Source organism: Ursus arctos, unplaced genomic scaffold (genome assembly GCF_023065955.2).
Source record: "Ursus arctos isolate Adak ecotype North America unplaced genomic scaffold, UrsArc2.0 scaffold_11, whole genome shotgun sequence".
In the NCBI taxonomy this organism is placed as follows: domain Eukaryota; kingdom Metazoa; phylum Chordata; class Mammalia; order Carnivora; family Ursidae; genus Ursus; species Ursus arctos.
Window position 1 is genome coordinate 54023690 of NW_026622775.1, and position 144179 is coordinate 54167868.

Consider the following 144179-nt stretch of genomic DNA (forward strand, 5'->3'; position numbering starts at 1 on the left):
TACATTAAAAGGATTATCCATCACGATCAAGTGGGATTCATACCTGGGATGCAAGCGTGGTTCAATATTCGCAAATCAATCAGCCGGATACATCGTATCAACAAGAAAAGACTCAGGAACCACATGATCCTCTCAATCGATGCCGAAAAAGCATTTGACAAAATACAGCATCCTTTCCTGATTAAAACCCTTCAGAGTGTAGGAATAGAAGGTACATTTCTCAATCTCATAAAAGCCATCTATGAAAAGCCTACTGCAAATATTATTCTCAATGGGGAAAAGCTGGAAGCCTTTCCCTTAAGATCAGGAACTCGACAAGGATGCCCACTCTCACCGCTATTATTCAACATAGTACTAGAAGTCCTTGCAACAGCAATCAGACGACAAAAAGGGATCAAAGGTATTCAAATCGGCAAAGAAGAAGTCAAAATGTCTCTCTTCGCAGATGACATGATACTCTATATGGAAAACCCAAAAGAAGCCACTCCCAAACTATTAGAAGTTATAGAGCAATTCAGTAACGTGGCGGGATACAAAATCAATGCTCAGAAATCAGTTGCATTTCTATACACGAATAACGAGACCGAGGAAAGAGAAATTAGGGAATCCATCCCATTTACAATAGCACCAAAAACCATACGTTATCTTGGAATTAACTTAACCAGAGATGAAAAGGACCTATATTCTAGAAACTATAAATCACTCTTGAAAGACATTGAGGAAGACATAAAAAGATGGAAAGATATTCCATGCTCATGGATCGGAAGAATTAACATAGTTAAAATGTCCATGCTACCCAGAGCAATCTACACTTTCAATGCTATCCCGATCAAAACACTGAGGACATTTTTCAAAGAACTGGAACAAATAGTCCTTAAATTTGTATGGGAACAGAAAAGTCCCCGAATCTCCAAGGAACTGTTGAAAAGGAAAACAAAGCTGGGGGCATCAGAATGCCAGATTTCGAGCTGTACTACAAAGCTGTGATCACAAAGACAGCATGGTACTGGCACAAAAACAGACACATAGACCAATGGAACAGAATAGAGAGCCAAGAAATGGACCCTCAGCTCTTTGGGCAACTAATCTTTGATAAAGCAGGAAAAAACATCCGGTGGGAAAATGACAGTCTCTTCAATAAATGGTGCTGGGAAAATTGGACAGCTACATGCAAAAGAATGAAACTTGACCACTATCTCACACCATACACAAAAATAAACTCCAAATGGATGAAAGACCTTGATGTGAGACAGGAATCCATCAAAATTCTAGAGGAGAACATAGGCAGGAACCTCTACGACATCGGCCAAAGCAAACTTTTTCATGACACATCCCCAAAGGCAAGAGAAACAAAAGATAAAATGAATTTATGGGACTTCATCAAGATTAAAAGTTTCTGCACAGCCAAGGAAACAGTCACAAAAACTAAGAGGCAGCCCACGGAATGGGAGAATATATTTGCAAATGACACTACAGATAAAGGACTGGTATCCAAGATCTACAAAGAACTTCTCAAACTCAATACATGAGAAACAAATAAACAAATCAAAAAATGGGCAGAAGATATGAACAGACACTTTTCCAATGAAGACATACAAATAGCTAACAGACACATGAAAAAATGTTCAAAATCATTAGCCATCAAGGAAATTCAAATCAAAACCACACTGAGATAACCACCTTACGCCAGTTAGAATGGCAAAAATAGACAAGGCAAGAGACAACAATTGTTGGAGAGGATGTGGAGAAAGGGGATCCCTCCTACATTGTTGGTGGGAATGCAAGTTGGTACAGCCACTCTGGAAAACAGTGTGGAGGTCCCTTAAAAAGTTAAAAATTGAGCTACCCTATGATCCAGCCGTTGCACTACTGGGTGTTTACCCCAAAGATACAGACGTAGTGAAGAGAAGGGCCATATGCACCCCAATGTTCATAGCAGCAATGTCCACAGTAGCTAAATCGTGGAAGGAGCCGAGATGCCCTTCAACTAATGATTGGATTAAGAAGTTGTGGTCCATATATACAATGGAATATTACTCAGCTATCAGAAAGAACGATTTCTCAACATTTGCTGCAACATGGACGGCACTGGAGGAGATAATGCTAAGCGAAATAAGTCAAGCAGAGAAAGACAACTATCATATGATTTCTCTCATCTATGGAACATAAGAACTAGGATGATCAGTAGGGGAAGAAAGGGATAAAGAAATGGGGGGGTAATCAGAAGGGGGAATGAAACATGAGAGACTATGGACTATGAGAAACAAACTGAGGGCCTCAGAGGGGAGGGGGGTGGCGGAATGGGATAGGCTGGTGATGGGTAGTAAGGAGGGCACGTATTGCATGGTGCACTGGGTGTTATACACAACTAATGAATCATCCAGCCTTACATCGGAAACCGGCGATGTACTGTATGGTGTCTAACATAATATAATAAAAAATCATTAAAAAGAAAAGTTTACTGCTCAGTTCCAGTCAATTCTCCATTTCTCCTCTTTTCTCTCCTTTTGCCCACAATTGTTTATTGAGCATTTACTATGTGCTAAGCAGTGTTTTGGGTATTAGAGATATACCAGTGTAAAAATAGACAAAGTCCATGATCTGTAATTTTTTTTCTCATTATACATTTCTGGTCACAAAAACCATTTATTGAATGCCTGCTATGTGCATAATATTCAACAGTGAATCTCATCTGAACATCTTTTTTTTAATTTTTAATTTTCTTTTTCTTTTTGATGTAAAGTCGATGATTCATTAATTGCATATAACACCCAGTGCACCATGCAATCATCTGAACGTCTTAATGATAAAACCTTCTTTCTCTGATAGGGATATAAAAACTTCACAGTGAATACAGATTATAAATATAGCTTTGTTTAGAAAACTGATGACAAATTATAAACTTCAATACAAATTCACACAGCTCAGGGGATAAGTACTTTAAGAAAATTAAAGTAACTCAACCTTATGAGCTCTAATTTTCCTAATTTAAAAGTAGTGACTCAGAGAACCTGTAAAAGATCTATGTCTTTATGCTATTCCCTTTTCAAATCTTGGCACTAGAGCAAGGAGACACATGAAGGAAATTATAATCTCTAACCACCACCATCCCCATCCTGACAATGTTATCCTCCTCATGTTTGAGAGAAAAAGGTAAACAACTAAGGCTGCCATAGCCATCTAAGGGACTGAATCTTTTAGGAACATATTTTCATTAGTCTGCCTCTCTATTACAAGCCAAAAAATCAACTGTGAAAAAGAAAAGCTTTCCAATGATTATTGACACTGAAATAATTACTATATATCTGTGAGAGGTTCTTTCCTTTCTCCTTGGAAATAAGGATCTTTGCTCTCTAAGCAATCTGTAAGGTCAAGCACAGAAAATAAGTATAATATAAACAAGAATGACTTTGACTCATTAAAATGACTCTGTACCTAAATCTGTTTTTATATTGCTTTTATATTTTTCTACGATTGTATCTTTTTATTTATTCATGTCTACTAATGTGAAACTATTCTAATAAGTAAATAAAATGGTATCACAAATCCTCTAAAATGCCGTAAATACCACAGAAATACTAAAGGTAATTGCAACAGCAATGAGGACAGTAAAACGACTTCAAGAATTACTAAAGATTCTTACGGTACACAACTAATTAGACTAGATTGAACCATTACCATTCATAGCCCATAAACAATTTTGGTTTTCTAGAACTGGATTGGAAAGCTTCTTGCCCTGTCTTAGATTAGATATGCAAAATCTCTACCACAATGAAAATCATGTAGTCTTCCCTCTATTATGTTAATATTTGTGTTTTTTCAGAACTGTGTGTCCATGTGTGTGTAATTTCCTAAATAAAGCCTTAATATTGCTATGGCCCGTGTAAAGACATAAGCAAATAGGCATTTGCTGGGGCAATGTTGTACTGTTTTAGATCAGGGTTTTGCTGGGTTTTGTTGTGTTTTGTTGTTATTGCTGTTGTTGTTGTTGTTGTTGTTCTTATTCCTGAATCTGTACATCACATCCATGAGGTTATTCGTACATCATTACTGCCATTACTCCTCATCCTAAATCATTCATATCATACCCTTCCAACTTTCTTTTTCTTCAAAACCATTTCAGAGTGCTAAGGTTTGTGATTCTTTTCTTCTTTGACAATTTTTCCTGAGTAGGAAATGCCATCTTAATTTTTTAAATAAATTACTGAAATAATTTATAATAATAATCCGTGGGATCTACTTCCACTGAGCCTCCTCAGCTCCATGTTCTTTCGTTCAGCTTTCTCTTTTCATTAACCTAACACTAGAATCTAGTTCAACCTTATAGGAATTTATCTTTTTTTTTCTTTTAAATTTTTAATTATGTAGGAATTTATCTTCTCTCTATCTCTCTTTGAGGGGAGGGGTCTTTCCTTCTGAAAGTAAATGTTTGTTGGACATTGGTGAGATCTGCCACTGAAAGTTTTCTTCTTCCTCCTAGTATTTTCCTGTAACATTATTCTAATTTTATATTCAGTCTTTCTTCTTGGACCTACATTTGGCAACATTTATATATAATTTGAACTCTGGATTTTCTGAGTTTCCAAATTTAACCTGTGGAGTCGTTAATGTCTTATGTTATTATCAATTCTTCACATGCACTGACAGTAAACATATTTGTAAGTTCTTCTTTTATGCTAATAATTCTAAATAATCACATTAATTCAAATTTTATACACATACTTAATCAAATTTGTTATGTAGAGAGGGAGTACACAAAAATATTTGTCAGAGGACCCCACACCTTAAAGATGGCCTTTAGGAAGAATGTTATCTTTTTATTCCTACTCTCATTGCCTGCCATATCTCTGTCTTCATATTAGTTACACTTAGACTCCTAGAAAACAAGACTCTAGGCCACAGATGTTCTGCCACTGATATATGAACTTAAGCTGCATATGTGTTCCAACCATAGTGCCACTTCTGGGCTTTAGAACCCAAGGAGGTGGAGGTGATGGCAGGTTTTCTCTATGCCCTTCCCATTCTGGCACTCAAGGTCACTCACCCCATCTACAGACTCTAAGAAAATAGAAATATTCCACTCACTGGATTCTCTGACAGTGACACTTTGTATGGTAAAAAGATTGTTCTTTGTCATTTTTCACTCACTGTGTAAATATTTAACTTATTATTTTTGTGGAAAGGATACAATAAAACAGCCATCATGACCTTGTCCTCATGGAGATTAAATTCTAATGAAGAAGAAAAACAAAATGAAGTAAACAGATGTGTCAGTAAAATAATGAGAACTCCTGTAAATGATTCCCAAGGTGTGATCTCTGAATTAGTGGCTTCTGAATTACCTGGAAACTTGTTAAAGATGTAATTTGGGGGCTTTGTCCTATACCTGCTGAATCAGAAACTCAGGGGATTTACTGAATAAACATATTTGAATCTTTTTGTGTGATCTTTCCTCCACAAATATGAACACACAAGAAATATTCAACCTTCTTTTGCTTAAGTTTACTGACAGGAGTTAAAAATGCAGGCAAATTTAAATGACAACATACAACGCAGAAGCAGTAAAAGGCAAGAAATACTCAAGAGAATTGAAAATAAAGTATCTAAAGCCAAGTTCGATTTCAAAATTCATAGCAGCTGCCAAGAACATGTCACAGGATAGTAGAAATTTTTATACTTACTATATATGTGTTTGTTGTTATTGGGTTTTGCTGTTTTTAGAGAGGGGGGAGGGGCAGAGGGAGAGGGAGAGGGACAGAGAAAATCTTAATCAGGCTCCATGTCCAGACAGAGCCCAAAGTGGGGCTCAGTCTCACATTGCTGAGATCATGACCTGAGCCAAAATCAAGAGTCAGAAGCTTAACCGACTGAGCCACTCAGGTGCCCCTGTAGTTATTGTTTTACATCCAGTAAGAAGATATAGTACCACATGAGTTAATAACCAAATCTAAAATCCATTGCTGTACACAAATATTAATTTAACACACACACAACTTTGAAGACAATTCACCTAAGAAATTATAGAAATGTACTGTTAAAAAGGAAAAAATTACCCATATTACTCTGAATGGGTTGTCCCACAAGTTTAATTCACAAAAATTGTGACCTCCGGTACTTCAAATTATCTAGCAACTTTATCACTCTAGATGGGACTGGTATTAGTTTAGAGATCTGCTCTTTCCACTAGTGAAAATTAAGAGATGGGAAGTACATTTCCACCTTTAATATTATCATTTCTTATAGATTTGGGGGTCAAATAATAAATATTTACTTTGTAGCTACAATCAGAAAGGCTTTATATTAATCATTAGTAAGTACTTATGGGATCCTACAAGATAAGGGTTATGGCCTCAAGAAGAGGAAATTCTGCATTCGTGTACTGTTAGCAACAATTTAAGTGTTTTAAGATTTTATTTATTTACTTGTTAGAGAGAGAGCATGAGTGGTGGAGGGAGGGGCAGAGGGAGAAGAAGAAGCAGACTCCCCACTAAGCAAGGAGCCTGACTTAGGGCTCGATCTCAGGACCCTGGGATCATGACCTAAGCCGAAGGCAGATGCTTAGTCAACTGAGCCACCCAGGTGCCCCAATTTAAGTGTTTTAAACGACAATTGTATATATGAAAATATGAGAATTTTATAAGAAACCAAAAGTATTTTGTGACAAAAATTTCTGTCATAAACCATGTACTTATTTATTAATCTATTCTGTCCCATGTACAGATTTACACAGATTGCTAAAACAAAATTCCTAAATATTTTAGGTATATAATCCCATACAGGTAGAGAACAACTAACTGCATAAAGTCTATAAAATACAGCACAATATATAATATGCAGAGCCTTGAGAGGTGGGAAAGAAAATGTCAGTCAAGTCTATATGAAGATGAAGTATAGAACGGTAAGCAAATATTTCATATAGGTTCAAATATTTCAGTAGCATGTGGAAATAATACAAAAAAATTATCTGTGCATCAGACAAAAAAAAAAGTCAATGTGGTGTTTCTTTCTCTAAGTTTGACATCTTAACAGAAAGATCAATATACTAATGAGTGCCTAAAGCCAGGCCTCTTGGGAATTAACCAGTCTAGACTGGGGCAAATGGTATGATGAAAGAAGTAAGAAGTAAACCTTCAGCCTTTAGATAGTCAGGATTGATCCATATAACTGGGTTGTTAGACACTCACTTGCAGATCTGAACCCTACAGACTTAATTTGCTAATGCTTTTTTCAGATCCTCACACAGATATCAACAACCTTCTCCTATTATTACTACAATCCCTGCACTCTGATTATTTGGTCTTTATCTGGAGAGAGTGACCTTTGCTTGTTTACACACACACACACACACACACACACACACACACACATTTCTAGTTTAATGGTCTGAAAATAGGGAGGACATTTGGACATTTTTAATGAAAGATCTGGAAATATATTCTATTCCGAAGCTTCAGAGACAACCAATTATACCACAAGTATACTTAAGTCCCACAGTGGACTCAGAAATGCACTTGGCAGTCTTTCTGGACCATGGGAATTCTTATTCAATAGCTTCTTTGAGTGATGTTGTTTAAAATTTTTATTTATTTGTCAGAGAGAGAAAGAGAGCACAAGCGGGGGAACAGCAAGCAGGGGGAGAAGCAGGCTCCCTGCTGAGCAAGGAGCTTGATGTGGGACTCAATCCCAGGACCCTGGGGTCATGACCTGAGCTGAATGAAGGCAGATGCTTAACTGACTGAGCCACCCAGGAGCCCCTGAGTGATATTGTTTAATCAATATTGTATTGAACTCACAATTTGGAAACTGAATCAGAAAACACATCAATTTTATGTTGAATATGAGAAATTTCATTTTTGGAATATTTAGTCATTGCACACACTCACCCTGATTACCCACCACAATCCACTTCAAAAAAAAAAAAGTGTCTCAGTTTCTTATTTACAATAAGTTAAACAGATCATTACCATTGTCACAGAAAGTTTCATGCTCAAAATCCTTTTCCAATTTCAAGTATGTTAACCTAAAATAAAAAGAAGGGCAAACTCCATTCTAATAAATAGGTCAGCTGAATTTCAAGCAATATAGCAACTACAGGAAGTAGTCTGGGGGGTCCACTGAATCACATGAGGTTCTATTTCAGCTGGAACATCAGATCTAGTGGTGGGATCTAGTCCCGTTGCTCATTGTTACCCAAGTGCTTATTCTAGGGTCTGAGACATGTAAAGTCACCAATAAATATTTGTTAATATTTATTCTAAATCACAAGTTAATTAAAAATTAAAATATTACCGAGTTAATAATTGGTAAAGAGTGGGGTGTATGCATGGGAATTAACTTCATGCATGTAACACTAGTTTAACAATACACATTAAAATACATTAATAAAATCCAAACTTTAAAAAGTCAATATCTATCATAATATTTTAGGAACTAAATAAATTTTATACACACACACATATATATTAATGTGAATTTAAAAATAAGCCAAATATTTTTATATGAATTTTTAAATGTGGTAGATGTTTATTTTCATGTAACTAGTGTCTACTGATTCTAAATTTGCTTACTTTTTCCATCTCATGTCGCATTTTCTCATTTTTAACTATTTATCATTCTCCTAACATGCCCCACAATGTTCCACATTACTTTATTTATATACTTTCTCAAAATTGTTATGCCTCCTACATTAATTTCCATTTCTATACATCTAAACCTACCCATCTTTAAGACACATCAAAAATTCCTCCTTCTTCATAAAGTCTTTCCTGATTTCTTTATTAACCTTTGTTGTCTCACTTTACTAAATTACCACCAAACTTTATACTTCTTATCATTGTCTACTTCTTTGTAGTCACATAAAGTGGTACCAGCATGGGTTTTATTCCATAGGTTTCTAATAGCTTGTAAAGCCTTGACAGGAGCAACTGTATTAGTAACCTTTTCCTCCTTGCATCACCAGCACAGTGACTTGTACAGAACAGGCAGTTGACACGATTTCATGATGTGTATTTATTTATTCCCAGCTTTGTTGCATACTGTATTTGGAAAATATTTCACCAAATTGTTTAGCTTAATTGAATTGAATTGAGAACAAAATTACCAGACATAATAATCTGTTCTCTGAGAACAATTACAAATACCCTGAAAACTGAAAATGTTTGTGAATTAAATTTCGTTTTAATAGGCTACTTCAGGTCCAAAATTTGATAGCTGTTGCTAATTTTAAAAGTGCAGAAATGTATACCTTTTTGTTTACATTGAATAGTTCACTTGCTTATCATAGATACAAATATCATGACACATGGACCAAATTTTTTTTAAAAATAAAACCCAACTCTAAAGCCCATGTCAGTGAAATACTAAAACTAAAATTCCAAAGAGAGCCAATAGAAGTGAAATAGTTGATTCCATTTTAGTATTATAGAAGAACACAGTTACTATAAATAAAGCACATAAACTAATCATCAAATAGACTGATCTTCAGAGTCCTGTACCAAATTTAATCCTCAAAATTGGCAAATTCTAATCATCAGCAGAGTATATTTTGGTCCATGATAGGATTTTAATGCCAACAGACATATCAATTTCTCACAGAAATGTATAGACTGTATTGTTTTTAATATGTATTTGAAAAGACATTTGTTTTTCCACAAAGTCTTATTTTTCCAGCAGTTAATTACAGGAAGTAGTCTGGGGGTCCACTGAATCACATGAGGTTCTTCACACATTACATATTGTGCCAAAATTAAAATTATTTAATGTGTTTCCTAGTTCTGTGATAGTTGTCTGGTTCTGGACATGATAATATGGCAAACTAAGACATAATTTATGTACATCTATTATAAATTGGTGAACGTAAGAAACCAGAATGAGAATATGTTTCAAAAAGTTGTTATCCAAACATTTTGACCATGAGAAGACATATTATCTATATGTGACCATAACAGATCACACAGTGGCCCTTTCTTGCAGTCCAGGACTCTTATATGATTAAGTGCATTGATCATATCTTTGGAAAAAGAGAAGCCACTATGGTGCCACAAGGAGAAGATAATCAAATAGATCTATGAAATATTTCCAAATACTATCATTTGCATACCTTCATAGACATTTTTCATGAAAGCCACATAGTTGAGTATTTTTCATCTTTTTCAGTTTTCTAAATGTTGTGATGCTTTCTAGAAAAGGCCCCTCTACTCCTGCAAGTCATAGTGTACAATGATTAATAGCGTCTGCCTATACCATTATCTATGGATAGATAATAAGCACCTGGCAATTTTCCACCAATTTCAGAGTTCCACAAGATCATTACATTGACCATGGACATCTTCACGTAAAGTAAGAGGACTTCAAATCTTTTTTCATGATTTTTTTTTCTTAGCAGAAGTTGATTTATTTTTTTATTTTTTATAATATTTTTTATTATATTATGTTAGTCACCATACAGTACATCCCTAGTTTTTGATGTAAAGTTCCATGATTCATTACTTGCGTACAACACCCAGTGCACCATGCGATACATGCCCTCCTTACTACCCATCACCAGCCTATCCCAGTCCCCCACCCCCCTCCCCTATGAAGCTCTCAGTTTGTTTCCCAGAGTCCATAGTCTCTCATGCTTCATTCCGCCTTCTGATTACCCCCCCTTTCTTTATCCCTTTCTTCTCCTACCGATCTTCCTACTTCTTATGCTCCATAAATGAGTGAAACCATACGATAATTGTCTTTCTCTGCTTGACTTATTTCGCTTTACATGATTCTTAAAGTTTCCTTTTTTTTGTTTTCTTAGCATATAGTTCAACTTGATTTTCATTAAGCTATATATTCTTAACTAAAATCAGCTGCTCAAATAATTCATCCTGCACCTTCATGCTCAACAACCATACCATCAAGTGTACAACATCCATTCCCTGTTAGCATCCTTCATTCAATTAGCACATCGATCCCCATCCAATGCAGACTCCTTTCCAGACACTACTACCACCAGCCTTCAGTGGGAGAACTTGCTACTCTTTTGAAATAGGTTTTATACTACTCAATTACAGGATATAAAGAGTTGTCATACAGAATTATTTTAAATTAATCTCTCATTTGGGAAATAAGTCTACATAAGAATGTTGTAACATAAAATAACTGATATTCAAGGGAAGCACTATCAAAATTATTTGAATTTTTAGATTATTTCAGAAACTATAAAGTGTCTACTCTAAGAGACTTAGACACAGTCAAATGTCATTCCCTGTATTTAGCCAATTTAAATTAACTAATATCAAAATATTCTAACATGCAGAGTCTCTATATTGTCAAAGTCAAACACCTAAAGCAAGCACGTGTAATCCAAAATCTTTTTAAGAAGAAGACAAGTCAAATTACGTCATATTTTTATGTAGAGAAATGCAGAACATAGTAATGATTTATTTAACTAATGAAGACCACTCTGCAATAGGAAGAATTCCCACTATTTCCAAATCAATATAGGTGGTAGTCATTAAGAGTGCCACTCTGCTTCAAATTAGAACTCAGGCTCTACCTATGCATTATCTGTGAAGGAAAAAAGCTGTAAAGGCAATTTACATGTGATGTGCACCTACCAATGCCCTTATGCCCAGCTGAGCTCATTTTTATTGGGATAGGCATAATATTGAGTGCAGAGAATTTTATACTCTTTTCCTGTTTCAGTTTTGTGTCAACCTGTTTCCTTCTACTTCACATTCACCTTTCCATGCTTATATTTTTTCTTATAATATCCTTTTAATCTATTTTTCCCCTTAAAAATACAATTCAGAAACAGGAAGAAAAATATCAAAACAATTATGTCTAAAATTTTGAGAAATACCATATAGCCTACTTCTCCAGCAAACATACCAAGTGGTATGAAGTATCAAATTTTTGTCCTAGTACTCTCAGGACGGCACTGGAGGAGATAATGCTAAGTGAAATAAGTCAAGCAGAGAAAGACAATTATCATATGGTTTCTCTCATCTATGGAACATAAGAACTAGGAAGATCGGTAGGAGAAGAAAGGGATAAAGAAAGGGGGGGTAATCAGAAGGGGGAATGAAGCATGAGATACTATGGACTCTGAGAAACAAACTGAGGGCTCCAGAGGGGAGGGGGGTAGGGGAATGGGATGAGCTGGTGATGGGTGGTGAGGAGAGCACGTATTGCATGGTGCACTGGGTGTTATACGCAACTAATGAATCATCGAGCTTTACATCAAAAACTAGGGATGTACTGTATGGTGACTAACATAATATAATAAAAAAATCAGAAATATAATTTTTTAAAAAAGGAAATATGCATCTCAATATTCTAACCCAAAATAATGTCTTAAAACATCATCTTTAGAACGCAAATTTTCCAAAACTATGTGATTATAATTTTACAATACTAAAATTCTAATGAAAAATTATCTTAAAATATAACAAGCTATAAAAGAAAATTCAAAATTTAAAATGAAGAATAATTTAATAACTTATGATGTCTCTTTTGAACATCACAATATATCTAAGAGCATCTTTACCCTAGACAAATGCCCATAAAATTATTCAATTAGTCTCTTGTAAATTTAGATTCTGATGAATACTGACTTAAGATGTATGTGCTAAACCTACATAAATTCCTGGTCTTTCTTGAATACTTTTCATTCAACATTTTTCCTTGGTTTGGTTAATGCAGATCACTGATATTTCATCCATCCGTCAGTACATTTCTATAGCAACTATCTCCTATGACTTAGTGGTTTGGAGAAAGTGTTAGAATGGTAAAAAAGAAGTAGGTTTTTCTTTCTTTCCATCCCTTTGCTTTAAGTCCAGGTTTTCAAGTCAAATAGGAGCTCTGTAGAGTCTTTTATAGTCTTGTTTTGTCTTCACTTATTGGGGACTGAGGAAAAATATGGAAGTTAGCCTTCCACAGATTTGTGATAGTGTGTGCTATTGAGGGATCCCTTAGGCAATCCACACTTTTGTTTTTCTGAAACTGAATTACATCATCATCATCATCAAAGTTAAAAGGACCTTGTATATTGCCATCATGGTAGTTAACTAGTCACTGACAACTTTGCTAATAGGTTATAATGGAGGCAGAACTAACTAAGCACATTTGCGAGGCAAACCACAAAATTAGAATTGAAAATTGTGTGAAAAGAAAACCAAAGGCCCAAAATGGAGTCATTTACGCTAATGGAGTCACCTATGCTGGGCCAAGCCAGCAAACAGAGTTTAATACCTAATCTAATTATAGTTTCAACCTGCCCCAGAGATGTAGTCTTAACTCATCAGGAGTTTTCTAGTCAGCACCAATGAGATAATCTGTCACACTGGCCTTCTCTATTCCCCAAAAGGAAGATGGGGTAATCCACCTAATAGAAACCCCTGATTTTCACTAAAAGGAAGTGACTTTGGCTGGAACAATACTTTCTTTTCTTTTGCAAATTGTCCCACCCCATTTCTGCCTATAAAATCCACTCATTTTGTACAGCTCCTCAGCTTCCCTCCACTTGCTAGAGGGGATGGCACTCAACTTATGAATCAATACGAACTTTAAAATTTACTTGGTTGGCTCAGCAGGGAGTCTGAGTCTCCCTCTGCCCCTTCCCCCTGCTTGTGCTCTCTCTCTCTCGCTCTCTCTCGCTCTCTCTCTCTCCCCCCCAAATAAATAAAATCTTAAAAAAAAAAAAAAAGAACCAGTTTGTGTTCAGGATCAGACTGGGTCTGATTTAAGCTGGGCTGGTTCTAACATGAGGCCTTGAGTGAATAAAATTTTGTTTTAAATAAAGGCAAGTTGTTAATGGGAATCTCATAAGTTAAAGCAAAAAGTCATAAATATTGCTAAGCATGGGTCAAGCATTTAAAGGTTGAACATTTAAAATCACTTGCCATTTCAAGAATACTCCTGTGATAAATTGGTCAAAGAATGGGTTAAATTGACACTTTGTCACCAGCTTCAAGAACATTTTCATGTAGTGAGGTGTACTGTAAAACTCTCTGCCATTGCCAACCCCATGGCACACCTCTCTTAGGTATTAGTTTGGCTCTGAAAATACAAAAGCCTACTGAAAGGGGGGGAAAAAGGAAGAAGAAAGAAGAAAGGAAGAAGAAATAAGAAGACAGAAGAAGAAAAAGGAGGAGGAGAAGGAAGAAGAAGGAAGGAGAAGGAGAAGATCTTTTATATCCAGAGCTGAGCATGCCACATTTCAGCATACCTGCTTATTTTATGTGTAAGAACTATAGTCCTGAATGTTGCATATATCTAGCAAGATGGAAAAGTCTTACTAAAAGCAACCTAGAATTGCAATGGCCATTGTAGGGAACATCCCAGTTCACTACATCCCAGATAAGATCATTTAAGAAGTTCACTTGAAAAGCAAGAGTTTCCAAATTAACCAAAAAGAATGGAATACTTATTTTAATTGTAATGAAAAAGCCTCTAAAAGTCTTCAAAATTCTAAAATAGCTTCATTTAAAGATTCATCACAAAAGGCTAATAAAAAAAGAGATAAAAGGTACCTGAATGAAAAGACTGTAAGACTGACATAACTTTTACTGCTCCCCTCTATCCTCCCTTATTTTGGGTACTCATTCTAGTCACCTTTTGACTGAATTGCCTTTCCATTCCGAAAAGCCTATTAACAGTTACCTTTTAAAATAAGACCATCCAAAGCTATAGGCAAACCTCTTCAGGCACCATTCACTTCTTAGTCAAAGGCCAAACTAAGGGCCATAGTTTAAAGAATTTCCTAAACTCAGGGAGGAGCCTCAAATTTTTTGGTATATTGATTACCTCCTGAACTCCACCAAGAGAGAGATATAAAATTTCATGTTCTCCCTTCCATTCCAAATCCAGACCAATTGGTTAATGATCCTTTATCTCCCATGGACAGCTATTGACTTCTTGCTTGTCTCTTTTTATGTCCTAAGAACTTGGCTTGGCTTTCTGCCTGTCGTCTTTTTGCTATCTTTGAAAGTAACTCTAGATCTTGTGAACATAGTATCTCTTACACCCTCTTTGAGGACACCTCTTGGGTCCAAAAGGTTGTTTAATATTGCCAGAAATACTGTTTGTCCCTGCTGAAACCTGACATGATATTTGAAAGGATTTAATAACTTTATGATCAGAAACTTGGCTAAACTGGAAGCTGATATTTGAAGCCTGATGGGATATTTTGGGCCTTTCTCCCCTAAGCTGAAAGTACCTAGGGGAAAAGAAAAAGCATTCCAAAGTAGGTGGATGTGTGGGTCAATCCTTTATATCATTTAGGAGGCAACATAATTCTTGAGGAATTAAAAGTAGCCATCCTTGTTTTGTAAATCTAGTTTTTATAGGACCAGAGAGGCATGGCTTTAGAAACAATTCAAAGTCCTCCAAACCTTTTTACTAGTCCCCAAATCTCCCTTATTTTTCTCAAAAGACTTGTAAGCTTTTTCTGGCCTTGAGAGAATAAAAGTCATGCTAGGAAGAGCTTGCACTCTTTTTCTGTGCATTAGAAATATAAATATTCGACCTTTGGTCTTCTCCAGATCTTTTATCTAGATGATCTTTTGGATATACAAACTTCAGGAAAGTAATCTTTTCAAAAGACAAAACAGGAAAAAGTCATTTGGAATTTGACTTGTCAAGCACGAATACAAATCTATAAATGTTCTTTTCTACAACTATTAGAAACAGCTTTAGTCATGGGAACACATAACCTTATTTCATCCACAAAACAAAACTTAGAACCAACTTATACAAACTAGTGAGTTTTGTATTATCACACCCATTTCAATTCAGTAATTTAAAAAATAGAATCTGTAAGGTCTCTTGTTGTGTCTGTTTATGTCTCTCTCTCTCTCTCTCTCTCTCTCTCTCTCTCTCTCCACACACACACACACACACACACACACACACACACACACACGAGTTGTAGATGTGTGGTATTTTTTACTTCCAGATGATATTGCCAAAGCTTATTTATTTATGAAGTGCTCTTTTTAGTTGGCTTAAAAACAAATGTTTATATAAAGATTGAATATTCTAAAACTCTCAGAAATATAATAGAAACTAATCCAAATGAATTTGAAATTCACATAATTTGGAAAAATATTCAGTATTAAAACTAGGTGAAGTTTGTTGGCTTAATTAAAATAGGCATGTCTTTAGAATTATTAGCATTAAATATAATACTTTTATTCTACCTAGGCTTTTACTAAAGGTCAAATGGAGTTCATGTCATCATTTACAAAGTATGTCAGCAAAAAGATAACTTAAGATGATGGTTAGCTCTGTAATGTATCATGAAATTTTTCTGACTAATATAAACAATTAAGAAAATGTAAATTAAAAAGCTGTAAGAAAAAAATATATAAACTTTTCAACAGTATTTATGTCTACTTAAATAGTTTCCCCAAGTCTTGTTAGTGCCTTCAAACCTTTGAGTTTTGCTAAGTTAGTTATTAAATATCTAGATCATTTCCAAATAAGATAAAATTCTGAAACATTAATTACTAGAACACTGGTTTATCTATTTTCTTATTGTTTTTTTTTTCCTATTTCAGAGAAACTAAAAGGTATTTGATGAATTCGTTAGCACTACATTGGAAAACTGAAAAAAGGCATATGTGTCTAGAAATTTTGAAATGTATTTATGGATTTGCCAATCTAGGGAATGATGATGGTATAACAAGCAGTGTAAATAATTGTGTACTTCATTTTTACTAGAAATTGAGGTTTCTAATTAGTACATGTAATTAAAACTAGAAATAATAAAGGAAACATCTCCACATGAAAGAAAAGCAAAATCATGTTGTAGGTTTGTGGAAAACAAATCTTTGGAAAGGAATTTGTGTGTGTGTGTGTGTGTGTGTGTGTGTGTGTGTGTGTGTGTGTGAGAGAGAGAGAGAGAGAGAGAGAGAGAGACAGAAAGAGAGATATCAGGGCTGGCTAAGACTGGAATACATTCAATTAAGTGAGTGAGCTTTAACATCAAAAGTACGCTGGTGCAAAATTAAAATTTGGTTTCCGTCTGTTAAAAAGGTGAAGTTTTCTCAGACTATTGATCTGCTTTTGATAATAAGAGGTTGTGAATGGCTTTTCTCTGCCCTTAAAATAATCTGCCTAAACAAATACTGTGTTTTACTAAAATGTCGTCTTGTCCTTTATGTTGTCTTAATCAGGTCTTTGATCACTTAAGAAAACTGAATCTTCTCAATATTAAAAGAGCCAAGTATTTCTAACAAATAATCTTCCGCATTTGCCTTTCAAATATCTTATTACTTTGGTTAAATAAGTACTGTTTCATAATGATCTGTAATCTATTTAATCATATGTTCAAACATTTTGATATTTTTTACTAACTTCCCAAAATTTAAATTCTAAATATTTTTTTTTTTTTACTTAGACTAACTTAAATATAAAATTTTACAGAGGGCTCCTGGACCATCTCAAAAAATTTGTTTTTTCTTCTTATAAAAGAGAAATAATTAATAGCCTCATTTGGTATGTTAAATTACGTGGGAAGCACTGTCAAATAAGTGATGATAAACCTTAGGTTATATTGTTTGGATAAATACTAATATGTATTTTAGAAATTGTATAAAATTCCTAAAATTTTGTTCCGTCCTTGTATAAGGAGGATTTTTATGGTTTCAGGTCTCACACTGAGCTCTTGAAAATGTTTTGTGTTCATCTGTATGGTGTAAGAAAGCGGTCTAATTTCATTCTTTGTGCGTAGCTGTCTAGTTTTTCCAACACCATTTGTTGTAGAGTTATTAGGCATTTGTTGTAGAATTATTAGGCATAATTCTAGTTATTATCTTAAAATGTTACATGCTATAGAAATAACCAAATTTCCTTGTCAGTTCCATTATAATAAATTGTCATTAGATCTTTAGCAATGAGAATCTTTAAGCCTTTTCACAGTTATTGTTTTACTTTGATGCTTTTATAAAAGTGCTTCTGAAAAGGAAAATGCAGCCATCCCTGCAAATGAATCCATTAATAGTGCCACTTTGTGGAAGTAGTTTTTGTTCTGACAGGATTTAGCTTTGTCTGTGGTGGTCGTCATTCTCCTTGGGCTTATGAATGCCTAGATAGCTGGCACATAAGGAGACTATGACTCTTAGGTTGCCAAACTGTGCCCCTAACTGTTCAGACAGAAATACCTCCCTAATCAACTCTGAATTTACAGCACTGAGTTATAAAGGACCAACCAGGAGGTTTTTGTGACTCAGGATTCTCAGAACCATATTCCTTTAGTTAGGAGTAAATGTCAATGAAAATATGATCAGGAACCTCATAACTCTTGAAGATACTGAATATTTTAACAATAGCTGCCCAACAAAGATTCTTAGGCTTTCTGTTCAAAGTAGTTCTTGATAATAGGATAGCTCTTGATTATCTTTTAGCTGGGCAAGGAAGTGTCTGTGTTATGGCTAAAACCACCTGCTGCACCTGGATTCATACTTCTGGGGAAGCTGAAACGCAGGTAGGATCACTGGGCAAGCCATTTGGGTTAAAAGAGTGACTCTTTCAATGAGACTTTTGATTGGTTGGGTATTGGGAACCATGACTTTGAAATACACTCCAAACATCTGGGAATTACCCTGCTTATAATAATCATAATGATACCCTGGTATGTTGTATTCTCTCAAAAGCTCGAAATGCATGTTCACAGCCACTAACCACCAAGCAAATGGTCTTCCTAAGACTGGAATGTCAAAAAAGATGCAAGAGAATAATGACTCAAATTGTCTCACTTCATAACCTGAAGCCATAACCTGGTAATATCACAGGGGTTAAGTAAAACTGTCATGACAAACGGACACTACACAAAAGGAACAACAAAAAACTAAAAACTTCAGAGCAGTAGCTGAAAGTACCACTAATTACTTAAATTTTGATCACATCTTTCAGTTAATCTGAGAGTCTGATCATATGGGGGAAGTTATTAAAAAGAAAAACAAAGGCCCAAAATGGAGTCATGTATGCTAGGCCAAGTCACTGAACCAGGGTTTATATCTAATCTAATTGCAGTTTCAACCTCCCCCAGAGATGTGGCTTTAGCCAGTCGGGAATTTTTTGGTCAGCAGCAATGAGTTATCTGTTACGTGAGACCTCTCCATCCCACAACGGAAAATTAGGTAATCCACCTAGCAAGATCTCTTTTGCTCTTTCCTCTAAGAGAAGGTGACCTTTCCTCAAACAATCCTTTTTTTTTTTTTCTTTCTCTGAGAGAGCATGCACATGCAAGCCAGGGGAAGAGTGGAGAATCTCAAGGAGGCTCCACACTTAGCCTGGAGCCTGATGTGGGGCTGGATCCCACAGCCCTGAGATCATGGCCTGAGCTGAAATCAAGAGTCAGACACTTAACGAACTGAGCCACCCAGGTGCTTCAATCCTTTATTTTCGTTTGCTAATTGTCCTCCTCATTTCTCCCTATAAACTTCATAAATTTTGTACAACTCCTCAGAGTTCCCCTCTACTTGCCAGATGGGATGCTGCACAGTTCATAAATTAATAAAGCCAATTAGATCTTTAAAGTTTACTCAGTTGAATTTTTATTAACAATTGGAATAGCATTTACTGCATGAAATAATATTGAGACTTCATTTAGCATTTAAATGAGTTAATACATGGCACCTAGGAATTGTTCAAGGGGTGTTAATTGTTTTCATAATTTTCTTTGAGCCCCATGCTCTTTCCTGTGTGTATTAGTCTTAATATTATGCTGTTGCGATCATGGCTCCCTACTGTAATATCAAATGAGAATCTAACTTCTCTAACACCAAACTCTTTTTGCCTTCCTCAGTCTAATATTCTTTGAAATGGAGACAATTAGTGGCTGCCTAGCTTTTGTAGGCTATTCTAAAACATTAATGTGTAGCACTAATACACACAAGCATTAACTTTTTAAAGAAGACTTAATGTCCACACCCAAGGAGTTACTAATATTAAAATGACCTCTTGTACTAAAATGACCATTAAAAGATATTACTGGGGAAGAATAGCTATTTGGTACCCTAAAAATTATATTTTGCAACTAACTTATTAAAATATTTCAGGGTAGGTTTGTGATCTTAGTTATTATAAACTCTTTTCAATGATTGGGCTCTGACTACATTTAATTAATTTCCACTCATTTCAAAAACAGTTATCAACTTCTTGCTTAAGTGCCTCCTGTCAAGTAGGTACTGTGCTGAAAAATGGAGATATAAAAATGACAGTCACTAACCTCAAAGAGTTCATAGTCAAGTAAGGAGAAAAGGTGTGTAAGCAAATCTTCTCCTATGATAACAGCTGTAAGAAAGCTCTCAAATGAGCACAATGGTTAAATTACTGGAAGCAATTAATTTGGTGTGAGCACAGCAAAGGCAGCTTCTTAGAAGAGGGAAATTTCTGGGTAAGTCTTGACAGATGCCTTTAGTTTGCCAGAATGATAAGGGGCCGAGGGCATTCTAGGCACTGGGAGGATTCTAAAAAGGTACAGATTTATATATATATATAACAGCATGTTGATATATATATATATATATATATATATATGTCACATATATATGTCATATATATATCAACATGCTGTTTTTGAGAATCTAATTTGAAATTACTTAATTGAACAGTGGAGAGAAAACCAGCAGAAGATGAGTTGTTATGCTCTGTAAGGCCATTGAGAGAGTTTAAGCAAAACAGATGAATTGAAAAATGAGGAAGAAAATTAATGGTATAAGGGGTTAGATGTCTAGACTTAGAAAAATTTGAGGGTGTCCAAAAATAAAGCAGCGTAAAGACAAAAATGAATAGTCTGCTTAAGATTAACTATGTAGGTAGCATTAAGTTTTAATGTTATAAGGAACTTAATGCATAGAGTGATATTAAGGATGACTTCCTTGGTTGTGGCTTACCCGATGAGCTAGCTTACTATAACAATGAAGCCTACATCATCCTAATGGTGATGGCCAAATTGTCAAAATAATAAAGTGCTAACTGAAGATGACATTCAATAAATCTAGAGACTTAACGCTTTGCTGTTGCAAATGTCTCTATAAAGAACCACTTCAAATTGTCTCACTTTATGTACCACTTTACCCTCAGACTAATCTTCTGCCCCACATCTTCATGTTGTCGGGTGTCCTCTCTGAGCACAGACATCTGTTTTCCTAACCCACCTTTTTTTTTAAAAGCCAAATGGGGAGGGGGAGCCATATAAGGTAGCAATATATATCCCAAATAAAATCTGTCATATAGCTTTACCACTGTGACATGAAACTCATAACCTAAATTCTAGTGGGTTAACTAACTTGAATTTAAATTTCCAGTTTCATTTCCTGCCACTTCCTTCATACTGAACCAAAAATAAATTCTTTAAAGTTCTCTAAACCAAAATGCATTCATCATTATTCCATGGTTATATGAATAACATTTCTAGCCTGGTAATATCTAAAGTTCTTTTCATTTTGTTTAATGTTAGATAGTCACAGAAAGAGTATTTACAAAACCACAAAGGAGAAACATTTATGGACAGAATACTTTCTCTATTAAAATCCTATTATCAGAATGATCATTTGAAATAAATTTTAAGCAACTACTTTAAAAAAAACTGATAGAAAATTCATGGTGCTGAATAAGATTTTTTTTAATTGGATGAAAGTAATATTTTTAAATTACTTTTAAAATAATACAATGTTGGATATGTTCCTTCAATGGCATGTTTTATTTGCCACAGTAACACATCAATCTTGGAAAACATCTCTGTAAAATACATCTGTGTTTGATTCGAAAATGCATGCTGCTTTCTTTTAGTCAAAGATTCTCATCAAGCTATACATCATGATCTTAACACCAACAGGACAGAATTTGACAACTAAGTCAAGTTTGTGTAATACTTTGTCCCAAGCTGTGTCAGCCCAAAGTAATATAGTTTATTTGGTATCTGAATAGAATTTTGACATTCATTGCTCAAAAATGAAATAGAAACAATCTACTTCAGCTGTGCTGAGAATTGAAATCAAAGTATAAAATGGGAATCACTAGTCAATTAAAACAATTAGAATATAAAACTAATTAGCGGTTCCAAGATGGCGGAGGAGCAGAAGACCTAAAGTTTGTCCGATCCCAGGAATTCAGCTAGAGAGCTACCAAACCATTCTGAATACCTATGAATGCAACTGGACAATGAAGGAAAAAGTAGCAGAAAATCTATGAACAGAAAAGCGACCACTTTCGGCAAGGAGGAGAACAGATGGCAGAGGAGTAGGGGACCGCTTTCTCAGCTGGTCCCCTGAATCGAGCTGGATATCTATCAGACCATCCTGAAAACCCACGGAATCAGCCTGAGACACAGGAAGATACATTTGGATCTCTACAAACAAACATCTCCAGCGCTGAGTATTGAGGTATGAAACGAGGAGCTGTGAATCCGTGCACAGATATCGGAAGTAAACGGAAGGGGGAGGGAGCCAACGCTCTCGGGCACCGGGAAACAGTAGCCACCTGCACTGGGGAGCGGGCGGACTCACGGACCGGGCACCTGCAAGAGAGAAGACTGAGACCGTGAGCCTGGGAACGTGTGTGCCACCAGACTGACAACCAGAGCTCCAGAGTGCTCACTGGAACCGGATTGAAATGGGAGCTCGGGAGCACACGCATGCCCAAACTGAAAACCAGACCTCCGGAGCACGCACTTGAACTAGACTAAAACCGAGAGCTTGGGAAGCGCACGAATAGACTGAAAACCAGAGCCCTGGAGCACGCGGGAACCGCACTGAAACAGGAAGTTCAGGAGTGCGCGTGGGAACCAGCAGGGCTGGCGGTGTTAGAAGCACAAAGGACAGAGATGAGCCAGCCCTGGAAGTGAAGGCTGGGAGACCAGCTGTGGGGCGCACATCCCAGGACGCTGCAGGGTTTTTAGAAGCACCGACAGAAACAGAGTTAAAGTGGCCAAGAGAGCTCAGTGGAGAGTGGACTGTGATCTCTCCATTCTGAGACACAGGCTAGGATATGGCTACTACTGCTCTGACTCTCAGAAGAGTCACAGAAAACCGCCAGGGAAAGCCGCCAGAGAACAAAAGTCCAGAAATACCAGCTCACATTGTACCCATCCCCATCCCCCCCTACAGGGCACAGGGCGACTCTACCAAAACAGGGTTGCCTGAGTATCAGTGTGGCAGGCCCCTCCCCCAGAAGACAGGCTGAAAAATCAAGAAGCCCACATCCCTAAGGTCCCTATAAAACAAGTGCACACTCCTGGGTCCTGGTCAATAATTTGGGCTCTGGGCATCCCCACAACCTCTCCCCATCAGAATGACAAGAAGGAGAAATCCCCCCCAGCAAAGAAAAGATAATGAGTCTGTGGCCTCTGCCACAGAACTGATGGATATGGATATAACCAAATTTTCAGAAATGGAGTTCAGAGTAACAATGGTCAAGATGATGTGTAGGCTTGAAAAAAATATTAACGAAAATATTAATAAGAATATAGAATCTCTAAGGGCGGAAATGAGAAAGAATCTGGAAGAAATTAAAAATGCTATGAATCAAATGCAGTCTAAACCAGATGCTCTGACAGCAAGGGTAAATGAGGCAGAAGAACAAATTAGTGAATTGAAGGATGAGATGGTAGAAGAGAAGGTTAAAACAGAAACTTGCCTCAAAAAAATCCAATCTCAAGAATGTAGATTACAGGAGATTACTGACCCAATGAAACTTTCCAATGTCAGAATCATTGGCATCCCTGAGGGGGTGGAGAAAGAGAGAGGTCTAGAAGAGATATTTGAACAAATTGTAGCTGAGAACTTCCCTAATCTGGCAAAGGAAACAAGCATTCGTGTCCAACAGGCAGAGAGGACCCCTCCCAAGGTCATTGAGAACAGACCTACACCACGACACCTCATAGTGCAATTCGTAAATATTAGATCAAGATCCAGTATTGAAAGTGGCCGGGGGAAGAAAACTCTTTTGTACAATGGGAAAAATATCAGAATAATGTCAGACCTGTCTACAGAGACCTGGCAGGCCAGGAAGGGTTGGCAGGGTATTTTCAAAGCTCTAGTTGAGAAGAACATGCAGCCAAGGATCCTTTATCCAGCAAGTCTCTCATTCAGAATTGATGGAGAGATAAGGACCTTCCAGGATTGGCAGAAACTGAAGAAATTCGTAACCACGAAACCAGCCCTGCATGAGATATTAAGGGGGGGGTTCTGTAGAAGTAAAAAGGCCCCAGGAGTGATACAGAACAGAAATATACAATCTATAGAAACAAAGACTTCATAGGCAACATTATTAAAATCATATCTCTCAATAATCACTCTCAATGTGAATGGCCTAAATGCTCCCATAAATGCCACAAGGTTGCAGATTGGATAAAAAGACATGACCCATCCATTTGCTGTCTACAAGAGACTCATTTTGAACCTAAAGATACATCCAGACTGAAAGTGAAGGGATGGAAAACCATTTTTCATGCCAATGGACCTCAAAAGAAAGCTGGGGTAGCAATTCTCATATCAGACAGATTAGATTTTAAACTAAAGACTGTAGTTAGAGATACAGAAGGACAATATATTATTCTTAAAGGATATATCCAACAAGTGGATATGACAATTATAAATATCTCTGCCCCCAACAGGGGAGCAGCTAGATACACAAGCCAACTCTTAACCAGAATAAAGGGACATAGAGATAATAATACGTTAATAGTAGGGGACCTCAACACTCCACTCTCAGGAATAGATCACCTTTGCAGAAAATCAACAAAGAAACAAGAGCTTTGAATGACATACTAGACCAGATGGACCTCATAGATATATATAGAACACTACACCCCAGAACAACAGAATACTCATTCTTTTCAAATGCACATGGAACTTTCTCCAGAATAGACCATATACTGAGTCACAGGTCTCAACTGATACCAAAACACTGAAATTATTCCCTGCATATTCTCAGACGACAATGCTTTGAAACTGGAACTCAATCACAAGGAAAAATTTAGAAGAAAATCAAACACTTGGAAACTAAGAACCATCCTGCTCAAGAATAATTGGGTAAACCAGAAAATTAAAAATCAGTTTAAACAATTTTTGGAGACCAATGAGAATGAAATCACATTGGTCCAAAACCCATGGGACACTGCATAGGCAGTCCTAAGGGGAAAATACATAGCCATCCAAGCCTCACTCAAAAGAATAGAAAAATCTAAAATGCAATTTTTATATTCTCACCTCAAGAAGCTGGAGCTGGAACAGAAGAACAGGCCTAACCCATGCACAAGAAGGCAGGTGATCAAGATTAGAGCAGAGATCAATGAATTATAAACCAGGAGCACAGTAGAGCAGATCAACAGAACTAGAAGCTGGTTCTTTGAAAGAATAAATAAGATCGATAAGCCACTGGCCAGACTTATTCAAAAGAATAGAGAAAGGACCCAAATTAATAAAATTATGAATGAAAGGGGAAAGATCACAACCAACACCAATGAAATAGGAAGGATCATTAGAAACTTTTATCAACAGCTTTATGCCAATAAATTAAGCAACCTGGAAGAAATGGATGCCTTCCTGGAAACCTATAAACTAACAAGACTGAAACAGGAAGAAATTGATTATTTAAACAGACTGATTAATTATGAAGAGATTGAGGCAGTGATCAAAAACCTCCCCAAAAACAAGAGTCCAGGGCCTGAATGATTCCCCGGGGAATTCTACCAAACATTCAAAGAAGAAATAACACCTATTCTCCTGAAGCTGTTTCAAAAAATAGAAACAGAAGGAAAACTACCAAACTCATTCTATGAGGCAAGTATTACCTTGATCCCCAAACCAGGCAAAGACCCCATCAAAAAGGAGAATTACAGACTGATATCTCTGATGAATTTTGACGCCAAAATTCTCAACAAGATCCTAGCTAATAGGATCCAAAAGTACATTAAAAGGATTATCCATCATGACCACGTGGGATTCATCCCTGGGATGCAAGGGTGGTTCAACATTCGCAAATCGATCAGTGTGATAGATCATATCAACAAGAAAAGTGTCAAGAACCATATGATCCTCTCAATTGATGCAGAAAAAGCATTTGACAAAATACAGCATCCTTTCCTGATTAAAACCCTTCAGAGTGTAGGGATAGAGGGTACATTCCTCAATTTCATAAAAACCATCTATGAAAAGCCTACAGTGAATATCATTCTCAATGGGGAAAAGCTGGAAGCCTTTCCCTTAAGATCAGGAACACGACAAGGATGCCCACTCTCACCATTATTATTCAACATAATACTAGAAGTCCTTGAAACAGCAATCAGACAACAAAAAGGGATAAAAGGTATTCAAATTGTCAAAGAAGTCACAGTCTCTCTTCGCAGATGACATGATACTCTATATAGAAAATCCAAGAGACTTCACCCCCAAACTACTAGAACTTATATAGCAATTCAGTAACGTGGAAGGATACAAAATCAATGGTCAGAAATCAGTTGCATTTCTATATATGAACAATGAATCTGAAGAAAGAGAAATTAGGGAATCCATCCCATTTACAATAGCACCAAAAATCATGTTATCTCGGAATTAGCTTAACTGGAGACATAAGGATCTATATTCTAGAAACTATAAATCACTCTTGAAAGACATTGAAGAAGACACAAAAAGATGGAAAAATACTCCATGCTCAATGATCGGACAAATAAACATAGTTAAAATGTCTATGCTACCCAGAGCAATCTACACTTTCAATGCCATCCCAATCAAAATACCAATGACATTTTTCAAAGAGCTGGAACAAACAGTCCTTAAAAATGTATGGAACCAGAAAAGCCCTGAATCGAAAAGGAATTGTTGAAAAGGAAAAACAAAGCTGGGGGCATCATGTTGCCTGATTTCAAGATATACTACAAAGCTGTGATCACAAAGACAGCATGGTACTGGCACAAAAACAGACACATAGACCAATGGAACAGAAGAGAGAACTCAGAAATGGACCCTCGGCTCTTTGGGCAACTAATCTTTGACAAAGCTGGAAAAAACATCCAGTGGAAAAAAGACAGTCTCTTCAATAAATGGTGCTGGGAAAATTGGGCAGCTACATGCAAAAGAATGAAACTTGACCACTCTCTCACACCATACATAAACTCCAAATGGATGAAAGACCTTGATGTGAGACAGGAATCCATCAAAACCATAGAGGAGAACATAGGCTGCAATCTCTTTGACATCGGCCACAGCAACTTTTTTCATGACACATCTCCAAAGGCAAGAGAAACAAAAGAAAACATGAACTTTTGGGACTTCATCAAGATAAAAAGCTTCTGCACAGCCAAGGAAACAGTCAAAAAACCTAAGAGGCAGCCCACAGAATTGGAGAAGATATTTGCAAATGACACCACAGGTAAAAGACTAGTATCCAAGATCTACAAAGAACTTCTCAAACTCAATACATGGGAAAAAAATAACCAAATTAAAAAATGGGCAGAAGATATGAACAGACACTTTGCCAATGAAGACATACAAATGACTAACAGACACATGAAAAAATGTTCAAAAACATTAGCCATCAGGGAAATTCAAATTGAAACCACCTTGAGATATCACCTTACACCAGTTAGAATGGCAAAAATTGACAAGGCAGGAAACAACAAATGTTGGAGAGGATGTGGAGAAAGGGGATCCCTCTTACACTGTTGGTGGGAATGCATTTGATACAGCTACTTTGGAAAACAGTGTGGAGGTCCCTTAAAAAGTTAAAAATTGAGCTACCCTATGATCCAGCCATTGCACTATTGGGTATTTACTCCAAAGACACAAACGTAGTGAAGAGAAGGGCCATATGCACCCCAATGTTCATAGCAGCATTGCCCACAATAGCTAAATTGTGGAAGGAGCCGAGATGCCCTTCAACAGATGACTGGATTAAGAAGATGTGGTCCATATATCCACGGAATATTACTCAGCCATCAGAAAGAACGATTACCCAACATTTGCAGCAACTTGGACGGGACTGGAGGAGATTATGCTAAGTGAAATAAGTCAAGCAGAGAAAGACAATTATCATTTGGGTTCACTCATTTATGGAACATAAGAAATAGGAAGATAGGAGAAGGAAGGAAAGAATGAAGGGGGAGGTAAACAGAAGGGGGAATGAACCATGAGAGACTGTGGACTCTGGGAAACAAACTGAGGGCTTCAGAGGGGAGGGGGTGGGGCATTGGGATAGGCCGGTGTTGGGTATTAAGGAGGGCACATATTGCATGGTGCACTGGGTGTTATATGCAAATAATGAATCATGGAACATCGCATCAAAAACTGGGTTGTACTTTATGGTGACTAATATAACAAAATTTTAAAAAAGTGAAAAAAAATAAAACTAATTAAGTCCTTATCATAAATAAGGTCCCTGTGTAGACAATGTAGCTATATTCTATTCACATAGATGTATTCTATTCTATACCCAATACAATGGCTTCTACTGGTTATAATCTATACAAGGAGAGTATGAGTCATGGACACTTGGGCTTTTTTTCCCCTATTATTAATCTGACTACTTTTCATTGTCTATACTTGAAAATGTTAAAAAAAAATTAGACAAGATATCTTGCTAACTTTAATTCTATATTTCTTATTCCTTAATAGTGATAATTCTAGAATTTTGGGAATAATGGCAACATTTTTAAAATAAAATACATAAATAGAAGCAATTTAGCATTTTCCTCAGGAATCCCTGTGTAAAAGACAGAGGATGCACAAGGTTTGATTTAATTGGTGATATAAGTGATACCTAGATGCAGAAATATTGAAATTAACAACTAGTGACTCTTTCTCTTTATTGGAACTAACTCCATGTCAGAAATTTCATATAAGTCTCCCAAAATCATCATTACAATTCTAAATAGTGGGTATTATCATTACATATTTTCATAGATGACAAATAATTTTGCCTAGAATTGCACAGCAAATGAGTGGCAGAGAAAGGGATCAAATATAGTTTTATTTGATAATAAAGCTCACGCTCTTTCATTCCCTCACTTTACTTCTCTGCTAAACTTGGTATCAAGGAAAAAGAGATTCTTCCACTGCTACCACTGTTCATGTATAACCCATCCCTGACCAACAAATCTCCCCCTACTATAAGTTCCCTTGTGCATAAAGAGTCAAATTCTGTTTGGTGGTTTCTTTCCATAGCCTGGAATAGTATCTATTATAGCCCATTTTTTTTTAATAGTTTCTTTTCTTTTTTTTTTCTTTTTTTGAAGATTTTATTTATTTATTTGAGAGAGACAGTGACAGAGATAACGATAGACAGCAAGAGCGGGGAGGAAAGGGAGAAGCAGGCTCCCCACTAAGCAGGGAGCCCGCTGATGGAAGACTCAAAATCTCAGGACCCTGGGGTCATGACCTGAGCTGAAGGCAGAGGCTTAATCAACTGAGCCTCTCAGTGCCCCATATTATAGTGTATTTAGTGTAAGTTTGAATAAGTGAATAGGTTCCATTCATTCTGTTAAGCTCCATGGAAACTAGTTAATTCTCTGCAAGGTTCTAATTTCAATCAGAAATGTAGGAGAATGCATGAAATTTCATATACCTATTTCTTAATAACTTTAGAAAAAATAACATTTTTAAGGTAAATTTATCCTTGACCAGGATGGAAGAAAGGATAAAGGGATGAATGACTATTGTGTTTCATCACTAAAATAATTGATTTTTATACTATGTTTAATCCTTTACTCCTCCTTTTTTTTTTTTTTTTCCTTTAGATCCTGTCTAGGTAGCTCACACAGTTAACATATTCACATACAAGTTAATATGATCTAATATTTAAGTGATCAGCATTTGGGTTTATATTTCTCCTAGCATGCATGACTGATCTTTAGTGAAATTCAAGAAAATAGTTTGTCTTTCCTCTCTCAGCATCCCTCTGTCCCTTTCTGTAAGATTTTGTGTAACCTGCCTTTCATGGTGATATTCTGTCAGAAAGACATTTTATCTCCTTTTGAGAACTGATCAAAAGCCTAGACTAAAAAATGCTGAAATTGCTTCATTTATCTGTCAGGACATTCAAACCTCTCCAAGGCCAGAAGCCAAAAGAGGATCGGAAAGGAAAAATGGTATCAGAAATAGATCAACTTGACAGGATTCGCAACATTAAATTTTTTGGTTGCTGCAGGAAGGTCTAGGGTCTGTGAACCCCAATTAGTCCTGTAGAAGCAAGAGCTAGAAAACACAGTTGGTGAGGGCAATCCATGAGAAATCCAATCTACTTTGTCATTGAAAATAAATCATGTCCTTTTCACTTTCATTTCCTGTAAACACTTATTCATAAATCATATATGATTAATTGAACCATGGTGACCATGCAAGGAAGGGTTTTTGCAAAGATCTGACCATTGTTTGCCAGATCATCATCCTTGTTTCAATTTTCAACCAATCACCCTGAGACCCATCTTATCACTACACCTAGGCAACTGTGAATGAGGTCACCAACTAAGGGAGGAGGATTGCCAAGGAAGGGCACCCTCATAAAATCAATCCACATCTAACCTTAGGGCTTCAAAGAACTCTTCTATCAATCAAATGTAGGTTATACACAACACTCTCCTCAAATGTCTTGTATCCCTTCTCTCAAAAGTCGATTTTCTCATAAGTGGATATTCAAGAAAGCTAATTTGTTACATGTATAACCATAATGGTTTCAACTATATATCACTTCAATAATTTCTCTCTAAGATTTGGAAAGGTCACAGCTAAAGTCATTTATATCTGAGATTTTCCTTGTGGAAATATATGCTATAAATGGTTAAATACTTTAATAGCAATTAAATTATTCAGATTTTACTTTTTGTCAAATTTATTTCAAGTTGCAATTATTGAGAAATGTGCTTATTCTAATTATACTGAATCACAATATTTTAGATCTGTAGTGTTTTTTTTCTGTTACTGATAATAGTAATGTATGTTTTCTACTTTTATTTTCTATGATTAGATTAATTTATTGTTTTAGATTGTTATTAATATTTTCATCACATAGCTTTTATCTTTGTTGATTTCTTTTGCTACGTGTTTACTTTTTTTCATCAACTATGGCTCTTTTGTTAATGTTTTCTATTTTTGTTTCTTGGGGAGACTGATATTCCATTTTTTCCTATGTGCTTAAAAATATGAACATAGATCATTGGCAAATATGTAAATTAAATGCTCTACATTTCCCTTTGAGTATATGTTGTTGAATACCAGATATTTTGTTTCCATTATTTAATTTTTTAATTTTCTTTTGTATTTCTTTGCTTTAACTCATATTAGTTACAAGTGGTTTAATTTCTAGGCACTTATGGAATATCTAGTTGTCATTCTTTAATTAATTTCTAACTAAATGCCTCTGAAGCCAGTATACATACCCTAAGTAATTCCAATCCTTTAAAAAGCATTGTGGCCTTTTTTGATGGTCACTTTCAATAAATATTTTATGTGCATTTGAAAGAATGTGAATTCTGTCATTTTCAGGTGCTATTATATCTATACCTATAAGGTTGAGCTTAATTATGGTGCTTAGAATTTCTAAACCTTACTGAAAATTGTTTCTGCCTACTTTATCAGTTATTTAAACAGACATAGTGCTTATTAAGAGGTTACTTGTTATATAGAAATTTAGAAATGTGATATTTTCCTAGTGTTTTGACGCCTTTATCCTTTAGGACATATCCCTCTTTATCTCTAGTAAAGCTTCTTGTCTAAAAAGCAGTGTCTGATGTTTGTAAGGCTTATCCCAGTTTCACTTTGGCAAGTATTTTCAGAGAATGCCAATTCTTAAAAAAATATCCTATTTTTAACCATGCTATGCTCTTTATTTCATATATTTCTGTGTTTCCTTCTGGGATCATTCTTCTACCTGAAAAACTCTTTAATATTTTCTAACACAGTTATATCTGTGATATATTTTACTAGTAACTGCTTGAATAATTCATTTCATCTTAATTTGTGGGGGATATTCTCACTGGGTTTAGAATTTTAAGATAGCATTTTTTGTTTTGTGTTGGGTATGCCGGTAGGTATGATTTCATTTTTTTCTAGTTTCCATTGGTCATTCTCATTGTTTCTCCTTTCAAGGTAATGTCATCCACCTCTTGAATATTTTTTTTAAAATATTTTCTGTTTGTAGTTTCTACATTCAAGGATGATATACCTAACTTGGTTTCTTTATGCTTATTCTGTTTGGACTTCATTGAGATATTTGAATCAACAGGATCATGTCTTTCATAATTTTTGTAAAATTATCAGTCATATCTCTTCAAATAGTCCTTTTGGCCCATTCTCTACTCTCTTTATGAAACTCTAATTATACATATAACTTGACTATGATACATGCCTCTGATGCACTTTCCTTTGTCTTTACACCTTTTAAATCAACTCTGAAAATGATGTGAAACCTGGCAAAACATCATCCACAGCTAGTCCTAAAGAGAAGACCACATTCCAAAGGGTAGGAGAGATGAAGACATGGTTTGGAATCAAACCTCTGCTGTAATTAACCACAAATATGAAGGACATCACAAGCACAGAGCAGCAAGAGGATCAGACTCCACATTGGCCAACCCGGCACTAGGAAGACAAGTCCCTATAAACTCTGGCTTTGAAAACTAACAGGGCTTAACTCCAGGAGAGCTGGAAGGTTATAGGAAACCAAGTCCCCAACCATAAAGAGCCAGCATAATAAATAACTCAACAGAAGACACAAAACAGAAGCAGCCGTTTGAAAGGCATCTAAGATTTATTGACTAATCTTAGAATATGTGCTAGAGGGGCAGGGGTCTACAGGAGATTTCTCTAAGAAAAAAAAATTCCTGGCAGGCACCATTTAGCTTCCCCTCTCCCAGCCTAGATTGCTGAATGGTTTTGGTAGCCAATTCTAAAACTTTACCTGTACCTTGCTAGCACCATGTGCACTATCCTGAGATTTTCCTGCAGGACCCATCCCACCCAAACTGCCTGTCTCAGCAAGCATGCATCTCAAGGTGCTCCTGCCACACTTTACCACCTGGCAGGTAGTCCTAGCTGGAACCAATGCCACTCCAAAGTCACACCTGCCCCAAGAAGAGGAGCAGATAATACCATATACCAGTGTGCTTTCACTGGACCTCTTAGCTGGCTGCTCAGGAAGCAAGTCCTCTTTTCAGTGCTACTGTGGCTGTGGCAGAGACAGAGTGCAGACAGCTAGGCCAACTGCTGGTCCTACCCACTAGAGAGCCCATGGACTACAGCCAGGCCTCTCAATACCATGAGGAGCAAACTATGCCCAGTGTGTCTACAGCAACAAAGTAGTCATTGCAGCTGTCTGGGCTGAAAAGTAAGCCCCATCAACCAACATGTCCACAGCAAAGCAGCTCAGGCAAAAAAGGAGGGAATACATAGCTGACCCAGGGGACACCCCTAAACACCTGGTTCTGGTGACCAGGGGATTCTGCTATAGGGTGTCACAGTGACTCTTCTACACCAGGCCACTGTTTTTAAGTCTAGGACACTTAGCTAAGTTACCTACATAGAAACACACACAAAGTTAAACAAAATGAGAATATAACCCAAATGAAAGAACAAGACAAAGTTGCAGAAAAAGCTAAATGAAATGAAAATAAACAATATATCTAATGAAGATATCAAAGTAACAGTCATTAAGATACTCAACTGCACTTGAGAGGAGTGGATAAACTCAGTGAGAACTTCAACAAGAGATAGAAAAGTAAAAAAAAAAAAAAGAGAGAGAGAGAGAGCTGAAGAATGTAATAACTGAAATAAAAAATATACTAGAATCAATAGCAGAACACATGATACAGAAGAATGGATCAGTGATCTGGAAGACAGGGTAATGGAAAGGAACCAAGTTGAATAACAAAAAGAAAAAATATATTAGAATAGGCTAAGGAAACTCTGTGACACCATCAAACATAATAATATTCACCAGAAAGAGACAAGGGGGCAGTAAACTTATCTGAAGAAATAATACCTGAAAACTTCCCTAATCTGGGAAAGAAAACATCCAGGTCCAGGAAGCATTAAGAGCACCTAACAAGAAAAACACAGCAAAATCCAGACCAAGACACATAATGTGTTGGCAAAATGTAATGGTTTAGAGAGAATTTTAAAGGCAGCAAGAAAAATGAAAACAGGTATATATAAGGGAAATGCCTTAAGGCTATCAGGTGATTTTTTAGCAGGAACTTTGAAGGCCAGAAGAAAGCGGCATGATATATTCAAAGTAATGGGAGGAAAAAACAAAAAAACAAAAAATAAAAAACAAAAAACACCTACAACCAAGAATATTCCATTCTAAAATGTTATTCAGAATTGAAGAGAGTTTCCCAGAAAAGCTGAAGGATAAAGAAATCCATCACCACTAAACCAGTCTTACCAGAAATGTTAAAGAAATTCTTTAAGCAGGGGAAAAAATCCATAATTAGAAGAAAATTATGAAAGAGGAAAAATTTCACTGGTAAAAGCAAACATATAGTAAAAGTAGTAATCACTTATAAAGCCAGTATAGAGGTTAAAACACAAAAGTAGTAAAATCAATTATATCTACAAAAATTAGTTAAGTAATACACAAGATAAAAAATACATAAAATATGACATAATATACATAAAATGTGGAGGTGAGGGTAAAAATTTAGTGCCTTTAGAATGTGGTCAAACTTAAGCAACCATCAACTTAATATGGACTGCTATATGCATAGAATGTGATATATTAAACCCCATGGTAACCACAAATCTAAAAACTATTACAGATATACATAAAATAAGAGAAAGGAATCAAAGCATAATGGTAAAGAAAGGCATTAAGCCACAAAAGAACAATAAGAAACAGAAAAACTACAAAAAAAAAAAAAACAAAATGGCAATAAATACATACATAACAGTAATTACTTTAAAGGTAAATTAACTAAATGCTCCAATGAAAATAAACAGGTGACTGAATGGATTAAAACAAAAACCCATCTGTCTGCTGCCTACAAGACTCACTTCAGACCTAAAGAAACACACATGCTGAAATTGAGGAATGGAAATAAAAGGTGTTCCATGCAAATGGAAAAAAAAAAAAATGCTGAGATAGCAACACTTACATCGAACACAATAGACTTTAAAACAGACCAGGAAGAGACAAAGAAGTGTGTTATATAATGATAAAGGGATCAATCCAGCAAGAGGATATAACAATTACAAATATCCATGCACTCAATATTGGAGCACCTAAATACATAAAGCAAATATTAACAGAAGAAATTGACAGTAATCTATAATAAAGGATTTTGACACCTTACATACACCAATGGATAGATCATCCAGACAGAAAATCAACAAGGAAACAGTGTGACACACTAGACCAGATGGAATTAACAGATTTATACAGAATATGTCACCTCAAACCAGCAGAATACTATTGTTTTCAAATGTATATAAAACATTTTCCAGGATAGATCATATATTAAGCCACACAACAAATCTTAATAAATTTAAGAAAATAAAATCAAATCAAGTATTTTTCCTGACCATAACAATATGAAACTAGAAATCAATTATAAGAAAAAAAATGGGAAAAAAACACAAACATGTAGAGGCTATAAAACATGCTGTTAAACAATGGGCCAATGAAGAAATCAAAAAGAAAATTTTTTAAAAATGAAGGTAAATGAAAATGAAAACACAATGGTCTGAGACCTTTGGGATGCAGCAAAAGCAGCTGTAAGAGGGAAGTTTATAGTGATGCAAGTCCACCTCAAGAAAAAAGAAAAATCTCAAACAACGTAATGTTACACTAAAGGAACTAGAAAAAGAAAAAGTTCAAAATGAGTTAAAAAAAGGAAATAGAAATTACAGTGGAAATAAAAGACAAAAGCAACAACAACAAAAAACAATGGAAAAAACCAGTGAAACCAAGAGCTGGTTGCATGGAAAGATAAGCAAAATTGATAAACATTAAGCCAGACTCATCAAGGAAAAAGGAGGACTCAAATATTCAGAAATGAAAGAGAAACAACCACCGCAGAAATACAAGAATTATAAGAAATTATGAAAAATTATATGCAGACAAATTGGACAACTTAGAAGAAATGAATAAATTCCTAGAAACATAGACTCTTCCAAACTGAATTAGGAAAAAGTAGAAAATTTGAACAGACCTATTACTAATAAGAAAATTGAATTGCTAATAAAAAAAAGCTCCCGAAGTTTTTTAATTAAAAAGTCCTTTTCAGATGGTTTCACAGGTGAATTCTACCAAACATTAAAAAAAAAAAAGAGTTTATACTTATTGTCAAACTATTGTTCAAACTACTCCAAAAATTAAAAGAGGAAAGAAAATTCCCAATTTCATTCTACAAGGCTGGCATTACCCTGATACCAAAACCAAAGAAACAACTGAAGGAAAAAAATACTACAGACCAATATCCTTGATGAACACAGATGCAAAAATCCCCAACAAAATATTAACGAACAGAATTCATGAATGCTTTAAAGGGTCATTCACCACAATCAAGTAGGATTTATTCCAGGGATGCAATGATGATTCAATATTCACAAGTCAACCAATCTGATACATCACATTAATAAGAGGAACGATGATGGGGCATCTGAGTAGCCCAGTCAGTTAAGCGTCTGCTTTCCGCCCAGGTCACGAATGGGATCGAGCCTCACATCGAGCTCCCTGCTTAGAGGGGAGTCTGCTTCTGCCTCTGCCCCTCCCCGCCCCTCCATTCATGCTCTCTCTCTGGTGCTCTCTCTCTCTCTCTCTCTCTCAAATAAATAAATATTTTAAAAAATAAGAGGAATGATGAAAAACATATAATCATCTCAGCACATGCAGAGAAAGCATTTGACAATACATAACATCTATGCATGACAAAAACTCTCAATCAACAAAGAGGGTTTAGAGAACCACGCCTCAATGAAACAAAGGCCACATAAGAAAAACACAGAGCTAACATCATACTCAATAGTGAAAACTAAAATCTTTTTCTCTAAAATCAGGAATAAGACAAAGACATCCACTCTCACCACTTGTATTCAACTACCGGTGAAAGTCCTAGCACCAGCAATGAGAAAAGAAAGAAAAATCATATGTGGAATATAAGAAAGAGTGCAGAGGATCATAGGGGAAGGGAGGAAAAACTGAATGGGAAGAAATCAGACAGGGAGATAAACCATGACAGACTCGACTCTGAGAAACAAACTGAGGGTTGTGGAAAGGGAGGTAGGGTGAGGGGATGGGGTAGCCAGGTGATGAGCATTAAGGAGGACACGAGACGTGATGAACACTGGATGTTATACACAACTAGTGAATCATTGAACACTACTTCAAAAACTAATGATGTACTATATGTTAGTTAATTGAATTTAAATAAAAAAATTAAAAATGTAGCAAAATGATAAAAGAAAGAAAGAAAGAAAGAAAGAAAGAAAGAAAGAAAGAAAGAAAAGAAAATGCATCCAAATGGGTAAAGAGAAAGTAAAACTATCACTATTTGCAGATAACATGATACTATATATGGAAAAACGCCACCAAAAAGCCTATTAGAATAAATGAATTCCTAAAGTTGCAGGATTCAAAACTAACATACACAAATCTGTTGCATTTCTTTACACTAATAATGAGGTAAGAGAAAGAGACACTAAGGAAACAATCCTATTTGCAAGAGCACCAAAAAGAAAAAAAATATACCTAGGAATAAATTTAACCAAGGAGGTGAAATACTCTGAAAACTAAGACACTGATGAAAACAATTGTAAATGATACAAACAAATCAAAAGATATACAATGCTCATATATCGGAAGAATATTGTTAAAATGTCAAAACTATCTCCAGACTCAATGCAAGTCCTATCAAAATACCAATAATATTTTTCATAGAACTAGAACAAAAAAATCCCAAAATTTGTATGGAATCACAGATCTCAAATGTCCAAAGCAATGTTGAGTAAGAACAAAGCTAGAGATAGAAAATTTCAAAATTTGAAATATACTATAATACTATAATAATCAAAACAGTATAGTGCTGGCATAGTAACACACACACAGATCAGTGCAACAGGATAGAGAGCCCAGAAATAAACCCATGTCTACATGGTTAATTAATCTATGACAAAGAAGACAAGAACATACAATGGGAAGAAAAATCTTTTCAATAAACAATGTTGGGAAAACTGCACAGCTGCATGTGAAAGAATGACACTGGACCACTTTCTTACACCATACACAAAAATAAACGCAAAATGAATTAAAGTCCTAAATGTGGGACTTGAAACTATAAAACTCCTAAAAGAAAATGCAGGCAGTAATCTTTTAGCGATCAACCTTGGTTACATATTTATGGATATGTCTCCTCGGGTAAGGAAAACAAAAGCAAAAATAAACTATTGAGACTACACCAAAATTAAATTTTTGCACAGAAAAAAATTAAAATGAGAAGGAAACCTACTAAATGGGAGAAAACATTTTCAAATAATATATCCAATAAGTTACATGGTATTAAGGTTTTAATTTTTCAAAATCTATAATTATAAAATAAATATCCAAAATTTAAATCCATGTTATATATGTATCATAGAAAAATAAATACATGAATATATAAAAGAATATAATAGATAAGTATAAGGACCTATTTTTTTGAAAGCCAACTCATAAGCGAGATTTTTTAAAATAGTTTGAATCAAGAGAAAATCTATTAAAATTTTTTCAAGCATGACTATTAAAATGACAAAAGAAACAATAGAACATGTATTATTTGTGTTTTAAAGGCCTCTAGTAAAAATTCTTGGTTACTACTGTTAACTGTATAAATGAAACTATATCATCTCTTAGTGCAGGGCAGTTAATATTATTTCTTGTTAAATGAAGTCCATATCCAAAATAAAAAATCTCTATTAAAACTAATGAAATTGATTTTGATAGCTTGACATTTTTTTTTAACCTACAAGATGGGTCAAAAAGTAAATACCATTGTCATTAAATATAAATATTCATATTTTATAAGGTTACATTATCTCATTCAGAAGATAAATGGAAAGTTATAGCTTTCTAGGAATTTCAATGAAACTACATCTACATGAATCCTCCATCCCACAAATGTGCTACTTTATCGCACACACATTTTAAACAGCAATATATTGTATAGTTACAATAGAAATAGTGTTTTATCCTCATAACATTTTCACTTTTTATTCTGCAGATAATTTGTCTTTGCTCAAATGTTTCTGTAAAGGCATATGTAACTTGAAAAGCTCATCTCTATTTTTCATTCCAAATTTATCATGTTGAAACACATGACACAAAGATCTATTGTGAATCTAAATGAATCTCATTTATTTAATCCATCTTAGGTTTCCTTACATGCAAAATAGAGATATTAGTATGTTATATTTATAACTACATATACACACATATATAGTACATATACTCACAACCATATACATATATATGTCAGACATTTCTTTTTAGTATATTCAGTCATGATTTACCATATTCTATGTATTTTTCTGAATAAGTTTATGTGGATGTCTTTGGACTTCAATCTATATTGTGTTCTATGCTTGATGCATAACCATCATCTTGGAATGGAACTTCCTCTTCCTTTTTTTCTCATTCCTATTTTCAGGACCCCATATTTCCCTTTTTTTTTTTTTTACATTACTCCATTTATTATGAAGCGAATGAGAACTTTTTGAGGACTTACATGTCTGAAAATGATTTTCTTCTATCTTATATATGAATGATATAATTCCTATTCATAAAAACTGGGTTTAACAGTTTAACCTTATCAGATTTTAATATATCACTTCTGAAATTCAGGTCCTTCATTTCTTGGACTTTAAAAAATTATTTTATTGACTACTATTTCTTCTCTAGTTTCTCTGTCCAATCTATCCGAAATCATTTAGGTAGCTAATTGCCTGGACTGGCACCCTAATTTAATTTTTCTACTTTCCCTCTTTTATGTTCTACTAAGAAATTTTCTTAATCTTTTATTCCAAAATTTTAGAAAATTGTAGTTTTGTTGTTATAGTTTTAACTCCAAGATGTTTTTGTTCCCTGCATATTCCTTTGCATAGTGTTTTGTTGTTTCATTTTTACAATATATTCTTCTTCGTGGTGATATTAATGATTTAATACCCTTCTCCTTTGTTGATTTATTTCATTCAGTTTTCTATTTCCCCAGTTTAGCTCATATCTTTCATGTTAAAGCCTTTTTTTCCAGATATTTGTTATTACTTGTTTTTCTGTTCATAATCAACAGAGATAAATTACAAAAAATATCGCAAATCTAAATTGTGGAATATGATATGTTACAACAAAGAAAGCAGAGAGAAGAAAATGAATGAAGGGAAAAGAAAAGGAGGAATTAGGGGAAAAAAATGAAAACTCACATGTGATGCAATATGACTCCTCATCAATGTCCCAAATCATCAAAAATATGTATAAATAATAAATTTTGGCTCTCTGAAAACAGAGGAAAAATAATGTTTCATCCTGGTTACTGGAACGAAGAAATGTAAATATGATGAGACAGATGCAAGGAGTCAAAGGAAAATGGAAGAAATAGACTGATCTAAACCTCTAATAAATAGAATCCCTTTAAAAACAAGTCTGGGGGCACCTGGGTGGCTCAGTGGGTTAAACATATGCCTTCAGATCAGGTCATGATCCCAGAGTCCCGGAATGGAGCCCCACATCTGGCTTCCTGCTCAGTGGGGAGTCAGCTTATCTCTCTGTCCCTTACCCCACTCATGTTTTCTCTCTCAAATACATAAAATCTTAAAAAACCAAAACAACAACAACAACAAAAATAAGTCTGGTTTTGGAGTATCATAGCTAATAGAATTAGAGTTGAACCAAGTATAACCAAATTTCCAGATCACAAGGGGCCCCAAGCTAGTATCTGGATTACATGCAAATGGAGTAATCATTCTTCATCACAATAGCAACAAAAATGATTTAATTATTTTTTGCCAGCTTATTCAGTAGTCATTATGAAAGAAATATTAGTGGTTTCTTTTTACATTTCACTTCAATACTGAAACGACAAACTTATTCTAATACATGTGCAATTGTTAATGGAAACTTTTAATATTTATTTCACAGCACTGCAAGCTTTTATTGTTTTAAATGGGTAAAGTTGTATTTTTTTTAAAGTACTCCATTCTGCATGGCCATAAGAATATTAAAATATTTCTTCCTCCTAGGAAATTATGATCTTTGGAAGAAACCAGGGACTCGAGAAATTAGTGTAGAGAGTCTCTTACATAATAAGCATCTGCTTCTTTATAATTGAAAAACTTTCAAAGATGTGTGTTTGTGTATATGCACATAAAGTTCTGCAAAACCTTTAATAATTTTACTAATATGTAATTTACTAAGATCATAAAAACTTCAAGCATTTAGCCATATTTCTGAAAGCACTCCTTGGGAATCTTGAACACACTGAAGAGCTTATTTCGATAACCTTTGCATTCATTTTCTATATTAAACAACTAGGGTACAAAGGTATTTTTGAAAATGATTTTTGACATGAAGATTCACTTATTATTACACTAATGGTTTCTTGTATTTGTATGAGTACAAACTTAATTCCTAATTCAAAATTAATCACATTTGAACAAAATCCCAAATCAGAAAAAAAAAGCCTGCATTTGTCTTCCACAGTTTAAAAAAGACTGACAAATTGAAAAAAAGTTGAGCAAACCCCCCAAGACTGATTAACTTTTACCTTTAGACCTAGTTAATTTAGACCAGATAAATATGTTAACAGATCAACTTAAAAAATGAGTTTTTAACAGGGGACCAGTTGATATTTATTTTCTCTAAGGACTAAATTGAGGGGGGGGGGAAGGAGTGCAACATGAGGATCAAATTAGAAATAATTTCCTGAAACTTCAGAGTTATAAATATCACAAAAAGATGTTCTTGAGGTCTTTGAATTGCCTTTCCAGATGCTAAGACTAATCTTCATGTATAATCTATGTAGGATAATGTATGTGGCTTTACCTGACGAAAATTGTACAGTGAAGGTAGCTGTATCTTGACATTGTGATATAATAACAAGCTATATCTAAGGATTCTTCATGTATCTTTTTGTTGTTAATAAAGTAGATTAGAAATTTTGATTGTGGGGGCGCCTGGGTGGCACAGCGGTTAAGTGTCTGCCTTCGGCTCAGGGCGTGATCCTGGCGTTATGGGATCGAGCCCCACATCAGGCTCATTTGCTATGAGCCTGCTTCTTCCTCTCCCACTCCCCCTGCTTGTGTTCCCTCTCTCGCTGGCTATCTCTATCTCTGTCAAATAAATAAATAAAATCTTAAAAAAAAAAAAAAAAGAAATTTTGATTGTGAAGAAATTAAAGAGAGTTATTGAGTCCCCTAGTCCAGTCTCTTGCCACAAGATGCTTGTTCTCTTTGTTATAAAATGAGCTAAAAATATATTTTAATCTTGAAAAATAGTTCTACAGTTTCTGCTATAGAATTCAAACTTTAGCATAAAAAAAGCACAATTTCTCCCCTTCTAAAATAATTTAAATGGCATTTGCCCTTTTCATTAAAATAAAACTTTTCAAATTAATATTCATGAAATTTTTATACATTAAATTAGTTCATATTTAATCTTGATTATTTCTTTCCCAAAACAATCAGTTCATTTATTATTTCAGAATATTAGAAATAAATCACATTATCATTAATACCATTTGTTTTACAGAGAATCTTTATAGGAATGCAAATTATTTTAAGGATTATTAAAAACTGTAAGACAGTGAATAGGGAGGTGGCAAATATTTAAATAAAACATTGTGAACAGAGGAACGAAAATTTATGTTTATATTGGATTTCCTTATCTTCTCATTTATTTGCTCCTGGAAATTGCCTACCACATAATTCCTAATACTTCTCAGAAGATTAAAGATGTCATCTATGTGTTTTTATTTTTCTTTCACTTCAGTTCTAAGTATTATTTTGTGGTTGCTGAGATTTACCTATTTACATTTTTAAAATATTTTTTATAGATTTTATTTATTTATATGCCAGAGAGAGATAGAGAGACCACAAGCAGGGGGAACAGCAGGCAGAGGGAGAAGTAGGCTCCCCATCGAGCAAGGAGCCAGATGTAGGACTCGCTACTGTCATATTAGTTAATATTTTGGCAATATATCTAAATGACAATAGCCAAATAAAATTTATTCTTCATTTGTTAACTTTTAATACTCTTTCCTATATTCAGAATTATATCAGATCTTTCATATATTTAGTACCTTAATTATTTCTATAGACTTTTATACAATAATATCCATAAAAAATATATTTAGGGCATCAACTAAATTTCATTCTATTCTTAAGCAGTCTGCAAGTTCTTTTTTTTTTTAATTTAAAGATTTTATTTATTTATTTGAAAGAGTGAGAGAGAGCATGAGGGGGAGAGGGTCAGAGGGAGAAGCAGACTCCCCAATGGGTGGGGACCCCCCCCTGGGTGGGGATCCCCCCCCCCCGCCGATGCAGGACTCGATTCCGGGACTCTGGGATCATGACCTGAGCCAAAGGCAGTCGCTTAACCAACTGAGCCACCAGGCACCCCTGCAGTCTGCAAGTTCTTAATGAAGGGTTGGGTTTATGTTTGAAGGAAAAATGGAATCTCTTTACATTTTCAAAATTAGAATTTTTGGCATCGTAAGTTATAGGAAATGAATATATTTGCACAATTACAAATTTCTTTATTAAAATACTATTTCCTACAATACATATAAATAAAAACTTTTCCAAAGTACGTAGTGCTTCTAGTAGGCCTTGTTTGAATATTCCTTTGTCTTAGATTGTATTCTTCAGGAAAAAAGAGTAGGAAGCTAAGGCTTATCTGTTACTGTTTTATAAGGAAATATAACTTCCATTATGATGGGGGGAAAGGCATGATGAAGGCAAGGAGAGACAGCTAATACAAAGTTATTTTACCAGAAGGGGTGATGTTTAATTTTAGATGATTGCCTGCAAGAGGTCATATGATCTACTGCACTTCAGATATTATCTACCTGAGTGGAAGCGTAGTGGCAGTGAGGAAGAAAAAGGAATGCTTATTAGTCAGAGATCTACTCTGTATTTCTGGCTCATACATACTTTGGTGCCTGGAGGGTCTACAGTGTTTCATGTCTTAGTAATAGCAGAAAAACCTCAAATTTGGATAAAAGAAGGGCTCTTTACAAGAATGGTTGTAGGCACTATGTAATTGTGCTGACCTTATCTATCAGGGAGGGCCCTTTCAGTGATGGCTGCTTCAGCAGTGACTGGATACTGTAAAACACAATGCAAGGATAGGATCAGGGTTAGGCAAGATGGGAACTTAACAATATGGGTTAGGTTGGGAAATGCAACACATTCAGAAAAAAAAATGACAAAACCCAACATCTTTTTATGACAACTCAAGCTAGAAATGGGAAGGAACTTCCTATACTTTATAAAGGCTATTTATAAAACAAAATAAAACCAATAACAAAAATTCAGCTAAAGTTATACTTAATAACTGAAAGACTTAAAAAATGAGAACTTACCCCAGGATCATAAATAAGACAAACTGTCTGTTCTTGACAATTCTTTGTCCATTGTATAACAAAGACATAAAAGACATCTAGAATGAAAAAGAAGTAAAATTATCTCTCTTTGCAAATAACATAATCTTTTATATAGAAAATCCTAAGGAATCCATATATAAAAATCCTATTAAAACTAATGAAAAGATAAGCAAGGTTCAGGATACAAGATTAATACACAAAAACCAATTTTATTTCTTAAAATGAAATTAAAGTATTTATAATAGGGTCTAAAAGAATAAAATAGGAATAAAGTCAATGAAATGCAGAAATTTTATACTGGAAACTACAAAATGTTATTGAAATTAATAACAGGTAACTTAAATAAGTGGAAAGATTTCCTTTTTTTTAGATTGATAGATTAAATATTGTTAAGATATCAATAGTCCCTCAAATTGAGCTACAGATTCTATCCAATCCTTATCAAATTTCTAACTTCTTTGAATATAAATTGAAAACAAATCCTAAAATTTATATGGAAATCCAAGGGACCCAGAACAATCAAAATAATCTTGGAAAGGAAGAGCAAAGTTAGAGAACTCACACTTCCAATTTCAAGATTTACATCAAAGCTGCAGTAATCAAGGCTATGTGCTACTATATATTTTGTATAATATAAAGAGAGATTGATGGAATTGAGACACTTAAATTTACATTCATGGTCAATTTTATAGTAAAAAATTTTTGGCAAGAGTGTCAAAACAGTCAATGGTAAAAGCCTGGAACCCTAGCTCACACCAGACACAAAAAGTAATTCAAAATGGATTAAAAATGAAATGTAAGAATCAAAACTGTAAAATTTAAGGAAAAAAATAGGAGTAAACCATCATGACTTCATATTTGGCAGTTATTTTTTTACATATAATACCAAAAACACAGGTGGAAGAAGAAAAAACACATAGGTTAATCAAACTTTATTAAATTTAAAAACATCTGTGCTTCAAAGGAAATGATCAAGAAAATAAAAATACCACCCACAGAATAGGAGAAAATGTTTCCAAATTATGTATCTGATAAGCAATTGGTATCCATAATATATAAAGAACTTTTACAACTAACAATAAAAGAGAAATAACTCTTTAAAAAATACAGTTGAAGGGAATAAACATTTGTTTAGTGAGGATATAGAAATTACCAACAGGCACATGAAAAGATGCTCAAGTAGTCATTAGGAAAATGCCATCCAAAAAGACAATAAGATACCACTTTACACCCACTTGGATAATAAAAAAGACCGACAGTAATAAGTTTTGGCAAGGATGTGGGGAAATTGTCAGACATTGCTGGTGAGAATGTAAAAGATGTAGCCACTTTTGAAAATTGTTCTAAAAAGTTGAATACACTGCTACCGTATAACCAGAAATTCCATTCCTAGGTATGTATCAAAGAGAAATAAAAACATTTTCCCATAAAATCTTATAAATTAATATTTATAACATTATTCATAATATCCTCAAAGTGGAAACAACTCAAAGTATCTATCAATTGCTCAATGGATAAACAATGTTTCATAGCCATTTGATGGAATATTCAGTCATAAAAAAAAAGATAATATGAATTACAACATGGATGAACCTTGAAACATTATACTAAGTGAAAGAAGTCAGACACAGAAGATTACATACTGTATAATTTCATTTATATAAAATGTCCAGAACAGAAAAATCCATAGAGACAGAATGCATACTAGTTGTTGTTAAGAATTTGGAAAGGAAGGGGAGAATGAAAACCAACTGCTAATGTATAGGGTTCCTTCCTTCTTTCCCTGCTTACTTCCCTTATTCCCCATACTTCCCCATTTCTTTCCTCCACAAACATTTATTTAGGACAAGAATGTACAAGTCACTCACCATACAAAGTATTGAGAACACAATTACGAACAATACATTTCTCTATTTTTGAGAAGCTTAGAGTCTAATAAAGCAGAAATTTCTTTTAACCCTGTTATTGGATATTTATTACAACCTCCACAGTCCCTTAGATTTGAGTCAGCAGAATACTAAGTTGCTTAATAATCTTCTACTTATAGTATTTAACAGTAACAGGATATCTGCCTTCCCCACAGAGAGTTCGCTAATAGTTTAGCTTCTTGATTCTACCTTGGGTTTTATACCAATCCACTCAAAATTATTGAGCACCTTATATGATTTAAGCACTGGGCTGGGCATTGGGTGAAGGGTGGTGGCCCTGTAGGGGACATGCAAAGTACAGGAGGTAAAAGGGTAAAGAGAAATACAGTTGATCCTTGTAAAATACAGGTTTGAACTGTGCATGTCCACTTATACACAGATTTTTTTACAGTTTAGTTCTGTAAATGCATTTTTTTCTTATGATTTTAACATTTTCTTTTCTCTAGCGCATTTTAAGAATACAGTAAATATAATGCACACAACAGAAAAATGTATGTTGATCAACTGTATATGTTATTGGTAAGGTTCCCAGTCAAGAGTAGGCTATTAGATAGGTAGTAGGTAGTTAAGTTTTGGGAGAGTCAAAAGTTATATGCAGATTTTCAAATGTATGGGGGGTTGGCACCCCTAACCCTTGCTTTGTTCAAGGGTCAAATGTACACTATAGAGAATGTATGGTTTGTATACAAATATCTCACCACAAAAGAGAACATGCAATACTGCAAGGAATGTACTGATGAATGTATAGCTCAAGAGCCAAATTCCCCATTAGCAGCTAAATGCTATTCTTCTATTATCTGATGTCTAGATTACCATTGGGAAAGATTATAATTAGCAAAAATATTCACTTACAAATATAACAAAACCATATTTATGCAAATCAAAGTAAATAGTAATATAATTCCAAATATAAAAGGGCAGTATCTGAATTGTGATGATTGCTTTCTTTTAATAAAATAAGAGTAAAGTGGGTATGAAAATGGCATTTTGAGCAATAAAAGAGCAATTATTATTTTCTGGTATTTTCAGTATTTAAGATAACTTATCACATGTGTTCATTCAAGAACTAATTATAAACTGCAACAGTCATCACATTATCTAGGAATGTAAACTAGTAAAAGAACAAAGTTATTCATTCCCAATTACTTTCCAATTTATAAATATGTAACAAGTGTCTGTGCTTTTCCATATGAAGAAATTGCTTATAGTCCTACACAATATCTTTCCTGAAAGAGATTTTATTTAAGACGAAACCAATTTTTTAAGACAATTAGAATCATACTGTTATTTTTATAAATAGTTAAGAATATCACATTTCCTGCATAGTTTGGATAATAAGAAAATAAGTTCTAAATATCTCTATAATGAAACAATTGATTCCATTAAACAGAATTTTAAAATTATAGAGAACCAAAATAACTCAGGTAATAAATGTAGGAAACTTATAATCAACATCTAACTGTGGATATTATACATAACAATTTCAATTTAATAGTACTAAATTTGTTGACCTGAGCCAAAGGCAGACGCTTAACTGACTGAGCCACCCAGGCGCCCCAGTATTTCTCTTTCTTACTTTCTCTCCTACCCAATTTCTACTTGAAGATTCTCTCTTGTTCAGCTAAACTTTATCTAGCAAGACACTAGTAATATCTGAAATTGAACTTACAGGAAGAATCCAGATATAGTTATTTTCATTTCTCAGGTCAATGTAAATAATTAATCAAAAGAAATACAGTTTCGAGGCAGCTGGGTGGCTCAGTCGATTAAGTGTCTGACTCTTGATTTCAGGTCAGGTCATGATCTCAGGGTCGTTGAGATTGAGTCCTGATTGAGGCTTAACAAGGGGCATGGAGTCTGCTTAAGATCCTCTCTTTCCTTTCTCCCCCTGCTCATGCTCTCTCTCCCTGCTCATGCTCTCTCTCTCCCGCTCTCTCTCTAAAAAAAAAAAAAAAAAAAAAAAAAAAAAAAAAAAAAGGAAGAAAGAAATATAGTTTCAATAGAGACTAGATTATCTACTTACAATGCACTGATTTTTTTATAATCAGAAAATATAAATATTCAAGGAGGCCGCCCCCTCGCCCATCAGGCAATGCACATTCATGGGGAACCTGGTGCTAAACCATTCATAGACGATCTGCTTCTGGGTTGGGGTTTCGTACATAGCAGAGTAGCTCCCTTGCTGCGATCTATTGAAAGTCCGCCCTTGACACAAGGGTTTGTAAAATAATAAATAAATAAAAATAAATAAATAAATAAATAAATAAATAAATAAGGCCGGGGGAGACAGGGGAAAGGCCAAAACATAAGAACAAGTAACTCACAAAAATTAAATGCAAGCTGGTAACAGAAACAGATGAAAATAAGATACGTTTAGTTGATCAAATTGTTCAATATTAAAAGTGATAATAGTCTAGATTGGGAAAAATAAGACAAATAAGACTTCAATTTGTATCACTGGTGAAACTGTAAATTGATACATTTTAGAGGGAATTCAACATTTTATGCACAATTCATCTGAGCAATATAACTTGGGAAATTATCTGGAAGGAAAAAAGTGATAGAGATGGCTGAAGAATTTGCCAAAAGGTCTCATTCTAATTGGCTCAAATTCCAGTTTGATCTCAAATGAAAAATAAGGGTTATAGATTTAATTTCAATGGCAATCAAGCTATAACAATGGCAGAAGCTATTGAGATAAATGAGATACTCAGAGCTTATTTTTTTAAATAAAATAGGACTACTGCTTGAGAAATGTCTACATTTAATGATCAAATGGGAGGTGGTAAGCATGTGATATAAACTAAAAGGAATGGTCAAAGATCTGAAGAATGGGTCACAGAAATAAGAGTGCTTCAGGAATATGAACAAACTTGTCAAAAATTTTGCTGAGATGTCAAGTTAAGGCAAAGACTGAAAGATGTCCTGCCTATTGGATTTATGATGTTAAGGTCATCAGGGAACTTAGTAAGAATTGGTTTGTTCAGCTACACCCAATAAAAATATTTTTCATAAAGAATGCTTTATTCTTTATGAAATAAAGATAAATAAATAATAACTTATTTCCCTTTTACACTAAACGTAACCCCTCCTCCACCAAACAACTTATTCCCAACTTAAGCCTTCTTACATTAATTTAGAGACTGTTTGAGAATCAACTACCATGATTTGGGAAGGGCAAGAGAATTTTCCTTATCACCCAAACTTAGAGGTAAGGGGAGGGTTGCCCAGCTAAAGTGGGTGTCAATACCAAACTCCTGATCTTACCTACCCATTCCAACCTCTTATAACCATAGTCTTCTTTACCCTAATTTAATCTACTTTCAATTCCTCGGTCCTAAATGGATAAAAATCATCTTTTACTTATTTCTTTCACATTCCACTTCCATATTAGCAAACCCTGTGGACTCTACTTCCAAAAGTAACTAGAATGCCATTGTTTACCACTCCTTACTGCTACTATGTATTCCAAATTATTGTCTTCTTACACCTGAATTATTGCAATAACCTACAAATTTTTCACTCTACTTTCACCTTGCTTCTCCAGATTGTTCTTAAAACAAGAGCCAAATTGATCTCTATGTATTTGAAATCAGTATATTCTAATCCTTTGGCTTTGATATCTCTAATGATGTCTGTTTTAACACAAAACAGTATGTAAAGTCCTTATAATGACCTACAGTATTTCACTAACCTCAATTCCGCCTTTCATGCAGCCACACTAACTGCCTTGTTGTTCATAGAACATTCTATGCATGCTTTCTTAAAGCCTTTGCTAGTCATTTTCCTTTATGAACACTTTCTTTTCATCTTTTCTTAAATTTACCTTTCTCATTGAGACATTTCCTGACTACTGTTACTTAATATTGTTCATCCCAAGTCCAGCTTTCCCTATTCCCCTTCCCTGCCTTTTTTCCCCAATTATTTCCATCATTATGTAATGTCCTATATTTTACTCATTGCTACACACTTAGCACCTAGAATAATATTACTGCATCAGGGGCACCTGGATGGCTCACTCGTTAAGCATCTGCCTTCAGCCCAGGGTGTGATCCCAGGGTCTTGGGATTGAGCCCTGCATTGGGGCTCCCTGCTCTGCTGGGAGCCTGCTTCTTCCTCTCCCACTCCCCCTGCTTGAGTTCCCTCTCTCACTAGCTGTCTCTCTCTCTCAGTCAAATAAATAAATAAAATCTTTAAAAAAAAAAGAATATTACTGCATCGTAGCTGCTCAATTAATATTTGATGACTTAATGAAATATTCACTGAAATAGTCACCATTATTTTTGATCCCTAATGAGAGGTTTCTTTTTCTTTTCTGCCTGTCTTTCAAGTCCAGAATTACTTTCCCTCTTATGTGTTTCTGGGAGGCAGAAATTATTCTGTTGATTCCTACTTATCAAAATTTCTGTATGACACCCAGAGGCCTATTACTCAGATTCACTGTAAGCCATACCTTTGATGGGGTCTTGCAATCACTCTGATTTTTCTTTCTGGCCTTGAAAACTTACGTAACATATTTTACTTCCACAGACATTCAACAGAAAAAATAGAGTACAGAACATTTTTCTCCAGACTGCTCAATACTCTTTCCCCTTTGCCGACCTGGCCTCATCTTTTTTGTTTTGATTTTTTCAGTTTTTACTTAACTTCCAGTTAGTTAACATACAGTGTAGTATTAGTTTCAGGTGTAGAATTTAGTGAATCACATTTACATATAATACCTGGTCAACTGCCCTCATCTTGAGAGAAATATTTTCCCTTTCCAATTTCTTCCGTACTTCATAAGCAAACAAGCATTTATACTTGATCCTATATTTCCCATTTCCCTTATTTTTCTATGCCTGTACAGAACAAAAATTATCAAAGGTAAAAAATAAACAAAACCCAATTGCTACCTGCACTTTTAGCTAAAAATTACACTGTAAAATTTTGGTAAACTAAATTGGACCGTATGACCTAGCTAATAGACTTAAAATAAAATCCTAGTTGTTAGCACTTGGTAAGGAAAGGCCATCACAATGATCATCCAATCAATAACAAAGGAAATGGAGTAACAGCCCATTTGACCCTCATGCCTACAGTGAGTTCAGCAGGTGGAATCTTAAGTCTTACCTGATCCCTGGAAAAGAACAGCTGGGAGGAAGAGGCAGGAAGTTGAGTGGGGAGAGGCTGGTGAGAAGGTGCATACCACATGGTCCCTCAAGCCACACTGGAGGTAAAAGAGAAAAGAGACCCAGGGAACTGACTTAATGTTCAAGCCAGAAGGAAAAGGAGAAGGAGAAAAGAGAAGAAGGAGAAGAGAAGGAAAAGAAGAAGGAGGAGGAGGAGGAGAGGAGGAGAAGAGGAGGAGGAAGAGGAAGAAGGAGAGAAAGGAGAGGAAGGAAAAGAGGAAGAAGAGGAAGAGAAACAGGAGGAGGAGGAGAAGGAAATGGTGGGAGGATGAAGAGAATGATCCATTTATGTTTATAGAACTGTCAAAGTGACTCCCCAACTTTGCCTAAACTTTCAAATGGGATACATTTTACCTTAAAATATCTTCCCTTCAATTACATTTCCTTTTTTGGTTTAAGATTTTATTTATTTGACAGAGAGAGAGAGAGAGCATGAGCGTGAGCACACAAGCAGGAGGAGCAGAAGGAGAAGGAGAAGCTCCCCACTGAGCAAGGGGCTCCATCCCAGCACCGCAAGATCATGACCTGACCTTAAGGCAGATGCTTAACCAACTGAGCCACTCAGGCGCTCCCTCCCCTTCAATTACATTTCTTAGGAAATACTGATTATGTGTCTTTGACTTAGAAGTCAGGGGCATAAAATTATCCTTCTTTGCAATTTTATATTACCCTCTTTGCAATTAAAAATACTTCAGTTACAAGGGCGCCTGGGTGGCCCAGTAGGTTAAACATTCTACTCTTGATTTCAGCTCAGGTCGTGATCTCATGGCTGTGGGATCAAGCCCCATGTTGGGCTTCACGCTTAGCATGGGCTTCACACTCAGCATGGAGTTTGCTTGAGATTCTCTCTCTCCGTCTGCCTCTGCCCCTCCCCCCACATGCTCTCTCTCAAAATAAATAAAATCTTTTTTAAAAAGGAAAAAAATTCAATTATAAAAATATATGTAACTTTTAGTATTTTTCCTTTTCTCTAAGTAACTGTCTTTTGGTTGCCTATCTTAGTTTGTCTTCCCTCAGAAGCAGTTATCAAGATAAGGATATGAGTGTGATTAGTTAGTTGGGAAAAGATTTCAGTAAACACTGTTAATAGAGTGGGAAAGTGAGACAGAAAAGAAAGGAAACCATTAAAGAGCATGTTATTAAGTTACCAACTGTGGACAAAGGAGTACCCTGATTCCACTGGGAATTCTAAGAGATCATAGAGAAACTTCCACTGAATTAATCCCATAAAAGGCAAGGGACTGGGTATTTAAATGCCAAATCCTCATTCATCGCTGCTGGAGGACTACTTCTAGGGGCATGGACTCCAAGGCAATTTCAGATTGCCTCTTGTGCTAAGACTGCTCCTGCCATCAAGAAAAAGCCTTGACACAGAGGTTTGCAGGTGACTCCAGAAAGCTTCCCTGTGAAGGTGAGTTTTGAGGACAGATCACAAACAACCAAAGCTATATTTTCCTTATGCAGAATAGTAATTTTGTTTGGCTTTATTTCAAACTTCTGTAAATTTGCTTATGGCTTTATTCTTTTGCTAATTTGTGATTTTGTCAGTTTTTGAAAACTTCTCTACACTTCCTGACATCATTTAGAATTTCTGTGGATTTTTTTTTCTTTTACCATTATCAGAAAATCTGTTGGGAGGAGCTAGCTATACATGAGAATTCCAACTAGAAGGAAAATACAAAGTACCCATATGGGTTTTATAGATTTGTCTTCTACCACTAAGTTACTACTGTCAACTCTCCGTTTATACCACACTCCATCTTAGAGCAGACTGACTACAAAGAACAAACCACGCATGCCACTCTATTCCCTAAGGAAAGCATCTGTATAGGCTGCAATTCACTTGTGTAAGTATTGCCATATGTTCTCACATATTCTATTTTCTAGGCCCCTGCTGTTTATACTGCAGACCTCAATAAAATTGATAGTTTCTTCTGGGTATTCAGCATGTGAAATGGTTTGTAAAAAGACACTAATGATATTTCCTTTCACCCAAGTTATGGGTTTGATAGCTCAGATATGGACTGACAATTTAATATAATTATTTAAGGTACATAGATGGCTGGAAAATAGGGTATATAATATTATTTCTGAATTTGAAATAATGTGAAGAACTAAAAAACTCTCCCAATCAGATTTAAGAGGAAAAGGAAGAAATTGATTTTCAAGAAAAAAGTTTTAGTCCAACTATATTTTTCAAAGAAAATTTTCATTGTGTAAGTGAATATTAACATATGCATTATTTCTCAAAGATGAAAGAAATTTAATAAATGTAAAAGATTAAGAAAATTTCTATGCTGGCATTTTAAATCAAATTTGTAGAGGTAAAATTTAAATTGTACCTAATTTGAGTATACAAGTCTATGAGTTATGACACATTTATTTAGCCATATCTCTATCCTTCAGACAAGATAGAGAACATTATCACCCCAGAAAAATCCCCTGTGACCATTCGTAGTCAATTCATCATTTCTCATCAGCCTCACTGGATCTGCCAGTCAGAATTACAGGATCATATGGTGAACCTTATGGGAAACTGCCAAACTCTTTTCAACATGGTTTATTATTTTGCAATCCTACCAGGTAAGGGTAAAAATTTTATTTAATCCACTTCTTCACCACTATTTGGTATTATTAGTTATGTTAATTTTAGTCACTGTAGTGGATATAAAATGTGAACTCATTTTGTTTTTATTTGCTTTTCCATGGTTAATATGCTGAACATCTTTTTTGTATGTTCATTGGCCACTTGTGTAAGAAAAAGATCTTTAAGTTAAAAAATTCTGCCTTTTATTTTCTATTGACCTTTTATACTGCAACATTGTAAAGTTTATTCATTTTAGTTGTTTTTTATTTTTAGATTCAATACATTTTATATAAACATTGTCATCTGTGGACGGAATTACTTCTTTCTAATCTTTAGGCCTTTTTTTTCCCCTCCCCCTATTACCCTGACCAATACATTCAGTAAAGTATGGAATAAATGTGATGAGAGCAAGTTTTTCTTGTTTCTAGACTTAGGAGGAAAACATTAAGTCTTTCATTATCGTTTTGATATAAGCTTTACATTTGTCATAAATAGCTTTGTCAAAGTGAGGATGTTTTCTTCTATTGACAGTGTACTGAGAATATTTATGAGAATGAGTATTGAATTTTTCCAATTATTTTTCTTCATCTCTTAATAATTATAGCATTTTTTTTTTGTATATTGGCTCATTTTTCTCCAGTACTTTAAAGATGGACCTGCACTGTCTTCTGAAGAAACATCTGCTGCTGTAATTCTTATCCCACTCTTTTTTTTTCCCCCTCCCCTTCTGTACTGTGTCCTTTTTCTCTGGCTGCCTACAAGATTGTCTGTTTTTGGTATTCTAATGACTGATGAGGACTTCTAAGTGTATTTATTGATTTATCCAGTTAGGGATCCTTTGACATTTTTGTATCTGTAATTTGATGTCTTTTATAAAATTTGTCAGCCATTGTTACTTCAAATGTTTTTTGTCCCTTGTTATTTTTCATTTTCTTTTTTTCTTAACTTTCTCTAGGATTTCAGTTGTATGCATTTCGAACTGTTTGATATTGCCAATATGACTCCACAAATTTTAGATTCTCAATTATCTTATTTATATGTTTATTTTATTTTATAAAATATATTTATTTTTATAAAATTTTTTATAAAATATTTATATATTTTTAAATATTTATTTTATAAAATATATGTATATTTATTTCTTTTACATTTTGTGTTTTAGTTTGAGTAATATTTATTGAACCATGTTCAAGTTCATTAATTCTTTCTTCAGCTGTGTAAAGTTGAGTCATAAGTATCAAATAAAGATATCTTTGACATATTTTATATTTCAGTATTTCCACTTGGCTCTTGTTACTGAAATTCCCCATTTGCTTATGCATGTTGTCCATCTTTTCCGTTAAATCTTTATCATGTTAATTAATATCATTATAAAATCCTTATCTGATCATTTACAGCCGAAATTTTTTGAATGATTTCTCGGTAATGGGTATTTTTTCTGGGCATTCCTGTTTTTGTTGTTTGGAGACGTGTGCCTTGAAATTTTTAATCAGATACCAGACATTGTGCCACAGCAGAGACTAAGGTAAACTGTATCACCCTGAAAATAAGGATCCTTTTATTTTTAGGAGATTAGTATTGGGAGTTAAGTAAACCTAGAGTTGAACTGACTTTTAATTTCGGTAATGTTGTGGATACTAACAGTGCACCACAAGAGTATTAATATAAAATTGTGTGCAATAAAAAAAATCCATGAAGAAAGATAAATATTTCAAAGATAAATATCAATTTTTGTACTTTTTAAATTTTTATTATTTTTTTTTAGAAAGGGGGGAAGGGGCGGAAGGGGTGGGAGAGAAAGAATCTTAAGCAGGCTCCACAGAGCCCGATGCAGGGCTTGTTCCCACAACCCTGAGATCATGACCTGAGTCAAAATCAAGAGTCAGACCCTTAACCAACTAAGCCACCCAGGTACCCTTCAATTTTTGTACTATTTAAAAAATAAGTTCCTTGCACTGATCTTTCTAGTGTTAAATGGGTTAAAAAAAAAGGAGAAAAGGAAAAAAGACAATAGAAATAACTGATGCTCAAAATAAGAAGCAATTAAACTTAAGATAGAATATGGAAAAGAAATATCAAATATATCAGAGTAACCACATATTCTCTGTAATAATAGTAATATAAAATTTAGGTATTATTGAAAAACCTCTTTAATGAACCCAAAATTACTAAAGCTTTCTGAGAAAAAGTGAGTAATTACACTAGGTAAAGGATCAACATAAAATAGAATATTATAGAGAAAGAATGTACTACTTCCTCTCATCTATAATGCTCAAAAAATAGGTCTAAACATTGAGAATGGAGGGAAAAAAATAGGGCAAATAATTATTCAAATGGAGTCACTTGTAATAAGAACAAAAGATAATTGAAAAAATCTTGTTATTCAGGATTATTTTTTAAATTTAAAAACAAAATTCATAAAGTGCATGAAGCCTATTCTTTTTCATTGTGACTATATATCCTTGTTCTACAAATGGACAGACTATGATTGTTATTAGTTTTATATTCAGCACTTTCCCAATTATAAAAGTAAAAAGCATAACATTACTTTCTACTACATACCCTTTAGACTGATCTTTAGCTTCTTCCAGTTCTGCCACATGTTACTGCATACTTAATAAGTCTCTTGGCTTGTTACTTTACAGGTAATTGAAAAGATCGAATGCAATAAAAAAATGGCTTTTAATTAAAACTATTATTTAATAAATGTTCATTTAAAAAACTGATCAAATCTTGCTGTCAATGATGCAATAAGATTACATAATGCTTTTTCCTTGGCATATTGATCAATACTATTCTTTATTTTCACCATTCCTTAAAATAACAACAGAGAAAATACCATTCCCTTGCACTGTATGATTTCTATTTTTTTTCCACTAGTAAATAACTTTGTTTGATCCTCCTCTAAAGCCAAACAATTTTTAGAGGGTTCTCCTGAATTTCCAGTCCACCTCTTCCTTTCTTCTGTATCTCAGAGTTATGAATCATATTTTGCTTGTATCAAATTAGAACACTTTCAAAAATCATTTTGTTCATAGAGTATTACTTTTTTTATCACTCTAATAGAAAAATAAAATCAGCAAAAAATCAAAGTAATCTCTTCAGAACTTTCCTCTTCTTTACTACCAGAGGCTTCTTGGGTACAATGTAGAAATCTCATATTTCTGGGACTTGGTGATGGAAATAAGCCTTCTACTTGCTTAACAGCTCCTAAAGGAAGAGGTGACTTAGAAGCTTAATTAAGGTGATCTAATTAATCAACATCAAAGAGGAGGAAATTTTCAAATTTTCTGAATCCTATTGCATTAATTTCCCCTATTACATTTAACTTTATTTTAATTCATTCAGACTGGAGTGAAGAAAATGCTTAGTACTTAATCAAGCACTTCAGGATAGAATATACTAAAAGATATTGTATATCACATTAATAATTAGAATTATCACTGTAAGAGGATTATCTGGAACAATCTTCCAGAAGAATATAGTCTTTTTGAAGTACCAGATAAATGACTTATTTGCTAAAATGATATAGTCAGATGTTTTCTTGAAATAATCACTCAATGGTTTATCCAGTCACTGATGATTGATCAAGTTGAAGTAAACTGAATTGATCTTTACTAATATAGTCTGAAAAATTCGTGTTTACAAATTACCTAGAATATATAAGTAAAAGATTTCAGGAAACTCTTCTACACCTGCATTAGCTATAAAGTAATGCAGAAAAGGCATATTCCCTTATGACTTTTAAAATTTTGAGTGACATCAAGAAAATTAAAGTAACCAGTATTTCATTATTTTCAGGACTTCTATTGTGCTCTTCCTATGGTAATATTTTTTCTGAAGTATTGAAAGTTATATATCCAAAGGAATTTGATACAGTATGGGAAGATTTCAGTTATGGGTAATAAGGAGATAGGAGGCGGACACATTTTAAACAATGAGAAGCCTTGATCTGTTTTCACTAGGATTTGAGTGCAATATTAATATCAATATTGGTCCTGAATTCCCTCTCTTTTTCCTTACACAAATGTATTGTTAACATGTATTTTTCCCTTTAGTTTACAGCAGGTATTTCTATTTTGAGAAGACATCAGTTCATACCTGAAACATAATAAAACATACAATTTAAGATTGTATGTAAATAGTTTAATATATAAATGTGTGAAGAACAACATTAATTACTATTAAAAATATAGCCACCTCTGTAATATATATCTTAGGTTTGAATAAGGGTCTCTAAATGCAATGATATGCATGCTATAATAAACTTTTAAAGAAAATAATGCTATTTTACAGTGACAAACCATTATGATGGGAATTATGCTAAAATTATTAAAGTTCCTATTTATCTTTACCATTGTATAGTTTAGAAGAATTCCCAAATTATAAAATTTATAATATTGTAAAATAAAAATATTTATAGCTTGTGTACATGTAACTTAAAAAGTGTTGGCAATAAATATGATATTGAAAAATTACCAACATTGAGACACTTTTAAATCACTTAACACATTGTGGGGGGTTTTTTATCCTCAAAACAACACTATTGACTTTTGGTTTCTGGTCAGCATGTAAAGGAGTTTAGAAGTTGTCAATCCAACCTAACAAGAAAAAGCCGAATGAACTGAAAAGTCAACTCTTCTTAGATTCATCAAAGAAGGGATGTCACAGGAAAAACTGCTGCCCCCCAAAAATGAAACATGGTGGTTGGGGTACTCATCATTGTTACTTTTACTCTCCACCTTGAATGGGTTCTCAGAGTAAATATTGGAGAAAAATTCTCTTGGGCTTCTGGCAAAAGTAAACATTTAGAAGCATGCCAGATCATTCTATTCTTAACAAGGCCTTCCCTCAAGATAAAGTATTTTATCAGAGGATAAATGATTGGAATTTTTCTTCAGACTCTAACCAGTCTGGTCAAAGGAAAATACCAAACTCGCCAGCCCATACTAGGACCCTCTCCCACTATGGCAAGGGAAAACAAAATGAGAAACACTTGTGAACTTTACAGCCTAGAGGTACAACTCACTGAGATTGAGACCTAATCACAGAACTATAGAATGTTTCCTCTGTCTCCACACCTCATCATCACATTACCAAACACCTTTATAGCAGTTTCTTTTACCCACTACATCATGTCCAGTTTTCATAAAACAAATTCCAAGGTACACTAGAAGGTAAAAAAACAGCTTGAAGAGGCAGAAAAAACACAGGTACTAGATATACCAGAGATGTTGGAACTATCAGACTAGGAATCCAAAACAACTATGATTAATATGCTAAGGTCTCTTATGGATAAATTAGCATGCAAGAACAGATGGGCAACATAAGCAAAGAGATAAAAATGCTGAAAAAGGAACGAAAAAATGCCAGAGATCAAAAAATACTGTAACAGAAATGAAGAACACTTTCTATGGGTTCATCAGTAGACTAAAAGTACTTAAGGAAATAATCTCTGAGCTTGATGATATCTCACTAGAAACTTTCAAATCTGTAAAGCAAAGAGAAAAGAAAAGAAACAATATCCAGGAACTGGAATATCCAGTTGTTACAACTACAAAAGGTATAACATATTCAAAATGGGAATATTAGAAGGGGAAGTTAAACAGAAAAAGAAGAAAAAAAATATTTGAAGTAATGAGAAATTTCCCAAATAAATGTCAGATACCAAACCACAGATTAAAGAAGATAAGAAAACACCAAGCTTACTAAAATACACCTAAGCATATTATATTAAAATTCTAGAAAGTCAGATTAAGAAAAAAATCCTGAAAGAAGCCAGAGGGAAAAAAACACCTCTCCTATAGAGAAACAAATGTAAGAATTACATTCAACTATTCCTCAGAAACCATGCAAACAAGAAAAGAATGGGCAAATGTTTAAAGTGTTGTGAGAAAAACAAAAAAAAAAAAAACCACCAAAACTCTACCCTAGAATTCTGTACTCCACATAATTGTCCTTCAAAAGAAAAAAATAAAATTTCTATGTTTATGGCAGCTTTATTTATAATAACCAAGATATGGAAACAACCCAAGTGTCCACTGATAGATCAAGGGATAAAGATGTGATGCTTGTGTGTGTATAATGCACAATGAAATATTATTCAGCCATAAAAAAGAATGAAATCTTGCTAGGACATCTGATGGCTCTGCTGGTTAAGTGTTTGTCTTTGGCTCAAGTCATGATCTCAGGGTCCTGGGATCAATCATGATCTCATGGTCCTGGGATCAATACCCACAACAGGCTCCTTGCTCAGTGGGGAGCCTGCCTCTCCCTCTGCCTGCTGCTCCCCATGCTTGTGCATTCCGTCTCTCTCTCTCTCTGACAAATAAATAAAATCTTTAGAAAAAAAAGAATAATGAAATCTTGCTGTTTGCAACAACAGGGACAGATTTAGAGGGTATAAAGTTAAGTGAAATAAGTCAGTTAGAGAAAGAAAAATACCATATAATTTCACTCGTATGTATCATTTAAGGAATAAAGCAAACAACCAAAGAGACAAAAAACAGACTCTTAAATACAGAGAACAAACTGGTGGTTGCCAGAGAAGAGTTTAGTGGAGAGATAGGTGAAATAGGTGAAGGGGATGAAAAGTGCACTTATTGTGATGAGCACTAAGTAATGTATAGATTATTGAATCACTATATTTTACACCTGAAATTAAAATAATGTTGTATGGGGGCACCTGGGTGGCTCAGTCAGTTAAGCATCTGCCTTTGGTTCAGGTAATGATCCCAGGGTCCTGGAATTGAGCCCTTCATTGGGCTCCTTTCTCAGCAGGGAGCCTGTTCCTCCCTCTGCCTTCTGCTCCCCCTGCTTGTACTCACTCACTCTCTCTCTTTCTCTCTCTCTGTCAAATAAATAAGTAAAAATCTTTAAAAAAAATAACACTGTATGTTAAGTATACTAAAATTTTTACAAAATTTTAAAAATTATAAAGGAATAAGAAATAAAGACTTTCATAGACAAAAATTAAGGGAATTTGTTGCCAGTAGACATAAGACATGTCTTGTCAAAATGTTAACAAATGTTAATTTTTTTTAGAAGATAAAAGTGATATGGATCAGAAATCTAAGTCTACGTAAAGACAGGATGAAGTACAGAGAAATAATAAGTAAAGGTAGAATCATTTTATTCTTTATATTATTCTTAATTGATTTCGGGTGTAACAGTTTGTTCAAAATAGCAACACTGTATTCAACAACATTGGCATATATATAATACATGCACACGCATTCCTATGTATCCTTATGTATAACTTAAATGAGTGCCAGAAATTATGCAAAGGAAGGAAGGAATAGGATTATTTTTATTATTATCATGTATTCACACCACCTGTGAAGGAGTATTGGGCATACTGTTATTTGAAAGTGAATTTGGATAAGCTATAAATATAACTTGCAAATTCTGTTGAAACTACTAAAGGCATTGAAAATGTCTACCTAATTTTAAGGAGAGAAAATTGAATTATATAAATAATTAAAACCAAAAAAAGGCAAAAAAATAAAAATCCCAGTATAAGACAAAAGTAGGAACAAAGAACATAGGTAATGAGGAGAAAGTACTAATAGAAATTGATATTAATCAAGCTATATCATTAACCACATTACATATCAAGAAGTCTAACTACACCAATTAGAACATAGATAATGCCAAGCCACACTTCTCAAACTCTCCCAAATTATTAAAGAGGAGCAAAAGCTTTCAAACACATTTTATGAGGCCAGCATTACCCTGATGCAAAAACCAGACTAGGACACCAGACATATGCAAAAAAAATAATAATAATAATACAGGCCAATATTCTTGAGAAACATAGATGCCAAAACTTCAAAAAAGTATATAGCAAATTGAATCCAACAATAAAATCCAATATATTAAAATGATTATATACCACAATTAAGGATTTATACCAGGAATGCAAGGATGGTACAACATCTGCAAATCAATTAACATGATACATGACATTAACAAAGATAAAAATCATATAGTCATCTTGGTGCAGAAAAAGCACTTGATAAAATTTAACATTCATTTAGGATAAAACTCTCAATAAAATGGTAAAGAAACATATCTCAATATAATTAAGGCCATATAGGAAATCCTACAAGCTAACATCATACTCAGTGATGAAAAAATGAAAGTTTTTCTTTTCAGAACAGAAATAAGACAAGGATGACCATTCTTGCCACTTTAATTCAATTAGTATTAGAAACCCTAGCCACAGCAATTAGAAGAGGGAGGGAGGGAGAGAGGAAGAAAGGAAGGGAGGGCATCCAAATTGGAAAGGAAGAACTAGAGCTGTCACTATTTGAAGATGACAGGATACTGTATATAGAAAACTCTAAAAATCCACCAATAAACTGTTGAAATAAATTCCAAAGTGACAGGATACAAAATCAATATCCAGAAATGTGTGACATTTCTATACACTAATAATAAAATATCAGAAAAAGAAATAAGAAAACAGTCCGTTTTACAAATTCACCAAAAAGAATAAAATACATATGAATAAATTTAACCAAAAAGGTGAAAGACCTATACACTGAAAACTACAAAACACTGTGAAAGAATGTGAAGAAAATGCAAATAAATGGCAAAATATTCTGTGCTTGAGAATTGGAAGAATATTGTTAACATGTTCATACTAGCCTGAAAAATTTACAGATTCAATGTAATGCCTATAAAATTTCAGTGGCATACTTTATAGAACTAGAACAAATAATCTAAAACTTGTGTGAAATCATGAAAGTTCTCAAATATCCAAAGCAATCTTAAAAAAAACAAAGTTGATTTCAAACTATGCCTATATCTACCTATACCTAAAGCTATAGTAATCAAAACAGTATGATTTTGGTGCAATATTATGTAAATCAATGGAAAAATACAGATAAATGGAACAGAATTGAGATCCCAGAAATAAATATACTCAAATATGGAAAATTAATGTACAACAAAGGAACTAAGAACATAGAATGGAAAAAGGACAGTCTCCTCAATAAATGGTATTAGAAAAACTGGGCAGCCACATACAAAAAGATAAAACTAGAACACTATATTACACCATACTCAAAAATTAACTCAAAATGAATTAAAGACTTGCAAAATGAAACCATAAAATTCCTAGAAGAAAACAAGGGTGATAAACTCCTTGACATCTGTCTTAGTAAGGTCTTTGTGGATCTGACTCCAAAGGCAAAATAAACAAAAGCAAAAGAAACAAATGTGACTACATCAAACTAAAAAGCTTCTGTATGGAAGAGGAAACCATCATCAAAATGAAAAGGGAACCTATTGAATGGGTGAAGATATTTACAAACCATATGTTCAATATAGGTCAATATCCAAAATATAGAAGGAACTCATACAACTCAACAGCAAAACAACCAACCTGATTAAAATAATAATAATAAACTGAGGATATGAATAGACATTTCTCCAAAGAAGACATACGGCTGGTCAAAAGGCATGTGAAAAGATGTTCCACATCAGTAATTACTAAGGAAATGCAAATCAAACCCACAATGAGTTATCATTTATCATCTATTAGAATGGTTATTATCAAAAATACAAGAAATAACAAGTGTTGGAGAGGATGTGGAGGAGAGGGAAGCCTTGTACATTGTTGATAGAATTGTAAATTGATACAACCACTTTGGAAAACAGTATGAAGTTCCCTCAAAAAATTAAGAATGAAACTCATATGACCGAGTTATTCATAGTTTATTTCAACACTCCTCTATCAGAAAGGGACAGATTCAGAAGGCAAAAAATCAGTAAGGACATCAATGAATTCAACAGCACCATCAATCAACTGGATATAATTATCAACTACTTCATCCAACAAGAGCAGATTACACATTCTCCTCAAGCTCACATGGCACATTACGTAAGATGAGTCATATTCAAGGCCCCAAAACATACCGTAACAAATTTAAAAGAATAAAAGTCATATATTGTTTCTTTTCAAGCCACATTGTAATTAAAATATAAATCAATAACAGAAACTAAATGAAAATTAAAATACAACTTATCAAAATTTATGGGATGTAGTGAATGTAGTGCATAGAGGGAAACTTATAGTATTGAATACATACATTAGAAAAGAAGACAGATATAAAATTAAACATTTAAGCTTGCATCTTGGAAAATAAATGACAAAATTAAATAAAAACTGAGGATAATAAAGGAAATAAAGCTAGAGTGGAAATAAATGAAACTGCAGATAGAAAATCAATAGAGAATAAAACCAAAGGCTAACTAGGAAAAAAAGATGAAAGAAGTTGATAATACCAGAATTTAAAGAGAGGATATCACTACAGCTCACATGGACATTAAAAAGCAAACAAGAGAATAATATAATCAACTCTATGCCCATAAACTTTATAAACCAGTTGAAATGGATCAGTTCTTTAAAAGACACATTCTGCCAAAACTCACACAATAATAGACAATATTAGAATATTAAAAAATTGAATCAATAATTAATAACCTTTAAAAATAGAAAGCACCAGGTCGAGATGGGTTCATTGATGAATCCTACCAAACATTCAAAGAATTATACAATTTTCTATAATCTCTTCCAGAAGATAGATGCAAAGGATAAACCTCATAACTAATTCTATGAGGCTGGCATTACTCTAATATCAAAACCAGACCAAGATGTTACAACAAAACCAAATATTAATATTTCTGATGTACATAAATGCATATTCTCAAAAAATTTAATAAATTAAAATCCAACAATGTATAAAAAATTATAAACCATGACCAAGTGAGACTTATAAGATTATACAAGGCTGATTCAAAATCCAAAAATCAAATAAGTTAAATTAAGTACATAGCTTAATACATCATATTAATAAAGAAGAAAAATCACATTATAGCAATAGATACAGAAAGACCATTGATATAATCTAACATCCATAAATATTCTCAGCAAACTAGATATAGAAGGGGAACATTCTCAACTTGATAAAAATATCTACAAAAAAATCTAAAGCTATCACACAAGAAGCTTTCTCACTAAAATCAGGAACAAGAGAAGCATACCACCACTCACCACTCCTTTTCAACATTGTACTGGAAGACCTACCTAATACAATAAGAAAATAAGAGAACTAGGGATGTACTGTATGGTGACTAACATAACATAATAAAAAATTATTATAAAGAAAAAAGAAAATAAGAGATATACATATTGGAGAGTCAGAAATAAAACTGAACTTATTCATGGATAACATAATCACCCATGTAGAAAATCTAAAAGAACTGACCCTCCCCCCTCCACCAAAAAATCCTGGATCTAACAAGTGATTATAGCAAGATTGCAAGATACAAGGTTAACATATAAAGAGAGCCACTCCCCTATATACTATATATAGTAGCAACAATTGAGTGGAATTTAATGTGAAAAACATAGTGCCATTTACATTAGAACCCCAAAAATGAAATATTTAGGTATAAATCTAAAAAAAAAAACAACCACTTTAAGATCTATATGAGGAAACCTACAGAACTCTGATGAAAAAAAAATAAAGAGCTAAATAAATGGAGAGATATTACAAGGTAATGGATAGAAAGATTTGATATTGACAATATGTTGACTGTTTACAACTTGATCTCTAGATTTATTACAATTCCAGTCAAAATACAAATTTTTGTGGATGTCAGCAAATTGATTCTAAAGTTCTTATGGAGAGGCAAAATACCCAAAATGGGCAACCAAATATTGAAGCAGAAGAACAAAGTTTAAGGATTAACACTACTCACTTGAAGACATACTGTAAAGCTACAGTAGTCAAGACAGTACAAAAATAGGAAAATGAATTAATGGAACAGAATAGAGAACCCCAAATTAACCCATGCTAATATAGCTAACTAAACATTGACAAAGGAATAAATGCAATACAATGGAACAAAAAATGCAATACAATGGAACAAAAAGTGTCTCCTCAACAAAAGGTGTTGAAACAACAGTTCACTACGTTAAAAAAAAAATCTAGACACAGATCTTATTTCCTTCATAAAAATAAACTAAGAAAGGATCAAAGACCTAAATATAACATTCAAAACTATGTAACTTCTGTATCTTTGGGGTAAATACCGAGATGCCCTTCAAAAGATGACTGGATTAAGAAGTTGTGGTCCATATATACAATGGAATATTACTCAGCTATCAGAAAGAACGATTTCTCAACATTTGCTGCAACATGGATGGCACTGGAGGAGATAATGCTAAGTGAAATAAGTCAAGCAGAGAAAGACAATTATCATATGATTTCTCTCATCTATGGAACATAAGAACTAGGAAGATCGGTAGGGGAAGAAAGGGATAAAGAAAGGGAGGTTATCAGAAGGGGGAATGAAGCATGAGAGGCTATGGACTCTGAGAAACAAACTGAGGGCTTCAGAGGGGAGGGAGTGTGGGGGAATGGGATAGACTGGTGATGGGTAGTAAGGAGGGCACATATTGCATGGTGCACTGGGTGTTATACGCAACTAATGAATCATCAAACTTTACATCAGAAACCAGGGATGTACTGTATGGTGACTAACATAATATAATAAAAAAACATTAAAATTAAAAAAATAAAATAAAAAAACAACTATGTAACTTCTAAAAGATAACATTGAAGAAAATATAAATGGCAGTGGGTATCAAAGACTTTCAAACAACCAGAAAACAATTAACAAAATGGCAATGAATAAATCCCAACTGATAATTACTTTAGAAGTAAATGAACAAAATACTCGAAAGAAAGAAAGAAAGAAAGAAAGAAAGAAAGAAAGAAAGAAAGAAAGAAAGAAAGAAAAAGAAGAACATAGGGTGGCTGAATGGATAAAAAACAAGGCCCATCCATATGCTGCCTATGAGAGACTCACTTTAGATTTAAGATACATGCAGATAGAATGTGAAGGGATGGAAAAATATATTAAACGCAAATACAAAAAAAAAAAAAAAACAAGAGAAAGATGAGATAGCAATACTTACATGAGACAAAATAGACTTTAAAACAAAAGTTATAAGAAGAGACAAGGGGATTACATAATAATAAAAGGATAAATCCAACAAGAAAATGTAACACCTGTAAATATTTATGCACCCAACATAGGAGCACCTATATATAAAGAAAATATTAACAGATACAAAAACAATAGTAGAGCACTTTAACATTCCACTTAAAGCAATGGATAAATTATCCAGATAGAAAAAGGAAACCTAGACCTTAACAAACACTAGACCTAATCAACTTGAGATATAACAGCACTTTTATAAAACAAACAAACAAAAAACCAACAAAACAAACAAAAAACCCCCAGCAGATTACACATTCTTCTCAAGTGCACATGAAACACTCTCCAGGATAGATCATTTGTTAGGTCAGAAAGCAAGTCTCAATAAATTTAAGAAGACTGAAATCAAATCAAGCATCTTTTCTGCACACAATGATATGAAACTAGAAATCAATTACAATAAATCTGGGGGAAAAAAACACACAAGTCTAAACAACTACAAAAGAACCACTGGGTCAATGAAGAAATCCAAGAAGAAATCAAAGAATACCTTAAGAAAAAATGAAAATGAAAACAACACTTGAAAGCCTATGAGATGCAGTAAAAGTAGTAATAAGGGAAAATATAAAGCAATACAGGCCTACTTCAAAACACAAATCTCAAATACACAATCTAACCTTACATCTATAGGAAGTAGAAAACGAGTAAATACAGCTCAAAGTTAGTAGAAGGAAGGAAACAATAAAGATTAGAATGGAAATAAATTAAATAGAGACAGAAACAATAGAAAAGATCAATAAAATAAAAAGCTGGTTCTTTGAAAGATAAAATTGGTAAACCTTTAGCAAGACTCATTAAGAAAAAGAGGAGGGCCCAAATAAAATCAAAAGAGAAATTACAACCAACCCTACAGAAAAACAAAGGATTATAAGAAACTACTATGAAAAATTACACACCAAATTGGACAACCTAGGAGAAACTGACAGATTTCTAAAAAGCATACAATCTTCCAAAACTGAACCAAGAAGAAATAGAAAATCTGAAGAGACCAATTACTAGTAGTGAAATTGAATTAGTAATGAAAAACTTGCCAACAAACAAAAGTCCTTGAACAGACTTCACAGGTGAATTCTTCCAAATATCTCAAGTAGAGTTACTCATTCTTATCAAACTATTTCAAAAAATAGAAGAGAAAGAAATGATCTCAAGTCCAGCTATACTTTGATATCGAAACCACATGAAGACATTAGAAAAAAAAAGATTATAGGCCAATAACACTCAAGAATATAGTTGTTAAAATACTCAACAAAATATTAGCAAGCCAAACTCAATAATACACACACAAAAAAATCATACACATGATCAAATGGGATCTATTCAAGGGTTGTAAGGATGGTTCAACATCTTGAAATCAACGTGATACACCACATTGACAAAAAAAAAAAAGGATACAAATTACATGATCATCTCATCAGATGCAGAAAAAGCATTTGACAAAATTCAACATCCATTTATGATTTAAACTCAGCAAAGTAGGTAGAGAGGAAGCATAACATAGTAAAGAACATATATGACAGACCCAGAGTTAAAATCATACTTAATGGTGAAAAGTTGAAAGCTTTTCCTGTAAGATAAGGAAGAAAACAAGGATGCCAACTCTTGCCACTTTTATTCAATATAGTATTAAAAGTCCTAGCCACAGCAATCCAAATTGGAAAGGAAGAAGTAGAACAGCCAATAGTCACAGATGACATGATACTATATGCAGAAAACCCTAAGCCTCCACTCAAAAACTATTAGAGGTAATGAGTGAACTCAGGGTGCCTGGGTGACTAAGTCAGTTAAGCACCTGACTTCAGCTCAGGTCAAGATCTCAGGGTCCTGGGGCTGAGCCCCACATTAGGCTCTGCACTCAGTGGGGAGTCTGCTTGTCCTTCTGGCCCTCCCCTCCACTCATGTACTCTCTCTCTCTCTCTCAAAATAAATAAATAAAATCTTTAAAAAAAAGTAATGAGCAAACTCAGTAAACTTGTGTATACATCAAAATATAAAAATGTGTTTCATTTCTATACACTAATAATGAAGTAGCAGAAAGATTAGGAAAACAATCCCATTCATAACTGCACCAAAAAGAATAAGATACATAGGAATACATTTAACTGAAAAGGTACAAGACTTCTACTCTGAAAACTATAAAACACTGGTGAAAGAAACTGAATAAGACACAAACAATGGAAAGATATTCCACGTTCATGGACTCAAATAATTTACTGTTAACATGTCCATACTACCCAAATAATATACATATATTTGTAATTGCCCAAACTAGGAATCAACCAAATGTCCTTCGCTAGGTGAATGGATAAGTCATATTACTTAGTGAAAAAAGCCAGTCTGAGAAGTCTACACACTCTGTGATTCCAACTATATGGTATTTTTAAAATAATAAAATATAGAGATAATGAAAAGAGTAATAGCTTAGCAGGGGCTAGAGGGGTGGGGGGGGGATAAGAAGGCAAAGCACAGAGGATTTTTAGGGCAGTGAAACTATTCTCTATGATACTGTAATGATGGTTACATATCATACATTTGTCCAAACCCATAAAATATACAGCACCAAGAGTGAACCATAAGGTAAACTATGAACTTCAGTTGATTATAATATATCAGTGCAGGTCCATCAGTTGTAAGGAATGTTATCAGTCTGTTAGGGGATGCTAATAATGAGGGTGGCTATGCATGTGTACGGGCAAGGGGTATATCGGAATCTCTGTGCCTTCCTCCTAAATTTATTGTGAACATAAAATTGATTTAAAAATAGCAAGAAGTGAAGCAATCTACCTGGCATATAAACTTATGACTGGGAGGAAAATACAATTTTATTATTAGAAAATGTTATGCATTTCCTCTTGTTTTCTATCCATGACGAATAAGGTATAATAAAAGTAAGACAAACATATCAATAGTGATCTCTACATTTTCTTTGTGTGACCACCACCAGTTGTGCTAATTTCTTCATAATGAATGTGTAAGTAAACCTCGCCTGCCTGTAAGGTATGTCTAAAGTTCTCGCTGTCACTTAACCTCTGTAATTGCATAGCAGGCAAAAATGGAACATCCAGAAAACTAGGAACTAAAGCAGGTTCTAATTTTACTTACGATGCCAAAATTATCCTTTTGAGCAAAGAAATGGTTTAGCAGTGAGTCCTCACCATAACCCACATGTAGTCCCTATGACGTTAGAGTGGGCCAGTTGTATCTTAAGTCCACATGTTTTTCTTGTATACTGAGGCTATATATTAACCAAAAGAACGTTAGCAGTAAAAACTCAACTGATTGTGAAATTTATGAGAGGGTAATAAATTGCATTATACAGTGATCTCTTCTAGCAGTAAATTGTAGTTTACTCTTTGTCATGTGTTTCTTTGCACCAACATGGTAACATATTTCCTTATCAGTTATTAGAAATAAATCTATGAAAGTTTTACAACCAAATCTCATGAGCCATGATTAGTTTTCCATCATTCTTGATTTTCTTCTTCACTCAGTCCCTTATATCATGCCATATAGGTAGATAAATTTCATAATAGCTTATTAGATGTAATTCTTCATATTTTTATATTTTATTTTATGGATACATTTTCTCCTTTCTTTTTTCTCTTTAGGGCCACTACTTTAAGGTCAGACGTATAAAAGCTATGAAATAAATTCCATGTGGTATATATCGATCAAAATCTTACAATGCTATGTAAATTTAACATTGTCTTGAAATGCTCTTAGTGACCTTGGATACAAGCCCATTTGTGTTGAAAATAATGACAGACATTAATTTACAATATCTAACATGTTCCTATTTTTTATCTTGAATCTTGAGGAGTTTCTAATGAAACTGCAACATAGAAAATCTTGAACCTAACTGAAAAAAAAAAATGTGACACACTCTCTTAACCACTCTAATTTTGAGTTTTATTTCATTTCCCTTTATATTAAGGGGGAATATTTTGAACAACTTTTATCATTATAATTCAACCATATTTCTCCAAGTAGCCGTATTTATTATCTTTCAGAAATGTGTTGAATGTGGTGGGCATAATTCTATTCCTCAGATTTCACTTGCTGGTCCACAAAGATTATTCATCATCTATCTTTTACATAGACATGTTTTTATGCATTAAGTAACTCCGATATATGTATGAAGTTTGAGGTACTCTTAGTGGGAATAAAAATCAGCAAACATAGCTAAAATTGTTTAAGAAAGGAAGATAATAACTTAAAGATGAAAACATAACATCAGAAAAGGTTTTTAAATCCGCCAATTATATTTGTTCTTTGGATGACGTAAGGGAGGAAATCTGTTACTGCTTACAGGTTTAAATAATGTAGTCATTGCCTTAAAAGATCAAGTCACAACTGAGATCACAGGAAAATTTTAAATGTAAGACTTTAATATTTTGATTTAGTGACTAGGTCCTTGACTTAGTTTTCTGGGAAGTAGTAAAGTAAACTTTCATTTCTGAAAATTAATTATCCTGAATTTGGTTAGTGTCAACTTAAGAAAAATGAAATACAGATTTCAATATTATTATCCTTGTATTAAGTCATCATTTTTCACATTTAATTTTTTGTTTCCTTATTTGACTTTTAAGACATTTTATAAAATAAGCATTTTTCTTAGAGTATCTTGCTAGTTTATTATCTAGTTTAGGACTATAACTGCTCACGAAAAATTTTTTCTGCCTATGAAATCTATAGTTAAAATTTTCAAGTTGATTATTAGTAACATTTTTATATGTATTAATAATGAATATGAATGAATTTAGAAGTGACAAAGGCTTATACATATTACTCTTTAGACTGCAGGAATTGCATTTTCGGAATCCTGTCTAGTACAAAAATATAATTACCCAATGAAATTTTTGATCTGTCTACACATTTATGAACAGATGGCTTGTGTGAATTTATAAATAATTTAATAATTATTTCCCCAAACATGATACGTTCCTTCTTAAACTCTGCTACCATATTTTAAAAGTAGTTTTATGTCTGGTTTATTTCATTGATTTTGGCTCTTAATTTTTTAATTAATTACACTCAACATCCTTAATACCTTGTAATTCCCACCAGTATGCAACCATGATGATTATATCTTTGGTTTCTGATTGAAATCCAGGTGCTGTGATGACATTATTCCCACAACTTATTCCAAAACACTGTTTAGCCTTCTTCTGGATATTAATTTGTCCCATCCACTTAGCCTTCATACCACAGTACTGACCAACAGTCAAATGCCATAGTCATAGTCAGATATTTAACTATGGGTTCTCTTCGGAGGCATATGAATTATGTATTTCCTCTCTTCTTTACTGACATAGGCAAATGGCAGTTTTAAAAAGTCATTAATGCATATTTGAAACTCTAACAGAGATTTGGCACAGTTTAGAGGGACACCTGGGTTAATTTTTTGTTGTTGTTGTCAGCCTATATGCTGATTTATATACTCCAACTTTATTTAAACATATTCTCATTTTGAAGGTTCCAAGAGTTTAGAAATAAGATTGCCTCTGCCAATAAAGTCTCTTGTTTGCTCCTTTATAAGATCACTACTACAGAATGTTTTGTTTTGATCACTAATACTCCCACATGAACATTCAGACAAAAACAGATGATATAGAGACATGAGGAAAATTCAAGGGGGTTGGAGAAATAGATTATGGCTACAATGGAGGGATAATCATAAGCAGGAGAGTGGTTAATTTGTCCAAGGGAAAAGACAAGGATGAATGGAGAGAGGAAAACAGGCTTACATGGGTCTGCCCACATTATACTGAAGATTGAATTAAGATATTATTAAGTCATTTATTGAAAGCAAGGAAAAGATTTTAATAAATGTGAAAAAGTTACCAGTTACAGAAAGGCAAGTATAACTAAGACTAAGAAAAACTTACAGATTGTGTATTAAGAAAAAGTACTGGAGTTAATTTCACCATTTTGAAAGGATTTGTTATAAGCATAAGAGAGAAAATGTAGATAATACAGACCATTTATTCATTTAAGAATCTTATAAGGAATAATTGAGGAAAGTAGAATTTTAATTAGATGGAGTTTAAGACTAAAGCAGTGTTTTTTTTTTCTCAGATAAAGAAAGTGAGCACTTTTGACAAAATGAGATAATGAATTTAGTAGAGATTATAACACTTAAGGTGTAATAAGTATACAATACAATTAAGATATGCTATAAAAAAACAAAGGAATGTAATAAAAACAAATAGCAATAGAGTGGGCAAGATGAAATTGGTCTTCAGAAAAGAATAAATGAGATACTCTGTTTTTGCAATGCTGGAATGTCTAAATTTTGTCATTCGAAATTAATTTTGCTCTCCCAATTTTCAACACAGTAACCTGGCAAAAGTACATAAAATCAAATTTGTATTTTATCCAGTGAAAACTTCATATTAGACATAAGAAAACTAACATTCTAATGTTAATTTCTTCAAATCACCTGAAAAGGCAAATCTGGAATAGAAAAGCCAAGGAACATCAGAAGAATTGGCTTTTTAACCTCATCTATAACTTGCTAGCTACCGTATTCTAAGAACCTTGAACTAATATATAGAAAATATATTTCATCTGCCCAGGGTCTTACATACAAGAGAATACTTCTATGTCATTACTATTAGCAGTATATATAAATATGTATTTATATACAATAGTTGCATATACTTCCAAGAAATATAAAAATAAGATGAATGTGAATGAATCCACCAACAAAAATAAGTAATGGATAATTACCAATGCCATTGAAGATTTCTGAATCTCTCTCCTTGGTCACATATCTTCACTCTGAGATATAATCACCATCTTGAATATGTTTATCATTCCTTTCCCTTTATATATTTTAACATATATGTATGAATTGCTAAAACAGGCATAGGTGTGTATGCATTCCTAAAAAAATGTGACAAGAAGTTTCCATTGTATTCAACAGTTATTCTGTTAAAAAGCAACTTGCAGAATACTTTTTCAATATTTTGTTTTTAGTATGCATTCATGTTAATGCCTGTTGCTGTAGATCATTCTATGATCATTCAATTTTATGTATATGTTAGTTATTATCCATTCTTCTTAGAGAGGACATTTGGATATTTCTTATATTTGGTTTTATGAGCAATGCTAGTATGCACATTTTAAAAACAAGTCTCCATGTTCTCCAGTATAAGTGTATTTAGTCTATATACCTTACAGAGGAATTGCTGGGACATGAAATTTAATGGCTTTATGATTCCTTGATTTCTTCTTATTTTTTTATTCAGAAGGGTATAATCTTTTCTTTGTCCTTTGTTTTTCTATGTACATTTTAGAATGACTTTGTAAGTTCCACAAAATTTCTACTGCAATTATAGTTAGAACTTTACCAAATGGGTATATCTATTTAGGAAAAAACTAACATCCTCAGTTTGATATTTCCTTTCCATGAAGGTAACATATATCTTCTCTATTTATGTACCTTCACAATATATATTCAAGGGCATGCTCCAAGTTATTTATTCCATTGATTCACTAAAAGCAGAATTCTCTCCTCAATCAACTTGGAAGCTCTCAGTTCAGCAATGTGTAAAGCAATGACTGAGTCCTACCCTCTAAAAGACCATTGTTAAAAAATAAAAGAATGGGCCTAATACTACTTAGATTCAGACTGTCTGGCTCTACCACTCACTTATGAGGCACTAAAAAGAGTATATCCATTTGGTCAGACTTGCCCATTTTACCTCGAATAAGCCCAAATGATGATCTAGGGAAATTCCAGCCCCACTGCCCATCTTTCTGCGAAACCTTATAGGATGCTGTTTGCAATATCTTAATTGAGCTCTCTGATGACTAGGTGAATATGATGATGCTGAACTTTTGCAGTAAATTGGGAGCAACCCAATGTCAAAGTCTTGATTAATTTGTGATTCTAAGTGCCTGTTAAGTAGTTAAGTGCTCTCTAGATTTTTGAGATACTGTCAATTCAGATTTTATTAAAAATGAATTTCACTTGGAATCCTCCCAAAATTTGTAATTTGACAATACACTGTAAGATGGCAAATTTCCTTTAATGTATTTCATACTTCCCCAGTTATCTTTCAAGTAAGTTTGCTTCCTTCCTAGTCTAGTATTTAGACTTTTGTTTACTACTCTAAAAATTTTTAAATGATCTCCAGAATATCTGTGTCTGTTTTTATAAACTCAGGGGGAAATCTCATTATTGCAAAGAGCAAGAAAAAGTATTAAATGTTCTCCCTACTTTGAATCAGTTCGGTGTTAAGGGTAGAGGAATTACCTGTCAAGTAATGCTAAATTAAATTGGGAGAAAACCTGGAATAACTTTTCTCCTTGTGGTCAATATGTCCACATTGTCCTCAAAAATTTTCTTGCATTTCCTCTTTATCTGGCCTCTTAATTATGATCAATAAAATTATATTTTTACTTTCATTATCAGTTCATCCCATTTATTTTAATATTATTATCTTATATGTATTTTAACATTTACAATTAATTTTGGATTCTCTTCTGTGGCATTAAAGCAACTAAGTATGTTTAGTTTTGTTTTTTGTTTGGTTGTTTTTAAGATTTACTTATTTGAGAAAGAGAGGAAGTCAGCATGAGCAGGGGGAGGAGCAAAGGAAAAGGGACAAGCAGACTGAGCACTGAGCTGGATGCAGGGCTTGATCCCACAACTCCAAGACAACCTGAGTCAAAATTAAGAGTTGGACACTCAACAGACTGAGCCACCCAGGTGCCCCTAAGTATGCTATATAGGTAAATGACTTAATAATAGTAAAAGCAAGACTTGTAACTTATCTCAAGACTTGTGTTATTACTCTAAAGAGATTTTCCTCTGACTTGTAATGTTACTTTTTAATAAGTAATAAGTTTCAAGTATCCTAAATCTAATTTGAACATCCTGGAAACACATCTTAATTCTAACTACTTGGGGTTTTGTGTCAAAATTCACTAAAAATGGAAATAGAGTAACAAGAGGTAGATTGTAAATTTGAGAATCATTTTAAGCCTTCTATAGTATCAGAATTCTGAAAGGCAAAACACTTTTTATAATGTATTGATTAATGTTTTTTTCAGTTGTGCATATGGGGAGACACAGATCTCTTGTCACTAGAGGCAGACAGAATAGCAGGAGGTAATTTTGCCTGCTGCTTATAACTGTCAGTCCTTGGCTTTTGGGCTGTAAGCCTACTCCAAATGTTTGTGAAGGACTAGAAATACTGTTTTCAAGCTGTGATCAGGATGGTCTGTTTTTGTTTCTGTTTTTCCTAATGGCAACTACTGCTGTGTGTATAGTAAATTAAAGAAGTATGCTATTTCCATTCTCTTACAAATCATGAAATTTGCTCTTTACTACAGAACTAGCACCCCTCTCTCATTGTTTCATCATTCCCCAACTTAAAACTCCCCATTCATTTTATAATGAAAATTAAACAGAAAAATGTAATGTTTTGGGCAAAGTTCTTCAGAAAAACATTAATAACATGAAGCAAACATCTTACATAAAACAAAAATACACTTATTGTGGTCCAAATGAAATAAAGATCTATGCATGATAAGGAGAGGTAATCTTCAAATTGAAAACCGATAATAAAGAAAATTCAAGATCCCTAAACTAACTGCCTCTGCAAGGTCAGCACCACAGAGAATGAGAGAGAGGAATGAGGAGTAAAGGAAAAGTGAGAAAAAAATATATTTCCTTTATGGGGTTTGCAATGGATTTAATAAATAAGCTAAGTGATGATAGCAAATAGAAAATCAACAGCAAGTACTGGTGCTACTACTGACCACAAGTGAATGTTGGCTTCTTCAATTGAATAATGAAATAGCAGAGGCTCTACAGAGAATTCACAGCAAAAATAGAAACAACATATTTATTATGAATAATATATACTGCCTGAAATAAGAAGAAACCTTTCTGGAGAGACTAAGAATTCCCTGGGCCCTCATTACTGTAGTCAACATGAAGAAGAGAGGAAAACTGGATGATCATTTCTTTCCATTTGAATTAAAAAAGTTAAAAATAAAAAAATAAAAAAACATGGTTTGGCCTTTTTGAGATTCTCTGCTTTTTAAGGGATGTTTTCAATTCATCAGACCTACGAGCGTATTATGAAAAGCACTGCATTTTTATCTTCAGTTTATGATCCTATGTTTACTTTCATTTATGAATGTTCCCACATGTTATTGCAGATTTGTCACAGCCATTTGAGACCTGGCAAGCTTTTGACAGAGGATTACAGGAGCAAAGAGTGTTAAAGATCACAGCTGTGTTATAATCTACTCCATGTATTTAACAGATACATGGATAGAGACTCCAATAATAAGTAATTTTCACAAATTCACTCTAATGGGTAAATGAGTCAAAATTTATATGGCTCCCAATTCCAGACCAATGTAATTGCCGTACTGTCTCTATTCACGTTTCATGTTTTATTTTGAATTCTAAGGTTTTGGGGAGACTATTTTCATATCAATGGCCTTCAATTTGGACCTACATAAATTTTAAATGTGTTTTTATACTACTCTCTCAAGATTCTCAAGTGTAAGAGTTTATTGGACAGCTGATCTGTAAGAACTAGTACACCACTGGGACACTCCACTCTTGAGTTTTATTTTCAGCCTGAAAAACTAGTCTCTTCCTTTTACTATCTTGAACTTTTCTCTCTGTTCTTTAGAAGTCATTCACTCTTTGTGAACGAGAGACAAATGAGTTACTTGCGTTAACAGGTTTGTGGCTGAAAACTAAACATGATATGGGTAGGATTGGTTTGAGTAGTTAAGTGTGTGTATTTCAAAGCATGGAAAGCTACTCGCTTTCAACTGACTTACAAACTTTGTGTGTGTGTGTGTGTGTATATATATACACACACACATCCACACATACATACATACATACACACACACACACACACACACTTCTATGCATATAACATTTTTTCTACGCACAGCATTTCTACAAGCAGGGAGGGCTGTGAAGGAATAAAGTATAAATATTGATATTAATTAGAGAAATAGATGTAAGGCAATTTATACTCTCCATCGTGATGACTTGAATTTCTCTGCTAAGTTTAGTGAGAAACATAGATTTAGTTCATCAGACCTGTCCCAAGGAAGTACTTACGCTTTTCCTAAAGTCTTCCGTAGATCTTTACTCACAGAATTTGAATGACAGAGCTAAAGTAACACTTCTATAATCAGAATTTCCAGTTTTCCAATCTGTGTTTGTGAAACAAAGAAAAGCCCAAGTTCTTTTTGTTGTTGTTTAATATTCATAAGTTTTTTATGTTTATTCACTTAAAGAATATAGATATAGTCATGGTTTCTATTCTGGACAAAAATAAAATGTGTTGCTTTCTTTGTTACATAACAATGAAATTAAGAATAGAATACATTTGCAACTAGATCTGACATTAGGCAAAATGATGAGGTCTAAAAAGTAGTCATTGCTTTTCTACATTTCAATTTTGTTTTAGATATTTATTGCCATCATGGATCAACATATCAGCAACTAAATGTTACTTTTCCAATTGACCATAGTCACCATAATCCAGACCTTATCAAATTCTTACCCCTAATAAACTTTATCTTTCTTATGCCTTATTCTCTTTGGTAGTCTTTCCAAATTTTACCTAGACGGTAATCTTATACTTTGCACATTAAAAAAAAAAAAAATAAGACACAGAAAAGATTAGTCTTTATTTTTTTTCCTTAAATAATTTATATCGATTACGTTCTGATTCAATATATACAAAATTAATGGTGAATAGGAATTTAAAGGAGTTCATTACCACTAAACTGACCTTACCAAAAATATTAAAGGGACTTCTCCAAGTGGAAAAGAAAAGACTATAACTAGAAGAAAATTACGAAAGGAAAAAAAATTTATCAGTAAAATCAAATATATCACTTACAAATTATGAGGGTTAAAACACCAAAGAAGTAAAATCAATTACCTTTACAGAAATTAAGAAAAGTGCAAAAAAATATGTAAAATGTGACATTATATACATAAAAAAGGAGAGTTAAAACGTAAAGCTTTAAAAATGTGTTTGAACTTAAGTGACCATCAACTTAATATAGACTGATATAAACGTAAGAAGGATGTTTTATATAAACCTCAAGGTAGTCACAGACCAAAAACCTATAATAGATAAACAAAAATAAAGAGAAAGGAATCCAAGCATAACACAAAATGATGAGAAAGGAAGAAGGAAGGAACCGGGAATAACTACAAAAACGACCAGAAAACAATGAACAAAATGATAAGTAGATACCTATCAGTAATTATTATAAATGTAAATGGAGTAAATGCCCCAATCAATGGACATAGGATGATTGAATGGATGAAATATCCATTTATATGCTGTCTATAAGAGACTTGTAGACCAAAAGAAACATGCAGACTGAAAGTGAAAGGATGGAAAAAGAAAATACATGCAAATGAAAGGGGGAAAAAAAAGAGGGAGAGAGAAGAGGTGAGCAGTACTTGTATCAGACAAAATAGACTTTAAAGACTCTAACAAGAGACAAAGAAAAGGGCATTACATAATGATAAAAGTAACAATCCAACAAGAGGATATAATAATTGTAAATACTTATTTTACACCCATTATAGGAACACCTAAATATATAAAGCAAATACTAACAGAGGAAAAGGGACCAATTAACAGTAACATAGTAATTCTAGGGGACTTTAACACACTACTTAAATCAATGGATAGACTACCCACACTGAAAAAAAAAAATCATTAAGGAAACAGTGGTTTTGAATAACACATTAAACCAGATGGACCTAACAGGTATAAACAGAACATTCCATCCCTAAACAGCCATATACATTGCTTTCAAGGGTACTTAAAGCATTCTCCAACACATGATCTATCCCAGACCACAAATAAGTCTTAACAAATTTAAGAAGACTGCAATCATATCAAGCATCTTTGTCAACCACAACAGTATGAAACTAGAAATCAATTAAAAGAAAAAAAAAACTTGAAAGAACACAAAAATGAGAAGAAAAAAGCATGTTATTAAACTACCATGGATCAATAAGAAATCAAAGAGGAAATACAAAAAGGTATGGAGACAAATGTAAATGGAAACACAACAGTTCAAAATCTTTGGGACATAGGAAAAACAGTTCTAAGAGGTAAGTTTTGTAACTATTCAGGCCTACCTAAAGAAAGAAGAAAAATCTCAAACAGTCTAACCTTATACCTAAAGGAACTAGGAAATGAATAAAGCCCAAAAAAGTTTGTAGAAGGAAGAAAATACTCAAGATCAAAACAAAAAATAAATAGAATAAACACTAAAGAGAGAAAGAAAACTAAAACTGGTTCTTTGAAAAAAAAATTGGTTAACTTTTAGCCAGACTAATCAAGAGAGGACTCAAATAAAATCAGAAATGAAAGAAGTTATAACTGACACCACAGAAATATATTTAAAAAAATGAGACTACTACCAAAAATTATGTGTCAGGGCACCTGGGTGGCTCAGCTGGTTAAGTGGCCAACTCAATTTCAGCTCAGATCATGATCTTGGTTTCGTTAGATAAAGCCCTATGTCAGGCTCCCCACTCAGTGGGAAGTCTGCTTGAGAGTCTCTCGCTCCCTCTACCCACCCCCTGCACTCTCCTCTCTCTTTCTAAAATAAACAAATAAATCATATATGTCAATAAATTAGACAACCTAGAAGAAATGGATAAATTCCTAGAAACATATAATCTTCCTAAACTAAATCAGGAAGAAATAGAAAAATTGCATAGAACAATTACTTTGTTGTTGTTTTAAAGATTTTATTTATTTATTTTTTGAGAGAGAGAGGGGGGACTTGAGAGATCACAAGCAGGTGGGTAGGGTAGCGGGAGAAGCATACACCCCTCTGAGCAGGGAGCCCGATGTGGAACTCAATCCTAGGACCCTAGGATCATGACCTTAGCCAAAGGCAGATGCTTAACTGACTGAGCTACACAGGCTCCCTAGAACAATACTTGAAACAAAATTGAACTGGTAATCAAAATACTTCCAACAAACGTAAGTCCAGGACCATATATATTCACAGATGAATTCTACCAAACATTTAAAGAAGAGTTAATACCTATGAATTTCAAATGCTTCTGAAAAATAGAAAAGGAATTCTTCCCAATTCATTCTATGAGGACAGCATTACCCTGATAACAAAACCAGACAAATATGCTACAGAAATGAAAAATTAGTGGCCAGTATCCCTGATGAACATAGATGCAAAAATCTTTAACAAATATTCATCAAACTGTACTTAAAAAATACATTAAAATGATCACTTACCACAATTAAGTGGGTATTTCAGGATTGCAAGGACAGTTCAGTATCAGCAAATCAACCATTTTCATTTCTAACAAAAATGAAAGAAAATCCTGTGATTATCCCAGTAGATGCAGAAAAAACATTTGACAAAATTTAACATCCGTTCATATAGTAGAAACATAATGTAATAAAGTCCATACATGAAAAACCCACAGCTAACATCGTGCTCAGTGGTGAAACTGAGAACTTCTCCTCTAAGATCAGAAATAAGAAGAGAATGTCCACTTTCTCCATTTATACTCAGCATAGTCCTGGAAGTTCTAGCTTCAGCAATCAGACAAGAAGAAGAAATAAAAACATGCAAATGTGTCAGAGAGAAGTAAAACTATAACCATTTGGAAATAACATGGTACTACATACAGAACACCCAAGACTCCACCTAAAAACTGTAAGAATAAATGAACTCAGTAACGTTGCAGGATGCAAAATCAATACACATAAAATCTGTTGCATTTTTATACACCAATAATAAAACTGCAGAAAGGAATATTAAGAAAATGATCCGATTTATAATTATATGAAAAAATAACATTTGTGGAAATAAATTTAACCAAGGACATAAAAGACTTACACTCTGAAAATGATGACATCGATAAATGAAGTTGAACATAAGTAAATCAAAAGTCGTGGATTGGAAGAATTAGTATTTTTGAAATGTCTATATCGCCCAAGGTAATCTCCAGGTCCAATGAAATCTCTATCAAAATGCTAATAGTATCTTTCACAAAACCAGAATAAATACTAAAATTTGTATGGAACCACAAAAGACCTTCAATAGCCAAAGCAATCTTGAGAACGAACAAACCTGGTATCATCACAATTCATATTTTAAACTATACTACAAAGCTATAGTATTCAAAACAGTGTGGTGCTGGCACAAAAATAGACACATAGATCAATGGAACAGAACAAGAAGCCCAAAAATAAAACCATACTTATATGGTCAATTAATCTATGACAAAGGAGGCAAAAATATATAACAGGGAAAAGATGATCTCTTCAATAAATGGTGCTGGAAAAACTAGACAAGTTGCATGAAAAGACTGAAACTGGACCACTTTCTCAAACCACATACAAAAATAAACTCAAGATTGATTAAAGACCTAAATAAGACCCGAAACCATAAAACTCTTGGAAGAAAACATAGGTGTTAGCTGGCATTGGCCTCAGCAATATTTTTCGAGATATGTTTCCTCATGCAAGGGCAACAAAAGTGAAACAAACAATTGGAACTACATCAAACTAAAAAGCTTTTGCATAGCAAAAGAAACCATCAACAAAATGAAAAGTCAACCTACTGAATGGAATATATCATTTATAAATGATACATCCAATAAGGAGTTAACTTCCAATATATAAATAATTCATACAACACCAAAAAAAAAATCCATTTAAAACAATGGATGGAGGACCTAAATAGATATTTTTCCAAGAAGACAGATAGATGGCCAACAGACACATGAAAATATGAATAACATAACAAATCACTAGAGAAATACAAATCAAAACCACAATGGGATATCACCTCACAGCAGTCAGAATAACTAGTATCAAAAAAGAGAAGGAATTATGAGTGTTGGTGAGCATGTGGAGAAAAGGGAACTCTTGTGTACTGCTGGTGGGAATGTAAATTGGTGAAGTCACTCTGGAAAACAGTATAGAGGTTCTTCAAAAAATGAAAGTACCATATGATCCAGTAATTCCACTATGGCTGTTTACCCAAAGAAAATGATCACCTATAATAACCACAATATGGGAGCAACCTCCATGTCCATCAATAGATGAATGAATTAAAAGTATGTGATATATATTCACAATGGAATACTACTCAGCCATAAAAAGAAATCTTGTCATTTGTGACAACATGGATGGACCTAGAAGGCATTATACTAAGTGAAACAAGTCAAAGAAGAAATACTATAATTCCATTTATATGTGAAATTGAAAAAACAAATGAATTAACAAGAAAAAAATAGAAACAGACCAAAATACAGAGAACAAATTGGTGGTTGCCAGAGGAGAGGGTAGTGGGAGTTAGGCAAAATAGATAGAGGATTAAGGGTTACAAACTTCCAGCTGTAAAATAAGTAAGTTTTCAATTAAAAAAAAAAAAAAGAGGGTTATTGCCCTGTCAGGAAGATATTTTATTACATAAAGAAGTATTTCTTAATGCTTTGTGAAACCCATGCCTATTCTACATACACTTACCTATTTCATGTTCTAATATGATTTAAAATTTCAAAATAAATAAAACATAGCCAGAAAAGAATGCTCCAAGAGAAATAAAAATATATGCCCACATAAAAGTTTGCACCTGAATGTTCATAGTTTCATTATTTATAACAGCCAAAACCCACAGGTCCATCAATGAATGAATAAATAGAATGTGGTATATCTATCTCTAAAATGAAGTATTTGGCCACAAAAAGGAATGAAGTACCGATTCATGCTACCATATTTATGAGCCTTCAAAATAGAATGCTAAGTGAAAAAACAATTCTTAAAGATCATGGATTTTCTGATTCCATTTACACAAAAGTCCAGGAAAATCTATAAGAGACAGAAGCGTGATGGGGGGAGCTGGAAATTGGAGAATTAAAAAAATAAAAAGAAGACTGTGCATTCCTTTGTGTATTGTATCGTATGCACATATGTACATTTACATACATACTAAATCATAGGAGGGATTTATACATATATACTATAAAAACATTCAAATAACATTATACATGATAAAGATAAAAGCATAATTCCTTGATAGGTTCCACCAAACTTCAGACTACTACCTCCCCCCAAAACTGTTTACGTGTACTTCCAGAATGTATATATTTGTATGTGAATGCATGTGTGTCACCTTAGAAAATAAATTATAGGAAACTGACCTGATCTGAAACCCCAGGCCAACAGTTGCCAACCACTCCTATACTCCCAACCGCAACCTCCCCTGAAAACTTTAAAATTAATTAGTTTTAAAACTATTTCTGTTCTTTTCTCACTTCACTGAAGAAAACAAGAATAGATGAAATGGAACTGGCCTGGACTTGCATATTAAAATTGCAGGATCACATACTCACATACTCAATTCATATGATCCCACTCAGGCTCAGACACAGTAGAAAGGGGTTGTAATGGGCTCACCTGAAAAACTGATGTAAGTCTCAAGGATCTTGGAACATAGTCTGAACTGATATCTCACTTAAGCTTGAGAAACTGACAGATCAGGAGACCGGTTTGTGAGATTTTCTAAGCAAAAAGTGAAAGGTTCTACCCTGGTTGGGCATGCATTCCTTGGGCTTTGAGCAAAGAATATTAGAGTGCCTTTTTTTTTTTTCCAGACCAGGTGTGAGCTACCTGCAAAAGAATGCTTTTGCAGAACTGTCTTAGATCCTTTCCAATAGACTGTCTGGTGTACAAGGGAAACTTAGCATAAAGAATCTGGAAGTATCTACACAATGCCTAGGTATAAAAGGTAGAATCATAAACAACCTACTGGAAAGATAACAAATTTGCACCAAGAAGCCGCAGTGAGAGAACCCCTGTAACCATGAGAGATGTATTCATTAAGAATGCATTCAGAGAAGCTCCTCGTCCACCTGGAAGGCGCAGCTCGCCCTGGGCAGATGAAAGAACTGGAAATTCTGTGATGTTAATGAACTTGTCCAAGTTTTCTCAACTGTAGGCTCCGGACCTCACCCCAGGGCACCTCACCTCCATTCTAAAACTGCATCACCAGGACCCGAGATCATGACCTGAGCCCAAGTCAGACACTTAACTGACTGAGCCACCCAGAAGCCCAAAGAGGTTAAGATGGCGGAGGAGTAGGGGACCCCTTTTTCAGCTGGTCCCCTCAGTCGAGCTGGATAGGTACCAGACCAGCCTGAACATCCACGGAATCAGCCTGAGACAAGGGAACATACATCTGGATCTCTACAAATGAATATCTCCAGTGCTGAGTATTGAGGTATGAAGTGGAGAGCCCTGAAACCACGCACAGATATCGGAAGATAAACGGAAGGGGGAGGGAGCCGCTGCTTTGGGCGCTGGGAAGCGGTAGCCACCTGCACAGGGGAGCCGGTGGACTCACCTACGGCACCCTCGAGAGAGCAGACTGAGACCGGTGAGCCGGAGCTCGTGCCACCAGGCATCTCGAGGAACTCTGGAATCCCGGTGTGCTCACTGGATCCAGACTGACCGGGAGCTCCCGGATCACGCGCCGGGTGGCTGGTGGGCCACCTGCATGGGGGAGCGGGTGGACTCCAGGACGGCACCCAAGAAACAGCAGACTGAGACTCTGAACCGGGAGCGGGCGCCACGAAGCTTCTCACGGAACTCCGGAATCCCAGTGCGCTCACCGGAAATAGACTGAGACCTGGAGATCCGGGAGCGCACGGGGGCAGCTGGCGGCTGGCGGCGTTAGAAACACAAAGGACAGAGACGCGCCGGCCCTGGAAGTGAGGGCTGGGATGCCGGGTGTGGGGCGCACATCCCCGGACTCTGCAGGGTTGAGCAGCACCAACAGTAACAGAGTTAAAGTGGCCAGAACATCAGTGGAGAACGGGCCGCAATCCCTCTGTTCTGTGACAGAGGCTGAAATTTGGCTGCTGCTGCTCTGAATCTCAGAAGAGGCATAGCAAACCGCCAGGGAAAGCCGCCAGAGAACAAAAGCCTGGAAATACCGGCTCACAGCGTGTCCATCCCCATCCCCCCTCGCAGGGGACACGGAGACTCTACCCAAACAGGGCTGCCTGAGTATCGGCGCAGCAGGCCCCTCCCCCAGAACACAGAAGGCAGGCTGAAAAATCAAGAAGCCCACAACCCGGGCGCCTGGGTGGCGCAGTCATTGAGCGCCTATCTTCGGCTTAGGGCGTGATCCCGGCATTCCGGAAAGGAGTCCCTCATCGGGCTCCTCCACTGGGAGCCTGCTTCTTCCTCTCCCAATCCCCTGCTTGTGTTCCCTCTTTCGCTGGTTGGCTCTCTGCCACATATAAATAAATAAAATCTTTAAAGAAGAAGCCCCATCCCCAGATCCCTATAAAACAAGGGGCATGGCCTGGGACCCAATCAATAATTTGGGCTCTGGACAACCCCGCAACCTCTCCTCATCAGAATGACAAGAAGGAGAAGCCCCCTCCCCAGCAAAGAAAAGACAGTGAATCTGTGACCTCTGCCACAGAAATAATGGATATGGATGTAACCAAATTATCAGAAATGGAATTCAGAGTAACGATGGTCAAGATAATGAGTAGACTTGAGAAAAGTATTCAGGGAGATTACTGACTCAATGAAAGATCCAATGTTAGAATCATCGGCATCCCCGAGGGGGTGGAGAAAAACAGAGGTCTAGAAGAGATATTTGAACAAATTGTAGCTGAAAACTTCCCTAATATAGCGAGGGAAACAAACATTCATGTCCAAGAGGCAGAGAGGACCTCTCCCAAGCTCAACCACGACAAACCTACGCCACGTCACATCATAGTGCAATTTGCAAATATTAGATCCAAGGATACAGTATTGAAAGTGGCCAGGGCAAAGAAATTTCTCACATACCAAGGCAAAGGCATCAGAATTACGTCTGACCTGTCTACACAGACCTGGAATGAGAGAAAGGGTTGGGGGAGCATTTTTAAAGCTCTTTCAGAGAAAAACATGCAGCCAAGGATCCTTTATCCAGCAAGGCTGTCATTCAGAATTGATGGAGAAATAAAGACATTTCAGAATCGACAGTCATTAACCAATTTCGTAACCACGAAACCAGCCCTACAAGAGATATTAAGGGGGATTCTATAAAGGTAAAAAGGCCCCAAGAGTGATACAGAACAGAAAGTCACAACCGATTCAAACAAAGACTTTACTGGCAACATGGCATCATAAATTCTATCTCTCAGTTCTTAGTGTCAATGTAAATGGTTTAAACGCTCCCATAATGCCACAGGGTTGCAGATTGGATAAAAAGAAATGACCCATCCATTTGCTGTCTACAAGAGACTCATTTTGAACCCAAAGATGCATTCAGACTGAGAGTAAAGGGATGGAGTACCATCATTCACGCAAATGGACCTCAAAAGAAAGCTGGGGTAGCAATTCTCATATCAGACAGATTGGATTTTAAACTAGAGACTATAGTTAGAGATGCAGAAGGGCACTATATTATTCTTAAAGGAAGTATTCAACAAGTGGATATGACAATTATAAATATATATGCCCCCAACAGGGGAGTAGCAAGATACACAAGCCAACTCTTTTCTTTTTTTTTAAGATTTTTATTTATTTATTCGACAGAGATAGAGAGCCAGCGAGAGAGGGAACACAAGCAGGGGGAGTGGGAGAGGAAGAAGCAGGCTCATAGCGGAGGAGCCTGACGTGGGGCTCGATCCCATAACGCCTGTATCACGCCCTGAGCCGAAGGCAGACGCTTAACCGCTCTGCCACCCAGGCGCCCCACAAGCCAACTCTTAACCAGAATAAAGAGACATATAGATAAAAATACATTAATAGTAGGGGACCTTAACACTCCTCTATCAGAAATAGACAGAACACCCTGGCAAAAACTAAGCAAAGAATCAAAGGCTTTGAATGACATACTCGACGAGTTGGACCTCATAGATATATATAGAACACTATATCCCAGAACCAAAGAATACTCATTCTATTCTAATGCCCATGGAACATTCTCAAGAATAGACCATGTTCTGGGACACAAAACAGGTCTCAAACGATACCAAAAGATTGAAATTATCCCCTGCATATTCTCAGACCACAACGCTCTGAAATTGGAACTCAACCACAAGGAAAAATTTGGAAGAAACTCAAACACTTGGAGACTAAGAACCATCCTGCTCAGGAATGACTCGATAAGCCAGGAAATCAAAAATCGATTTAAACAATTTATGGAGACCAATGAGAATGAAAATACAACAGTCCAAAACCTATGGGATACTGCAAAGGCAATCCTAAGGGGGAAATACATAGCCATCCAAGCCTCACTCAAAAGAATAGAAAACTCTAAAATGCAGTTTTTATATTCTCACCTCAAGAAACTGGAACAGCAACAGAGGGACAGGCCTAATCCACGCACGAGGAAGCAGTTGACCAAAATTAGAGCTGAAATCAATCAAGTAGAAACCAGAAGTACAGTAGAGCAGATCAACAGGACTAGAAGCTGGTTCTTTGAGAGAATCAATAAAATTGACAGACCACTGGCAAGACTTATCCAAAAGAAAAGAGAAAGAACCCAAATTATTAAAATTATGAATGAAAAAGGAAAGGTCACGACCAGCACCATTGAAATTGGAAGGATTATTAGAAATTTTTATCAACAGCTATATGCCAATAAACTAAGCAATCTGGAAGAGATGGAATCCTTCCTGGAAACCTATAAACTACCAAGATTGATACCGGAAGAAATCGATTTCTTAAACAGGCCAATTAATTATGAAGAAATTGAGTCAGTGATAAACAACCTTCCAAATAACAGAACTCCAGGTCCAGACGGTTTTCCTGGGGAATTCTACCAAACATTCAAAGAAGAAATAATACCTATTCTCCTAAAGCTATTTCAAAAAATAGAAACAGAAGGAAAGCTACCAAACTCATTCTATGAGGCCAATATTACCTTGATCCCCAAACCAGGCAAAGACCCCCTCAAAGAGGAGAATTACAGACCGATTTCCTTAATGAATATGGATGCCAAAATCTTCAACAAGATACTTGCTAATAGAATCCAACAGTACATTAAAAGGATTATCCACCACGATCAAGTGGGATTCATACCTGGGATGCAAGCGTGGTTCAACATTGGCAAAACGATCAGCGTGATACATCATATCAACAAGAAAAGACTCAGGAACCATATGATCCTCTCAATCGATGCCAAAAAAGCATTTGACAAAATACAGCATCCTTTCCTGATTGAAACCCTTCAGAGTGTAGGAATAGAGGGCACATTTCTCAATCTCATAAAAGCCATTTATGAAAAGCCTACTGCAAATATTATTCTCAATGGGGAAAAGCTGGAAGCCTTTCCCTTAAGATCAGGAACTCGACAAGGATGCCCACTCTCGCCACTATTATTCAACATAGTACTAGAAGTCCTTGCAACAGCAATCAGACGACAAAAAGGGATCAAAGGTATTCAAATCGGCAAAGAAGAAGTCAAACTGTCTCTCTTCACAGATGACGTGATACTCTATATGGAAAACCCAAAAGAAGCCACTCCCAAACTATTAGAAGTTATAGAGCAATTCAGTAACGTGGCAGGATACAAAATCAATGCTCAGAAATCAGTTGCATTTCTATACACGAATAACGAGACCGAAGAAAGAGAAATTAGGGAATCCATCCCATTTATAATAGCACCAAAATCCATACGTTAACTTGGAATTAACTTAACCAGAGACATAAAGGACCTATATTCTAGAAACTATAAATCACTCTTGAAAGACATTGAGGAAGACATAAAAAGATGGAAAGATATTCCATGCTCATGGATCGGAAGAATTAACATAGTTAAAATGTCCATGCTACCCAGGAGCAATCTACACTTTCAATGCTATCCCGATCAAAACACTGAGGACATTTTTCAAAGAACTGGAACAAATAGTCCTTAAATTTGTATGGAAACAGAAAAGGCCCCAAATCTCCAAGGAACTGTTGAAAAGGAAAAACAAAGCTGGGGGCATCACAATGCCGGATTTCGAGCTGTACTACAAAGCTGTGATCACAAAGGCAGCATGGTACTGGCACAAAAACAGACACATAGACCAATGGAACAGAATAGAGAACCCAGAAATGGACCCTCGGCTCTTTGGGCAACTGATCTTTGATAAAGCAGGAAAAAACATCCGGTGGGAAAAAGACAGTCTCTTCAATAAATGGTGCTGGGAAAATTGGACAGCTACATGCAAAAGAATGAAACTTGACAACTCTCTCAGACCATACACAAAAATAAACTCCAAATGGATGAAAGACCTCGATGTGAGACAGGAATCCATCAAAATTCTAGAGAAGAACATAGGCAGAAACCTCTACGACATCGGCCAAAGCAAACTTTTTCATGACACATCCCCAAAGGCAAGAGAAACAAAAGATAAAATGAACTTATGGGACTTCATCAAGATAAAAAGCTTCTGCACAGCCAAGGAAACAGTCAAAAAAAACACTAAGAGGCAGCCCACGGAATGGGAGAATATATTTGCAAATGACACTACAGATAAAGGACAGGTATCCAAGATCTACAAAGAACTTCTCAAAGTCAATACATGAGAAACAAATAAACAAATCAAAAAATAGGCAGAAGATATGAACAGATACTTTTCCAATGAAGACATACAAATGGCTAACAGACACATGAAAAAATGTTCAAAATCATTAGCCATCAGGGAAATTCAAATCAAAACCACACTGAGATACCACCTTACGCCAGTTAGAATGGCAAAAATAGACAAGGCAAGAAACAATTGTTGGAGAGGATGTGGAGAAAGGGGATCCCTCCTACATTGTTGGTGGGAATGCAAGTTGGTACAGCCACTCTGGAAAACAGTGTGGAGGTCCCTTAAAAAGTTAAAAATTGAGCTACCCTATGATCCAGCCATTGCACTACTGGGTGTTTACCCCAAAGATACAGACATAGTAAAGAGAAGGGCCATATGCACCCCAATGTTCATAGCAGCATTGTCCACAATAGCTAAATTGTGGAAGGAGCCGAGATGCCCTTCAACAGATGAATGGATTAAGAAGCTGTGGTCCATATATACAATAGAATATTACTCAGCTATCAGAAAGAATGAGTTCTCAACATTTGCTACAACATGGACGGCACTGGAGGAGATAATGCTAAGTGAAATAAGTCAAGCAGAGAAAGACAATTATCATATGATTTCTCTCATCTATGGAACATAAGAACTAGGATGATCGGTAAGGGAAGAAAGCGATAAAGAAGGGGGGTAATCAGAAGGGGGAATGAAACATGAGAGACTATGGACTATGAGAAACAAACTGAGGGCCTCAGAGGGGAGGGGGTTGGGGGAATGGGATAGACTGGTGATGGGTAGTAAGGAGGGCACTTATTGCATGGTGCACTGGGTGTTATACACAACTAATGAAGCATCGAACTTTACATCAGAATCCGGGGATGTACTGTATGGTGACTAACACAATATAGTAAAAAATCATTAAAAAAAAAAAAAAAAAGAATGCATTCAAAGAAACCAGAAGAAAAAAGCTCAGCTTTAAAATCCGCCAAACATAGGAAGTATTAACACTAGTCCACTAACACACCAATAAAATAAAAAACCTTTCCCAACCTTGCTTCCACATAGTCAGGGATGTCAATAAATGTTAACTGATGCTTAATTATCTTCTGGACAATTCTTGATGTCCTCCATGCTACAATCAAATGCAATCCCTTCAGGGAAACATATCTTAGTTTTTTGGAAGGCCCAGAGAACCCATCACATTGTAGGTTTTCCTGAGTTACAACTGTTGCATCAGTTTTTTATCTTACACACTTTCAATTCCTCTGCTTTAGGTATATTCTACTGGTCTGGTGTCTCTGTGCCAAAATATGTCAATCTCTTGTCCAGATTATATCAAGTCATATTGAACCTAGACAATTTCTTAGGCATTTATTAAGCTACAGAAAATTCATATATCCTTCTAATACCAAATGGCAGGAATCTAAACTATCTTATTGATGCTATTTCTCTTTTTGTTCTGCCATCCTGAACCATTCTAGACAGCTTCTTGCTTATAGAATTCTCAAATAATCAATGCGCTCAATGCTACTTTAAGTTCCCCAAACTCAAGGGGGCTATCCTCATGCTCTTACTACATTGCCTCTGTGGGACTAGAGTAAGCCTCAACCGGAGTTGCACTGCAACTCAATTTCAAGTTGAGAAACAAAATACTAGTCTCCCTTAATTGTAAGTACTCTAATTTCTACAAATTCTTCTCTTAAAGTCCTCCTACCTTTGCGTGAATGGATATCATCATGATAATTTTCTAAGAAATAGGATGGAAAGAAGCAAAATATTCAGACCAAGAACTTACAAATTCATTTTTCAAATTTCCAATATCTTTATAAAGACTAGAAATTAATTATGGTTTGAAGATTCCATACTTATCTCCCCTCCCCCATCTCTTGGAAGATATAATTGACAGACTTCTGGACTTTCTTTAGAATGTGTTTGTGGGGGGTTGTGGGAGGGCCATTGCTGAACCCATTGTATTTAGCTTTAGTCTTTGAATTACTGGATTATTAGAATATGAGAGCTGGTGTTATTCCACATCTTTTATAGTTTATAGTTTAATATAGAATGAGGCTTTTTAATTCCACAGATATAAAGCCTTCATTGATAAATATTTAATAATCACTTAAATATGCCAGTCACTGATTCAGTCCCAAGAATACAGCAGTGAACAAGAAGTTCCTGTGGCTTATAGTCACCTATCCACTCACTTATTACATAGGCAATAAGTGAGGACTCAAAGGAACTCAATCGTTTTAGATATATAGTAAGGAAAATTAAACAGGATGATAGGAGACAGACACTCCCTGGAGTGAGTGATCAATAATTACATTACTGAAAATTACTGGGGTGGTCTTGGAAGAGGATATCTGAACAAGACCCAAATGACAAGAACAAGGGACATTTGAATATCTATAAACAACCCTTAGGGCAAAATGAGTTTGGTGAGTTTGAGAACAGAAATAAGACAACACCACTAGTATGGTGACTAACATAATATAATAAAAAAATATTATTATAAGAAAAAAAAAGACAACATCACTAGAGTCATGGGAGTATCAGTTTGGATGGCAAAGTGGCAGGATAAGGTCAAGAGGTACATAGTCTCCTGAGGGAGTCCACAGGAGAGGTGGCCTAGTGCTCTAATGGAAGCACAAATCAGGGTGGACCCTACATTCCAGCATGGCTACTGACATTTTGATTACTATCCATTAAATAAACCTAAAAGAGTACAGATAGTTTGCAAAGATTTCTAGTATGTACCCAAGGATGTTTTGTTTTGTTGGTGGTTTTTTTGTCAATTCTTTTGGATTTTCTAAATAGATGATCAAATCATCTGAGGGGAAAAAAAGACAATTTTATTTCCTTCTTTCCCATCTATAAGCTTTTTATTTTCTTTTGTCTTACTATGTTAGCTAAGACTTCCAGTATGATGTTGAAAAGTGGTGGTGAGAAGGGATATCCTGCCTTGTTCTTTATCTTAATAAGAAACCTTCAAGGTTTTCACTGGTAAGTATGATGTTAGCTGTGGACTTTCAGTAGATAGCCTTTATCATGTTGAGAAGTCCCCTCTATTCCAAACTTACTGAGTTTTTAATGTGTGAATGGTAGATTTTGTCAAATGTTTTTTCTTCCTGTATTAATATTTTTTCTTTAGCCTGTTGATGTGAGAAATTACATTAATTGATACCAAATATTAAATCAGTCTTGTATACATGAGATAAAGTTCACTTGGTTATGGTATATAATTATTTTTATGGTTAGATTGGATTTGCTAATATTTTGAAGATTTTTGCTCTATCTTAATGAGAAATATTGGTGTATAGTTTTCTTGTGGTCATCGAGTACATGAGATTCCTTTATCCTTTTAATGCCAGTGGAATTTGCAGTGATTTTATGTCCTTTCCTGCACAGTTTTCAAAGCATGCTATGAATCTAGCTCATTTTTCACTTTATTTCCACTGATAACACAGTGTATATTGTTAAAAAATAACGGCCCAATGAAAAATAAAAACATAGATTTCCTTCCATATCTTAGCTATTGTATACAATTCTGTAAACACAGAGATGCATATATTTTTCAAATTAATTTTTATATTTTGTGGGATAAATACCCAGTAGTGGAATTACTGGATCATATGGCATTTATAGTTTTAATTTTTTTATACTTTTAATTTGACTCTATATACTGTTTCCACAGGGGTTGCACTACTTTATATACCCACCAACATTACAAAATTTCCTTTTCTCCACATTCTTACCAACATTTATTTCTGGTCTTTTTGATATTAGCAGTGCTGACTGATGTGAGGTAATACTTCACTGTGGTTTTGATTTGCATTTTCCTAATGATTAGTAATGTTGAGAATCTTTTCACGTGTCTGTTGGCCATCTCTATGTCTTCTTTGGAAAAATTTCTACTCAGATGCTCTGCCATTTTTAAAACAGACTTTTTTTGTGTGTGTTGAGGTGTAGAAGTTATTTACATATTTTGGATATTATCCATTCATCAGCTATATCATTTGCAAATATCTTCCGTTCAGTAGATTGCCTTTTTGTTTTGTTGATGGTTTCCTTTGCTGTGAAATGACTTTTTATTTTGGTGTTGCCCCAGTAGTTTATTTTTGTCTGTGTTTCCTTTGTCTGAGAGACATATCTATACATATGTTGCTAAGGCTGATGTCCAAGAGAAAACATATGCAGTCCAAGTATCCACTGATAGATGAATGGATAAATGGTATGTATATATAAATAAATAGACAGTGTATTACTCAGCCATAAAAAAAAGAATGAAATTGTGCCATTTGCAACAACATGGATGGATCTTGAGAGTATTATGCTAAGTGAAATAGGTCAGACAGAGAAAGACAAATACCATATGATTTCACTTATATGTGGAACCTAAAAGCCAAAACAAATGAACAGACTCAAATACACAGAACAAACTTGTGGTTACCAGACGGGTGGTGGGGGGGGTGGGTAAAATAAGTGAAAGGGGATTAAGAAGTAATAAATTCTGGTTAAAAAATAAATAAGTCACAGACATAAAAATACCATATAGGAAATATAGTCAATAATGAGATACCACCTTACACCAGTTAGAATGGCCAAAATTAACAAGACAGGAGACAAGTGTTTGCAAGGATGTGGAGAAAGGGGAACACTCTTACACTGTTGGCAGGAATGCAAGCTGGTGTAGCCACTCTGGAAAACAGTATGGAGGTTTCTCAAGACGTTAAAAATAGAGCTACCCTATGACGCAGTAATTACACTACTATTTACCCCAAAGATACAGACATAGTGAAAAGAAGGGGCACGTGCACCCCAATGTTCATAGCAGCAATGTCCACAATAGCCAAACTGTGGAAGGAGCCGAGATGCCCTTCAACAGATGAATGGATAAAGAAGATGTGGTTCATATATACAATGGAATATTACCCAGCCATCAGAAAGGATGAATACCCACCATTTGCATCGACATGGATGGAACTGGAGGGGATTATGTTAAGTGTAACAAGTCAAGCAGAGAAAGACAATTATCATATGGTTTCACTCATATGGAACATAAGGAATAGCATGGAGGACCATAGGGGAAGGGAGGGAAACTGAATGGGAATAAATCAGAGAGGGAGATACACCATGATGCTCTGGATCCTGGGAAACAAACAGAGGGTTACAGAAGGGAGGGGGGTGGGGGCATGGGGTAATCAGATGACAGGTATTAAAGAGGGCATGTGTTGTGATGAGCACTGGGTGTTATACACAACTAATGAATTGTTGAACACTACATCAAAAACTAATGATGTACTGTATGGTGACTAACATAATAAAAATAAATAAAAATACTAAAAAAAAAATTAAAAGTTGTTTGAGCTTTTACTTTTCACAGATATTTATATCATGAAGACCTATTGCCCATGAAATGTGCCTTGATATTCTTGTGTGCGAAAGAAAACTTTCCCTACATCAAAAACTAATTTATATGTTAGTTAACTGAACATAATTAAAAAAAAAATTTTAAAGAAAACTTTCCTAAAAAGCCTTCTCTAACACTAATGTTTATTGCATTAAGTAGTTTCAAAATATGTAGGAAAGATGAGGTTAGCACTTCCATTGTATCTAGAATGAGGAGAGAATTAAGTATGGAAGTGTAAAAATAGAACTTTTTTCTCTTGTTCTGGAATTTTAGCAAGCAATCTTGTTTGGGTTGATTACGTATTCCATTATTTTTCCTGGAAAGTTTTATGCTAGCCTGCATTCAGAAATATAGAAACTAGAATTCTCCACTGATTTGATATTGCTGTAAATAATTATTCTGCACCATCTGAATATTCTTGCTTTCCCTGTGCCAATTTGATTTGCCCTGATTCTGTAGCTTAAGATTTATTTTTAAAATTGTTTCTAGAATGCCAATGACTATCTTCTTATGTTCTGTGACGTTATCTCATAAAGTATATAAGGAGCCATTATATGGGGTAAATTAAGTTTTTTTTCCCCTCATTCCATGGAGTTATGTGGTTATAAAATCACCAGTTTACATTAGGCAGAGTATTTCTTACTTTGCTAGAGAAACAAATATATATTGAAAGCTGAACTGGGAAACAAAACACCTTTATAGAGAGTGAAAGAAGAAAATTTAGCTAATTACAGATGCCTACAATTAGAAAATTACTGTTTGAAAATTTGTGTTAAGGATAATATAACTACTCTCAGGAATACCTGGTTAGATGATTTATAGTTCATTATTTTCTTTTGATCTTCAGATTATATTTCAATTTAGAGGTAATATACCTAAGCCTACATGATTTTATTAGAAATGTACAATTGCATTGTTAAGTTAGATATTTAAACTCTCTATTTTAAATGTATAGCCTTGAAGACTGTCAAAGATTTTCTTCATAATTATTGCACAAATAATTCATACAGGCTAAAAGTATAGTATGATGCATTTGTGGAAGTCATAGTACCTAATAACTTTCCTGCGGCATCACCAAATTAAATCTCCTGCAGGTCATATTATCACATGACCAGAAACTATTTGGAAATAAGAAATTTGACAACATTATATAATTTGCTTAGCTTAGAACACTTCAAACACCAGCAATTACTCTTGCATGCTTAATTCTCTGATTCGAGCAATACTTGTTAAAGATCAACTATCTTCATCCTAATAAGTGGCCATGGAACTATGTAAGTAACTATTATCAAGCAATTTCTAATAATTAAATTTCTTTGCATGGACACTAACTGGTGGAGAGAAAGACACATTCCCCTTACTATCCTGCAAGAAACTTCCCATGTCACTAAAGTCTCCAGTGTTGGAATTTTGGAGCTGAAACATGCTATGTTGCAGGAACATTCTGGGAAACACTGTGAGAACGTTAAACTATATTACAACAGGGGAAAACTATGCTGCTGCCCTCTATGTAATATTTGTGTTTATGTCTGCTTCCCCAGGATTCCTCCCTCTGGGAGCGGAGAAGCAGATGGGAAGTGTTTGCAAGAAATTTATCCTGTTGTCTGACGGTTGTCACAGCTACTACAGAATCTACCTTTTCCCAGAAACCCCCACATGGAACACCCTTGGGCTGAGTTCCGCAGCAGAGGCCAGCGGACTCCTCAGAAGCATGAAGAGCTATTGGAATGTGCACATTTCTCCCTCAGAAGAGTTCAGTCTCCATCAAGGGATAATGCTGAACTGATCCTGCAGGTTGTCCTTCTTCCTCATAGTTGGGAAGGGGAAAATGGTCCACTAAAGGCAACATGGGGAAGAGAAAAATAGGGCACAGCTGCACCAGTCCAATTCACAACCACTCCCTATCAAATCAAACCCAAACTTGATGGTGTGGTAATCAAGAAGAAAACTTCTTTAAAATTCACCTAGAAATTCATAGAAATGAAGAAAGTGAGTATAAAAATAAATCCATTTGAAAACAGGAAGTCAAATAATTTAAGAAATTTAAAGGAGTATGAGAGACCAAATGGTCTAGAATGATCTTTGATGTGTAAAATATACTAAAGTTCTGTGACTTATAAAGCTCCAAACTAGGCCTTCTCATACTAAAAATAAACACACAGAAAGACTGGTGTCTTCCTCTCTGAGTCAGTCAAGATCCTGGCTGAAAAGGGAATCCAACAAAAGTTGTTCAAGAGAATTAATAAAGACACTTTATACAGAGGGTACTGATAGCACTATCAGCATTGAGAAGCCTTTAGCATCTTTAGGCTTAAAGGGCCACAGAAAAAAACTTAGAGCCCCTGAAAAGGATAGCTTCTATGTAATTCATACATGTGTCAGAAACGATAATGAATTCCTAGAATTTTCCTTGGAGTTTAAAGGAAAGGAGACTGCTAAGAAAATGTGGCAATATTGGCAGATGGCTTCTGTCTAATTTAAATCTTGCTTCTATTATGATAGTAAGTCTGCATTGTGTGTTCTCTAAAATCATGTTCAAAGTTTTTTTTGGCATGAAAACAAAAACTTCAGCAGTATGTGGTTAGAGAAATAAAAGAACACAATGCTTACTGAACACAGAAAATAATAGAACGAGTAGAGAGGCATGGAGGAGGGTCATCTGCTCTGTACCATAAAACAAGAATAGGAATTTAACTTACAGAAATAAATACAAATACAGAGGACTCTAAAATGCCAAATACATCTGGGAACAGTTAGCAGTTGGAGTCTTCGGTGTGCTTACTAAGAACTGCTGATCCAGAGGACAATTGTCTACTTTATCAAATTAATTTCAGCTTGAACCATTTCTGGTATATCTTGATTATCTAATGAAGAATAGGAAAACTCTAAATGCAGTAAAAATAATTTATATGTGTATATTAACCCTCATAGAGACCACAAAGTATTTCTTGGCAAATGTTTAGGTGACAGCAAGTGGGAAAAATGAACCATGAACCTCAACGCTATCTGACATTAAATGTGAAATGTGTTAAATATCAAAAATTCCTGTTTTTCTTTTTAACTTCCAAGGAAATTTGCTCTCAGTAAATTAGCTAATCACTAAATGATTATAGCAGAACTTTAGCCACATGAATACATCTTTTCCTGACTGGTGTTATATTATGAACAAATATTTTCCATTGCTGCATTCTAATTGCATCCTCCCTTCCCCCCTCCATGAGAGAATTAAGATTTAACTATAGAACTGAAGATTTTCTTCCTGTTTGTCAATAAACTAACTAAATGCTCTACATTCAGAAGATAACTTGGCGTAGCTGGCCATCACAAAGGACATATAAAAGTCAAATGTATTAACGGTTCACCCGGTACAGCTTTGCATGTTCTTCCCTCTTTGAGTCCAGGGATTTCTAAACTTCTGTAACAACGATGGTGGCTCTGAGCTACCAGAAAACAAATTCTGGAAAGCTGAGCATATGGCCTAGCATAGGAAATTCATTTTCACTTTCTATGCTCTCTTACATCACTTTTAGGGCCAAATTTTGCTCTGGGATAATCAGCTCTTATGGAATTTAAAAGCTGTTGCCTGCTGTGAGGTAAATGTGACGGTAATTTTTAGAAAGGTTTATTTCTTAATCAACAAATAGCTTGAAAACTCAAGAATGATCCGTTATATAGGCTAAAATGGTGATATAAATTCTAGGGACACGTTTTCTATTTTTCAGGCTTTGATGCATTTTGACTTATATTTGGAAGATGGGAAGCAAGTGATTATCTGGACAAGTTCAAGTTTTCAAATCATATTTGAAATTTCCAGAAAAGTCAATTTTTTTTATTTTCTAGGAAACAGAGCTACCTAATTATATAACTGTTATGTGTAGAAAAATACCCAATACTTAACTGATACTTCATTGATAAACTTCAATAGAATTTCACAGATGCTACAGGTTCCATGCTTGGGGAGGGGTAAGCAAGTAGGCAAGATGGGGGACTGTATGGTCTATAAGGCTTTAGAGTGCTGTGATAAGTGACTCTCTTAAACACATAAAGTTCCTATTTACTCTGGAATTATCTTGAGACTGAATTTAGGCCAGAACTATTCTCATTAACCCTCCAAAGAACAGCTTGTAAAATAATGCTTCTCACTATAAAATTACTACAAATACTAAAAAGATGTACATCTATTCAGGGTTTTTGTTTTTGTTTTTTTGCAAATCATCTAGAGATGCGCTCAGTCATTAATGTTCTACATGCAAGTGTTATCCTTCAAATCTAAGAAATCTGTATCATTTTTTTTTTGGTCCAGATATTGATACGAGTAAAACTTTAACTTACTAAAGATTTCCTACTGGATGGACCAATTGTTGATATAGCAAGCTGACTGAGACTAATTGCATTAGGCTTTTGAGGTACCTATCAACAGTAAGTTAATGAAGTCAAGCCACCAGGATACAAAACCTCACTTTTCCAGTATTAAGTAATGATGGCATCAACTTCAAAGTGTTGTTACAAGTTTTAAACAAAGGAATTCTATAAAGAGCTTAGAACAAAGCCTGATAAAACTGAAGTTTTATTTCATAAATCATACAAGTTTTAATAAACATATTAGCCTTTTTACAACTCTTCCATTGATCGATGTTTATTTGTGTGTAAATACAAGCAAAGTCCAGCATGAGTACTGTTTTGTCTATGACTCTATTAAAGAAACTTGTGAAATGTTTTTTCAAGTAACTGGTGGAAACATGGAGACTGAGGAAGGGGAAGTCCCATGAGACCATAGCAAATCTCCATTGAAGCTGTAAATAGAAACTAGAGTTCTATCTTCCAGTCCAGTGCTCAGACTAATAGGATAGACTTGCTTCCTCTTATAGAGGAGTATTCCAGTTTCCCTTAAAGCAAATATATTCTTCTCAAGGTTTAGAATTGCCTAGAATTATTCACATGGGGACTCTTAGAAAAGATGTAATAAAGTTTCCACGTACATGGCCTCATTTTAAGGGCCTAAAGCTTTGTACCTCTTCAGAAATAGACTGCCAAAGACAATTTTTCTTCTAGTATCCTTTGCAAAAAGAAAAAAACATCCTGCCTTTTTTGTTACTCTCAAAAAAAAATAAAATCACTTTCTCTTGGAGGATGCAACTGGAGAAGTTGCTCTAAGGATGCTTTTTTAATAGAAAAAAGCTGGTCAGAATATGTAAAAGATGTTAAGTGAAATTGTCAAACTTTTCCTGAGCCATGTGCCACGTGGGAAATAGTGATGGTGAAGAAATCTCCTCACCCTTTTGTGTTCTCCAGACAGCTTAACTACTAAGAATGACCCTTTCTCATTCAAACTAAGTAAGATTCATGGATACCCCTTTTGTTTACCTATGACAAGGCCAGATACAGACCCTCCAGATCCCCCTTCTTTGTAACCATTGCCCAATCTGGACAAAATACTTACACATAGGACTTGCTAAACTTAAGTTAATCGCTTTCTTTCCCACAGGCCCCTGAACTCTGGCTCACTCTCAGCCAAAGCCAGCATCAACATCTGATGTGGAGTTACCCTTCCTTAACAGACCCTCCCCACCAGAGATCATTTCCTGCTCAAATGTCAGATCACTCTACCTGTTGGCACACACACCTACTGGGTTCTTTCTAGTCTTATTTACTCCTTTTTTTTTTGATAATAATTTTTTATTATGTTATGTTAGTCACCATACAGTACATCCCTAGTTTTTGATGTAAAGTTCCATGATTCATTACCTGCATGTAACACCCAGTGCACCATGCAATACGTGCCCTCCTTACTACCCATCACCAGCCTACCCCAATCCCCCACCCCCCATGTCTTATTTACTCCTGCCAGTAAAAGAAAATTTCCTCTGCCTGACCTTAGTGAAGTTTGTAGATCTTATTGTCAGAACATTCTCCCTATTGCAATAACCCCCTGTACTTATTGCAGCAACCCTTTGAATGAAGCTCTCCTTTTCTAAGTACAGATGTCTGTTATTTGTTCATGGGGCACATACGAAAACATGGAGATTAAAGTTATATTATGTTTTCCCCATAACTAAGATGTGAATGTGGAGCTCTTCCAGTCTCAGTTTCCATAATGTATTAAAACCATAGAATATGTATTTATGTCACATTAACATGCAGACAGAAGACCAGATTTGTAACCCTAAGCACCCATCTCCAGCTAATAAAGATTACAAAGGCCAAGGAAGGGGAAAGTGAAGAATGATAGACTTTTTTTGGGGGGGGGGGATTGTTGGTGTTCTGAGTCTCCCTCCCTCCCATTCCACCTCTTCATCCCCCAAACACACCACAGAACACCTTTCTTAGGAGTAGGACTTAAACAGGAATATTAGTTCATATTGGCTTGTGACTCCTGCAGTATGGACATGCACATGTCTGAACCCCATCTGAGTAACATAAAGGCTGAGAAATCAGATTGCAAGCTACTTTTACAAACACTTAAATTAAAGCAGTGTCACAGGGAGGGCTGCATTCCCAAAGTTTGTCAAAGCAAAAGGCTGAGTTGTGTTTTCCATGAATCAGATGTGGGCCCCTATGAAAGAGACAGCAGGAGTTGTTCCAGAACCTGTTCAAGAGACATGGTGGTAAAAATCTCAACAAAGACAAGTTGAGGTTATTTCCTGGTATCTGGAGATAGACCAAAGAGAAAGTTATGATCCAGAGAATAATATATCACCCCATTAAAGAAATTGCTCAAAATTAGAGCCTCCAGAGTATTCACAAAGGTGCTCTCAAGACAGTTTTGTTTTTGTTTTTAAGATTTATGTATTTATTTGACATGGGGGTGGGGGGGAGAAGCAAGCACAAGCAGGGGGAATGGCAGGCAGAGGGAGAAACAGGCTCCCTGCTGAGCAAGGACCCCCCCCCCCCCACAGCCGCCCCATGTGGGTTCGATCCCAGGACCCTGGGATCATGACCAGAGCTGAAGGCAGCCACTTGGCTAACTGGGCCTCCCAGATGCCCTTAAGAGAGTATTTAAATGTCTTTCTGGGTTAGAGAATGCGCCATTAACTGAAAACAGTATCAGTCAGGTCACAACTCCACAGTTCCTTCTACATTTTTATCCTTTCTATGTAATGTATCTGAAGAACGAGCCAGATGGGTAAAGGAAGTAAAGAAAAATTGTCAGATATTGCAATTTTATGGATGTCCTGGTAGCTCATCCATCTAGGTTATTCCCACTTTTTGTTCATCTTTGATTAGGCTAGTTTGCAACTCCATTGAGGTAAAAATTAACATACAGAAAAATTAGAGCAAGGCAAATCATTTTTGTCCAAAGAAATGCACATTGTGTCTGGTAGTATGTTATTGATATTGGCATCAATCATTTTGCCAGTTTTTCACTGTATTGTAAAATTCAACATTTCTATAAGAAATTATTTCTGTGATTACAGACATTTCAGTATAGAAATCTCTGGGTTTTCAGTCCTCTTTCTTAATTTTAAATGTTGATATTTGAATCCAGCATCACAGATAAATAAAAATTTGAAGGTAACTTATATTGCAGATCACATGGATAGATGGAGTATAACCTTACTGCATATACTCTTTGTTCTCTAAACAGAATAGAGATTACTTACTTTTACGCATGTTACCATCTACTAAAAAAGAAATACGATAATCATTACTTTTGCTAAGTGAATCTACTCTGTATACATGTGAAAGATGAAAACAAGAGCTCCAAAGGGAGACTCAAAATGGGTATTATTCTTTGGGGGTGTCTGGGTGGCACTGTCAGTTAAGCAGCAGCTCTTTGTTTCAGCTCAGGTCATGCTCTCAGGGCCCTCGGATGAAACCCCACATCCAGCTCCAAGTTCAACGCTGAGTCTGCTTCAGGATTCTCTCTCTCCCTCTGCCCTTCCCCGGCTCACTTATGCTCTCTAAAATAAATAAATAAATCTTTTTAAAAATGCTTATTATTCTCCAAGTACTGCCTCGAACGAAACTTCAGCATATACATTCATTAATGTAACCAATAGCTCAGAATCCAAATCCCACTTTCTTGTAAAAAATTGACTAAGGCCATATTGAACAGGTACTGTTTGATTACAAATTCATGGAGAGAAAATAATAAAATAGACATGACCAAGGCAATTGAGAACTCAATTTCTACACTGAACTGCTTTCCAAAGAGACTTGTACTTTCCAACATGTATTAAGGCTTTATTTCTCACATTCCCAGATAATCTTTGTCTGCTCCTTCATATTTCAGGGCCCCAAACTTAATTTGTGCAATATCCTACACATAGAGAAAGACCATATTATAGAGAGGGGCTTCCCATAAGCTTTCATAGGAGAATTTATCTTATTCCCATATTCAGGTAGGATAACATTAAGTAAGTATAAGAAAAAAAAAATAATCTTAAAAATCTAAGTGAAGAATTTACTAGGGAGCCTTATTTTAAATTTGAATATCTAGTAGAGTAGATGTGCTATGAAATCTAAAATTAGAGCATATTACATACATCTGGTAGTATAGTCTAGCCTGGTGAAGATAAATTTCAGGAGAAACTCACATATTTTTGTTCACAAACACAAAAAATAGAGTCTAAATGTAAAGTAATAACCACAGAAAAATATAATTTTTAACACATAAAAAATCAATATCCTATATAGACTGATATCCTATATAACTTTAAATGAAAAGAGCAAATAAAGTATTTTTGACAATATTTTAGAACTATAGACAAAGAATATAGCAAAAAAGTAAATACACAAATTTACAAAAAAAGTAAATATACAGATACACTAACTTGGTACTTAGTGACAATTTGATTAATTTATTCCCTCAACGAGTATTTGTTGAAGTACTTAAAGACACCAGGGAGCCAGCAATGAATAAAATAGAATAAAAATACCATTGAGTTTACATTACATCAGGGGAAGATTGTCAATAGACAGATAAAAGTATATATTTATATATATGTGTGTGTATATAAAAATATATTGTACATATAATTGTGTGTATATATATATATATATATATATATATATATATAAACAGTGTTACATAAAATGGAAAAAAGCTTATGATGGGAGATGAAGGTCGGAGATATGTTAGAAGAGTTGCTGTTTGAAATAGAGTACATAGGAACACTTCATGGAGAAAAGATTTGTTTAGCTATTTAAAAGGTGTAAGCCATGCAGATGTCTAAAGAAACACACTGCAGACAGGAGTGCTGTCTGATGCAAGTGTTTGAATGCAGGAGACTGCCTGAAGACCGTGAGATAGAAGACGGGTGGAATGGAATAAGAAAGTTAAGAAGTGTTGGAGTGAAGAGGTAGTGAGGAACTTGATTATTTAAGTCCCTATCTGTTATTTAAATCGATTTTATTTGTATAAGACAAGGACATTGCACAGTTTTTGTTGTTTTTTAATATACTACTGGTCATATTTGTGCATACATTTTTAAAAACTCTGGTCATGGAAAGTTTCAAGTACATAAAAAAAGAGAATATTATATTAACTATCATGTACTCATCACATGGCTACAACAATCAAATTCAAGACCATTCTTGTGTCATTTATATCCTTAACTTCTAAATTGGTTATTTTGAAACAAATCTCAGATGTAATATAATTACATTTATGAATATTTCAATCTGCATCTCTAAAATACAAGGACTTATTTTAACATAACCACAATATTATTTTAACTTTAAAAATCTTTAAAAATAATCACTTAATAATAAATATCTAGGTATTAAAATGCTGAATTTTTTAAAAATTTTAACATTGGTTTGTTGGATAAGAATCCAAACAAGTTCTACATACTGCATTTTCTGACATATATTTTAGGTTTATAAATACCTACATATAAACATACACACACATGCACACACAAACATATGCCCAAATACTATCTTTCTTTTGAAATTTTGTTATTGAATTCTGAATTCTGTGTATGAGACGTTATGCTACATGATGGATTATAAAACAGAATAAGAATTACTGAGTCCCTGTTCTCATGGAATTGTCTACCTCCCGCCCCATTCCCCAGGGGATGAAAAGGCCAGACTGGTAAACAGATTCCTGATCTTTCTATTTCTGGATATGGAAGTAAAAAACTGAACAACCTTAATACTTGGTATTAAACGGCACCCAACAAAGTTAGTGTCTTACACAGTTACTTCAGGGGAAGACTTTTCAGACTGGTGGAAAACTTAATTGAAGCCAGAAAGTTCTGTACCACGACAAAACATTTTGTCAGAATTCTGCTATATTGTAACATAAAATTGTAACATAAACAACAAAACTTGAGTAGAAAACATATAATTTTACTACCTTCTCTGTGTCTAAATCAACTTGTGATTTGGAACAGAAAGCCACAACTACAGAAACCAAGAAAAAAAAAAAATCAAAGCCAGGATTTCCCCTTTTGTAGGCATAGATTATCAGAGTTTAAGAGGAAGTACGATCAAGCATGCCTGATGTATATTTCTAAAACCATTGCAAAGTAGTTGTAATTTTTAAAACTTTGTAAAAAAAATTAACTTCCATGTTTTAGAATGCTGCATTCTTCAATTATTAAATATCATTCAGTTTTTACAATGTCACTTTTTACCATGGACATTTAAGTTTCCATTGGATTAGTCTCTCTCAAAGACTGGCCACAGCTAAAAGAGTACAAGAGAAATCTGTAAAGTATCAAATAACCCGAGTGATGGAATGTTAATAAGGAAATATAAGAAGACAAAAAACAAATGTATATTTTACCTGTAAGTGGCAAAATTTTGGAATTACTAAGTAAAACTCCTTTATGGGTATCTATACCGTAGAATGATGAGAAAATATAAAATTTAACAAAAATACATTTGAAGACTTTAAAGTTTTAAAAAGTCAATCTCATAGGTGGGAGGAAAAAAAAGCCTTGATACCGAAAAAAAAAAAAAAAAGACAGAAAAAACTTTTGTGTCCCATATCCCCTCCCCTCTGTTCGACTGTGATGACAGTTGTCTGGAATGAAGACTTTGAAGTGTGGTATGGTCAGCCCTCATTTGAGCCTAGTCAGGGAATGTGGGGGAGTTACTTTCTAATAGGGTCCAGGAGAAGAGAGTCCCCATGGCTTAGAACAGTAAATTAATCATGTACTTGTATGGGCTTTTCCTCTTTTCCTGTCTTTCTCTGTTGTCATCCCTCCTCCCTGGATCACATTTCAAATCAACTACTCATGCCCAAGTCCTTGTGTTCTGCTTCCAGAGGAACACACACTAAAGTACCAATTCAAGTTAAAAACACCAGATTTCAGTTGAGCAGAGGCAGCATTAGGACATGCTAAAACAAAAACAAAAGACAAAAGTGTATTACCCTAATATGTATAGAGTTCAGAATAGGCAGGAATGATAATTTTCTGTAGTTCTGATGTAAAAGAAACACCAAAAAAATTACAGAAATTTAAGAGACACAGACATCCTCAATCTTTGTTTTTGAAATCCTCCCTTACTATTTGTTCCACTCACAGGTAAAGTGAATTTGGATAATTTGACCACTACTCCCTTTTGTTTATGAATGCTTTCTCATACTCATAATAAACGTGAGGAGCAATACAACAAAATTATTGTTCACATATTTTCAGAAAGGGGAGCTCAATATCAATATTCTGCAATATCCTGTCATTTTCATCATAATTTTCAAATGACTCTCCCCAGCTACTCTACATAATGGGTTGACCTGTATAGAGTTTAGTGTGTCCATTGAACCTTATCAATACAATGCCTCTCAAAACCTTTTTTAAAAATAATTGAGGTCCCATAACTGGTAACTTCTACCTTTATTATAGCTAAACCAAGGTATGTACCAGTCTTTCATTGTGATGGAAGAGAAATCTCTTGCTTCAATTAATTCTTTCTCTAAGCTTTTTATCAAGTCCAAATTTTCTTCCTACAAAATATTTTTAACTTGCCTAATACTGTAGTGATTCTCTATGAATAGATACTTTACAAAAATAAAGTTACAATCAAGATTATTTAATTTTAACATTTATGTCAAGTGTATCTCCAGCCAGCTGGTATCTCTGTAGATACTCTTTCAATAATCTTTCAATTAATTCTAAAATAGCTAGAATTCAGACCCTAAAAAAGTAACTATAAGATTCAAATTATCAGTTCCTGCAAAACTCACTTAAGGCAATGGTTTCTGGAGGAATTTGTCTGAAGAACAGGCTAATAAGTCTCCTTCTACCCTGATCCCCTCATGTAAATTCTGTACAACATAAATCAAGCTACCAGAAAGACCAAAGGCATTCTGAATTTAGTTCCCTAGAAAAGTACATTCAGAGTTTCTGTTTCTTCGTATAAGGAGCTTGGAAGTCACCACTCCATCCTAACAGGAGGTAAAAAAACAGCGGGTGAAAAATCAAGTCTTGGATCCATAAGGGAGGAGAACACACAGAGCAAAACGCTGCTGGCCCTGAGACTGGAGAAACCAGCACAAGGGGTTGTGTCTTACCAGAGCAGTATCAGGAAGTTGCCAAGGGAACCAGTTCTGGAGTAAGAAAATCTGGACTGTAATTGATAAAGTGCTGGAAACAGCACAGAGTTAGACTTCAGGAGGATCCAGTTATGAGTGGGAGGGTGGCACAATATTGTCAGATTTATCTCCAGGAGTTCAACCACCTTTTCACAAAAAAATATTGCAGAAAAATCCTCTCCTGCTTCCAGCAGTGGCAGGGAAAACGGAACAATTTGAAAATACTTCCCAGCCCTCTGTGCTTCTTAAAAAGGTCTGCCTTCAAGTGAAACTAATTAACCAGAGCCTAACCGGCTGGAGTTAATTAGAACCTAACTGATCAGGAGAAAAGAAATATGTAACCCCAGTCAGCTCTAGCCTTCCTCATGGGAGATGGGAAATACTCAAAACCAGTCTAATCTAGCCATCCTGTCCCACCCAGAGGGGGAGAAAAAAAACTCAGAAACACTTGTAGTGTTCATAATCCAGAAGCATAGGCTCATTAAAAGACTGAGACCTAATCCTAGGAGTAGAGAATGCTTCCCCTCCCCCCACACCTCATTACCACATTACTAAAGTTCATTTATAACAGTTCCTTTTATCTAGTACATTATGTCTGGCTATCAAGAAAAAATTACAAGGCATACCAAAAGACAAAAACATAATTTGAAAAGACAGAGCAAGCATCAGAACCTGACATGGCAGGGATGTTGGAATGATCAGATCAGGAATTTAAATATATACATTAATATGCTAAGGGCTCTAATGGATAAATTAGACAGCATGAAAAAACAGATGAGCAATGTAAGCAGAGATGGAAATCCTAAGAAAGAACAAAAAGAAGAAATGCTAAGGAAAAAACCCTGTTTAACAAAAACCAAGAATGCTTTTGATGGTCTTATTAGTAGACTGAACACAGCTGAAAGAAGAATCCCTGAGCTATAAATATATCAATCGAATCCTCAAAGACTGAAAAGCAAATAGAACAAAGAGTGGAAAAAACTTAAAAGAATATCCAAGGTCTGTGGGACAACTGCAAAAGGTGTAACATGTATAAAATGGGAATACCAGAAGGACAAGAAAGAGAGAAAGAAATAGGAGAAATATTTGAAGCAAAAATGACTGAGAGTTTTCCCAAATTAATGTCAGATATCAGACTTAGTCCAGGAAGTTCAGAAAACAACAAGCAAGACAAATGTCAAAGAAAAATACACACAAGCATGTCATTTTTAAACTACAGAAAATCAAAGATAAAGTAAAAGATCCTGAGAGAAAACAGAGGGGAAAATACTCCTTACCTATAAAAGAACAAAGATAAGAATTATAATTGACAAGCTGGATTTCATCAATAATAAAAACCTCTGCTTTACAAAAGACACTATCAAGAGAATGAGAAGAGAAGCAACACACTGGGAGGAAATATTTGCAAAAGGCACTTCTGATAAAGAATTGTCATCCAAAATATACAAAGAACTCTTAAAATTCAACAGTAAGAAAAACAGCTTGATCAGAAGATGGACCAAATACCTTCACAGACATCTTACCAAAGAAGATATACAGATGACAAATAAGCACATGAAAAGACACTCCACATCATACATTGTCAAAGAAATGCAAATTGCAAAAACAAGAAGATGCCAGCAGATGCTTATTAGGATGGGCCAAATCTAGAACACTGAAAATACTAAATGCTACTGAGGACGAGAAACACTAGGAACTTCCATACATTGCTGGTAGGAATGTAAAATTACATAGCCACTTCAGAAGGCAGTTTGGTGGTTTCTTAAAAAATTAAGCATACTTTCACCATATGATACAACTATCACACTCCTTGGTATTTCCCCCAAGGAAGTGAAAACACGTACTCACAAAAACTTGGACATTGATGTTAATAGGAGCTTCATGCATAATTGCCAACATTTGAAAACAACCAAGATATCCTTCAGTGGGTAAATGGATAAACTGTGGTACATCCAGACGATGAAATATTTATTCAGCACTAAAAAGAATTGAGCTATCATACTATGAAAAGATGTGGAGAAACTTTAAACGCATATTACTAAGCAAACAAAGCCAGTCTAAAAAGGCTACATACAGTTTGATTCCAACTACATGATGTGCTAGAAAAGGCAAAGCTATGGAAAGAGTAAAAAGATCAATGGTTGTCTGGGAATGGGAGTAGTGAATAGGCAGAGCGCAGAAGATTCTCTCCAAACTCATAGCAGGTACAACACCTAGAGTTAACCCTGAGGTGAACTATGGACCTTGGGTGATTATAATGTGTTAATCTAGGTTCAGTCTTGGTAAAAAATGCTCTCTACCATTCTGGTGAGTGAAGCTGATGATGGAGGAGGATATTCATGTGGGGGTGGAAAGTATACGGGAAATCTCTGTGCTTTTCTTTCAATTTTGTTGTAAACTTAAAATTCTCTCAAAAATAGTCCTTTAAAAAAAAAGAAAAACATATTCATAAAACTACAGTCCTCTCCTTATGATTTGAATTAAGGATTAACTGCCCTAAGAAGATATGTTCCCATCTGTGGTGATACTGCTTTTTAACATTGTATTTTTCAATGTATTTTTCAGGCTATCTACATGCTATTCTATAAAAAGGACACAAACTAAGTTTATTCTAGCAATGAGGTACATATATTTAAACATCTAAACATAGATGTATTATTATTTTTAGCATACTTTTAAAAGTATGTTTTACATGCTAAAAATAATCTTTCTTTCAATTAAAAACTATGTCCTCTTTATTTTATTACCATGACTAACAGATATCTAATTTTCCAACACTTCTTTCCCACTAATTCCTATTATTGCCTCCCTTCTGTTCTTTTGCTCTTGCTTTAGAAATAGGTTGTAAGAAGCAAATTTTATCTCATAGAAGAAAGTGCTTGCTAACATTTATATATGCTCAAATTTGGAAACAGGCTGCCATACACACACAAAAAAAGAATGAGTATTTAGACTCTGAAAGGATAGAAGAAAAGGGTGGATATAATTTATCATGATTTTGTGGAAGAAATGTGTACAGTTGGGTAAAGGAAGAAAAGAAGCCTAATGTTAAAATATCTGCCATGCAGACAGTACTAGGCTAGATGTTTGACTTGAATTATCCCATCATATTTTCATGTATGAGTGGCATTGTTTTTTTTTTATTTATACATAAAATAATGTGGATCAAATACCTCAAATGGTTCTCTCAAGGTCATATAGAAAGTAAGTTGCAGAGTTGGGACCCCAAAGATTATACTTATTTAACTTTTTAATTGGAAGATTTCTGTGAAAAAATATTAACATGTATATGAGTTCATACATAATTCTTAGCACCTAATGCAATGCACTGTCATCCCAAAGTATTTCTCTTTCAAATTCCACTTTTTATTCAATAAAGAAACCAGATTCTGATGTTTACTAAAAACTCTACAACTTCAGTCTATAATGATAGTCTTTTTGGATACGTTCTTGACCTTTGGCAGTTAGTTTATGCAAGGAATCTATGCCTTCATTTCTGCATTGATCAGATGGAAAATATTGACCCTGATGAATTACTAAGCAGGTTTACTGTCTGTATGTCCTTTTTATGGCTACATTCTACTTTTTATTAGTTTCTTTTTAAAAGACGTTGAGTTTTTTGGTGGTACCTTTTAACATAATTTTATAACAATTTTGGCAACACTTCATTTTTCCTTTTAAAATTTCAGAGCATATTTATTTTGCACAAGGAGTTGTTTTAGTTTAAGATATTTCTGGAAGTCATATATGTTTCTGATTCAAAATAAAATGTATTGCTGATAGGGAAGTTGATATGTTAAAGTAGAATAAATGACAAACCAAAGGAAAATTGTTATGTTTTTACATATTTGGGGGATATGCAGCATAATATTAATTTGTATATATCACACTTTCAAAATACTTTTAATTTAATATAGAATATGGTAGACTTGTCATTAAAGGAAATAACTTCAAAACTTTTAATTAGGAATGTTTGTACTAAATTATTTTAAGATACTTTTTTTTGTTGTTGTTCAGCTTACAATTATGGAGAGCCCAGCTTTATCTAAATGGCTACTGTGAGACATTTTTTAAAAGATTTATTTACTTATTTATTTATTGAGAAAGAGAGAGAGAGAGTGAAAGCAAGGGGAGGGGCAGAGGGAGAGGGAGACAAGCTGACTCCCTCACTGAGCAGGGAGCCTGATGTGGGGCTTGATCCCAGGACCCTGAGATCAGGCCTGAACGGAAATCAAGAGTCAGACACTTAACTGACTGAGCCCCCCAGGCACTCCATGGTAAGACTTTTAAAACAACACTAATCAACCAGGAGAATGATTATAATTCACTGGCCAGGGGCATATTTCTAACATCACATTACCTCCTCTGTTGGAAGAAGTTTGAGTGTTTATTATGTATCCATCCATATACTAGACTGATGTAATCCTGCCTTTCTTAGAATATATATCCTGTTGTGGGTGATAAATATTATACAATCACACCAATACACAATTACAAATTGAGATCTGGGTTGTCAAGGAAATAGAGGATCATAGAAAGACACATTAAGAAAGTCATCATCTCCTTTTGAGGGACAGAGAGGCCACACAAAGAAAGTGATGTATAACTGAATCACGCCCAAATAGGTGAGGCTGATCCAGGTGGCTGACTGCTCAGAACCTCTGTCCTCCCCCAGGATGAGCTGTGCATACCCGTGTTATGAGAACCCTTGGTAAATTGTGTCTTTCTTCATGGAGAGGGAAGCATTTCTTTTAATACCATTGTTTTTAAACTTATGTTTTCTTGTAACTGTTTAGAAATTTCAATATTTTAGCTCTTCTCTCTGAAACCAAGACTAGTAGTCTCTCTTTTTCTATAATCAGTTTTAAGGTTGGGTTTTGAGTCACCGCAAAAGAAAAAAAAATACTGCTTTTGAAATGTCTTCTAGGATAACAAATATGTGAACATTTTCTTATCGTCAGGAAGTAGATGAGAAATTAATTTTGTGTAACTCTTTAGGCCAGGTCTCCATGTCCAGGCTTGTTCTTAAGATGATTTAAAGGAGACTTAAAATAGTTAAATTTCTGTTTTTCTCATTTCCTGAACAAAGGTGGATTATAAATTTCTACCTGGTGATTGGATGAATTAGCTTTTTTATGTGAAAGTCAGAGAAGCTTCTCAATAATTTCCCTACATCTTTGACTTCAAGGTTCTATCAGAGGCCCCATTTGCTTGCTTGAATCTAGTTCTAGATAAATCACTGTCTCCCTACAAGCTCCAGACTAGTGAAGGCAATAACTTATTTCATAACTACGTGTTGCATCTCAAATGCACCATGAACTTGACTTGCTGTCCTTTTGTTGCCTATCTCTGTAAATGCAGGCCTCATTATCTAACAATGGTGTCTTTTCAGCATATAAACTCTTATCACCAAGTCCTGCTAATATTTTATCTCTTATCCCCTTGCATCTTTCTGTAAGTCATCATTTTTACTGCCACCATCACAGTCCAAGCTACCATCATTTCTTATCAATGCCAATGTACTGTTTTCCCTCAATCCTCTCTGACCCCTCTCCAATACACTCTTCATATTGTAACCAAAGTGATCATTTCAAAATTGAAATTTGATCATTTTAATTATTACCCAGGTTTAACACCATTGAATGCTGCCCTGTTGTTCTTAAGATGAAAACTCAATCCTATTGGGGTTTACATGCCTGAAGGTGAGCATTTCTCTTGGCTTCTCACTGCACTGTGGTCACATGGACGCTCTTTGAGTTCCTACCCTCTTTCATTTCTGTGGACTGTTCCCACTACTTGGAATCCTATTCCCTCTTCATTCCCCTCACCTGGTTCAGCCTGAATCATCCTTTGGTTTTCATCTCCAGACTTACGTCCATAGAGCAAGCTGTGCTTGAGCTCAACTCAGGACCAATACCTTTTGATAACCTCCACACGGCATTGTATTTTTTTTCTTTAAAGGGCTTATTTGTTTTATTAGTTTGTCTCCCCTTACATCAATGAAAATTCCATGAATTAAGGTGTGTTGTTAACCACAAGTATCTCCCTAATGCCTCGCACCATATTTGGTCCACAGTATGAGCTCAATAAATATTTGTTAAATAAATTAATGTTTTTCCCTCAAGATTTCTCCATTATCAATGGTTGCTCATATTGCCCTGTATTTAAACCCCCATAACTCCTTTTGCACCCAACTAATCCCAATATTAGCAGAGTACTTCCAGAAGCCCTGGATACTGAGAAACAATTAAAATTTCCTATCACTTCTACTGAGAATCAGCACTGGCTGCCCTGTGATTCACAACTGAGGGATAGCTCAGTGCCATTAGGATGGGTAGAAGGCAAACTGAGACTTCTTCCTCTTTATTGTTATTTATGAATCTAGACAAAATACTAATACCAATACTAATAATAATGTCATTCTATAATCTTCACTTCATTTTGCCAAGAGAGACAAATAATTGAGCATCATCTTTACAATAAACCAGTAAGGTGTTTGCAATATAAATAAAATAAATTTAAGAAAAATAAATTTCTAAAACTGCAAATAGTGTTTAAAATAGAAAAGAGAAAATAAAGCTTCTCTGACAAAGAAACCTAAGTAGAAATCGCTGATATCTCTTTAGAATTATTGAAAGGTCACTGACCTAAACCATGTAAGTGTCAAGTTTACCTAAATCTAAATTATACAGGATATAGAAAGATAAATACAAATTCAGCAATGTAAAAAAAGTCCAGTAAAAAGGAGTATTAGAATAAACATATAATTAAATGGAGATAAACTCAGAAAAGATAAACTCTAAAATGAGTTGTAACTGGTAGATTATATTTAAGATAAACAAAAGAAATAATTTTAATTATGAGATACAGAAATGATAAACAGTACTGTCTTTTCTAAAGAATGTGGAAATTGATTGAATAGGTAATGGTTAAAGGCAGACATTTTTATCCTTTTTTTGGCATCATCTTAAATTCAAGAATAATCAATTAACCAAAACAAGTGTCTCCTCAAATAAGAAGAAAAAAGGAAACTAAATATGAAAGAGACACAGGGGAAGACAAAAATCTTTAAAGACATGGTAAATTATTTCATGAAGCTCTTTTTCCCCAATGAAAGATTTTAGTGACATATAGAATGTGGAAATAATAATTACTGGCTTTAAGGAAAATATAGTATAATTATTCATTAAGAAACAGCAACAACAGAGCCTTGATGAAATAAAAAAAAATCTCTGTCATTTTATAGTTCAGAAGACTGCTGTTTGAGGAAAATATATTGCTTTCCCAAGGTCAAATTATATTCCTGTCAATTTAATTTTGATAAGTAAAGATCCCTGTTTTCTGATCCATCAGAGAAGTCAGATTCAATTTTACTTGTGATAAATATAGATCTGGAATGTCTGTGCATGTAAGCAATTAAACACTCGGACAAATGTAGAATTTGGATATTGGAAGAGTTTCGCTCATTACAGAGAGTTTCACAATAAGCATATCCAGATGACCAAAGTCATGAATCTTCTATAATTGCAATTTGAATTATTCCCTTGCTTTAATTTTTAAATGAGTACTGAACACTTTCCTAATAATTTAATTAAGTATGATTTCATATGTCTAATATATTTTAATAAATTCCAACTATGTGCTGAGAATCATGTTAGATTCTTGTCCAAGTAGATTCCATTAAAAAAGTCAGTGTTTTTGGGGCGCCTGGGTGGCGCAGCCGTTGGGCGTCTGCCTTCAGCTCAGGGCGTGGTCCCGGCATTACGGGATCGAGCCCCACATCAGGCTCCTCCGCTATGAGCCTGCTTCTTCCTCTCCCACTCCCCCTGCTTGTGTTCCCTCTCTCGCTGGCTGTCTCTATCTCTGTCAAATAAATAAATAAAATCTTAAAAAAAAAAAGTCAGTGTTTTAAGCAGTCTGTTTTGGATTTAGTGATTATATAAAATTGTTTGCTCTAGGAATGACAAAAATTGAATGCATTAAGGTTTACAAATATACATATTTGCAATACATATTACTGCTCAGCATGTATAATTGTCTTCTTCAGCAATACTGAAGAATTTAATAATCACTAAGATCTCTATATGATTACATTTCGTGATTTAAAAAAATTATTAAAGATATCCTGCATTTCTAGAGACACCTTAAGATGAAGTTCTATTCATCAATATTTCTCAATTCTTGAGGGCTGAATTCAAATCCACATCATTTGGGGACTCTTCTCTAACTAGACACTCTCTTCCAGGTTGAAACCTCACTTATACTTTAGTTCTTCTTTTCTTGTTCCATATCTATATTTATATTTGGTTGTTTTAAGTGCATGACCAGACTATTTTCTTCTTGAGGCCAACATTTCTGCATTAGATAGAAGAATATGAAATGACCTGTGATTCTTACTAAATTCATAGAGAAATTTTCAAAATAAGTTATATATTTATTTTACATTTTATCTCAGACTTTTACTTCAACTGTAGTCTATTTTCAGATTGTAAATATAATATAGTTCCTTTTTTTTGTTACATCCACTGTCATCCATAACTTATTTTATGGAATCAATATTCAGGCATTATCATAAATCAAAATTCTATCAAATATTAACTTATAATTTTTTGTTCTTTTGGTTTTATTGAAATCTTTTCTCACTTCTTCTGAGCATATAAACTTACCAATGAACTTAATTTACCTGCCTAAGTAATTTATCTTATACAGACATGCCTTAGAGATATTGCGGGCTTTGTTCCAGACTATCTTAATAAAGTGAATATAACAATAAAGCAAATCAAAAGAGTTTTGGTTTCCCAGTGCATATAAAAGTTATGTTTATACTCTACTATAGTCAAATGAGTGTGCAATAACATTATGCCTAAAAAGCAATACCCATACCTTAACTAAAAAACACCTTATTGCTAAAAAATGCTAACCAGCATCTGAGCTTTCAGCAAGTTATAATCAGTGATCACAGATCACCATAACATAAAAAAAGTTTGAAATATTGTGAGAATTACCAACTGTATCACAGAGACAGGAAGTGAGCAAACGTTGTTGGGAAAATGGCACTAGTAGACTATTTCTACCCAGGGTTGTGACAAACCTTTAATTTGTGAAAAAACCCACAATATCTAAAGAGTGCAATAAAACAAAATGTGATAAAATGAGGTATGCTTGTATATATCTTAAGAGAGGCAAAACTGCCTGCTCTTTGAACAAACTTCTGTGTGTGAACACAGCAGCAGACCTAAATCTTCAGATCAAGAACAGTGACTACTATCCCCCAATGTTGGTAGTGACCTCAGAAAGAGATCATGTTTCTTCTTTCTTCCTGACTTATGAAGTTTCCTTGTGTTGTCATTTTCTTTCTGTTTAGAGAACTTCCTTGAGTCATTATTTTAGGCTTGCTCTGCTGGTGACAAATTCTTACTTTTCCTTTTTTTGACAATGTCTTCATTTTCCCTTTATTATTGAAAAATATCTTGGGTGGTTATAGATTTCTGGGTTGACAGTTTATCTCTTTTAGTACTTAAAAATTGTTGTACTACTTCTGTCTAGCTTCTTTCATTTCTGTTGAGGGATCCAAAGTCATTGTGATTGATTTTCCCCACCAGGTAAATTATCTTTTCTCTCATTGTTTCTCTTCTTTAATTCACAAAGTTTGATGATGATGCATCTCGATGTGGATTTCTTTGAGTTTATCCTCTGGATTTTAGCTAGCTTCCTGAATCTGTAGATTTATATCTTTGGCCAAATTTGGATATTTTGAGCCATTACTTCTCCAAGTCACTGAGGCCCTGTTCTTGTTTTCTCTCTCTTAGTCTATTTTCTCCATGTTGATCAGATTGGGTAATTTCTACTGTACTATCTTTCAGTTCACTGATTTGTTCTGCTGTCTCCTCTCTTATGCTTTGAGCCCATTCACTGAGTTTTTAGATTATATTATGCTTTAAGTCAAAAATGTTCATTTGGTTCACCTTTATAACTTTCATATCTTGATTGAGACTTTCTATTTTTTCAAGTGTATTTATAATTACTAGTTGAAGCATTTTTATGATGGCTGCTTAAAAAATCACTGTAAGATAATTTTAATATTTATTTCATCTGAGTGTTGGACTCTATTGATTATTCCTTTTTCTTGAAATTGAGGTCTCCTCTTCTTTGATATCACAAGTGACTTTCAATTGTAACTTGGACCTTTTGGATATTATGTTTTGAGACTCCAGATCATATTTAAATACATTTTAGCTGGCTTCCCCTGACACCATTCTAGCAAGAGAGGGGAGAAGGGGGTGCCACTTTATTATCACTAGTTGGAAATAGACATCCAGGTTCATCATTTTCCTCACTCAGATGCTGGTGACGTCTGAGGATGAAGGGAGGGAAGACCTCAATACTCAGTGGGAGTTTTGGCTCCTCATTGATAGCTACCTCAGTGGGAGAAGCAGCATTGTGTCATCCTAGATCCCCATGTGGCCTCCACTGACACCTCAGAGGGGATATCCTTGTCACTGCTGAGAAATAGTAAAAGTACTGACTCTCCACTAGGTCTTTTTCTTTTAAGTTTTATAATTAATTTTAATAGAATAATTGACCTACAAAACCTGTACATATTTAATGTGTACGATTTGATGAGTTCGCACATATAGAAACACTCATAATACCATCACCACAATTAAGATAATGACATATCCAACACCTTCCAGGGTTTTCTGTGTCCCTTTTTTCTGTTTGTTTGCTTTTTTTTGTGGGAAGACCACTTAATATGAGATCTAGCTTCTTAATGAATTTTAAAGTTTACAATATGTATGGTTAATTATAGACATGAAATATGAAAACCTCACATTATTATTATTACCTCTCACATCATAAAAATACAACAAATATCCATGAGGATTTAGGGAAATTGGAATCTTTACAAACTGTGGGAATGTAGAATGGTGCAGCCACTATGGAAAACAGCATGAAGATTCCTCAAAAAATTAAAAATAGAACTACAAATGACCTAGATTCCTACTTTGAGATATACATCTGAAGAAATTGAAATGAAGACCTTGAAGAGATATTTTCATCCCCTTGGTTCATTATGGCACTATTCGTAACAGCCAAAATATGGAAACAACTCAGTGTCCATAAATAGATGAATAAAGAAAACATGGTAAACCCATATACAGAATATTATTCAGTCTTGAAAAAAGAAAGAAAATCCTGCCATTTGCAAAACATGGATAAACCTGGAAAACATTATGCTAAATGAAATAAACCAGTCACAGAAGGGCAAATACTGCAAGATTCCACTTTTTGAGGTATCTAGAATGGTTAGACTCACAGAAGCAGAGAATGCAATAGTGGTTTTCAGGGATCAGGAAGCAGAGGAAATGAGGAGTTGTTATTCAATCGTTATAAAGTTTTAGTTATGCTAGATGGATAAATTCTACAGATCTGCTCCACTAGGGACAAAGTAATCTCATTACTGACAGGTAGGGGTAGAAATCCAGGCTTCAATGTGGTCTCCACTAATGCTGTTGGTAATGAGGGTGTCTTTTTCAACTGGTGGTAATAAAAGCCTCAGCTTTCTACATGGCTTTCCCTGATACCATCCTGGCAGAGGGATTTCAGTGGCTCACTATAGCTTGATGAGGATACCTTTATCAGAATGGATTGAAGTGAGGCCATAGTTTTTCTGTGTTGTTTGACTGGAGTAAAGTGATAATTGTGCAAAAGATTTCTGTCTTGCTAGGTTGGCCCTCTCCTGAACTTTTGGCTATAGAATACAAACTTTTTGGAGGGGTGTGTGTGTGTGTGCATGCACGTAGTGTGTATGTGTGTGTAAACCCATTGGCATTTCTAGGTTGCCAGCTTCTTTAACATCAAGTCAAGTATGTATGAAGCAAAATGAAAACACAAGGAACCCACTGCCATGTCATTCCTTGAATTCCAAGGACTCTAGCCAATCTCTTTGCTTTTCAGTCTTCTTATGTTTGTTTTATATATAATGTCCAAGATTTTTAGTTATACTTAATGTGAAAATTTGGAGAAAGTACATGTACTCTATCTTCCCAGAAGCAGAAATCCTTTTACTTAGTTAAAAAATAAAAAAGTCTATTATGAAAAGTGTTGTCACAATAGCACAGGATCATATTGGCAGTAATTCTGTTGGAAATTTATTCCACATAATTCAAATTAATGTTAAGTTAAGCAAAAATTAAAACTCTCCTGGCACCTGGATCTTAGAAACAACCTGACTATCTGATTAAGAGGGGTTTTTTTGGGGGGGGGGTGCAGGCATTTCATTCGTGCTGTCTATAGTTTTATTTTTTTTTTTACTAAAGGAAAGATATACAAAACAAAAACTGAGGCACCGTCTCATTTTTTGCATCTTTGAGCATCCTACCAGGTCACCAAGACTTCTCAAAGATTACTCAGAGCAATTAAATAATCTCATCCAAAACTTCCCTTGATTCTTCTGATGTCTTCATCTGTCTCATGAGACCTGAATTCACTTAGAGCATTTTGGTGCTAGCTTTTAATGCATTTACTCTTTTGAACTACGATGCCCTCTAGCCTGTATCTAAGCTATTCTTTCCATTATACCCTGGGCAAAACTGTCAAAGTAATGTCCCTGATGTTCTCTTTTCATTGTGCCTTTCCTGTCCATAAAAATTTGATGACTTGTTATTACTCACAGAATGAAGTTCAAGTCCTTTAGCCCAGTTTGAAAAGGTCATATTCTGATTTTAATTCTACTTCCTGCATGTTCAATTCTCTATACAAAATTTTTCTTCTGACAATAAAGTCTAGTTCATTGCCTCAATATTTTGTTTTACATCTTTGATTGACAGATTCCTTTCCATTAGAGTATCTCCATTAGTTCCTTTTAACTCTGTTAATTTATGTTAAATAATTTAGTTAGTTCAAACTCTACACAAGATAACATAGAGATAATTGCTATATTCACAACCCAGTTATCCTTCTAAATGTCAATTACATTTCCTTCTCTTATGTATTCTTCAATAAACATTCTATAAACAAAAAAGCTTATATGATTTATATTCTTTCTTGTTACAGAAATGGTGGCTTATAATACACATAGCTCTTCACTTTATTCCAAACATGTAATTTAGAAATCCACGCTTTATCAATTTATTGAAAAGGTAGTTTTATCTATTTTTATTACTGTATGGGATTTAATTGTATGGATTTACTAAATTTTATGTAATAGTTTTTTATTATTATTATAAAAAAGATGATAGATTTCTTCCAACATTGCATGCATGCCCTGTTGATTATGATTTTGACACCTCCCATCAGGAGGTGGAGACTACTTCTCCAACACCATAATTTCAGCTGTCCCTATGAATTTCTTTGAGCTTCAGCCTTAAGAAGCACTGCAGTTTCTGCTTCCTAATTTGTGGAACTCTGAGACTGTCAGTATAAAAGCCCAGTCTCTTTCTCCCCCTCTCCCTCTCCCTCCCTCTCTTTTTAAATGGTTCTTTAGATCTGTCTTCTGGTTTCCTGATTCTCTCTCCGCTAGCTAATCAGCTATTAATCCATCCATTATGCTGTCAATTTTAATTCTGTACTGTTCAGTTTTTATCATTTTTCTTTGATTCTTTTTTAAGTGCCAGTTTTATCCCAAAATTCTCGGTATTATCTGTAATATTTCTAAAATGTATTAGACATAGTTATATTTTGTCGTGCATGTTATAATTTATCTGTATCCATTATGAATCTGTTTCTATAATCTGTTTCTTCTCTTGTTTATTTTGATCATGCTTTTTCTTTCTTATCTCCATGTGTGCTTGGATATTTTATTTTTAGAAGTCAGAAATGGTGTAGAAACAATTTAAAATAATACACAGAGATATTGATATCTTTTTTTCTATCGGAGAGAATTTACTTTGCCTGTAATAGGCATCTAGGAGCATCAGCATTTCAGATTCTCCTCAATCTAATTGAATTGAAATTAGAAAATTGAAATTGAAATTGGAAATTTGGCTTTGGCTTCTGCAAGAATCTATTATAGATATACTCTTAATAATATGGTAAAATCTCAGGCTCGAGGTCCTAGAATAAATCCATTTTTCTAACCACCACTCCAACTCTATCTCACACACACACACACACAGACACACACGCACACACAGGGACACAGACTGCCAAGTGGACTCATTCCATTTTTTGTCTTTCTCACTTTGTGATTCTGTCTAAAGGTTAACTAAATCTCTGGTCAGTTTCTCATCCTCTCAATCTTCTCAACCACTTTTTGTAGCATTAGTACATGGGAAGTCTACGAATCCTTCAAACAAATTCTTTAAATTTTATTTTTATTTTCCTATCATTCTTAATAAGGGATTGATCCAAATTACCTAGTAAGTTATTAACCAAACCCCAAATTTTTGACATCATTTTTTTGTAACCTTCACAAATACATCTCTATAATCTTATGTATGTGTGTGTATTTGGGAGTGTGTATGTATGTGTATGGGTGTGTGTAAGAGTGGATTTTTTTAGTTTGTTTTAGGCATGACATTTGAGATTATAACTTCATATAATATATTAATCCACTATTTCTTTAGACACTATTGATTTCCTATTTTACAAAATGATAAGTAGAATCTATTTACTTTCTCCACCTCACATCATTAATTTTCAAAATTTATTTCTTTAAATTATATATTTTTAGTATTCCCTATTTATCTTTTCAATATATGCATATTGGTATACTTGATTGCACTCAAATGATATATTAGCTCAAGTGGTAGATTTTTACTTCCAGTTTTTAAAGATTTTTTAAGAAAGTTGTGCCTGTATGTCTATAATGTCTTTCAACCTTTCCCCACAACTATTCTTAGTTAAAATTTCTGTATTATCAGGGTCTATAATATCCAAGTTACAAACTGCCTTCAATTCTGACAACAATTCTAAGTTCAGGGGTTCCTACAACCACACTTAGTTTCAATAATTCACTACAAGGATTTATTATTTTTATTTTTTAATATATTTTTAAAAGATTTTATTTATTTATTTGACAGAGAGAGAGAGAGCAGCCCAAGCAGAGGGAGCAGCAGGGGGAGAGGGAGAAGCGGGCTCCCCGCTGAGCAGAGATCCCAATGTGGGGCTCTATCCCAGGGTCCTGGGATTATGACCTGAACCCAAGGCAGACACTTAACGACTGAGCCACCCAAGCACCCCCACTACAAAGATTTATTGAACTCACTGAATGCTATTATACACATTATTATAATTTGTTACAAGTAAAGGACACAGATGAAAATTAGAGAAAAGCCAGAATCCAGGAAAGTTCCAAACATAGAGTTTCCAGTTGTCCTCTCCTCGTAGTCATAAATGGTATTACTTTTCTTATATTTACGTGATGATACCCATGACAATATTGCCAAACAGGGAAGCCCAGCCTAGCCTTTGTGTCAGAAGTCTTGTTGGAGCTCAATCCCATATGCCCAGTTAGCCATCCAGGTGGCTGAGCTCAGTCTCCAGTCTCTCTGGAGATAGAGTGACACTGCATGACTCAAAACCCCTACCTTAAACCACATTGTTGGTATCTCCCATAACCCCCAAGTAAATAAAGAAACTTTTATCATGCATGAATTTCCAAAAGTTGAGAAATAATCTCCCAAAAGTAGAGGGCAAAGGGCAGATCTCTTTGGGCAGTGTTAAATTCTTTACTACATAGTTCTTCTCAAAACATAATCAATCTCAAAATTTATTTTTGTTTTGTACCAAAGGCCGTGAATTTTCAGCAGTCATTTTACTATAGATGTTCCACTTCTAGTTTATTTGGCTTCATATCATCACCTTAACATCTCTTTAAGAAAATAGAATTTAGGGCTGGGGTCAGGGCTAGGGTTCCATTCCAGCTAGGCCTCTTCCACTCTGGCTGCTGCCCTGGCTGGTAAACACATACTTATCAAAAGAGCTCCTGCTGGGGCACCTGGGTGGCTCGGTCGGTTGGGCATCTGCCTTTGGCTCAGGTCATGATCCCAGAGTACTGGGATGGAGCTGCACATCGGGTTCCCTGCTCAGTGGGGAGACTGCTTCACTCTCTCCCTCTGCTGCTCCCCTGCTTGTGCTCTCTCTCTCTCTCTCCCTTTGTCAAATAAATAAAATCTTAAAAAAAAAAAAAAGAGCTCCTGCACATCCACACCTTGGAGGAGAAATCCCTGACCCCAGAGCAATGGGCCATGAGCAGCAGAAATAAGGGACTTGGAGCTCTACAGCCATTACACTATGAATCAGGGCCAAAATACGTACATATATATTTTATACTTACACTTAAATGATACTCTTAAATTATATGTTTTTATAATTATTGTATCAGTTTCTTATGGTTATTATAGAAAATACTCATTACCTTCTAGTGTTAAATATTGCTGTAGCAAAAGTCTGTTTCCCCTTTATAGACTGTTTGATCTCTTTGCCTAATTTATAAAGATTTGGTCTTTAAATTTTCAATCTAGTAATATTACCAACACATATATAAGAATTAATGGTACTTTGCCAATGCTTTCCTTGGACGGAATTTAATTTTTTAACCTATAGATTTAAGTCTTTTATTATTGGACTTTTTCTTTATTGAGAGAGAGAGTGTGCATGTGCACAAGCAAAGGAGAGGGGCAGAGAGAAGGAGTGAATCTGAAGCAGGTTCCATAATCAGCACAGAGACCAATATTGAGCTCAATCTCACAACCCTGAGATCATGACCTGAGCCAAAATCAAGAGCTGGATGCTTAACCAACTGAGCCACCCAGACACCCAGATCATTTTTCTTAATGATAACCAGTATATGAATTTCTTAGCTGAGGACACCAGCTATGTGTATATTAACTACATTTTGATAATCTTTGTTGATTATAATCTCAAAATCCCTTTTCATATTTTGTTCATTTGCTATATGTATATTAACTATATTTTGATAACCTTTATCAATTATAATCCCAAAATCCCTTTTCACTTTTTGTTCATTTCTACTATATTCTGTTCAATTGTCTCATTCCTATTTTCATTATATCTTCATGAGGTCATAAATTTGATATTCATTATTATCATGTTTTGTTTTAGCACTTCTTATTCAAAAGATCTTCAAATTTCATTTCTTTCTAATTTTCTTATAAATCACTTCCTAGCTTCTTTGTGTTCTTTAATGTGTTCTTTAATTTAATTCTAAAATTATTGTATGACATTTTATAAAGAATAAATTTAAATAGGGGCGCCTGGGTGGCTCAGTCAGTTAAGTGTCTTCCTTTGGCTCAGGTCATGATCCCAGTGTCCTAGGATTGAGCCCCACATTGGGCTCCCTGCTCAGCAGGGAGCCTGCTTCTCCCTCTCCCTCTGCCTGCCTCTCTCTCTCTCTGTGAAATAAATAAATAAATAAATCTTTAAAAAAATAAATTTTTTATTAAAAAAAGAATGAATTCAAATAAATACATTTGGTCACACTTTTCATCTGTTCTATAGCAAATTTTCCTGCCAATTTTTCCTCTACTACCTGTTGTTTTTCATATGCATTTATGCATTTGTTCATATTTCGAGGGAAATATTTGAATATTGTTTATGATTGAATAATGTATGTTCTTGCTTGACCAGCTATCTTCAGAAGGTTCTTGTCAGTTAAGAATGAGGACCTTACCTCAGATTAATTAGAATTCCCTTCATGCTACCATGTATATGTATGCACAATAAATATTTTTGTCTTTTCTTTTTTCACAGCCATCCAAGACCAGCCCTGTAAGTATGCTGCTCAGTTGAGACTTCCCTCTATCCTCTTGCACTAACTCTCTTTATTTGGAATTATGGATTTTAAATTTTCATGTTAAACCCTGCCTTCTAGTTTCTTTTTGACTTTCTGTTACCTGGGTCTACAAAATTTCCTCATACTACTCCCCTTTTCTTCTTGATGTTCTAAAAACAAGCAAACAAGCAAACAAACAAACAGAATTTTGGTTTTACCTATCAGAAATTCTAATCTGGCACTCTTCTGCCATGTTGTCTATTCAGTGTTATCTGTGCAATCTTCCCACTATCCTTCGATGCATGTCCATGACCCCAATAGTAAGTGGTTTTCATTTTAATTTTACAGTTTGATGAATTTTGAGAAATGTATACAACTATTTAACCATTAAAATATATAACATACCCATAACTCCAGCTACTTTCCCCCATGCTTTTTTATAGCCAGCCCAGCCACCTTTCCCCAAATCTTAATCCCAGGCAGCTACTAATTCCCTTTCTACTACTATAGAAACATTTTGACCATTTGAGATTTTCACATAAATGGAATCATGCAATGACTACTTGTCTCTGGCTTCTTTCAGAATAGTTTTGAAATACTTCCACATTATTATGTTTATTTTTTGTAAATTTCTTTTTATTGCTGAGTAGAATTTCATTGTATGAATACATTATAATTTGTTTATTCCACTTTTGATCAACATTTGCATTACTTACCATTTTTTGGATATTGTAAATAAAGTTATTATTGTATAAATCTTTTATGGATGTATATACTTTGATTCTTCTTGGATAAATATCTAGGAGTGCAATTGCTTGGTTGTATTGTAAGTGTATGCTTGCCTTTAAAATAAATCTCCAAATATCCAAAGACATTGTACTATTTTCTCTACTGTCAGTTCTGCATCTTTGCAAATATTTAACATATTAGTCTTTTTAATTAGTCTTTCTGGTAGTATACAGTGGTATCTCACTTTGTTTTGTTTTACAGTTATTTGAAGAATAAAGATGGCAATAATCTTTTTTGTGCTCATTAAACTTTTTGTGTCATATATTTTCCATCATGTATAAATAAAAAAGTTGTAAACTTTCCTCTCCATATTGTAGCCCTTTTATTTCTCATCCTTGCCTTGTTATTTAACCAGGGCTTCCATGAAAATAAAAATAGCAATAAATGATTTCCAGGTAAGATGGCAGAGTAGGAGGACCCTAAGCTCACCTTGTCCTGTGGATACAACTAGATAACATCCACATCAATGTAAATAACCCAGAAAGTCACTCAAAGACTGGCAGAACAAACTCTCCACAGATAAATGTACAGAGGAGGCCACATTGAAGATGGTAGGAAGGACAGAGACTCAGTCAGGAACTAAACAGACCCGATTCTCCATGGGAGAGAGGGATATCACAGACATGGAGAAGGGATAAAACACATTCTCACACTAGGGGGCCCACAAAGGGGAAGCTGAATTCCATAACATTTGGCTTGGAAAACTGGAGGGGCCATATTTCAAGAGTTTTTACAATCATCAGGGCTTAACACCTAGAACTTTAAAAATCCATTGGGAGAGCCAAGGGGTCAATAGGAAACTGAGTCCTCACTCTTAAAGAGACAGCACAATAAACAGCCCCATAGAAATATAGCATAGAAACAGCAGTTTGAAAAATGCCTGGGGTATACAAGAGAGATTTGTTAACTAATCTCAGAGTGTGTGCTGGAGGGTCAGGGACCTTTGGGAGACCTCATGAATAAAGATGCTGGCAGGCACCATTTCTCTCCCTTGCCCCACAGCCTAGACACATGGACACCTACAGGAACAAGTTTAGTGCCAGCACTTGATACCTAACTTGCTAACACCTACCCTGCCCCCAAGTTCTACTGTGGACATGCCCCCACCAGTCAGGCCTCTGCTCCAGGTCCCTTCCCTCAGTGGACCTGTGCAAACCTTGCTAACACTATGTGCCCCACCCCTATGTTCTCCTTCAGACCTGCTGCATCTAATATGGTCTTGACCAGAGTGCATTTAAAGTGGTGCCAAAAACCTGGCAGTGTGCAAGCAGTCCCAGTAGCGACAACACCACTCCAAAGTGACTCCTGCTCCAGAGAGATGGGACGATAATTATACACATCAGTCCCACTGGCGCCCCCACAGTGGCCTAACTGGCCTAACTGTAGGCCCCACCCACCAATGAAATCGTTTCAAGGGACAAAATAGGGAAAGTACCCTGCAGTTCAGTGCTACTGTATCTCTGGTAAATGCCTGGTCTGACACAATTCAAGCCCAAGGCAGACTCATACCGGTCCACTAACACAGAGCTACCAAACTCCACCTACATTAGACAAAGAGAACCATTGCAGACAGTTGGACTAAAGGCAAACATGTCTCAGCCACAACAGTGAAGTGCACATACACACACACGGCAGACACCCTTAAAGTGCAGGTTCTGGTGATCTAGGAGCACTGCACACCAAGACACTACAGGACCTCTTCTTTAAGTCCACCACCTTCAAGAGCAGGAAATGTAACTGACTTTCCTTTCCTAACACATAGGAACAAGTAGAGAATTAGACAAAATGAGGAAACAGAGGAATATGTCCCAAATGAAAGAACAGGACAAAATCACAGCAAAAGACCTAAAAGAAATGGAGATAAGTAATAAGTCTGATAGAGAAATCAAAGTAATGATCATGAAGATACTCAGAGGACTTGAGAAGAGTAAAGAACCTCAGTGAGACCTTCAACAAAGAGATAGAAAACATAAAAAGGAAACAATCAGAGATGAAGTCAATAACTGAAATTAAAAATACACTGGATGAGATAAATGGTGGACTACAGGAAGCAAAATGGTTCAGTGACTGTGAAAACAGAGTAATGGAAAGCAATCAAGCTGAGTAGAAGAAAGAGGGGAAAAAATAATGATAATTGACTTAAGGAACTCAGCAATACTACCAAGCATAATAACATTCACATTATAAGGATCCTAGAAGGAGAAGAGAGAGAAAAGGGAGCAGAAAACATATTTGAAGAAATAATAACTGAAATCTTCCTGAATCTGGGAAAGGAAACAGAAATCCAAATCCATGAGGCACAGAGAGTCCCTAACAGAATCAACCCAAGGAGGTCCACACCAAGACATATAGTAATTAAAATGGCAAAAAGTAGTGATAAAGAGAGAATTTTAAAAGCAGAAACTTTGCAGGGCAGAAGACAGTGGCATAACATGTTCAAAGTGCTGAAAGGAAAAAAAACAAAAAAACACCTTGTAGCTAAGAATACTGTATCCAAAAAGCTATCATTCAGAATAGAAGGAGTGATAAAGAGCTTCCCAGACAAACAAAAGTTAAAGGAATTTATGACCACCAAAACAGCCTTATAAGAAATTTTAAAGGGGGAAAGAGTAAAGAATAGGTTCAAACTTAAGCAATCATCAACTTACTGTAGACTGCAAAATATGGAAAATGTTATACATGGACCTAATGGTAACCACAAATCCCAAACCAGTAATAGATACACAAAAAATGAGAAAGGAATCCAAGTATATTACTAAAGAAAGTAACCAAACCACGAGAGAAGAGAGCAAGAGAAGAAAGGAAGAGAGAACTATAAGAACAACCATAAAACAAGTAACAAAATGATAGTAAGTACATACCTATCAAAACTTACTTTGAATATAAATGGACTAAATAGTCTAATCAAAAGACATAGGGTGACAAAATGGATTAAAGAGCAAAACCCATCTATATGCTGCCAACAAGAGACTCATTTCAGACATGAAGGCATATGAGATTGAAGACTGAAAGTGAGGGGATGGAAAAGCATTTATCATGCAAATGGAAGTGAAAATAAAGCCAGGGTAGCAATACTCACATTGAACAAAACTGATTTTAAAGTAAAGACTATAAGAAGAGACGGACAGTGAAGGACACTTTATAATAGTAAAGAGAATAATCCAAAAAGAAATATAACAATTATAAATATTTATGCACCTAACATGGGAGCACTCAAATACATAGAGCAGCTAATAAGAAACATAAAGGAAGTAATAAATAGTAATAAAAGGAAGTAATCAATAATAAAATAATACTAGGGGAATTTAACATCCCACTCACATCAATGGATAGATCATCCAAACAGAAAATCAGTAAGGAAACAGTTATTTTAAATGACACATTGGACCAGATGGATCTAACAGATATATTCAGAACATGCCATCCTAAAACAGCATAATACACATTCTTTTCAAGAGCACATGGAACATTCTACACAGTAGATCACATATTAGGCCACAAAACAAGGCTCAATAAATTCAAAAAGACTGAAGTCATACCATGCATTTTTTTTCTGACCATGATACTATAAAACTAAACATCAATGACAAGAAAAAAATATGGAAATGATGAAAATACATGGAGGTGAAATAACATGCTACTAAACAATGAATGGATCAAACAAAAAATCAAAGAGGAAGTCAAAAAATACATGAAGACAAATGAAAATGAAAATACAGTGATCCAAAATCTTTGTGATGCAGCAAAAACTATTCTCAGGGACAAGTTTATAGCAATACAGGCCTATCTCAAGAGGCAAGAAAAATCTCAAATAAACAATGTAACCTTACACCTAAAGGAACTAGAAAAACAAAGCTCAAAACTAGAAGAAAGGAAATAATAAAGATTAGAGCAGAAATAAATGAAATAGAAACTAAAATAAGTAATAGAACAGATCAATGAAACCAGGAGCTGTTTGTTGAAATATTCAACAAAATTGATAAAACTTTAGCCAGACTCATCAAAAACAGAAAAAAGAGGACTTGAAATCAGAACTGAAAGAGGAGGAATAACAACCAACATCACAGAAATACAAAGGATTGTAAGAGAATATTATGAAAAATTACATACCAACAAATTAAACAACCTAGAAGAAATGTATAAATTCCTAGAAACATATAACCTCCCAAATAGAATCAGAAAGAAATAGAAAATTTGAACAACTGATTACCAGCAATGAAATTAAATCAGTAATAAAACAAACAAACAAGAACAAAAAACAAACAAACAAACAAACAAAAACTCGAACAAATAAAAGTTCAGGACGAGACAGTTTCACAGTTGAATTCTACCAAATATTCAAAGAAGAGTGAATGCCTATTCTTCTCAATGTGTTCCCAAAAAATAGAAGAGGAGGGAAATCTTCTTAATTAATTCTATGAGGTCAGCACTACCCTGATAACAAAATCAGATAAAGACACTACGAGAAAAAAGAGAGAGAGAGAACAGGCCAATATCTCTGATGAACATAGATGCAAAAATCCTTAACAAAATATTAGCAAACCAAATCCAACAATATATTTTAAAAAAATCACCATGATTAAGTGGGATTCATTCCTGGGTTTCAAGGGTGTTTCATTATTCACAAATCAATCAACATGATGTATCTTATCAACAAGAGAAAGGATAAAAATCATATGATCATTTCAATAGGTGTAGGAAAATCATCTGACAAGTACAACATCCGTCTATGATAAAAACACTCAAAAAGTATTTTTAGAGGGAATATACTTCAACATAATAAAGGCCATATATGAAAAACCCACTCCTAACATCATCCTCCATGGGGAAAAACTGGGAGTTTTTCCCTTAAGGTCAGCAACAAGACAATGATGTCCACTCTCACCACTTTTATTCAACATAGTACTTGAAGTCCAAGCCATAGTAATCAGACAACAAAAAGAAATAAAGGCAGGCAAACCGGTAAGGCAATTTTGTAGGCAAATTTGTAGATGAAAGGTTACTATATATAGAAAACCCTAAACACTCCACCAAAAAGCTACTAGACTGATAAATAAATTCAATAAGGTCACAGGATACAAAATCAATATACAGAAATCCATTGCATTTCTATACACTAATAATGAAGTAACAGAAAGAGAAATTAAGAAAACAATTCTATTTTCAATTGCAACAAAAAGAATAAAGCTCCTAGGAATAAATTTAACCAAGGAGGTAAAAGAGCTATACTCTGAAAACTATAAAAGAAATGATGAAAGAAATTGAAAATGACACAGAAAAATGGAAAGATATTCCATACTCATGGATTGGAAAAACAAATACTGTTATAATGTCTATATTACCCCAAATAATCTATAGCTATAAGGCAATTTCTATCCAAATACCAACATCATTTTTCACAGGAGTAGAACAGATAATACTCAAATTTGTATTTGAACCACAAGAGAACCTGAGTAGTCAAAGCAATCTTGAAAAAGGAAAACAAAACTGGAGGTGTCACAACCCTAGATTTCAAGACATACTGCAAAGCTCTAGTAATCAAAACAGTATGGTAGTGGCACAAAAACAGACACATAGATCAATGGAACAGAACAAAGAGGCTAGAAATAAACTGACAACTATATGGTCAATTAACCTTTCACAAAAGAGGCAAGAATATGCAGTGGGAAAAAGACAGTCTCTTCAATAAATGGTATTGGGAAAACTGGACAGCTATAAGCAAAAGAATGAAACTGGACCACTTACACCATACACAAAAATAAACTCAAAATTAATTAAGGACCTAAATGTGAAACCTGAAACCATAAAACCTTAGAAGAGAGCACAAGCGGTGATTTCTCTGACATCTGCTGTAGCAACTTTTTTCTAGGTACGTCTACTGTGGCAAGAAAAACAAAAGCAAATATAAACTTTGGGACTACATCAAAATAAAAAGCTTCTGCACAGCAAAGAAAGCTATCAACAAAACTAAAAAACAACCGAGTGGAAGAAGACATTTGCAAATGACAGATCTGATAAAGGGTTAGTATACAAAATACATAAAGAACTTATACAACTCAACACACACAAAAAATTATCCAATCTAAATGGGCAGAACACATGAACATACATTTCTCCAAAGAAGACATCTAGCTGGCCAATGGACACATGAAAAGATGCTCACCATCACTCAACATCAGGGAAATGTAAATAAAAACTACAATGAGATACCACTTCATACCTGTCAAAATGACTGAAGTCAAAAACACAAGGAACAAGTATTGTCTAGGATGCAGAGAAAAAGGAACCCTCATGCGCTGTTGGTGGGAATGCAAACTAGTGTAGCCACTGTGGAAAACAGTATGGAGGTTCCTCAAAAAATTAAAAATAGAAACAACATATGACCCAGTAATTCTACTACTGGGCATTTACCCAAATAATACAAAAATACTGGTTCAAAAAGTATATGCAACCCTGTGTTTACTGCAGCATTTTTTTAAAGATTTTATTTATTTATTTGACAGCCAGCGAGAGAGGGAACACAAGCAGGGGGAGTGGGAGAGGAAGAAGCAGGCTCCCAGGAGAGGAGTCCGATGTGAGGCTCGATTCCAGAACGCCAGGATCATGCCCTGAGTCGAAGACAGACGCTTAACAACTGAGCCACCCAGGTGCCCCTATTGCAGCATTTTTTTAAAAAGCCAAATTTTGGGGTGCCTGGATGGTTCAGTCGTTAAGCATCTGCCTTTGGCTCAGGTCATGATCCCAGGGTCCTGGGATGGAGCCCAGCATTGGGCTTCCTGCTTGGCAGGAAGCCTGCTTCTCCCTCTCACACCCCCCTTGCTTGTGTTTCCTCTCTCGCTGTCTCTCTCTGTCAAATAAATAAATAAAATCTTAAAAAAAAAAGCCAAATTATGGAAGCAGCCTATGTCCATCAATGGATGCATGGATAAAGAAGATAGAATATACATACATATATACATATACTCTCTCTCTCTCTCTCTCTCTCGCACACACACACTCACGGAAGGAAATAATACTCAGCCTTAAAAAAAAAGAATGAAATCTTATCATTTGCCACAGCATGGATGAATCTAGAGCTCATAATTCTAAATGAAATTAGACAGTTGGAGAAAGACAAATACCATATGATTTCACTTTTATGTGGAATTTTTAAAAAATGAACAAAGAAAACAGAGATAAACCAAGAAACAGACTCCTCACTGTAAAGAATAAACTTATGGTTACCAGAGGAGAGGTGGGTGGGGAGATGGGTGTAATAAGTAAAGAAGATTAAGAGTACGCTTATGGTGATAAGCATTGTTGAATCACTATATTGTACACCTGATATAATAACATATATAACTAACATAACAATGTATGTTAACTATACTGGAATTAAAACAAAATAAAACAGAACAAAATAGTAGTAAAAAGAGTGGATATCACTGGCTTTTTCCGGTTTTAGGGAGAACTTTTCAGTTTCTCACCATTAAATATATAAACACTAGGTTCTTATCAGATGCCCTTTATCAAGTTGAGGATGTGACATCCCATTCCTTAATCATGAATGAGTATTGAATTTAATCAAATGTGATTTCTGCAACTATTGAGATGGTCAGATGGTTTTTGGCCCTTGATAATGTAAAGTACATTGTTTGATTTTTAAATATTGTCAGCACAGTATTTCTGGAATAAACCCATTAATTCATAAGGTATTATATTTTTAATAAATTGTTGGATTTAATTTGCCAACCTTTTATTAAGCATCTTTTTATTAAGCATTTGTTTTTAATCTATGTTCATAAAGGACATTAGTCTGCAGTCTTCTTCTATTTGTATAACTTTAGTGTCAGTGAAATCTTGGTCTCATAAATGAATTGAGAGTTACTCCCTCTCCTCCATTTTTCTAAATGAGTTTCTGTAGGATTATTATTAATTTTTCTTAAATATCTCATAGAATTCCCCAGTGAAGCCAGCTAAACCTAGAGATTTCTTTGTTGGTTAATTTTTAATGATGAGTCTATTCTTTAAGTTGACATAAGTCTATTCAAATTGACTGCCAGAAAAATTTCCTCTACTTTTTGTAATCACACCTCTGCTGGTGTCAAAATTTGGGGGCTTTTGTTTAGCTAAAAAAGACTTTATGTTTAGTTTTCAATATTTTTGATGGAAAAGGAATTCTAACCCCACAGTTGTTTCCTCACCACCAGCAGTATTATAAAATACTACTCCTTTGTCTTCTGGTTTTACCTGCTTCTGGCTGGAAATGTTCAGTTATTCTTTCATTGTTGTCCCCTTATACTAATGTGTCTTTTTCCATTGCTACCTTTAAGATTTTTCTCTAAAACTGACTTTCATCAATATGATTACACTGTGCCTTCAGGTAGTTTTCTTTGTGTTGAACCTGCTTGGATTCTATTAAGCAAGCTTCCTCAGGCTTTGGCTTTACTTTTTTCATCAAATTAAAAAAAAAAAAAGACCATTCTTCAAATATTTTTCTGCAGCCCTGACTTTTTCCTCTGTTTTTGAAAATGTAATTATACATATGTAAGAATGCTTGATATTGTTCCACAAGTCAGTATATCTCTATTTATTTATGTATTTATTTTTGGCATTACACATATATTTCTTCATGTGATTCAATTTCGGAAATTTTATTGCTATGTCTTTAAGTTCATTTATCAGTGAATCATTCACTATTAGGTCAATTCAGTGCATTTCATGCGGGCTATTAAATTTTTCAGCTTTTAAAACACCATTTGTTTTTTTAATCCTTTATGTTTTTTCATTATGTTCATGTTTTTCTTCATATCTATGAATATATTTACATAGCTGTTTTAAGTCCGTGTCTGATAGCTTCATTATGTTGGTCACGGCTGAATTTTTTTCTATTGTTTGAATGTTATTTTCTTCTGGTTATAGCCACATTTTCTTGCTTTGATTTTCTAACAGTATTTGATTACAGAAAATTTATAGCATTACAATTTTGAGCAACTTGATATTTTGCCTACAGTAGAGTGCTGAAGTTTGTTCTTGCAGACAGGTTACTTAGAAATTAGCTTTATCATTTAGAGGGCTTTACTTCTCCAAGTTTTTATTTAAATTCCAGCTCGTTAACATACAGTGCAATATTAGTGTTAGGTGTAGAACTTAGTGATTCATCACTGATATACAGCATTGGACGCTCATCAACAAGTGTACTCCTTAATCCCAGCACTTGTCTAACCCTCACCCTGGCCACCTCCCCTCCAGTAACCATCAGTTTGCTCTCTATAGTCAAAAGTCTGTTTCTTGGTTTGTGAGGCTTATTTTTAAGGTTTGTTAGAATGAGTCAACAGTCTCTCTCCTCTCTCACACAAATAAATAAATAATAAATAAATAAATAAATAAATAAATAAATAAAATCTTTAAAAAAAAAAAAGAATGAGTCAAGAGTAGACTCTATTCTAAGGATATCTTAGCCCTCTACCGAGGTGAAACCATATGAAATGTCTATTACATGCATCTCAAGTGTCCCCCACACTGAATGACTTCTGGGAATTATCCAGTTTATAGTGCCCTGGTTTTGTTTTTGCTCAACCTTGAGGATTTTCACTTTCTTTGCAAAGCTTCGTATCACTTCCTATATAGATTTCTTGTTCTCTTCCACCAAGTAGCCCCCACCTTCTCTGGGACACACTCTGGTTAGTTTCTTTGTGTCAGCTTTCTCAAATTCTGATCTCTGTGTTTTCAACTCAGCAAAACTTTCATATTCTGCTTGGGTTTTCTCTCCCATTGGAGCATAGCAGAATGTGCCCCAAGACAGAAAGCAGGGCCAATTATAGAGCTCACCTCATTTGTTTCCCTTCTCTCAGGGATCACAGTTATGCTCAATGGTTGTCAAAAATCGATAAATAGTTGTTTCATATACTTTGTTCAGTTTTCTAGTTATCTATGCAGTAAGGCAATTATTGTACAAGTTAACCTGTCATGGCTTGAAGCAGAAGCATGCCTTATATTTGTAATTATGTATTGTTAAAAAGCTAAATGTGAAACAATTTTTATAAAGTCACAAATAACAAAATTAAAATGAGAAAGAAATGCTAACTATCAATGTGTGTTCAATTACTTGTTAGCTCCTTTACAGATTCTGTTTTACTGTTTACTATCTTACACAATAGTTTATTATGAAGAGGCCTCAATAAATACTTATTAAAAGAATATAAAATATACTAGGCACTATTTATACAAACATCAAAAATATTAATATTTTTATAAATAATAAATTTTATTTGTAATTGGCTAAAATATGTCAGTTTATATGAGAGTAAAAGCAAGTATCTTCCTATAGTCAGCTTCATCTTAATTGACAACATATGATTGACTTGGCTTTTATAATAGACATGAAAATTTTACAAAAAAAAGTGTTTTATTAAATAAAACTCAAATCTTTTCTTGTTTAAATAGTTTGTTTTCAAGAAAATCTTTTTGCCAAATTTTTTTTTTACAGAGAGAGAGACAGTCAGTGAGAGAGGGAACACAAGCAGGGGGAGTGGGAAAGGAAGAAGCAGGCTTCCAGCAGAGGAGCCCGATGTGGGGCTTGATCCCAGAACTCCAGGATCACATCCTGAGCCAGGCAGATGCTTAACGACTGAGCCACCCAGGTGCCCCTTGCCAAAATTTTTTTAAAAAGCTATGAGTACAAAGTTCTTTAAAAAAAAAATAGTTTGAATACAACCTAAGCCAAGTAGATTTTCATTTTTCTTTTAACCACAGGAGAGTATAATAAATCTTGGTATGCTGAAATTAGTGTCTTTTGTTTGCCAAATTAATTAGATCTTTAAAGATTTCTTTTCAGTATTCTTGAAATAATTAGGCTACTTTAATCTGCACAGCTTTGCTGTTACACAAGCAAATTTTCACTAATAGTTTGCCTCAAATTCCCCCTTATTTCCAAATATTCTTTTCAGATATAGATATTTTAATCACAGATTGTTTTATTTACTTCATACAGACATTTAGTTCTTTCTTACAAAGATCTCTGTCAATTCCAGAAAAGTGTGGTTGTGTTTTATAAAAAGCAGTTTGCTGCAATTCTCATTGAGGATTTTACAACACTAACCCAGTGGAAATAGTATTAGTACTATTATGCTTATTTAGGTTTTTCCATAGATGAGAGAAACCATATGATAATTGTCTTTCTCTGCTTGACTTATTTCACTTAGCATCGGTAGGAGAAGAAAGGGATAAACAAAGGGGGGGGGTAATCAGAAGGGGGAATGAAGCATGAGAGACTATGGACTTCGGGAAACAAACTGAGGGCTTCAGAGGGGAGGGGGGTGGGGGAATGGGATAGGCTGGTGATGGGTATTAAGGAGGGCACATATTGCATGGTGCACTGGGTGTTATATGCAACTAATGAATCATCGAACTTTACATAAAAAAAACCGGGGATGTACTGTATGGTGACTAACATAATATAATAAAAAAACATAAAAAAAAATTTAGTTTTTTTATTGGTGATTAGGAGTCATTGGAACTCAGTTGTATTGGGGGGAAAATCTAACAAGCTTTAAAACAAAAGGTATTACTTTTTGATTTTTAGGTACTATACATGTAAACATTAGATCGGGCATTTTTGCTGTGAAGTTAATTCTATTCAACAAACACACATCATGAAACAAAAGAAGAGGTGCTTAGATAGCACATTCTAAAAACTGCACATGATGACACAGCACTCCAAGGTGTCTTTTTCTTATGGGTCTAAACGCTAATTTGTTAGAAGTGACAAAAGGAATTGAAGGGAATTTTACAGGGTAAATGAATAAATGAAATACTAAATTGATGAAAATGCTACAATGTTTAAATGTCAACATCTGTTGTTGAATTCAGTGTTCTTATGCTGCTTTGTATCTCACTCTAATAGAACTGTGTTTGCTGGGATAATCTTCAAATTTGTGGAAAGCCTGAAAAAAATCAAATTATCATTTAAATGCACTCAATTTCAAATTCCCAGAATACTATCTTGCCAATGCAACTATTTCAACTCAGGGCTAAGCACTAAAAAGTCTCATCTAATAAAAGGTCTTGTTTTACTATTAGAAGATCAGTGCATAAATGACACTTTTTAAGTAGTTGAGGTTTTTATTATATAACAAGTTAAGAAATAATACATGAGAATCACTCTTTGCCTCATAGTACCAAAACTCACTTGCTTACATCAGTGCTACTAACAATTGGCATAAAATCCTATAATTATTAAAATAGTTTCTTGATAGCCCAAGCACATTAGCATGACATATTTAACAATCCTGTAACTGACATAAAATATCCAGAGCCTGTGGATGAGATTTTATAACTCAACTCACTCCAAGGGAGGGCATAAAACATAAATCTTATATGATTCAAAATTTATTCCCCAACTTTAAAATTTGTGGAACAAAATAGCTGCAAAAGAATTTGAGATTGTGGCTATTCCTACATAATAGCTGTTTTACAAGAAAAAAATTTTCAAGAGTTAAAAAACATTTTGTACAAGAGACAGTTACTAGACTAATAGCTTATGCTTTAAAGCAAAAGTGTCATCAGAAATTTGAAATACAGTTTTGGTAAGAAAAAGTTTACTAAATTGGAGAAATTGGGACAGAAAACTACAAAATATCTCACTTATCTCATATTTCTATGTTCTAAACAGATTCTACTGCTATAAGATCTTTTGTTACTGATGGTATAGAAAAGAAGTTGTTTCCTACTGTTGCTCTTTTTTTTTTTTAAATGTGACTGGACATCCTTTTGTTCACCATCTTTATCTTCTTATTTTCTCCTTAATCCTTCCCATAGATGAGGGCAGACTCATCAGACTGGGGTTTTTCCAGAGGGGAGCTGAGCAATGTGATTTCTCCACTTTCTTCCATTCTCCCCATCCCCTCCCTCCATTTTCCCCCATCTGGGATCTGCCAGCAGAGATTATATACCAGGGCTATTCTTGGCCAGGCAATAAAGCTTACTGATAAAGCCCCCCTAGCAAAATTGATCTAAATTTGGTGGATGTGAGCCCAGTGCTATATTATATTTGTGTATAAACCCTTGGATGTTTTGAAGTATGGCCCATCAGAGGCTGACCCTTGACTAACATAGATCCCTGTTGAATCTACACCCATTCTAGTGTGAGGTAGCCAATGAAGAACAAGTGAGGGTCTTCAACCACAAAAAGAACCTCAACTCTTCTACAACATCTAGAATCTTCAAACAAAACTTTAGTAATATATGAAATTGTGTGGAAAAAATTTTGGATTTTAATTTCTTTGAATATTAACTCAAAAAAACAGAAGAATTAAACTTTGAACTTAATTTCTGTGGGTTTGGAATTATAAAGCAATCTAGATTTTTGACATTAACTCCTCCTAGAAAGTTGATAGTAGAAGAAGGTAAGTAATCAAATGTGTGACATCTTATTACCAGCAATATATTATTAAATTAGCTTAATGTAATTTAACTTTATTTCAAAACCTCTAATAGGCCATATTGTACAATGAGGCTGCTGATAATCTGAGATAAGAATGCAAGTAGAGAATCATTTTTTGAGCCTTGAATACAAAGAATCTATGAAGTCTAATAAATATACTCATGAACCATTCCATGAAATTCTAGGCTCAAAATCAACCCTGTCCACTGCCCATATAACTTTCAAGTTATATCCTTCTCCCTTTCAGATTTTTGACTATAAGATAAACACTTTCGTTTTAAAACACGAGGTGGCTAGTGTTGAGGAAATATAATTAAAACTAAAATCTTCTCCTAACCAAGAAAAATTTCTTCAGAAAGGTAGCAAAGGAAGAAAACAGTTTTACTATCATTGAATAAGCAATTAAACCAGAATGAGATGCTTATCACAGAGAGTCCACTAAGAAATCACAGAAAGAAATTTTACCTTTTTATATAGCCAAACAGATATAACCCATTCTTGCTTTCAGGAAAAACAGTACTAGTTCTCAACTTAGAGGATCTGACTGCACTATTTGTCACATATAATTCATTCTAATTTTACATGGTAATTATGTTACCACCAATGCGAGACCAACTGGGTTAGCTAAGTGGCTTTATCCAGAGGAAAAATAAACTTCTCATATCTTTATGACAGGTAGTTTTGCAACTTGGAGCAAGTCTACCACTGAAATTAGGCTCTTACTCTCCCACAGAAACTGTGAGTTAGGAGCATTATCTCCCTAAATGTTTACATTTCCAAGAGATGGCTCGGGGTCCTTGAGATAGACATTTTTGGTTGTAAAATTGATAAAAGACCTATGTAGTCTTCAAAAAGATTTATATGCATTTTAAAGAAGAAAGTATTTAATATTACAAGTGATCTAATGTAAATGCTCTGAGAAAAAAGAGGAAAATCTCTTCCTTTATTTTCTTTCTTTTTTTAAAAAAGATTTTATTTATTTATATTTCAGAGAGAGAAAGGGAGCACAAGCAGGGGGGAGCAGTAGGCAGAGGAAGAAGCAGACAAAGGGAGAGGCAGGCTCCCTGCTGAGCAAGGAGCCCAACATGGGTTCGATTCCAGGACCCTGCGATCATGACCTGAGTGTAAGGCAAACTCTTAACCAACTGAGCCATCCAGGCATCCCTCTTCCCTTATTTTCAACATGGTGAATTAAGTCTCTTATTTTAAATTTGTATTTGTTTTTAATGTCGCCTAGTAAATTTCATAAATATATTCTTGAATATGGTTTTCTTTATAAAAGTGCAATTATATAAAGATAGCCACAATCTCAAATCCATAGCTATTTTGTCTCATAGACTTTTACTTTTGGGAGTAGGTTTTGAATTTTGTAAGACTGAATGGTTGACAACTTCCTTCGGAATTGGGGGGGGGAGTAATATCTAATATATGGCAATGCCTCCAGGAGGCTCAACCAACAGCAAAGCAAAAGGAGTTGGTGTGGGGGAGCAACCATGTGAAGTTCAGGACTGTGCTAATAACACTGTTGATCTCTTTCTGCTAAGGGATAGCCTCAATGCTGGTTGGCAAGAGTTCAATATATTGAGTCTAATAAGATGGAAAGTATTAGGAGCTAATGCTTTGATATTCTATCACTTTTGATATTTCCATGTATGTGTATGTCTGTACTGAGTCTTCTTTCATCCCTCCACCTGAAGGTAGTAACTTATTTGGTGTAGAGTTTGGAGAAGACACTGAGCACACATGGTTCACCTTCAGCCTGTTCACACTCTGGGATGCAACTGCTTCTAGAAACCGTGTGCTACACTTAGTTATAAAGCATCTACCCTCACTCCCATGATAATTGTAATGATGACTGGCTGTGCAAATCTATCTAATGCTGGAGTTCTCTACTGGGAATCTCGTTGCTATATAAATATGCTCACATCACACTCAATCAACTCTTTTTTGGGAAAAGCTGATGTTTTCATTTCTATCTGCCTGCTACATTTGCCTTAATTGGTTTTAAACTCAGGAAGAAAAAAGTAAAAACTGCACCCTTAAAACACCAGTAAATAATAGTATCATTAGGTACCAAAATAGACAATATATAATTTAAATGTCATACAAACCTATAGAACTGTTATAGTAGTTTGTTTTGCAAATGAGAAACCAAAGTTTCAAAAAGTATAAATAATTTGTGTAAGGTTCTGCATCTGATATGTTCTTTTCTGACTCCAAAAACCATGATTTTTAATGTTGTTGTTATTTTAAACATCTTTATAGGAATGTCTCATTAATTCTTTCCTCTTCAACAAGTTGGATTCTCTTTCCTTCTCTTTTGAAAATGTATTGCTCTTAGCTTACTTTCTAATGTTATTGTCAAAGAGAACAAAAATCAGATTGTAGTTAAAATAGTAAAGATAGATTTTATTCAGAAACTATTATAATAGGAGTAAAGAGACTTCATAATAGAACTGAGATGGATTCCAAATACAGTAAGGACACGTAGGAATTTATAGCCAAGGAGAACAGTGAGTTATCATGGATGGACAAATTATTAAGAGGAAAATAAAGGGTAGGGAGATTCTTGCTAAACTGATCTAACAGCATTCTTGCTGAAGGCAGGGCAAGGTGATCAGATATCAAGGGTTCTCACTAAACTGACTTATCAAGTACTATACACTGAGTTTGTTTCCACCCTGAATTTCATATGTTGAACCTAATTTCCAGTGTGACAGTTTTGGGAGGTAGTATTTGTAGCAGGTATTTGGTCACGAGGGCAGAACCTTCATGAATTGGATTAGTGTCCTTTTAAGAGAGATCCCAGAGAGCTGCCTGCATTCTTCCACCATATGAGGACATAGCAAGAAAATGGTCATCCATGAACCAGAAAGGGGGCACTCATGAGATACCAAACATACTGGTGCCTTCATCTTATACTTCCCATCCACCAAAATTGTGAGAAATAAATTTTTGTTGTATTAAAGCTCCCCAGTCCATGGTACTTTGTTATAGCAGCCTAAATGGAGTAAGACAGCAGAATTCTGGCTACAACCAGGCTAGGCAGGCTTAAATACAAGGTCCAAGGATGAGATCTAATTGAAAAGAGGGCTTGGAGGAGCCTGTCCAAAGTTTGGTCAAGTTTGCTGTCTTTATTATTCTGATTTTTACTTAACAACTTATTCAATTTTCAGATACCCCAAACTCCCATCAGCCCTGGAAACCCAATAGCAGAAAATGAGAGTAAATTGCACATTGCTCTGCCCATGGTGGGTAGTCAATATGATCCTATAATTAAATCATCCAAAATCAAGACTAAGCCACATAAAAGGCAGAGCGCATGGCTATGAGCTTGAGTGTTAGACCAGCTCCCTAATGATTATCAAAGAATGTCGAGCAAAACCTACCCCAGTGATCTGCAAAGGTCCTATATAATAAGACACATAGCAGTGCCATACAGAC